Here is a 144,179-nt window from a genome sequence, read left to right as displayed (position 1 = left end):
TTGGCAAGGTCACCTTGCTGATTGCCAAGCACCTGCGCCCGATGCTGGTGCAGTTTCCAGCCGTCTCGCAGTTTGGAAAGCTGATGCGGGACTTTTATGAGATCGGTGAATTCCCTGGTGTGACCGGCTGCATAGGTTGCACGCATGTCCGCATCAACAGCCCGGGTGGTGCAGATGCGGAAGTCTACCGGAACCGCAAAGGCTATTTCTCCATCAATGTGCAGGTGAGCAATGAAAATTGAAATTCTCTGAACAGTTACCTCTGTTCAGCTCATTCGTATTCGTTCGCGTCGTGTACGTGCTGTCATTTTATTTATTTTCCCGCGGTGCTACGAACGTACAGTCACAAGATTACTTGCCCCAAAGACGCGGGTTCGATCCCGGCCGCGGCGTTCACATTTCGATGGAGGCGAAATGCTGGAGGCCTGTGTACTGTGCGACATCGTTGCACGCTGAAGAACGCCAGGTGCTAGAAATTTCCGGAGCCTTTCACTACGGCGTCCCACATAGCGAAATGTGTCTCTTCGGAATATGCGATCGAGGCCCAGCATTTTGTTTTAGTACTGCTTTATAATGTAGCTTTGTACTCCATGAAGAGGGTAGCTTCGTTCTCCATGCTCCATGAAGAGTAGCACTACATTCTAGGCGCTATATTACCACGCAATCACTGTGCAAATTCACCGCAAGGAAGGTTAGTTAATGTTTCCAATGACAGTGCATGACAAAGTTGACAAAGCTTGACCACCCTTTCGAGCTGTGGCATTAAATCAACGCAGTATTCCTTTATATGTGCAGGTACCAAAAAGCCCACATAAAGACACGGAATGTGGTCGAAAGGACATTCGGTGTCTGGAAGCGCCGCTTCCCTTGTCTGGATATGAGGCTCCAGCACAAGCCGAAACAAGCTGCAGTGATCATCACAGCGTGTGCAGCCCTGCAGAACTTTGCATGTTTGATGAAGGAGCCACAGCCTCCTATTGAAAGCGCTCCCATCCAGGACGCTCCACCGGCTCGCACCAGCACGACAGCAGCGAGGCGGCCAGAGCACCTGCCACCTGTTGATGCTGTCAGCGACAGCTTGTCGGGAATGCAGGCACGACGGGTGCTCATCCAGAAGAGCTTCACATAGGTAAGAAATGCACAGTCCTCAACACTGTCCCATGCATTTTGAATAAAGCATGTTTATAATGCGCACTTGCTCATGCTACCCGTATCCCAACTTTTGTGCAGGAACTAAAGAAATGTTAGAGCAATGGGAACAACTAGCAGCAGTTCAAGCGGCGGGACGAAGAGGTCGACGAAGTGCAGCTGGGGATCCTGAGTGACTCCTGAGAGTGTGCTCATCATGACGCTCTCTGATCTACGACCGCAGACCTTCACTGCGAATACACCCCTTTAACTAGAATTTTTTCTCAGCTTCGGAAGCTTTTAAGTTGCGAGCTTGTTGCATTAACAAACTGCTACTCTTCCACTTCTAGGTTCTGCATTTCTTGCTATAGTGTTCTATTTCAAATGCTTTTTTTCAAGAACGCTGTATTGATCTTGCAGAGGCGAATACCAGAAAAGCTCTTGTTGACCCTGCTGCTGAGGTTCTCAATGGCGCTCAGTTCATTTGTTTAAGAGCTGCTGCCTTGGCGGCTTTGCTTACACGCATGTGAAAAATTACCAGATTTGGTAAAGCACAACAGTTAGGCCTTAGGTGGAGCAGTCGCAGGGCTTGCGCACCTTTCCACAGAGCAAACATTTGTGTGGCTGCTTTGGTAGCGGCATGGAATTCAGGTTCCTCACAGCAAGTAGTTCTGCTACTTCGTCTTTTCTACTTTCACCCGGCTTGCACTTCAAGCTTGGGCTCTTGCATGTCTTCCATGTGTTGAGTATAAATTTGTTTTTATGTCACAATTGTAATGACAAAGAAGTGCTCATGTGGCAGCGGGACTGCTCTCGGCAAGCGCGTGCTTCGGGTTGGTGCAGCTGGAACCGTTGACTGTCTGTGAACGCGGTTCTGCGCTTTGTACTTTCTGCCCGGAAAACCCATTGCACAATCATTAATTTCAAATATCCCTTTTACAACAAAACGAGACGTTCCCAATTGCCTACAATGATGAAATTCCAGATCACTGCGAAGTTTTGTTTTCTGGCTTGCCAACAGAGGTGTGTTATGAATCAGTTATTAAATTTCTCACTTTTTTTTTGGCTGTATTGAGGTAAAAAAAAAAAACATGAGTGTATTCTTTTAATTTGGTTTGCTTTCAAGATGGTGCAGAACGGTCGAACCTTCAGCTGTCACACTGGAGCCTTCTTTTCAAGGAACGATGCTCGAGTGGTTTGTTGTGCATTGTCGCTCTCTCTCGTCTCTGTTCAAAGTGGGAGTTGGTTGCTGTCATAGTATGGGGCAAAAGGTCGATTCTTTAGGTCTGAAATGGGCTTCCTGACATGATCCACATGCCTCGTCCAGCTCAATCTCTTACAACAAAGTTGCATAACGGGCAGTAACTGGCACAGAGAAAGAAGCGAAAGAAGCAGCATATGTGCAGAGAGGATTCCAGGCATTGTTGTGTGGTGAAACATACCAACCTACAGTGTGTGACCTGTGAGCATTTTTAATTTCCAAGTGTAAAGGTCATGGTCGTACATAGAACTCCTGTAACTGTTGCTAAGGCTACACAATCTGTCTGCGAGCAGTTGCACTCAATATTCATTGTTCTCGAGCCAAATGCACCTGGTGTTTGCTAGGTGCCGTTTTGCATGGCTGAATACAAACCCTAGATCATAAAGTGAGTCGTCTTGAGCCAACACCAACAGTTAGTCGAGATCATTGTGTGCGGGCACTACTGATGTTTGGGAACGCCTTGCTGCCGCAGTCATGGTGGACCACTGAAAGATAATTTATGACCCCAGTAGTGTTTGCAACTTTTTGTTTTGTGGGTTCAATGAATGGTTTGTGATATGACTAGGTAGCTACTTCTAGCTCGCAAGTGTTGTAGTGAAATCTTTTACATGCAAACACTTGGACTAGCGGTTCTTTTGATTTGTACATGCAGTTACTGGTTGGCTGTCACAGCTTAAATCTGGCTTTGCATTTGAGCCGGCCTTCTTGGAACTGTGCTGATTCCACTCATCGAGAACTGGCATGTTTTGAAATTTTTACATGGTTTGGCGGGGTTCGAAGTAGCAGAACGTGGGTGCCATCAGCAAGTGTTTTTTTTTGATGCATGCTTCTTTATAGTCTTTTTTTGTCATGCCTAGTGCGGCTTGTCACAGGAATGTGGTGGCCATATTGTTGAAGCAATAGATTACTTCAGCAAAGCGGGAGGCTGTGGCATTGTATTGACTCAAGCTATGGGCCCACCTTGTAGACAGCATAGGAGGAATCGCATTCTTTAAGGGTTTCGGTTCTTGAGTAGGAGGCACTAGCTGCGAGGGTTTAGGTTAGATGAGACAGCAAAGATAATGGAAGGAGTAGAGAGCGGTGTTGGCCTTTGAGCATTTATGTGGTGTTGACTTGCGTGAGCCAATATTGTTGACTTTTTATACATGGAAACTTTAACAATGTGGCCTGCAATTTTCTCTACTGGTTGGTTTTGCAAGCAATGCCAGGGGAGGTTTTTCCTTCCTAGAGCAGCCATATTTGTAGCATACAGCAATGCGTATTTCTATGAATAAATTGCTGTTTGCATCCAAAGATTTATATAGCCATAGCAGCATAAGTACCACGCAACCATCCTACCTGCCTCCTGCTATGCGATAGCTTGTCAGACTTGCATGCAAGGTGGTGACGGGGCTGTATGTCTGTTTCCACCGAGTCATGTGCTTAAAACGGTACATGTGCAAATGAAGTGTAGTTATGTGGATTTGCCACATAATATTTGTGCAAGCATTCACACAGCATTCCAGTTTCATTCAGTCATAGGCACCGTTTATTCTGGTGCCTCTCGCAGCCTACGAAGCTGTTCAAGTTTGATTTGTTTTTCAATTTCTAAGATTTCCAATTCCAATTTTTTTTTCTGGATATCAAGGAGTTTTTTCTCCTGCCGCTCTTGCAGAATACTGTTGTGGTCCTCTCGCATCAGCTGCAGACGCAGTCCATGCTCTTCGCGCAGTAAGGCCGCTCTATAGTCGTTCTCATCTGCCAGAGACCTTTCTAAAAGGGCCATCCGCCCTCTTGGAACCCTGCCAGCATCACCGGTGGCCACTGCTTCAGCAGTAGTGGGACCAGCGGCAGCTCCAGAAGCAACTGTAGCACTGCTGCAGCCTGCTGCAGCTGTGCTGGAAGCATCAACAGGTTGCACAGCAGGAAAAAAGAGATTGCTCTCCTGCTCAATTGCTTCTGGAGTTGCCCCACTCTTACCAACAGCAGCCGCTGGTGACTGCGGCTCATCCACGAGCGGAGGTTCCCAGTCGTCTTCTGTAATAAAGAAAAGGTAAAAATTAGTTGGACAAATCTAAGCTTACAACACATTAGCTGTCTGCCTCAACAGCACAGATTGTTGGGTCAATTGGTAAAGAGACATTATAACGAAAGCTTTATAATGTTCTTATATAAGGCACCACTTGCCCTTCTCGGCGCCAAATAGCTGCCGTTGTTTCTGGGGGCCCCAGTTTAGTCATCATTCTGTTTTGTTCTGCCATATTCCTCACCTTTCACTCTGAATTATGCCTGATGACCTCACTTTATTTTTTTCTGCTGATACAGTAGTGATAGTCACGCAGGCCCCGAGTTATACACATGTGGTTATCCTCTAACTCTGCACCTGCAGCTTTTTTGCTCATTCAATGGGTTTCTTTTCAATTTTAGTATATTTGCTAGTTTGTACTCATGCGTGTCCTCTGGCCCAAAGAGCCAGTTATACGCCCTTCCTTTCTTCAAAATCATCAGCGTCTAGAACTTTGTCAATGCCAATGAACGCCGACAGCTTTCACTTTGTATATCCTGGAGTAGCTGAGCTAATCCACTTTCATTTTTTTTGCAAAGGTTTCCTTGTAATGCCTGCCTGCTTGCTTCGCCGCATATATGCGACACCAATGCCAAGGTGAGGCATACAAGAAAGGTGACAAATACTGCAGCCTGAGCCTGAGGGCTACAGAAAACATGCGCTTCGAGTGAAACCTCTGCATTGCAAAACTAACAATTTCCTTGAAACTAGCAGCCAAATTCGAAAAGGCTTTGAGCATTACATATAGGCAAGCTGCACCATTATTCACAACAAGAATGTTGTTACCTTATCCCTGGAGCACCATCATGTACAAGAACACAGAAATATGAAAATTTATGTGAAGGAGTGCATGCATAATGAAACTGCATTAAAGTTGGCATTCGTTTAAAGTGAGGCAGGAATGGCAAACAAGACTCAAAAACATCATCAGGAGAGAATGTCATAATGAATGCAGTTCAGGTTGCAGCACTGAATGCTTGCTCCCTCGGTGTCCGACGGTTAACCAACTCCTCGCCTTCCGCTACAGGAACACAGCATACCACTCACATGAATATAAGCCGTCAAGTCAAAATGCCTTCAGAGTGCTGTCCAACAACATGCAGCTTGGAGCAGGTGATCCTTTCGCACTGTCAACCAATGCAGCCTTTATCTGCACAAACATTCAGCCAACCACATGTAGATCAGCTTTCCACAGTGTTGTATTAAATGAGATTTTTATAATTTGTTGTAGATGAACTGTACAGTCCTCATAGCAGGTTCAAGGCAATAAAAAACATTGAAACAGAGTCAATTGACAGTACACGCTGCCGTTGTCATCAAAGGAATATAAAGAGAGGAGTGCTGTTTTTCTACAACATGCAAAGTGCTTTCTTTACCTGCATAATGGAATTCTTCATAGCCTGCTCCATCTACCATTGGCTGCAACAATCTTATAACAGGCAAACTTGCTACTGGTAGCAGGTCGATGCCTCCATCAGAGTCAGTCTGGTTGCCTACCCTGGTCATTATGTGGCTGGCAACAGCAATGACTTGCTCACTTTGAGCGCTCACAGTGCATTGAGCTGACCCTCCTCCTGAAAAGAAAAGACACCGCACACAGTGAAGCTACTCTTAATTTATAGACAATGCGCCATTAAAATATTTTGTTCATGAAGTGCCACACAAAAGCAACCAAAGGCACACCAATGCATGCAACTGTGTGTTGTTTTCGCTACGTTTTTGTGCCACCCGTCCCAGCATTGCCAGGAATGAGTAAAGGTAGGTAGCTGTATGTACAGCCTTCCGGATATTCAATAGTACCAAGCAACTGTCAATAGCGCGGCATGTTTCCTCATGAACATGAAGGTCGCCAGTGTAGACACCGTCTGGTCTACGGTGCACCCAATTTGGCTTCGCGGCGCGATAGTATGCGAATGGTACCAACTCCGAGCAAAATCGTCCGTTGTCAGTTCGCTGCTGGCCAGGCGCGAGCCCTCCGTCCCACTGCACTGCCCGCTCATCATAGTCTTCTATGCAGCAGAAATCGCATGCCTTCGTACTGACTTGAATGTAGCAAACATTCTCTGTAGTTTTTAAAAATTACGGAGGCTGTACAGGATACTGCTTGGGCATTATTTACACGATTAACGCAGGCTGCATTCATCTGCGTTTGTAAATAAAGCAGAGTACACGGCACCGAAACGTTATTACGTGCCCATTTACGTGTTATCACACTGTTCCTAAAAAACTATGCATTCCAGTACACGCTGCTTACGCCGACCCAAGTAGAATAATCATGCCCTTATCCATGGCATACAAAGCATGCAGGAACAAACATTTGTAAACGGCCTGCAAGCCGCGCTCACCTGTCTTGTGGCGATCTCTCTTTTTCCTCGCGTCCTCTTCCTTCGACTTTTGTTTAGGTTGGCCCAGCATTTCTTGACTTGATTGGGGTCACGTCGGGTCACCCCGTGATTGCTGTTAAACAGCCCGGCAATTTCCTTCCAAGGGGCGTTTTTTTTCCCAGCAACGACACATCGGTTTTTTTGCACTCTAATATATGCCGACGTGCGTTAACAAAACACAATAACAATTCCTTTTCCTCGAACGTGAACTGAGGCGCTGGTCTCCGCTGGGAGCAGGAAAAGCATGGGAAAACTGGCTATGGCTCAACTAGGATTGGCTCAATGTGGAGCACGTTGCCAGCCAAAAACGTCAATCAAGTGGAAGCAGCGGGTAGCACTGAAATGTAGTTTTTATTGTTAGCAATTTTATGCAGGTCACTCACACCTAGTGCCTGTTTATGACTGCTGAACGAGATGCGTTGTTTTATAGGAGCAAAATGGGCATTATTATAATAGATTGTTCAATACTCTCATCCCCAGACGAGCAATGCGCCCTCGCTTTCAAGCACGCGCTTAACTTGACGAAGCAAGTCAGGTTGAGCATCTATGAAACACGAAACCCAACTTGGACGTTCTGAAGCCGCCTTGGTGCTTCGACTCGACTTGCCGAAGTTGAGTCGAAGCGCGAGCCAAGTTACATTTCTGCATTCGGGGGTTAGAGTACCGTCACTGCAGCACGGCGGTAAGCAGGGGCGGCCATTTTGTTGTTTATCATTGTTGCCAGATTGCCGCTTCGGCGACCTCGCCACTAACTTTTCCCCGGCCATTTTGTAAACAACGCTGTTAGCCACCCTGCGCTGCGGCGGGGATCGTAGCCGTACGGCATGGAGCCGCTCAGATGCAAACGGTACAGCTGTTGCCTTCAGTTTATGCTTTCGTCGTGCGGAGCTGAAATGCTGCGAGGCGCGGAATCCCTGGTCACTGAGTCGGTCACCGGCAGCACTCGCAGCACTAGGACTACCACAGTAGCCCGACTGAAAACGCATAAGCCACAAAATGACAGCCCCCATGAACCGTCCAAGTGTAAACAAATATCACGTGGTGCAAACTGACCAATGATCGTGGCGGCGGCACAGAACAATAGGAGAAAAGAGTGCCGGTACTCTAAGTCTTTATTTAGTGACTCTAGTGTCTATCTTGGACGGGGAAGTTTCTGACGCCGGCGGAGGAATGCGCAACCTGAGGATGAGGATGGTTACAACGGCCCGAAGGATGGCTTCCGTGGAAGGTGGAGAGTGAGGAGGAAAGTGAGCTGCCAAGGCTTCCGTTGAATTGGTTGCGTGGGAGCCAACATTAAAACCGAGTCTCGATGGATACTGGAGATTAGATATAGAATAAAAGATCAAATGTGGAAGAGAGTGAAGTGTAAAGGAGTACAAACAATCTAAGCATGCAATAAGGGGGGATGCAATGAAATGCGTGCGTTATGTTGTGTCATGCAAAGTAGAATGAAACTCGTATGCGACGCATCTCCGTGGGTTCGGCCCACCGACTGGCTGTTTCTTTTTCCGTTCTTAGTGCGATTCATAGAATAAGAAGGTAGATGCCTCAATTAAGAAAAGGAACACGAACTCCAAGCTGAGTTTTTTATTATTTTTCTCTTTTCGCAGCTTCCGGAAGCTTCTGTTATGAAAAAAAATTGGTGGTGGTTTAGCTCTGGTTAAACCTGGAGTGACGCGATAGCTACAGCAGGCGGAGTAGAACTTGCTCAGTTGAATTGCAACGTCAGTCCTTCGCCGCTCCGTTTCGCTGAACGTTCCGTCTTCATCTTCGTCCCACTTGACACGGCGCATGCGCAGAGCTGTGGCAGCTCGATTTCGCCGGCGCGCCGCGCCGCAAACAGCAGCAGCAGCTGCTCCGCACCACGTGGCAGGTCACGTGACGAAAAGGTGACGAACCACATGATCAGCCCCGGCGCCGTGCCGCCGGCAGCAGCTCCGCACCACGTGGCAGCGTGGCAGCGCCATGCTGAAGGCTCGAAATGCTACCGTAATGTAGCTATCGCTACAAAACAAGCGGAACAAGTGCATCAGTGGTGCGTCGATTGATGCACAAGTACCTACTGTGCAAGGAGGGTAAAAACTTCATGAGGGTCAGGCCTCCGCTCCTTAGCTTCATGTTGCTGTGCTCTTCTCTTGTGGATAGTCTCCGCATGGATATATATATATATATATATATATATATATATATGTATATATATATATATATATATATATATATATATATATATATATATATATATATATGTGTGTGTGTGTGTGTGTGTGTGTGTGTGTGTGTGTGTGTGTGTGTGTGTGTGTGTGTGTGTGTGTGTGTGTGTGTGTGTGTGTGTGTGTGTGTGTGTGTGTGTGTACGCACGTTCCTGAAACAGCAGGTGGATTTAGCTCGAGCAGTGTCCTTAGGTGTGCAGTCCTTGCCAAATGTTTGCCGAGCGACGGCGCTGTTATCTCTGGCGCACGGGGTGCCTTGCCCGTGAAAGCTGCGCCGACCCATCGAAGTCCTACAACCCTATAGAACATGAAGCACATTCCGCCTAAACCCGACGTGTCCTTGATTTCACTTATATCTGCGAGCGCCCTAAGGTGCCTCGAAGGCCAGCGTCACGCTCACGCCATCCTAGTGACCAGCTTTTATATATGCCATGATCGGCGTTGCTAACGTAGTGCTGCTCCTGTTACAACTTCATGAGCTAGTTGAGCTGCTGTCCTGTGTTTTTCCTCGTTCAGCGTTTCTCCTTCCCGATAATTTTAGGCTGCGGGCCTGTGGACGCTTTAGTTTGCTGATGAATAGAAGTTTCCAATATCAAAGCAGCGGAAAGATGGCCAGAGTCGTATACCCACCCCTCGCTACGTGCCTCTATAACGCGTTACACAGTACCTACGTAACAGGTTGCGATTATTCGCTTTGAAGCGGTCCCCCCCCCCCCCCCCCCCCCCCCCCCCGATAGGGATGTGGTGGCAACTCCGACTGTTTCGCAATTGCTACAGACTATAGATTCAACACTTCTGTCACTGCAAGCCACTATCTCAACGCAAACTGTACACGAGACCTGATGCGGTTGGGAAAGCTTAAGCAATAGGATGGAGCAAAGATTATTCAGTTGGGCGATAAGAAGCCTTTGCTGGGTGGTGCCACTGTATTGTGATAGAACAGTAAGCTTGTAACATAGCCAGGAATTCTGCACAGGCGAATGCTTTCAACGGCAAGTTGTTTAGGAACACGATTTTTTTCTCATATCGCACTATTGTATTGCATCATGACTATCAATATATCGGCAGATCCCTACTCCGGACGCTTGTAGTTTTGTTACATTTATTTTCAGAAACGCACCACATTTTCACTATTAACTATTCGGTACGAGCGCAGGACAAAGTTTAAAAGCAAGATTTTGCTACGCATCGGGAGATTACACAATTCGCACCAATTTGTTCATAACAGTATATTAAAATATTGCGCAGTTGCCTCAAAGGTAAAAGCGATACTAAGAAAGCTGGACTTCTTTCTTGAGATGATCTTCATTGTTTTGAACAGAACTGATGCTCCCGAAGGCAGCAAAAATCTCGTGAAGACATTTTGTGCAAAGGACACAAAATCGCCTCTTACAAGACTACGCGGGTGTATACACCTTCTAGCTGCTTCAGGCTGTGAACTGCACCAAACAGTTTTCATGCACACGCGGGGTTTTGGCAACGCTGCCATTCAGCGTTTGAATGCCTGTTATATTTCATGGGACGTGTACAGTTGTTCGAATTAATGCCTCTGCTACTTCTGACTGCGATTTTCTCGGAAGCTATTTTTAATTTTTCTGTGAGTACTCAGCCGCATCAAGTAGCTGCCTACTCATAAGATCAGGATGCCAGAAGATACGACTACAAGGTGCATTTGCAGCGATTGTTTCACACCATCACCAGTTCATAAAAAGATAATTTTTTGTTCTCAAAACCACGTCCTCCTTACATGAAATTATTATTACTTTCATGTATTTATTTAACTTAAATACGTGAAAGTATTTAGTGAACAGTGGGGAAAAATAAGACATGCGGCATAACGCGACATTTTATTACTTAGCGCCCCCTAACTTTTAGATGATCTAACATAACAGAGAAGGCAAGCACAGCAGGGGTCGGCAGAAAATTAGGTGGGCGGATGAGATTAAGAAGGTTGCGGGCATACAGTGGGCGCAGCTGGCAAATGGTAAGATTAATTGGAAAGACATGAGAGAGGTATTTGCCCTGCAGTGGGCGCAGACAATCTGATGATGATGATGAGAAAATTAACTTGATATGTCCTCTACATCTGAGTTCAAGGTGGCCATATATGTAAGCAGAAAAAAAAACAATTGCGAAGTGAGTTTTGGGGAATGAGGAAACGGTCGAAAAGGCGCGAAATTCTGCACGGCACATTTTTCAGAACGGTAGAGCTCAATTAACTTGGCGACGTAGATTAACTCAAGTGAGAAGTTATTAAAAATGCTTATTGGTTTTAACATCTGCAAAGTTTAAGAATTTTGGTGCACTGGGTAATTAAGAAACAATTAATTTAGCTGCAGGCTGCATGTGGGACAAGGCACGGCGCTTGCGATGTTCTGGTGACACTGAAGTACTAAAGTAATGCTTTCATTCCTTGTAAAGCTCATCCCGTGTTTTCCCACTCTCTAGGATAGTCTGGACGCACAAAAAGAAAACAGTTAATGGCGAACAGCGAGCAGAAACCATGAAGAAAGCTCTGGAGACACGCAAGCAATGCCGGCGGCATCAACTGCAGTGCTTTGGTGTTCCCAAAGACGCCGGCCACAGAACAGTAAAGAAAATGAGAGAATATGAGACGCTCTGTTCAAAAGAAAAACTGTTTAACTTATATGGAACCATTACCCCAGAGAGCTTTCGCACTAAATTTATCCTTCGAGCTTGGGCACCATTCAATAGCTGCCTGAGACTGCTTTCAAGTCCATTACCTATTTTAATTCTAACCATTGGTTTTAATTGCAATGTGTAAAGCTAAAAAAATATTTAAGGCTCTCACCACTTTTGCTGATATAATCCAATTCGTGGAAATTTTAGAGCCCGCCAAAATCGCACAGGAAAAATTGCCACCTTTTCCAGTGAATGACTATGCAGTTTCTGTCAGGAATAGGCTCATGCCGCTACTGAACACTGATTTTAAGGTCTCATTTACAGTTACTTTTACTCATTCCTCCCATATGAAGTCCTTATGTTAACGTATCAGCACATTTATAGACACTTGAAAGCACTCATGCTTGCAAAAAAAAAAAGAAAAACAATTCTAAGGAGAATATGAAACTCCATAATGCGAGCACAGCTCTGCAAGCGTTTTGATTCTGCTGCATGTTGCGGCAAAGAATTTGAGATCCGTGTATGCATGTATGTAAAGTGACAAAGAGCTCATTTTTTATACACAAACTCTTTCTTCGAGTAACAGTCCTCTCCCAGTCTCTGATTGTTATGAAGGTGGCTTTGTGATCGGAGAAATGGATGGAGATATGTTCAGCCTGCTACACCAATGCCCTAGCTGTTCATAAGCAGACGGTTCATACCGGGAAGACAACGCAGTGAGTGGCGTGGCCGACGCGGACAATCTATCGCGTGCGGAAAATTTCGCAGCACCGTCTGTCAACAGAGCGGAAAGTGGCGCGACTGCGAGGAAGCAGCGCTTGGGCCCCTGCAGACAGGCCTCCCACTCTGGCGCCCTCTATGAGCGAGTGGCGGTATTTGCGTTCGCTCCCATCGCTTTATTCCTCTCCCCTCGCGCTCGGTTACACCGACGGCGACGGCGGCACAGCTCAACCCACAAACGGGCGCAAAAGTGCTGCGCTCTAAAATCGACACCCACTGCAGCAGCCATACCAGATCTACCGTAAAACACGGCGCGTCCATTTGAAAGATTTTATTGCTCATTTTGCATGGCTGGATTGATAGATTTTTACACATGGCTGTTCAGATATTAGCACATTTTATTGTGTCCACATTTGCAAGCAGTGAGACCTCTATATAAGAGATAGCCTTCAGACAGCGTCCACAAAAGTGAGCGGAGCGCCTGAACAATGGCTGCAGTAACGGCGCGTTGGCAAGTATGAAAAAAGGCTAAGCACAAGGCGCTTTCTGCGATGTTTTTGTGGCCTGGATTTTTCATCATGCTTCCTTGCAGTGCAGGTTTTCGTTAGTATGCGCAGTTCAAAAAATGTGCTTGTTCGTAGCGAAAGCGCGATGTTTTCGTGGATGGCAGTAGACGCTTTTAGTTGGGGCGTACGCGGTAAGCTTGCGTACGCATCTCTTACTGCGTTGCGTACGCTGTGAATAGTGTAAACAGGACATATTTAGTTAGCCGTGCCGTAGCGTCCCTCATGCGAACGCGTAAACAGTAGCGCCATCTATTGAAAAGACGTCAAAGCACATCAACGCTCGGTTGAAGAAATTTTGATCCGTGATTACTGATAACTAGGGTGAGTTCATTGCGAGCTTTTTTTTTTTGTTCCAAGAAGAAAAACTCTGCAAACCGAAGAAAATGTAAGAATTGTCTAAAAGCTAGAAAACTGCTTCGCCAGATGTCGTTGCAACGAGGAAAACACACTGCTTTTAGTTAGGCCTAGGAGCTTGAAAATCTCCAAATTATCTGAAAAACAGGGGCTAGTTATCGCTGATGCCGGTACGTGTGGGCAAGAGTAAGCGAAATAAAAACGAACCGCTACCATTTGAGCGAGCTATTGCGTAAGAGAATCCAGCGGCGACATGTATTTATTCCGAAGCGGGCGAGATGGTCGCCGCCATGTTCTCTACGCAGCACGTAGCGTTCAACGTTGCGTACGCTACGCTATGCTTTATAGCGGGCGGGCGTCCGCAACGCGCGGCTAGATACGTTGCGTTCTGCGCATGCGCATTTGTTACCCGCAGTGTCATTGCGTGCGCAAGCTCACTGCGTACGTCCAACTAAAAGTGCCTAGTACCAATGCAGCGGTGATCATTTTGGGGGACTCGGTCGCCGCCATGTTCTCTACGCAGCACGTAGCGTCCCACGTTGCGTACGCTACGCCATGCTTTATGGCGAGCGGGCGTCCGCAACGCGCGGCTAGATACGTTGCGTTCTGCGCATGCGCATTTGTTACCCGCAGTGTCGTTGCGTGCGCAAGCTCACTGCGTACGTCCAACTAAAAGTGCCTAGTGCCAATGCAGCGGTGATCATTTTGGGGGACGACGATGGTCACCGAGCTGCATAGCAGTGTTGCCGAGCGCCTCTTCCTCAGCAAGTTTTGTGAGGATGGAATAGTGTGATTTGCCGAAAAAGTGTGATTGTAGAAAAAATAAAATGTGCCGAACGTTGCTACCGATTAGTGCCAAAAAAGAGGCTTCCAGGTTATGTTTCCTCCACGTGACCTCTCTGAGAGCGCCTCGCATATGCGGCTTGGCGACGCCTGCTCCGACTGAGTTCAAAGTTCGCGACCGATCCACGCGCTCTGGGTCAGAGGATCAAGGCGACTAGTCGAAGACTCCCGTAAGCTGGTCGCAGCGATGCCATAATTGAAGTTCGAGCTTGCTCTTATGCATACATGCCTGAGTTCGTAAAAACCAAGGATCTGGATCTTGCGAGGGAAAAAATTGTAGAGCTGATGCTCTTGCTGCTATTTATACTATAATTTGAAGAGGGCATACGAGATGCTTGCCTTGAAATGAAAAAATTGGTCTCGGTTTAGCAATGCTAACCATGAAATAATGTGCGAAAGGTTGCCTTAAAAACTGCTGGCAGTTTAGGATTGGTAACCACGAAATATTGTGTGAAAGCAGGTTTTTGCAGGTGGACGCCACTGCCACGTACCTGAAAGCGCAATTGAAAGCGCGTTTCTTTTACTTTACGACTTGCTCACTGACGAAAGTTGATGAAGGCGACGACGTGCAATGCACAGCGCGAGAGTGTGTTGCAGTTTAACACGAGGCGTGATCGACCGCGGCGACAGCATAGTGATCTCGCGCAGTGGTCAGCGAAGCTCATCTTTTCGCGCCGCCTCAGGTTCGAAAATCAGTAACCGTCAAAGTCTAGTTTATTTCCTGCCATTTCGCGCATCACGTGACTAACTTCAGAGGCTTCACCACACACCGGATTTTCCAGGTTATGAGGCCAATAGCACTTTCGGACTAAAACAAACGCTCTTGGCGCTTGGGCAGGATGCATTGCTCTGTGCAGTACAGTAGCTGTTTTTCTGTTTATACTCCACTGTCACAAGCACTCAACTGGTGAGCTCGGTAGTTTTTCACCACTAAAAACGTATTTTTCCCTGAATGTTGTTACTCCTTGAACCATGAACAAGGGGCTAGAGACTCGCTTTCTTAGACAAGGAAACACGAAGAAGCCATGACAGGGCTGCCTATTATTTTAAAATCTTAGGGCACTGGAAACCTGCGGTCCCTAAATTTATTACTGCCATAGAGCATTCCACAGTGCTGCACTCGCCGTGTTTCTTTGCGCTTTCCGGACATGACGAAGAGATAATCGGTTATAAATGTCAAATAAATCGTTTTTGTGCGCAACGCGATGCCCTCAGGTGGTCTGGCCTGGCGCGATAAATCGCCCGTACTGTTTCAAGACCACAAACTGTGCTCAGTGTACGAGGCAGTCCTTTAGACTTAGGCCTTAGGATACAATACTGTTTCAAGCACGTATAGGGAATGTGTATGCTAATATTTAAGCTAGGACGAAAAAAAAGTGATGTTACGGTCTTGTTACGGTCGTATATACTTGTCTTGTTACGGTCATATATACGGTCTATATAGGATCATATATACGGTCTTGTTATGGTCATATATACTTGTGATATAGTCTTGTTACGGTCATATATACTTCAGACCGCAGCGGTGGCCTAGTCGTTTGACCATCCGCCTCGCATGCGGGAGGTGCGGGGTTCGATCCCCGTTGGCCCATGGTGTACCCACCGGTTATACAATGAGTATAAGCGTTCCCTTTTTCTGGCGCTTGGCTTCTCTTGGGTGAAATGCTCGGAAAGTGGGCCTGTGACCCCGTCTTGTGTCGTCGAAAAAAATTACCTTGTATCTTGGCGCGGTTTGGCCAAAACTGCCCTTGCGCCATAAAAACTCATCACCGTCATCATATATATTTCGTCCCGACTTCCAGCAAACACTTGCAATTGGTTGCAGAAGTGCTAAGGCTATTGAACTCCCTATTTTTCGTTTAGCCCGTCTGTTTCTCTCTGATGCTCGCAATAAATTGCGCAGAGACGCGTAGCTGTCGGCGGACACAATGGCACTCTCGACTAACGTTTCATCACGCAGAGTCACGCGGCTGCAGCGTGAACTGACCTGTGCGATTCTTCTAAACGCCTCTCGCGTTGTCAGAGGACAATGAAAATCATTTTCACACGCTGCAATCTGCCACATGCCCAGCAATGAGTATTTCGAAACACGCGTGCAACATTCCAAAGAGCAGATACAAGGTATCGCTTCAACTGTTGGTCCCTCGTGTTGAACTCAAAGACAAAATGTAACTCTACGAGATGAACGCGGCGATTTGCTGCGTCACTGCGAAGCTCCGCGCGACAAGTAATACTCAGGTTTGCGTCAACAGGCTGGTGACAAAGTGACAGGTGCGTCGAGGGCGCCGTTGGACACTTTACAGGTAACAGTATGCGAGTAGCAAGGCGTAGACAAAGAACTCGTTTAGGACCAATGACCCTACGACAGCTGCTCTTCTGCGCACATCGCAAAATAAAAAAAGAGAAACACGAGCAAAAGAAGAAGAAAAAACAAATGAAGGCGAATGCTAGCGGCCTTACGCCACGACGTTTCGTGATTGAAAACATGGGAAGACAAATTTCGACCGTAATTGCTCTTCTGCATGCACGGACAGGGTGTAGGAGCTTCTGGAGGGGGAGAGTCGCGCACCTGGTGTCATCCCCACCTTCCTTCCCTGCCCCGACTTGCTCGGAGAACACGAAGACCGGTGGCGCCGGGGGCGAACCGCGCATGCAGACCAGTGGAGGCTGATGGGCCTTCGCTGGACGGACAGTGGCCACGCAACCAACGTGCGCAAGGCTCGCCTTCATGTGTGGTGATTCCCTGACTACTAGCAAGTTCTTGCTGCAGCAGCATAGATATAGCCTGCAGCCGATAACTTGCCGCTTTCTCTAGCATTATATCTTTGGACAATTAGCCGCAATATTCAGGCAGAATTGAAACAAATGCATTTCTCCGAGCACTCGCGGTACCCATGAATCATTTTGCCTTAACGAAATCCGCCGCGGTGGCTCACTGGCTCTGGCGTTGGGCTGCTGATCCCAATGTTACCGGTTCGATCCTGGCCGCGGAGGCCGTATTTCGGTGGAGGCGGAACGCAAACGCGCCTGTGGGCTGTGTTATGACAGCCCATATTAAAGGCCCCCAGACGGTCTGAATTAATTTGGAACTCTCCACTACGGCGCCCCTCACAGCTCATGTGTCAGTTCGCGACTTTAAGCCCAAAAGTTTACTTGTTCAAATTGCTGTTGATTTCATAGCTCGTGCCCGGTCACTTCAATACCGTGTTTATTTAACACCAGTGATTGTATTTTCTTTCTTGTTAATGGGAGGATGAGAGCGCTGCTTTGTCTTTTATCTTGGATCCCTGATATGAACGAACGACAGCGCACAGCTATCTCTCCCGGATACAACTGTTCACATCTCTGCTCATGATAAGCTGTTATCACACACAATGCATACGCTAACGTTTCACACGACAGCGCAAGAGCTCATTCGGTCGGAAAGCCGTCGTCGTCGCAGTAGCAGCAGTCGTCGGCACCGCGCGTCGGAAATATTCGGGGGCTGCGTAAAAATCAGGGGGCACGCACACTCAATGAATAGAAAAGCTGGGCTCTAGGCCGGGAATCGAACCAGGGCCTTTGGCGTTCGACACAGAGACGCTTCCATTCAGCCACGATGGCTCGACGTCTGTACATGAATAAAGACACGTCTAGTGAATACACGAGTTTTTTTAGAAACGTATCTTCGAGATCTGTGCTAAGGCGTACAATGGTATTTATGAGCATGTAAATTACAGATGTCGGAATTAAGGGAGTACTTTGTGTTTCCGGTAAATTTCATCCGTGCAGTTATAGCGCCATAGTGTGGTACCCACTGAAAACCCCTTCGCCATGCACGGCACTAGCCCCGGTAGATGGCGCACGCGTAGGCGACCTTTCTGCGTCGGAGTAGTGTCGTTTGTTTCTGAACAGGTGTGATGGAACCGCAGCCGTCTACGAGTGCTAGTGTGGAACAGCGTCTGTGTTGTTTTCAGAGGCCCCCTAGAGACTCCGAGCAACTATAGTCTAACGGGCAAGGCGATGGCGTTCCGTGCATCCCTGGCAGCGCTGCAACATGCTGTCGTGTTCCACTCTTACCGCCGTATTCAAGAACGAAACTTAAACTTAAAGTACGACTTAAGTGACTCTCCGGCCACTAAAGCGTTTCATAAACAACAGTTTCACTTAAGCCAAGATTAAAGACGCACTTAAAGGCGAAGCTTAAGCGTCCTCCAATTTTGTTTTCATGTCGTGTAAAGGCAAACTGTGTTGAGTGACGCTCATATACCTTTAAAAATAGTAATGAATATGAGAAAAACCTAGCTTTTAATCTCAGCATGTACTTTCATGTCAGGCGTAATAAAGCTGGCGAGAAAATAAAAGGAAATATTCTTAAGAAAGAAACAATGGTCATTTGATTTTAGGTTACGGAGAAACGCGAAGGCAGGTTGTTAGCCTCTCTCAGCTTGATGTCAATGTTTTGATCTTTCGAAAGCAGAGGAAAGATCGGCTTGGCGTGTACTTAATATCTTTTATGCTCAGTTGAAGCCCGGCACTGCAGTGAAGCACAGTTCATTGCACCTCATGCCTTCTGTGCGCTAGCACATCACGGCACTAGCACAGCCAGATATACGAGTGGACGAAACAGAACCAGTTCGTAAATCTATAGGATTTTACGTCTCCCAGAGGCTACAGGCATTATGAGGCCAGCAGTTTGCAGACTCATTTCTATCTCATTTGGACAGCTTTAGTTGGCAATAAAAGCTCTGCGACGCACGATGAATGTAGACGACCAGAGCGCAGTGAACTAGACTGGCTTGTAACGCAGCTTGAAGTATTAATCCCGACGCGAGCACAGTACTGCTGTTCGTGTTGCTTCAGTGGTTCGTGCCACAGAATGCTGTCAAGGTAAATGAAAGGACAACCAAATGAGCTCCGCAGTTCAGGTAAAGCACGAATCCTTTATGAGATTCACAACAAAAAACTGGCAGCCAATAACGGTGTTATCAACGTGGAACCAGGAATAGCTACTTTCTTCTTTCAGGTAGAGTTGAGAAAATATGAAGGAAATTACGAAACGCTGGCATTTAAAATGACTGCTCATGCGGTTTTCGCGTAAAAAGAGAGCGCATGGCGCAAAGGGAAGAAAAGAAGGGGAACCTCGGCGTGTTGACAAGCCGCATTTAGAAAGCCAGCACCTTCTCCTCGCGGACAGCTGCGTTGCACCGCTCCCCTCGCACCGGCTGGCAACCACGGAACCCTCCCGTCTCACCAGCACCTGTCGCGACGAACGGCGCCTGCTCATTTCGGCAGGGCCGACAGACATTCATAAAGGCTTTCGAAGGACGCGGGCGACTCGAGTGAGCGTATAGCTTCCCGGGATGCCAGTTTTGCTTGCCGGCATAAGTTGCACCCGAAGACCAGCAAGAAAACCTGCAGCCACAAAGAAAACGCCGAGCAAGGCCCAGTCCTCCGTGTGACTCGGCTGCTCCTGAAGTGAACATCTTTGCCAGATACGTTACGCTTGCAGACTAGAGTGTAGTAGTAGCCAAAGACAGCAACAAACGCAAAAAATAAGACGCACAAAAAGAGATTATCGCCGCATTCACTGCGCTCCCTCTCCCCAGCTGTGAGAAAACGCAGACGATCCCCGGCTCTTAGCAGGACAGGGGAGGGCAAAGAGGGGGCCATGACGATCGTCGCCGCGAATACGAATGTAATACGAATGAAAGGCAACCAGCGGGGATGCAGACGGAACGACGACATAGACGCGAGCTGAATTGCGTACGAAGTTGTGCTAGCTGCTGCACCGTTTGCTGATACAAGTACACACACACACAGAAACACATTCACACGCACACTGCTCGAGTCAGACAGGGGGAGCCAGCGAGCTAAAAGTGGGTGGCTTTTTTCGCATTGTGGTTCGAGCGGCAATGGGCATCGCACACCGCAAAGAGTATCGTTTTCTTGTATTCCACTCCCGGGGTGTCGCACGATAGTGACACCGGGACTAGTCCGTAGACTGAGAGAGAGAGAGAGAAGGCTTCTTTCTGCTCGCTCTGGGCGTCTGCACCGGTCGGGCACATGGGTTCTTATTCTGCAGTTGTATCGCCTCGCTTTCTTGCTTTCATCTATCTCTCTGCTTTAGATCTCTCTAGGTATGGAAAAAGCAAGGGCAGCTGTTTCTGTTCTCTTGGTGTTGCTATCCTACAGTCCACCCGACAACCTGCCTGCCAGCGTGCCTGCTTTTGCGGGCTGCTACTTGCACGTGTGGAGCCCACCGAACGATAAAAAAAAGGCGAAAAAAAAGTGCAGCGTAATATCTGAATAACTACAAGGCCGGATAGAGGGGAAAAGAAAAATACAGAGACATAGGCGATCAACGCGACAACTCCTGAGGGCCCTGTTGCAGACTCTTGTTTGCTGGTCTCAGTGTGCATAATGTGAGCCATTGTGTCAGTGGGGCTCTGCACCGGCTCGGTCGTTCTCCGTGTGATCGCAGCGCTGCTCTTTGCGCCGCGTGGTAACGGTTGGAACCCGAGCGAGCGGCTGGCTGGCAACGAAAAGCGAATGAAAACTGAAGAGAACACGCAGACGCACTCGTGTAAGACGAGCTAGCGTCGCTGCAGCTGCCTTTGACGGCCGGGCTCTTTATGACACTGGACCGTGCGTGTGCGAGCGTGTCTTCGTCCGCGAGAAGGAGGGAGAGGGGGAAGTTGTAGCGTGTACGCTTTCATTCACACTTTTTGGCGCGCGCGCACGATACGGGGAGCAAGTGTCAGTGTGCAGCCGTACCCTCCGCGTCGAGTGTATTCATTCTTTCTTATTTTTTAATCTGGTTTTGTGAAGAGAGAAGTTTTGCATGCCTGTTCCGTTCGACGCTTCCCACACACGTTATACTCCTTGGAGGAGAAACCCGGAACAGCTGGGCAGTCTGTGCGACCCTCGATGGAATCTCTCAGCTGGCGATGACGTTTGCAACATGTGCGACTGCAGCTGCTGGTATGGATCGCAGAAGGAGTCGTTCAGAACGTCTGATATTCCTGAGAAGTCCTTGTAGGAGAATACAAGGTTTACTTTTTTTTAAGCTCCTTTTTCGGACCGGGTCGCTCCTCAGCTTTGGTAGCCTTTTATAGCGCACACAAGGGTTTAGGTCCACGTCGGGAAAAACATAGGTACAGACTAAATTAATGCGTTATGAATTTATAAAAGGCATTAAGTGGTGCCCGATTTTTATGAGTATGCGCTTTGAGGTGCCTCCCGACAACTATAATTTGCTCCGTAATCAATACATAATGCTGCCTTCTGCACGGAGGCTTCTTAGTACTAAAGAGCCAGCCGGGAAGGCCACGCTTACATAATTTTATAATAGCGAAGTTGCTTTCTCTGATACACCATGCATGCTTCTCAATATTTTTGGTTCGCAATCGGCGACATATAGCTCGCTGTTTGGCGCTTGGTAGGGTGACACTTATGGAGATGAACACTGCATATACAGTGCAGCGTGTGCCAATCCTTGCTATTAATCTTCAGCAATCCCACGCCGCGCTTTACTCCTAGCTGTGGTATCTGTAATCTTTATTATTAGTTTTGATATAGTAAAACGACCTGCTCGTACCTTCCTCGTATTTCCATTAACCGTGGTTTTTCGGCTTTCAATCCCAGGTGCTTAATTAAAATAGTGAAATATATTGGGTGTAAAATGAAACAGCCCGTAATCTACAAATATCGATTTTTTTTTTTAAATATGAAAGTAATTGATTTCCCTCTGTGAAAAAAACCTCTCTCTCTGCTTGAAAAGCTTTAAACTAAGCGCATTTCTCCCGCCGAATATGCTTTTATTATAGCGAGGGCCGTGCATTCTTTTTAAGCACTAGACTAAAAAAAGGAAATGCTGTTCAAGCGCGGGGCTATTAGTTCAGTACCTGACTCAATTGGCTGCACGTGCGCAGGGCTTTCGTCGCTCTTGCTGTGGTTTCATTGGACGTATTCCGTATTCATAAAAAAACGGGAAGATGGCATAAACCGAAGAAAATGCGCCAAACCTAACCGACACCGGACTCGAGACGGCTAGCGGCAAGCTGACACGCCTGCTGCGACTGACGCGAGCGCTGCATGCCACGTATCGTTTGCGTCTCCCGTTCCGCGGAATGTTTTCGCAGCCTGCCCGTGCTAAGGAATGTGAAGCTGTACAGCACGTGAGAAAAGATCGGCGTGTCTTGTGATGACAGGATGTACCAATCGCCCCTCGTATTGCGCTCGTACCCCGTGCCTCTATAGAGAAATGCCTTTCAGCACAATCGGCGCGAAAAAGTCAGCCATGCGGTGTCGGCTGCTCTACTACGTAGGCAACCAGTTTATAAGGCGCCGTCGAAGGAGCGGCAGAATTCTGAATGCTCTCGACCAGAAATATTTCAGACGGTTGAGGATTTGCAGGGTAAGTAACGCGACAAACGGGGTTTTTAGTTAATACTGGAAAAGGTTCACTGAAGTTTCACGCTTGGCTGAGTCGAACATTATTTGCTAGTTCTCTCAAGAAATGGCTGTCGATTTTCCATATAAACGCGCACCGAGTAATGACAAGACATTCTTGTTAACAAACCAGATGTCTGCACTAGAACCGAAATGTCCCGACTGCGCGGCGAAAGCTTAGGCCCTTAATTCACGCCGCGTACTTCAGCAGTTTAACTTTCATAGTTCTTCATTTTACCAGGTCAGGGCTGTGTTCACATAAAAAAAATCTAAATTGTCAAAAAACAACAACAACAAAAACAAGAGGATCCAAGTTTACAGATGCACTGCGAAGCGTGAGTATACGATGCAGAACTGGTGTCTTGGAGGAAATTGAAATGGTGGACGCCCTAAAAAGATGGTAAGCGTGGTAGTAACACAATGACTGCCCTTGCGAGCCTATAATTTACGTTCTTTATTTTCAGCTGCCTACAGTTCTGATGCCGCTTCCCTTCAACATTGTTTCCCCCATTGTAGCTTGAAGTGGAGAGCGCGGTATATTTAATGGGTCATGATGTCCATGGCAGAAGCAAGACAGGGGTTATTGGAGATCTCTAGGAGTGGTTTTTAGTGTGCTGTAGGCATGTCTCGGTTGAAGACGATGGTAATGGGCATGATGGTGATACAAGCGACAACTGACGATGAGGAGTATATGTTTGAAGAAGTGCATGCGTTACGAACGAGGTTTAAACTGCTACAAATGTGTGATTAGAATATAAAGAGTGGGTGCATGTCTATGTCGTCGTCTCTTGCACGTGCTGCTTGTTGTTGACCTGCCCGCATCTTAATCAGTAATATACAGAAAACGTTCCGAAAACCTTGTATTTTCGCCGTCCAAAAGTCACTGTAGTTACCGCGCGAACAACGCTAATGATGCATCAGAAGGAATGCGACCCATTTGGGCATCTTGGAGAAACAAGCCGCTCGAAACATGCCACGTCAGGATGTGCCTTTGCCGCTGCCAAAATGGCATCCTCAGTGCAGGGCGGGTTAAAAAGGCAAAGGGGGGGGGGGGGACTAACCGTTCCCCCAAGCGAGAAATCTCACATAGAAAAAACAGGCTGAATCCCCCTTTTTTTTTGCCCAAAAATGTGTGAGAAATACAAGGTTCAAATGGGACCAGCCGTCGCGGTGGCTAAGTGGTTATGGTGCTCGGCTGCTGACTCGAAAAACTCGGAATTGATCCCAGCCGCGGTGGTCGCATTTCGATGGAGGCGAAATGCTGTATAGGGCCCCGTGTACTACGCTAAGTCAGTGCACGCTTACGTACCCTAGGTGTCGAAATTATCCGGAGCACTCCACTACGGCGTCCCTCATAGCCTGAGCCGCTTTGGGACGTTAAACTCCATAAATTAAACAATTAAATGGAAGCCCCCGTCCCATAATTGCCGTTTCCAAGAGTGACCCATACATGCGATCTGCCTCAATCTAGCCAATCTTCCCTGCCTTCCTTTTTTGGCCGGTGAGCACTACACGTGTTTCGAAGGTCAAGTCTCCTACACGCAGTCAAAGCCTTATGAAATGCAATATCAACGAAAAGACTAACTATTTTAAAAGTGTTTTTTTTTTTCACGCATACTGGAGTAGGTATCTGGAAGCTAATTATGAGTATGACATTTACACAGTGCCGCGTTAAATCTCAAGCAAAGAGGCCTGGATGCAAATAAATAAAATTTCTCCACCAACACCGTGTTCTATAAATATGTGAATGCAGGCGTGCTTATACAGTTTCCATTTCTCTCCCCAACCTTCCGTTTCAGCTTGCGACAAAATAATGAGCAGTATTTACATTTACCCAGATGTAACGAGGTGCAGTTCGCGGATTGGAGGTTACTTTTGCAACGTAAAAGCCAAATATCCTTATACAGATCAAGGAGAATCCCTGCAGAAAATTTGCTCAGTTTTCTTAGGGGTGCCCATCTTATGGTTACTATGCTGCAGTGTCAGGAAAGAATGCAGAGGATTTCTCAGGGCAATAAATGTAGAGAGGCGGTAGTATGGGCTTTACGATATATAGTAACGTTTATATAATGTGATGACAATGATACAAAGAGAGCGAAGAAAAGAATCTGTCTAGTTCTATACAGACTCTCGTGTGTATTTCGAAAGTCGCTGCATTAAGGGTGACAAATAGAGCCATGTAACCAAGGCTATGCCACGACGTCTTGACATGTTCCGGAAGGGTTTAAAGGCTGCGTGGAGCATTCTTGGCACTTGTCAGAGAGGAACGGTGCCAACTGCACTTGTTATTCCCGATTTTCTGTGCTTGTGCTCACTGCATTGTAATGAGTCTGGCACGTATCGCTTACGGTTTCGGGTATACAAAGCTTTATACGGAGCTAGCTGGGTTTTAACCATGCTGTCAGTGAGTGGCGCAATCTCGTCCAAGTTTATGGTTCGTTACCAGTCGCCAGACCAGGCTACCATGCATGCACCGTTGGGCAACCAGGCCAGTAGCCAAACCATCAACTACCGAACCCAGAATCATTCCACACACTGGCTAAACCAACGTCTATGCTCTTGGACAACACAAGCTACGCACAAGCTGCAGTTGCTGTGGAATCACTGTTCAGGCTGCACTATTTACGAAGACAGCGTACATGCTGTGGCCGGCCACTCGCTACGGGTATGCTGTTTTCAGAACCGCGCTCACCACGGCACGGAGGCGCTTCTGCAGACGGTCGACAATGTACGTTCCCGACAGACGGCCTTGCAGAGCTGTGGTGCTGGGCTGCTGGCGATCTCTCCTTTACTTCGGCTGAACTATCCGCAAAGTATTAACGGCGCTGTAAGTTAAAGCCCTACTTTCTTTATATAGTATTCTAAACTTGCACCAGCCTCAGTACTTCAGACGGTATCGCGTTCGGCTGCTGTGCCCAAAATAGGGGATAGAATCCCGACCCTGGCTGCAGCATTTCGATAGAAGTGAACTGCAAAAGCTCCAGAACACTTTGCGAAAAAGCACGGTGGTGTAATGCCGGGATTGTTGGTGCTGCAGGATATCGCTTGAGATCGTGGCGCTATACCGCGTGGCTCTTGTGATCGTCGTCTTGTAATTTGTGGTGTCTACGTTTCGTCGTATCCTAACTAAGCGTGCGGTGCGATGCCCTCACAAGTTAAGAATCCCAAGCGTTTGAAATCCACCTAGAACCCCTCCACTACGGCGTCTCTGAAACCTGTTATGAGACTCCGGATGTTACATGCCATACTATTATAGCACATCCTAAACGCATGAAACAAGTGCAACTCAGCATATCAAACCTTGGACAAACAAATAAAATATGAATCATTGTTAAGCTCTCCGAGCACTCTTCTTGACCGGTGACGGTGAGTCTTCCTCTGGCAAGAGGTGGCTGTGCGTTAGGTGTGTCTGGCCAATTCGCAGACAGCACGGCACAACCTCGTAAAACCGTTCCTGGTGTGTGCCACTCCGCCATTCGTTCAAGATGGGTTTAATGTTGTGGAGCTTATTAAGGAGCTCACAGTTGTATTCCTTTTGCTACAAACGTTTTATTTGTTTTCGAAAGGAGGATGTGTACGGTCTGCGGCTGGAACGTTGTTGATGTCGACTGCTCTATTCACTCAGCCACTAGCGGCTCGGTCGGCTTCCTCTATACCGGCTATTAGATGTGGCTCGGAACACAGCAAAATACAATGACAGGGTTACTTTTCTGGTCATGTACAGACTTTCTACGTAACAAGGTAAAAAGCAGGTGCCTCCAAGAAGTGACGGGGCTTAGAGTTAACACAGAACTGAGCGAGTCAGAAAACCAAACTGATTTTCTGTAAGTTGGGCTATATATGGCTGAGAAAATGAATGTATTCAGATTTATTCGTCTGAGCAGACATCATTGGGCTTTTTGATCCATCCATAAAGAAACAGTTGTAATCCTTCATAATGCCGAGATGTCCATGAATTCCTGTAGGAGAATATTTGCAGTGGCAACCTTCTTGTTATATTTTGTCATGGTAAGGTTGCGCGGCGTGCCTGACTCGTCCTCGGGAGCAAGCCTTTGCTGAGCTTCAAGAACTAATGTCGTAAGGCGCTCTTCGTGTGCTTTCATACCCACCCGTTCGGCACTTACGTAAGAAGCCCTAGTTATACCACTTTTAACACAGCGCACCACTATCCTCCGAGAAAAAACCGTACGGTTTCCTGACGCTAACCTTCTCAATCCTTCTATTACTTGGATGTCTTTCAACGTTAAAAGACAGGCCATCATTGCTACAGTTTTATCTTCTTTTTTTACAACGAAGTGCACTGCAGACTGCACAGCCACACTGCATTTTGTATGCAGTACAGTTTTGTACTGTGTGTGTGTGCAAAACAGGCCAAGTTTAGTTCGTTTACCAGTTCCCAGCGCCAGGGCTTCGTTTGCCGGTGAGGCGGATACCTGCCAGCACCTGCTGGCACTACTATATTGACCTACCCCACCGTATGGACACAATAATAAAAACACCCCTCTCAGCGTGAATTTCCATTCAATGCATACCACACGTGAGGCCCGAGAAATCACAATGGATTCTCATCTAGAAAACCAAAGCATACAAAATGCGCTGATGCTGTCAGTTAACATATCTGCACCTCCGTTAGACGTCACGTGTGGAGTGAGCGCCACGAAAACCTGATTTACTTGCAGTTTCGTTGCGGTTATTCTGTCAAGTTAGAGAATGCTGGTAAGTTTATAACACCGCGGTCACTACCGAATAGGCTATAGTGTCGCCATCTGCATGGAGCGCATCGATTGCATTCTCTAAAAATGTAGACTCAGAGACTCGCTACTTCTCGGAGGCTATGCAACGATTTGAAACTAGGTGAGCAATGGCCGGAGCGGTTTTGAAAACGGCAGAAAGATGGCGCTGTAAGTCTAAGCTTTTGAAACTGCGAGTAGCTGGGCGTAAGAAAACCATCCAACGGGATGGCATCCGTTACGGATCTCATACCTGTTACCTGATTTAATATCTGCTGCGGGTACTTAGACCCAAGATATTAAACTTATTTTTGGAATATGGCGGTGTGCTCGGCTTGAAGCACTCTGGCACGGGTCGGCCCGGTATTGCATTGCCTCCGGGATCGGCCCGGGGCATATTAGCGCGCGACATTTTCTATCTTTGCTCTCCTATCTTTTAATTCTCCTACTTTCAGCACGCGGCGGCAAGCGTGGCTCGGCTTGAGCCAGTAGGCAGGCCCGTGCACTTTCCTCTTCTTTTTTCCTATCAGCAACAACAACAACAACAACAACAAAGGCATGGCATGGGCGGTACAATTGGATAGCGACTTGCGGGTCGAGCAGTAGCTTTTTTATAGGGTCCGAAGGGGCTCAGAAGGGAGTAATGGAAGACGGGAAGCTTTCGGGGCCTAACTCGACATTACGCAGTTACAGTGTACTAGAATAGGGGCAGTGTGTTCAGGAGCGCTTGCCGCTGAGGCGCTTCATGCAGAAAGCACGAGATGGCGCTACAGGAGCATGGGCTGTACGGAACCAACGGCGCAGCGCTGGCGCTGCGCGTTTTTAGAAGTGTTGTAATCATCCTCCGCCTCGAACAGACGTGCAAATGCTCGGAGGATGTGGAGATGCATGCTTGGAACTGACGTTCACATAAGAGATTAATTATATGTGTACTTTAGCGCATCACAACGCTCATTAGACGGATTTATTAACAAACCTGACAGCAAAGGGTTTGGAGACACCGAAATAGTGGGGTAAAGCCGTTAAATCTGTTGAGCCACGCTACAACGTAACCAGAAGTTATTCGAACGTAAAAAAAACATTGATTAATGGGTTTAATATCCGCAAGCAACACTCGCGCTTCAAGTAGCACCGTAGTAAAGGGCTTCGATTGAGTTGAAGCAACTCGGATTCCAGGTGCATTTTCTTGCGCAGTTCGCACTCATAAAAATGCAGCCGCTGTTGTAGAAAACACAAAACTGTACACGGCCCAAAGCCAAAGGCCTTCCCTGCTTGGTATTTACCTTCTTTCGCGGTAAACATGGTAAACATTTGTCCCTCGTTCTATCCTCCGGTTTCGCGAATTACCCGCAATGACTGGATTTGCACAGTTTATTCGTGACTTTTATTTACGTCATGAAGAGCTCCCCAACGTCAGGCTCATGTACGAGTCTGAGACACACCAACATCACACATTTGAATGAAAGGAATAAAACAGGTAGGAAAGAGGCCAAGTAAAAGGGATTAAACACAGAAAAAGAGCGAGTACATTCCAATCCAAACAACGGAGACCTACAGCGGAATTAATGTGCTTAAATGAATTCCTTAATTCATTTTTGAATTATATTTACAAAATTGGCTTTGGAATGCACAAAAAAAAAAGCCGTATATTTAGATAAAAAAAACGCAAAGGAGCGTCAGCATATGTGTTGCACAAGCCTGCTAAGAACAACGGCTAACTTTCAAGTGCAATTTCCTTTTTCGTCGTGCTTCTCTTGACTGATTAAGACCTTTAACGTAAAAGTGCAGCCTTGTTAAGACATAAAAGCGCACAACTGCCGATGTGAAATCATCAGCATGCAATTTGCACCCTATGGCATAGCCAAACTTGGCTTTCACTAGAATCATGACATCGACTATGCTGTCGCTGCAGAGCTCCTCTTGGCTGAAGAAGATTGTAAATATCCCCTCAAGTTTCTTTACTGCTTCAAAAAGCAACTTGGAGGGATACAGCAAGCCTCCCCTATCACAAATTTCTGTGAATTTTGAGACTCTGCTGCTGACATTTGAGTTCTGCAAAAGAAGAGAGCGGCAGTGCTCACATTTGTTGCGAGTAAGAAATTTCCGCGCAACATACCCTGCCATGTAATGAACGAGGCGGTCATCGCTCTTTTCCTCCACGTAAGCCCGGTGCTCAGCTGGAGTACTGTTTAGCCTTTGTTCTACCACCGTCAGATTTCCAGCTTCAACTAACTCATCAAGAGATGCAACGTTCCCTTCCATATCAGATTTATCAGGTGAGTGAAGTAGCGAGACCAAATCTTCATTGGCCTCAGTGTTGCCTGTTTGCATTGCTTTTGCCAAGTTATAGAAAGACAGGCAGTTGACGACAATCAAGAATTGAGATGGCGTTGGGTGGTCGTTGGATCCACACGACTGCCTCACAATACCAAAGAAGTTCTCCAACTTATCTTGACTTAGTCGAGATGTTAATAGGTATTTAAAACCCTCTCCCCCCAAATACTCTAACAAGGCCAAAGTGCTGCACAGTGTCACACGGAGCCCATCTGCCGTCGACTGGCTCAAGAAGCCGCCAACTCCTTTTGCATGTGATTCCCAGCGAGACAAAAACTCGAGGAATTCCTTCAGAGTCTTCACATTTTCGGATCCTGGACGAAGGGCTTTGGCTGGGAACCGAGAAGTCATGATCTTGATCAGCTTGTTGATAGCCCTGAAACAGTGCGAAGTTCATAAATAGGCTAAAGTTATCATTTATCTGCAACGCTTGTAAGGGAAACTAGGAACACAGTTGATATGCACGTTCCTGAAGGCGGTAATTCTGAACAGCGCTCACCCACCACAGTGGTTCATTGGCTACGGTTTTCTGTTGCTCAACATGAAGTGGTATCCAGCGGCGGTTATATTCTTATGGGGGCACATTGCAAACATCTATGTGCTTATATGTGCACTGTCGGACACAATCTTGCTGTTTCAAAGGCAGGGATGCAATCTGTTCCTGTAAAACTTCTTCAGGCTTTAGGGAAATCTCCTCCTGCATTTGCTTCAACCGGTCTTTTAACCGCGCACAGCGAGAAAACAGTCTCCTATTTTTTTGTGCTGCTGCTCGGAGTCTAGCAGCAGTGGTCCGGGTGCGCTTTCTTATCAATCCCTTCAGCCTTGATTTTCGTGACTGAAGTGCCTTTCTGGTGTACCGGCAGGAGATGCATGCTTGTCCTGCAAAGAGCAAGTGAAACAAAACTTTATTCCGGGAATTGAAATTAGTCTGACTTTATAAAAAGTATGGCACACACCATAGTAAATGACTTTGTAAATTATCATGTGCTTGCGTGCATTTATATTCTTTACGCACAGAACACAAAAAATCATACCTTCAGATTGTTCCTTTCCTGCGCATTTTTTGCTGTAGTATGCCCCATTACGGATGGTGACCTGCTGCTCTAGGCCTTCTGTTAAGTTGGACTTGGGCATCTGGCTCGTTGGCAAGGCACCAAGGCAGACACGATGCGAATCAGTTCTAAAAAGAACGTCCGCTGCTTGTTCACGACTCAGAATGGTTCCCTTTTCGACGATGCTGCCGTAGAGATGCGCCGTGTACTTGACTTCAGGCCCGTCGTGCTCTGTAAATATAACCGCCCTTTCACAGACAACTTCTTCGGACTTGCACATTATGAGCTTGCAGTATACAAATCCATTATGGCCCGGCACGTTGTGTGAACTCCAGTACACCGAAGGCACATCGAGAGAGCGAAGGCCTAACACAGAGGTTGCCTCAAACAGCTGCGGTTCAAGTGCGTCGCCTTGCAAATATGGCGTGTCAAGTGAAGCGAGTTCCTTTACAGCGTCATTGTGACTGTTTTGTTCAGTACAAGGCCTCTTGGGATCAGCAGAACACACCGTAGGGCTCTTCCGCTTTCTTGGCGCCCGAGGCGTCGGCGTCTTCTTCGATAAATAGCCCGGCGTGTTTGGTAGGAGCGTAGGTACGGCATCCGGCAGCAACTCTGGCTTTCCTCGCGGAATGCGTACCTCTTTCCCCTCTATAATGTGGACGTAATCCCGTAGGATACAAGAAGGATCGAAATGACGCTCGCAGACCGAGCAACTTTCATCAAGGACCTTATCTTTTCGATGCAGGTTTCGTTCCCAAACCTTTCTTTTTCCTTCATCTTTCGGCACGGCGAAGAGGGAAGGCTGCTCGCCTTGGGCCCACTTGTAGCCGGTGTCGCACCCCGGCGCAAAGCAATGACGTTGCCGTCGGCGATTAGGCATTGGCTCTCACTCGCGAACACCGCAGCAAAACATCACACTGCTAGCACTGCCCGTGCGGCCGAAACACCCCGTTTCTCCACAAGCAAGGTGGAGCTCAAGAAGCACGCTGCAACCCGCCGCAACACACGGAGAACGCGTCCGTACAGCCGGTGCGACTGCAGCGCCACCACATACATCCGGGACCTGTCTACGCTGCCGGCTTCACGACGGTGCGTGGCGCGCTCCGCCGCCTGAACACACTGCCCCTATTCTAGTACACTGTAACGCAGTGAATACCTCTGTGCTGAGCACAAAAGGAAGTTGTAGGGCCCAGACGCCAGCAATGAGACGACGCGCGGAAAGGAATATGAGCAAAATCGCAAAAGAAAGCAGAGGAAGAAGAGGCATAAGCGTAGCCGGCGGCGGCAGAAATTTAGTTGGGCGGATGAGATGAAGTTTGCGGGGATAGGGTGGCCGTAGCTGGCACAGGACAGGGTTAATTGCAGAGATGTGGGAGCGGGCTTTGTCCTGCAGTGTGCGTAGTCAGGCTGATGATGCTGATGAAATACGCATGGAGCATGAGCGCCGGCAAAGTGGCTTGAGATCAAGCAACAAATAGAAACAGAGAGTATAGCAATTTATTGGTTCACGGAAACGCACCTTAGGGATCTCGAAGAAGCTCCGTATATTCCAGGCTATAGATGGGAAGGTTGCAATAGACAGGCTGAGATCGGAAAGGCGGAGGTGAATGTTGCTTAGGCATAGGCTCATTTGGCAAAGAGTAAATAAACGATATGAAGAACACGCATGGGTTAAATATAATAGTGTTCGCAAAGAAGTACTTTTAGGAGCTGTGTATTTGTGGACGGGAAGCAACAGGAAGGCGAGAAATGAAGCTTTGATCAAATGTCTATCGGAATATCAAACTAATGCGATTCAAAGGACCGGTTCCTGTACTGCGGGATATGAACGCTCTCATAGAAGAACTAGAAGAACTAGATGGATACCTAGACTCTACCGTAAAAATGACGTTGACCACGTGCAATTATCTTATTGAAGTAAATAGGGAAGTGCAATGTGACGGCAAAATAACTTGGAAATCGGGCGGTTCGCACTCCAGAATTGACTACTGCATAATCCACGGGAGATTTATATGAAAGGCTGTATGTAATGAAAATAGGCGAGGAATGAGTAAATAGTATTGGGGCGACCATAAGAAGTTAATCGTAATGACTGGGTATAGAGGAAAGGTTGAAGCTGGTCCGAGAAAGCATAACATGCAGCACGGAATTCGGTATAGTAATGAACGTCATTTCATGACCATATCACAAACGGGAGAAAAGTGCATTCGAAATGACTACATAAGTATGGTGGGGCAACCAGAAAAGGAATGTAAACCAATAGGCCCCTGCCTGTGCCACTTAAGTATAACAGGCTTAACCCAATCGTAATATAAATGAAAAGGCCCGAAGGCAATGTTGTGCTTTTGCCACCCGTAGGTGGGAAAATAAAAAAATGGGGTAATGCTACTAAGCGACCCACAGCCGGGGGAGCGGGCCCGGGGAGACTACCCTGATCTCCCATGGGACGTAGCGGAGGGGGTGGGACGTAGGTTGTGGGAATGGGACTGAGGGAAGGGTTATGGGTAATGTGATGGGAATGGGGAAAGCGATACATTGACCCTCATTTTATCATTGCTCGACTCCTGTCTGGCCAGGACAGGGAGGGCGTCGATGTTGACCAATGGTGCGGCTCCACTCACGGGATGCCCGACCAGCCAACGACGCAACAGCTCCGACTCGGAGACAGAGAATCCTAACCCGGGGCAGCTGCCTCGGGCTCCTCCACGACTTTTAGGGGTCCGGTTCGGACTTGCGAATCGCTGCCCAGCTACTAACCGTCAAGTGTTCTTCGCACCTTTTCAGACTCCGGAAGTATGTGTGGTGGATCCAGCCAATGGAATTAGACTCCCGGGGACCCACCTGTGCTTCCAACCAACCAACCTTGAACTTATTTCCTCCCCTGGCTTGCTCCACACCTACTGAGGAGGGAGTGTTCAGGGCCGGGCTGACCGGGCCACAAGCCAAGAACCTGGCCGAGGGTGAGATAACCCGGGCCTGCTCCACCGCTACTCCACAACATCGACGGTTTTCGCATCGGTCGTACTAAGGTCCCCCGTACCTCGGCGTCCCGCGCTCTAGCCTCACGGCCCCGCGGTCAGCCATCCCTGGCTGCTTCCCCGAGGACATCGCTCCCGAGGAGCCCTTCTGCTGAAAACCCCCGCGCGGACCTGGCCTCTCCGTGACCAGAAACCGACGCGCCAGCCGGTAGCCACGCACGCCCCCGCGTGCATAGGCCTTTTGATTTTCGAGCGCTTTTCGAGCCAAATTCCGTGAGTCCAACCTGATTGTGAAGCCAGGCATGCCTCCGCACAGGCATAGGACCTCACGTGCGCGACTGGCCCACACAGTCGCTTCGGAGTCGCTGCTACTCCCATGGGGTTTTGCATCCCCAGAGGACGGGCCCGGCCAAACCCATCCCCACCGCTGGCGTTGCACCGGAACAAAGCCTAGTAGCCGAAACTACATCGGCCCGTATCCGGTGGCAGGGGGGGGGGGGGGGGGGAGGGGGGGGGGGCACGAGCAGGCCGCACAGTCGGATTTCCCCCCCCCCCTCGAAATGACTACAATAGAACATGGACGCATGATGAAGTTGTGAAGATAATTCAGTAAAAGACGGATTTGGTACTTAAGAAAACGGGTTCGAACCCGACCGCGGCGGCTGCGTTTTTGTGGAGGAAAAACGCTAAGGCGCCCGTGTGCTGTGCGATGTCAGTGCACGTTAAAGATCCCCAGGTGGTCGAAATTATTCCGGAGCCCTCCACTACGGCACCTCATCCTTCCTTTCTTCTGTCACTCCCTCCTTTATCCCTTCCCTTACGGCGCGGTTCAGGTGTCCAACGATATATGAGACAGATACTGCGCCATTTCCTTTCCCCCAAAACGAATTATTATTATTATTATTAAGAAAACCGGCAGAGGGACAAAAAGTGACGTAAATGTTGGTGAGACGTGGAAATTAAAGATGCTGTATCAAAGCCGCCAAGCAGCTTTCAGGGGACACCGGAAAGCAAAACAAGAAAATAGACCCGTGCTTGAAATTCAAGAGATATGGGACAAACAGCGAGAACAAAAGAACAATGCAAAAAATATGGTCACAAAAAGATTATGGCTACAACCGATAAGTGGTGGGAAGATATTCAAAGAGATAAGAAGGCACTTACAGAAAGTTCTGGAACCACCTGAAGGCACTTGGTGCCAATCCGAAGGAAGCGCGTCACCATAAACAGGGGGACGACGTAAAATAATTGGAAAATGAAGCGGTCATGCAATTAATTTGCGAACAGTTAGAAGAGGCTTTTCAAGCGTGTTATGGCGCCAGCGGTATGCAGCTTTATTCAGACTGCTACCAAGCGAATGATTTTGACGTAGACAGACAAGCAAGATTGGGTAAAAGCGGAGAAAAGCTTTGCTTTATATAAAGCACAAGGTTTGGATACAGTACCAATTAGGCTTTTTCTGTTCCTTGGCAAAGAAAAAAGAAAGACTTCGTCTGCTCATTTAAGTCATCATCATCGTCATCAGCCTGACTACGCCCACTGCAGGGCAAAGACATCCCCATGCATGTCTCTCAACACTGTCCTTTGCCAGCTGCGGCCGCCATATCGCCTCAACCTTCTTAATCTCGTCCGCCCACCTAGATAGATAGATAGATAAAAGGGAAGAAGGAAGGCAGGGGTGGGTTAACCAGAATGGAGTCCCGGTTGGCTACCCTGCACTGTGGAGGAGGGATGGGGAGATTGAAAACAGAAATTTTAGAAGAGGTGAGGACACAGTAACTTTCTGCTACGCTAGTCTTCTCTTGGAATCCACTCCGCTACCCTTAAGGGCCAGCGGTTATATTGCCTTCGAATTACGTGCCCTGCCCGAGCCCATTTCTTCCTCTTGATTTCGAATAGCATGTCCTTAACACGTGTTTATTCCCTCACCAACTCTTCCCGCTTACGGTCCCTTAACGTTACATGCATTATTTTTCTTTCCATAGCTCGCTGCGTGGGCCTTAGCTTAAGCTGAACCCTTTTCGTTAGCCTTCACATTTCTGCCGCGTAGGTGAGTACCGGTAAGATACAGCTGTTGTGTACTTTTCTCTTGAGGGATATTGGTAAACCGCCATTCTTGAAATGAGAGAACCTGCCATATGCGCACCACCCCATTCTTATTCTTCTAGTTATTTCCCTCCCATGATCGGGATCATCAACCACTACCTGCCCTAAGTAGACGTATTCCCTTACCACTTCCAGCATCTCGCTACCAACTGTGAACTGCTGTCCTTTAGTTGGCGTTCTGAGAATTAAGAAAACCACAGCAATCTGGCGAGAGAGTAGAATGAGCCAGATAAACAAAGGCAAAGGTGAATCAGATCGCATTAAGTCCTATAGGCCTCTAACGCTGACGTCGGTATTGTATTGAATAGCAATGCAAGTCATCGTGGATCAATCAAGTACAAGGTTTGACTGAAAAGGCGATGCTTTTCGAAGACCTGCAGAATGAACACAGAGAAGAACGTAGATCGACGACGACTTGCTCGCAGTCACCAGTTCATCGAAATTGCTGCGAGCCAAGAACGACCGATGTAGATGGAGTTTTTAGACGTCAAAATGGCTTACGACAATGTAAACCCCGCTCTGTTGTGGCAAATTTTGGAAATAGATGGTGTGGGCAGTGAAACAATGTGTTTATTAAAAGCAGTTTACAAGGAGAACAGCGTAGCTGTGAATTGGTAGGAAATGGAAGGCGCAGAAAGAGTTGAGGTTAAAAAGGGACTTAGGCAAGGATGTCCGTTTTCGCCATTCCCATTTATGCTGTACATCAGGTAGATTGAACAGAAGATAGAAACGGGCGGATTAGGGTTACTGCGTCGTGACAACGAAGGGGCCAACTGGAGAGAAGTCGCATACCGGGACTGATATATGCCGATGACATCGTTCTTCTAGCAGACGGTGCAAGCGGCCTTCAAGACTTGGCAGACATTTGCCGAAAAGAGGCGGAGGGTCTAGGACTTAGATCTAGCGTTGAAAAATTATGAGTCGTGGTTTTTTAGTGACGAGCCTGGTATACGATCACAGTACAAAACTTAGAGGCGTACAAGTATTTTGGTATCTGGATAGATGATGGCAGAGACTATATGCGAGACCAAAGGGAGAAAATTATAAAGAAAGCAAAAGTAAACGCAAGTGTCATGACAATTAAGTTATTCGGGGAATCTCGAAAGGCGCAAACCCTTACACAAATTTCTTTAGACAGTCTATAGATTGCCCATAGACGTATGTCTATAACGTCTATACACTCCCTATAGACAATCTAGAGATTTATGGTCATATCCTTTGAGTATATTTTGTCTATTTTTTTTTCGACGTCAATCCAGCCCTTCAAGTTTCAAGTTTATTTCGTATTTACAGTACATGGTTTATGGGGTATATACATCAGGAGGCCCAAAAGTCGAGACTGCAAATAGGGCCTCCTATGGCTACATGAACAGAATACATAAACCGGCTGAATAGACAAAAATAAATATCTACAGAAAGGCAATATAGTCTATAAGAAGTCTACAGACTGTCTATAGACCATTTTTGTAAGAGATATATGGTACCGGGCTCGACGTTTGCAAACGCTGCGGTGTTTGGCAACTGCTTCAAATTCGGCACTTGAAATAAATCAGACAACAGTTAGTAGGCTTGCCTGGGGGGCACATGGAAACTCTACTAATGAAGCAGTCCAAGGTTATATGGGGCGGTCAGCATCCGAAGCGCGTGGGGCAAAAAGCAAGGTTGAGGCATATGAATAAAAAATGATGTCGGTGGCAAAAAGTTTCAAGTACTTATTCCTCTCCTGAACCTGGGGCCTTACACTGATGAACAAGTGCGGGCCACACATGCGACCACCTGCAGACCGTGGGAACGCCACTCGGACCCTCCGGTGTATGCGCGACATAGATGGCATCCTCCTCACCCTTAAGCTTAACACGTGAAAGGGTGTACCTCCTAATGAGAGAGGGAGTGATCAGTGCCACATTGAAATTTTCAGGACACGCCTCCCTCGGCATGCCCGGCCTCCATCAAGGAATTTTAGGGAACGAAAACCCTACAAAACTCGTCATCGAGTGTGGTCCAAGAGCTCCCTCTCATCGAGACTCCCGTCTGCTAAGACGTTCCCTTTTACTGAGAGGCACTCTCAGTTTCTCCTCACTTGTACACAGAGGTGGGCATTAAACCTCATAAATGTGCACCTCACCTCAACCCACAAAAATAATTTGCCGACCTCACTCAACCTCATCGTCATCAGTTGGAGTTGAGGACGACCCTCACCTCACTTTTCCTGAGGCCACTGCTGACCTCACTCAACCTCACCTCAACCTCAAATTGTGAAGTTGAGGTCGGCTGCTCGACCTCACAAAACAAACGAAAAACAAAACAAAAATAACTTTTTCAGTTAAAAACAATTCTGAGAATCCTGTGAGACAGGAAAGCAAGAATGATGATCGTATTATTTAATAAGGTGTGTACACACACTATTGATGTACACGCAATAGGAGAAGCTTATAATCTGGAATGAACCCTCAGAGAGTATATGGCCTGCGGGCAGGGGTGTCCCATACGCGGTTACCACAAGTATGTCGGTGAGTACTTTATATGTGTCAATATTTGGCAACCTGCTTCGTGTATACTTGTTCATGTTGGAAGCCTCTCGCTCATTCACGCACGAACCGGCAATTGACAAACACAGCCCTTCTACATCATCTACCAGAAATTGGGAGGAGGGGGGAGGTATTCACGATACTCTTTTCAGGCTTGAGAATAGTTACCGAACATAAAGAAACTGGCCGTTTATGTACTTTCCAATGCGGCGGTTATGCAGGCGCATATCAGAATATTTCTATTTTCTAGCTATATCCGGCATAGCGAGAATGCTCTTTTCAGTCCTCTGTATGTTGCCTTTGAATACACTTAACCAGCTGCGACTGTAGTACACCAACCGAGGCACGTTGTATTTATGTCTGCGTAGAAGCGAGCGTCTGCTTTTATTAGTGCGAAAGCATTAGATGGCTCACTTTCAAGGTCATATTCGCAAAAAAGTGCCCGCAAGATACGGCGCCATGAGACGTCACGAGCCGAAGAGTCACGCGACGAAGATGATGACTTCACTTAAATAATTAATGCTAATTATTACAATTAGGTGACGCTAAGACTAATTAGTATAATAGTTATGGCATCATGTGAGTGTGACGTCATAACAGGTCACGTGACAGCGATGTAATGTGCCATCAAACCTAGTCACGTGACGACGCTGTAATGTGACATCACACTCACGTGACAACGATGTGATTTCTCGTCATACCAGGTCCCCATCCACCCCCCTTCCACCCCCATTTAAAGATCCATATGGATGCCACATTACTACACATGCGCGCATGACGCATTACAAAGAGTGCCCACAACCCGGTACACATTAATGACATTCGGATTGTCCAGCAGGTGAACGCGCCAGTTCTCATGTATGACATACTGCAAAGATCATGCAACACCTGCCTTTGACTCTCGAGATGATGCCGATGATGATGATGCTAACAGTGCATCCTTATGAGCCTTCAGAGGGAAGTTGATATTCCGCTACCAAATTCAAAGTTGCCAGAATATTGAACAAATATTGTGCATTATCGAGCAACAGAAGACAATTATTGTGCGGGATAACAGGAATACCTGCAGCTAATAATTAAGGATGATGGTTTTGATCTTTCTGGGAGGTCAAGACCCTCCCACGTTTCCGCCACTTCCCTTCAGGTGGCGATGGCAATGGTTTCGAAATCCTGGGAATTCTCCGATGGCTCGGTGAACCCGCGGCACTTTGAAAGGAAGGGCTAGATTACGTCTTCGAACACTGTGCCAACTATTAAAATCGCACGGGTTAAAACAAAAAGCCATGGTGCTCTGTCAAGATCACCATGGCTCTCCGCTCAAATTTCCTCGCAGCGAAGCCTTTTTCCGAGCGCCCTCCCCCCCCCCCCCCCCCCGGAAAAAAAACAAAACAAAGTACCCATACGCCTCAAGAGAATTCTGGGTGTCATTTCGTCAACCAGTCTGAGACAAGCTGCTTTAAGTCAGTCACTTGTTTTCCTTCAAATCTCAACTAATCTATGGTACGCCAGCATACTCGACGCTTTTTACCCACGAGCACCGCGCGAGCATCCTGCGAAGCCGTCTGAGGTGAACGATGGGTCTCTGCAAAACATTTAAAGCAAAGATAACGTGTAGTGCCTGGTCGTCTGCAAGGCAGGCCGCCAACCTAACTGATCCCATACGAGAAAAGAAAAAGAAAGAGAATGATTACAAACATACAAACAAAAATCGCACACTAAAAACATAAACGAACAACAGTGTGTCCCATTAAACGTAATATTAGAAGGTTTGAAACAGCGAGTCAGCAGCACAGCGCGAGCATGTAATCAGTTATATTCACACATCTTCATTAAAACAAAAAAAGGAAAATGAATCAGCGGCCACATCACGATACATACATTGTAGTTATGCATTTTTTCGCCGCTGTAACACCGCTATATGTGCTGGCGCGTTCGCCTCGTGTTGCGGTGTTTCGGCGTAATAAGCGAATTTCCGAGAAGGAACAAGGAGCCGGAGACCAAAAAGAGGTTATTCGGAAGGATAAAAAAGTGAAATTATATTTGCATCTGCTTGCATTACGCAACGGCAACATACAAAATTAGTGTGAGATTCGAAAGGGGAAGTCTCCGATCAAAAGCTTCGACGGTGTTATACAGGTTTTGCTGGCTTCGTGTTTTTTTTTTTAAATCAAATCAGCAGGTGTCCTTGTTTGGAACCACCTGAATCACATTCTCTCGCCTGTGCCGACTACTCCAGTTTCTGTTAAGTCAGCTTGTAATGTACAGCAGGATCCCCTTTATTCGACTGCAAGATGATGATGGTAACAACTTTAATATTCCACTAGGTAAGGAGACCCCCTACTCCCCGACCCCGGCACGCAGGCCTAGAGGACGGGGACGGGGACCTCCGCGATCACAAGCAGGCAAAGAGGTCTTGACTCTTCGCGGCTTCTGTCGCCAGGCGGATGGCTTGTTGCTGTTGAGCAGAGACCTCGCTCCGCAGCAGGGCTTCCCAGACTTCTCTATAATTTATGTTTGCTATAGCCCCTGGGGAGCTAGCGCATTCCCAGATTATGTGGTCGAGGGTCCCTCTCTCCCCACAGTGCTTGCACTTATCGTTTTTTCTATCACCAGTCTGAATATGATAAGCCCAGACCGGGTTTAAGGCAAGAGCCATGACGCCAGCGCCGGCAACGAGCATGAGAACGAAGTAGTCTTGCTTGGGGCCATCCGCGCTGCGACGAATTTATAGCGTGCCTGTTGGACTGAACTTATTTGTTTGCGGCATCAGACAAAGCTACCGCGGGTCAACGTGAGTTATGTGCTTTGCGCGCTCCCGGGAGTTTTAGCCGACCGGCAGCCAACTCCCGGCAGGCAGCTACGGCTGCTACGCCAGCGGCGGAAGGGGGAGGAAGAGTGGAGTGCCGTGACAACAGCAGTCCTTCCGGGAAGACCAGAGGGGTGCGTTTTCCTGTAGGCTCGGACTGAACGGACATTACTGCGCAGCACCGGAAGCTAAGAGGGAACTGTGGCATCCGATTGTCCAAACAGGGGAAACCGAACACCAAGCGTCATTGCATGAACACTGCGGTGATGCGCTGCAACTCCGCTTCGGAAGCGGCACTCGTCGGAGTAAGACGTGGCAACTGCAAAGTCTCTACCTCAAAATTTCGACCTCACTGAATGAAGACCTCACTCAACCTCAAACCCACGCGTGAGGTTGAGGTCTGATTTGCTGACCTCCCTCACAAAATTTCGAGCCGTCGTCGACCTCACCTCAACCTCACCTCACGACGTGAGGTTGAGGCCATTTTGAGGTTGAGGTCGACCTCATGAGGTTGCCCAACTCTGCTTGTACAGAATGTAAGTCGTGTTGTAAAAAGTTTTCAGTGTTTTCATCGTAACACCTTCTCCGATCTTCCTTATCCCTTCCTTCCTTCTCCTGCCCGACCAGGCTAGCTGCCCGATCCCAACACCCTTCCGGAGAAAAGTTTTTTTGGGGGATGGAAGGGGGGGGGGGGGGCGCACTGCACCCTTGCCGCCCTCTTCCGAAGCCCCTGGCAGCTTGACATGAAAAAAAAAAGTGGTAGGGCTTTAACGTAGTTAATCCGATCAGACGTGCGAAAGCATGCGTTCATATTTTGGCTCTTATTTACGGCATCTGCAGGTGCACGCAACCTCGTTTTCTCCGCTCGTCATTGCGCTCTCTCCACTCGGCGGCAGCTGGCGCGACTCGCTGCTCCCATTGGCTACAGCTGGCGCGACGCTCGTCCGAACTAACCCGAGCTTACCCGAGTTATCCGATCACACAAGACAAGATAATCACTAGGGGTTGGTACGTCTGCAATAGTGCTTTTGCGCTAAAATGGAAATATTTGCGAACGAGCAAACTAATAAAGAAAATAATTTTACAGCGATAGCTCTAAGGCGCCCGCCCCTGGCTTTCCCGTCGCCGTCGGCGTAACCAGTGGGTGCGTTACTATCACGGTCACGTGACTTTACCGCACCCACCTTGACCTTAATGTCTCACGACCTTATGTCACGTTCAACATGGGCTACATAAGCGTACGGGTTTGGAACAGCCACCTGCCAGTGCACGGCTGCATCATGTGACCACTACACCAGTGCGCCAGGAATATATCCCAAAAACTAAACGCCTAAACAGCTATCGCTGAACACCGCGTTACACAGTCGTAACCGTCCTGTGAGTTTTTTACGCATGATGTAAAAGAATGCCTTACATACAAATCAATCAAAATCTAGGTGGCCAAACAGGCAGGAAACAGGGCTGTTACGATGCACGTTTCATGAAATTTGATTTCATACAGGCACGTATCCAGCCCCACCTCCCGTTCTTTGGCAGCGCTCAGCCAGCTGCCAGCATTTCCCCCCCCCCCCCCCTCCCCCTACCCCACGCCAGTTGGAAGAAATTGCCCATTGCGGCCCTGCCTAAAAAGATTCCTTGCTACGTGCCATGATTTCATGGATACATTGCCGATGAATAACTCAGATAAACAATAACGAATCAACCGTTTTACATTTTACTGTGCATTGCGACAAGTCAATATTTTCACAGGGTCAGATACACCGCATGATTTCGGGAAAACAAAGCAGAGAACAGCCTCCGTTGTAAGGACTCAAGTGTGGCGGGCGGCATTCCGCTTGCCGCGCCTTGCTCTGCCAACAACAGATGGCGCCTCCAGGTCGAGCATAGTAAAACCCTCAATGAACTAAAAGTAGCGACATATTCTTCCTCCTCCTCCTATGCCAGCGCTCCTTCTCTCGGCTCCGCTCGGGCGCCGACGGTGGCGGCACCTAGGTCGGGGAGGCTAGCAGACGCTCCCAACGCTCTCGCTTTGGCGCGCAGTAGACCGCGCGTGCGTTTTATTCCTTGGCTTCGGTCGAAATGAGATAATAGCATGGTAGATTAAAAATTCGTTACTGAGATAAGTGCCCGAGCAGTGTTGCATTGCTTTATTGAAACTGTTTGTACTGCTATCGCTTTCATAGCGGTGCACGCGGTGGAGTCGGCGTGCGGGACCGAACTCAGTGTTGTTTCCCAACGCTCGCGCTTTGTCACGCAGTGGACCACGCGCCCGGATAAACTGTTGCATTTTCTGTCTTTGATTCGGCCGCATTGAGACCATGACAGGGGACATTAAAAAATTATAGTTAAACAAATGACTGCCCCGACCCATGCTACCCTGCTTTGTTCGAACTTTTGGTACTGCGATCGCTTTGATTGCGGTGCACACGGTGGAAGTGGCGTGCTCGAGCGAGCTCGTGGTAAAGCAGTGAATATCCTCGGAGTGTTGTTTTTCGTGCGGCGTCATTTGCCCAATCTTAATAAAATTTAACTCCGCCAAGAGCAAGTGAGACGACACATAACGTGCGGCCTAGGCTTTATATGAACCAAAGGCGGTGTAATGCTGCCATAATATATTCTTATCCCAAAGGCGCGTTTTCTTGTGCAATGGGCTGTGCTATGCATTCAGTAGGTGCCTACTCATGTCAAATTTAGCTTCTTTTTTATGTGAGAGAAAGCTTAGTGATTATTTCGGAGTTGCTATACTTAACGTTAAAAGCATCCGACTGCCGGTAGCTCCTTAACGTTTGTTTGCAAATAGGTGAATACTATGCCCTAGTTGCGCACTCTAACATGGTTGGGACGAGAACTTTGGTGTAGTGGTAATTGTTTGCGCTGATTAACATCGTTTAAAATAGGCTTTTAACCACTGCTTCGCGAGCAGCTACAGTGCTGCATGACTTACATGAATGTTATTTGTTTAAGTGATTGTCATCTTGGGTCAGCATGCGCAATAATGGCTAGTAAGAGGACATTGTCTTCCTTCGTATAATTTCCATGCATAACGCGCAGCAGCCTGCACTGTCGCAGTTAATTAATCGCTTTAGGTCGAAGCAGCATGCAAAAAAATTCAAACGCTGAAAAAACAAAAATCTAATTTACTCAGAATCATGATAGTTTACTCAGATCAAGAATGCGGCGCCGGAAAAGAGATGACCTTTGTCCATGCCAAATAGCTAAAATTCACGGCGTACTGTTCTACTGAAGCCATTGTCACAGCGAATTTTCGAACAAATATTGAGCGCAACAGCAGTGGTTTCAAGTTATCGAAAAGTCTGTATGACAAAGAATAGCTGAAGTTATACTGTTACGAGTCCTGCCTTCAGCAATACTGAAACTCTTGAACAGAGACCAAATGGCGGCATACCACACTTTCCTCACCTTTTATCCGGTAAACTTGATCACTGTTGAACATGAGACGCATTTCTACCCGAATGTGTTGGTCGACTGTAGACTAAATATTCCCATCACCCCTTTGCATTCATGCAGCAGCGCTTTACAGGTTTTCACACTCAATGTCGAACAAGCAGATAAAGTAACCCAGGCGGCATTACTACCGGAGCCACAGAATTTAATTCGAGATGCCAATTTAACCATGCAATAGCACATGTTGTATGTAGGACAGACAAGTAATGCGAGAAACAACCGACATCACCTGGCGGCCAACGTATTCACCTGGTCCTAGTGCAATTCAATTTAATCTACCCGTGAAAAACCAGATTCCTACAGCACACTGCCATGAGCGCCGCAGACTAAGTGAGGCTAATATTTTGACGAAAATGCGTAATCACTGCAACACCACACCATAAAAAATTTTACGATTTTTACGTCACGGAGCTGTGTCTTCTACCATTTAATAAGTGCTCGGGACATTAAAAGGTCCTACATCAGTATTTGAAAGCAGAGAAAGAAAATACATTCCATCGTAAGTTATTTATCAACCTTCTACAAACAATGGCAAGTCATGTTCAGAACGGTCCAAAACGTCACACATGCTGGCTACGATCAAAATACAAGGATTGGTTTTTATCAGTGCCCTAGCGCCAGCCACGAGTGAAATGGGACCATGCTATTTTTATTTGTAGCTCTCCTTAGTAACGTCAGAACCATTCTTGCACGAATTGTGCCAGCCACAATCGCCAACTAAAATTTTAAGCTATTACATAATATGCCGACACCACTTCCTGAAAGAAAGTAATCTGTCTGCAATTCATTACTTCGCGAAGGTGAAGTCCTTCATGCAACGATGTCGCAGTTAAATTTAACGCACGTCAGTATAGAAATTAGTTAAGCCTGGCTTAGTTCAAGCGTTTTTAACAGTGGCCTGTACAGGCTATTAGTCTTTTTAGCCACTGAATAAACTTGCTCTCACTTGTCGTTGGCACTGAAATAAAATTGTCTAGCAGTCGGATCAAATGCTTGGCAATTGGGTTTGATACTTCGGTGTCAAGGCTAAATGGACAGAAGCCAGGGTTATTTTGATGGCGTTCAAAATGAAATGAGTGGAACAACGTTCTTCTGACGAAGAAGGCGTCGACCTAAACAATTTATCGAAATTTGCATCAATCAGAATACTTTATATCAGGATATACAACTTACTGTCGTACTCGGCTAGCTTTCTTGATTCTTCACGCACATGCAATAAAAAAATATTTGCACTTGTTAGCGAGCTATGGGAAATCAGAAATCAATAAAAGCAACCACAAGCCAGGAATTGCCGTTCCAGCGGAAATCGACATAAGAAAACAACATAAGGATATTGTGCTCGACAGCTCCAGGAAAAAGCAAGAGTCACTGTCATGCTGTGCTGCGAATATGACTCGTCTCACTAGTCGACGATGGAGCATGTGTGACAGCGAAAAATGTGCCGTTCTCAATGCAAAAACCAACTTGGTGCCTTTATTTTTTTTGGGACCAGCCAAAAAAAAAAAGTTTTATTGTGCGTAGTGTAACACTGTGCCCTCGGGAGGTGTGCAAACAAAGGCAAAGAATTACAGTGGTGTTGTAAACGGAAGAAACAAAGAAAACTTATCGGGAAGCAACCTTGCACCGGTATGCAAAAAAAGATCGTTCCTTCAAGTACTGACAAAACAGTCGACATGGAACACAAGTAGGCATCATAAGAATTTGTAAAATGAATAGATAAAAATCGCGCAGAGAAACCCAACGCTAAAGATGAAAAACTTAGTTGCCACGCAAAAGGATGTTTGACCTAACAAAGAGAGAAGCCCCGAAAAGTTGAAGCATGCTTTCGTCACTTCATAAGAAATAAGAAAGAAAAATCCTCAAATAAACCTTGCGTCAAAGAGACAGAAAAAACAAAGTAAATGCAATTACGAGTTTTGCTCTGCAAATAATCTTACAACACCAACTACACAAAATGTGCATTCACAAAACATTCATCTAGCACTTAAATACTTTCACATTACGTAAACTGTCAGCGTGTTAAGATTCGCACGCTGACATATTAAAAAAAAAAAAAAGACGCGTTGCTCCTTGCCTTGTACTATGGTGAGTATTAGAACTTATGTCAAATGCCTCTGACATCAAGGGGCAACCGTAAAACACGCAAAAAATGCAACAAAACAAAGAATGAACTACTTAGCGGTGCTTCATACAGCAATATTTGATGTGGACACTTCCCTGAAAGGAACACATAATCAATGAACGAGAACACTAAATGACGCCTGAGGGTGATGGCCACACTGTTACCTTCCCATTTTCGATGCTACCTAACCTCCACATTCAGTAAACGCTGTCGGAAGTTCAGACACTTAAAAGACTACGTGCTCATGAAAACTAAATATGGACAAGTCATTTCTGGTAAAGGGGCTAACTTCTCTGCTGATGCGTTTTTTACCTTTCTCACAATCTGCACCGGGATCACTGAACACACTTAGAATGACTTATCCTCCGCTACACCAGCATAGAAAGCAGAAAACAGCTGTTACCGACAGTTATCCGGCGAGTGCAGGCGTCCGTAGTTCTTTCATTGGCCTAGATACCCAGGGTATACTTGTACTTCTTCCACTGTGCGCATCAATTCAACACGACTTTCGCGCCAACCAGGAGGCTGTGTGTTTCTGCCTGCCAGAAATGACCAGACAGGCAGGACACCGCGCTCGCTAAACAGAATGCCAAAGGGTAAACGCGCACGCACAATCCGTTCACAGTCGCCTAGCGAGTTTCCTATGTGCTACGACCGTCGATGTGCGAACTGTCTGAAATCAAGTGGTGCTGGTACTGTGACGCCCCCACGAAAGCGCATTCACACTGCCACTGCGAATGAAAAACAAAAAAAGGCTGAAAGTGTGTTCAGTTTCGCGCAGATTCTGCAGCGTCCAAAATGCGACTCGCGCAACAGTTTAGTTCTCGATGAGTCACCAGTTTCAGGACACGAAACCACCAGCGTCACTAATCTTCAGCGGTCGTGCGGTGCCAGAGCGTCGCCGCTGCCGCAGTCCCCATACCAGCGTCATGCGTAGTAAGGGCTCAGACCGTTGGCTCTGTGTCCGGCGTGAGTCAGCGAATGTCCGGACAGGTTCGGGTACAGGTTGCAGGCTCCCGTGGCGCTGGGAGTCCAATACGGGCTGCGCACAGCAGCGGCTGCGGCGGCCGCTGCGGGCGGCAGCCCCACTGGCGCCGGCTGATGGGCGCCGATGTAGTTACTCCGGTAGTGAGGCAGGAACAGCTCTGTCTGCAGCCGGTAGGCGGCCGAGGACTCGGCGGTGGGCGCTTGCTGGGCCTGCGTCAGGCCGTGGAAGTCGAACTTGTAGGCGTACCGCTTGCCATGCACCTTGGTCATGATGTTCTTGTCGTAGTAGTAGCGCAGGGCACGACTCAGCTTGTCGTAGTTCATGTTGGGCTTGCTCTTGCGCTCGCCCCAGCGCCGAGCCACTTCGTCTGGGTCGATGAGCTTGAACTCGCCGTTCTGGCCCTCCCAGGTGATGCAGTTGGCGTTGCTGCTGTCCGACAGGAGCTCGAGCAGGAACTGCCACAGCTGGATCTGGCCGCTGCCTGCGTGGGAATTATCGGTGAATTAGACAAAAAGCAATGACCGCAACTACACTTAAAACAGCGAAAAAGAAAATGAATTGGGGCTGCGCACCATACGGGACCCAAGAGAGGTTCAGCTGCCAGGCTGTGATTTCTAACTCCCTGACAATGATCTGCAAAGTGGTTCATATCAATGAACAGGTTCGGCTGCCAGGCTGATTTCTAATCCTCTGGCATTGATCTGCAAGGTGGTTCATAACAACGGACAGGTTGCTGAAAAAAACACGTCGTGATGGCAGACACTGCCGCTTATGAAGCTATATGTATGTAATATTCCACTGCATGCCCTAGCTACCCCAATCAATGGCTCGGTACTTTCAACAGGTTGGAGCAATGTCGCCTTTGCATGAGGCGGCTCTCTGTGCAGAGACCATTTGCGAGGAGATCTGCAAGCTGGCCATCCTAGAGGGGATCTACACGCCATTTTTTGCGCTACTTCTGATATGAGTGCCGTTTGTAAGAAAGGCATGGGAGCTCATGAAAATGTTTGATCAATTCGTTCAAACGACTCTTCCAACGCAACGCCTTACATTAACCGTCCTCCCACATTTCTTCTAACAGCTCTGTTACATGCGATCGCTGCAGCTATACTTACTATCTAGGTGAAAAAGGCAAACGCAAGAGAGGAAAGGTCGTTTAATATCATAGTGCCTACTTGATATGAGCACAATTAATGCGGACATTGATTGCAAAACGAAGAAAACATATACATTCGACATTCCACGTCCTGGTTTTTCTGTATATACCTTGGGCTTTGTGTGCACAGGTATTTGAAAGCTATACCTGCAATTCTAGGCCCGACAACTGACCGCCAAGAGTCACTGGTTCATCGGCCTTGTTTACCGAATAAAGCGACAAAATAGCGCTCGATATTTTTATAGAATGTGATTCAGGGAGAGAAAAAAAAATGGCAAGACATTTCCTCATGCTCCGGAGCCAAGATGTGAGGGAGGTATTGTAGCTTAGCACTGTCCTCCGCCTCAATCACTCCAAGCTCCGCCCGATTTAATGACAAAAGCTAGCACATCCTCGAAGGCGCCAGCAGCATGGCCTACGTGCCTTTTAAGCTTCAGTCCCAGCCAGAAGGTGAACGCTGGATATTTTGCCATGACATACGACGCCGACACCGCTAGTCCCGAAGAGAGCCTCCTGAGTAGCTCTAGTTGCAATATTTAGATCGCAATAAGCAGGCGTCTCAAGTTGAAAAATCTCGTGTATATACGTGGCTGCCCGTGATGATTCGCTTCCGTAAATTGCTGCACTCTATCGGTGTTGTATTAGATATTAGAGTGACCCAACGAAATTGCGGTGGAAATAAAAAGTGAAGGTCACACAGCTCCCTGGAGCGAACGAGCGATAAATCACAGCCAGGATGACGCGTTGGCAAGTACCGTGAGAAAGCACAGTTCGCCACGGCAGCTCTGACTCCACAGGCAACCGCGAATGATACGGCCACGGCTTGGACAGGCCGCCTTCGCAGCACAGCGCACACGGGCTTCGACGGACACTAACGAAGCGTGTCCCCGTAGGCATATATAAAGCCCGTATCTGGCCACACCTGCTTACATATGGCAGGCGGCGGGCGGCCGGCCCAAGCGGAGGGGCTTTCAATAGCCGCGGCGACTGCGGGGCTTCGGCGGGGAGAACGACGAGTGACGTTCTAATCGCGATAAGCACCGTGTCAACGCACGTGCTGCCGGCAACCAGAGCCCAGCTAATGCACACGCGCGCGCACAAACACCCGCCAGCTCGCCATGTCCCCCCCTCCTGCGGTGCGGGCGAAAGTAGAGCGGGAAATGGGTGGAAACGAGGGAGGTTGGGGCAGGCGACGCCAAGGCCACGAATCATGAGCTGCGCTGTGTGGAAACAGAGCAGGAAGCCTCCTCGCGGCCAGAGGAATAGAGGGCTTGGGTACTTTCTTTTTGTTTTGGGTAGCGTCAACTTAGAGGGCAGCATGCGATAGCAGCAGCTATGATTGCGTTCTATGCGCAGGCCACTGCGTATGCATAAGCAGAATTATATTTTACAACTAGGGCTCCGATGAGAGCGCGTCCCGTTAAGCACGGTTATATTAGGAGCACTTAGAGCGTTGGACTGGGAACCATAAGAGGAGCGAAAGGCGTTGTCCTCCTCAGAAACTTAAGGAATGGATGAAAGCGATTGTAGACCTATACACGGTAATCGCAAAGGAAGGCTCGAAAGTTGTTGCGAAGAAAACTCTAATTATTCTGTGCAGCCTGGAGAAAAGCATTTGTTTATGACACCTAGTGATGCCCTGGAAGCAGTGAGTGAGTACACCTATCTCATCTTAGTATCCAGGCCAGATCCGATCCATGCGAAAGAGATTAGCGGAAGAATCAAAATAATTAGGTGAGCAGAACACATGCACCACCTTATCGAAATCTGAAAGGAAATTTGTGCATAAGTTATATAAGCGATGTGTCCTACCGTTATTCTTCTATGATGCCGAAGCTTCGAGGCTAGGAAAGACTCTAAATGATAAACACACAGTGCGAGGTGGAAATTGCAGCTGCGAGGCAAAGACGAGAAGAAACGCAAGATAAGGTACGGCCGGGGAAAGGACATATGGAAACCAAGGTTAAAAAATGAAATTGTGCGACTCTAAAAAACCGCGCCGCTAAATACCTGACGGTCTATGCTCGATCAGAAGAAAGCTGATATCTGGACCCATCTATTTTCACCATATCTCCACGATCGAGATCTTCGCTTTCATCCATCAGGCAAAGAGAAACAGCTTATGCGAAAATCCCCCATTAGTTAACCAATGACAGCTGTTTTTTTTTTTTTTCAATTTCATATCGCTTCTCTACCTAAATTACGCCCGGTAATACCAGGCTTTGAATTCTTCTTTGTGTGGCCAATTCCCCTCGTGGGTATGTGCCAATCGCCAAGAAAACCGTTGTCTGCCGAACACACTTAGTGCACTTATGGCAGACCAAGGAGAGCGTCTCCCATTGCACAGATGGCTGTTAGGTGGCTACACATAAGACTGAGAAAAAGTGAATAACTGCATTGCCAGAGCGCAAATGATGGAAGAAGACTAAAAGTTCAGCACTCCTTGCGAATACCAGCTAAGCAAGCTTTTTATTAATCCATGGGAAACTAACGCATTATTTTCAAAACCATCACACTTTGAGAAATTCATTCATTCATTCATTCATTCATTCATTCATTCATTCATTTTTATTTGTACTTCACAAGATGACGTACACATTGTGAAAGGGGCCAAGAAGAAAAGCCGTTACTTTAAGGCTTGAAAAAAAAAATCTGAAAACTGAAAAAGACTTGGAAGTTGTCCTACATTTTCCGCTGCACCTACGAAAGCTCTAAGGTAATGTATCATTGGTAGAAATGGCGTTTTTCCTTTGCAGGCAGAGAAATGCAGAAAAAAAAAATTCAGGCCGCACCGAGTAAACGTTGCCTGTCGTTGCCAGAAACATTCCTGGTTAGAATTCTAATTTTCCCTCTCGGATGACGGCACACAATGGAGCGACAAACGGCAGGGAATACTGCTGCGACCTTATAGAGCGTTTGCCCTTGCACGCAGTACAACAGGTCATGGCAGATTCCTACTAAAGAGCTGAAATTGAACCTCTGTCGTGAGCAACGAGGCGTGCATGGGCGGCAGGCCAGCGGCTGCGGGAGCGCGCCCTTGGCTTCACGGCCCCTCGAGCGGCAACAGTGCCGTGACTAACGCTCCAGATTGAGCGACGTGAAATCAACCGGCTTCGCTGCACGCCGCCGCGGTGGGGGCCACCACACGCTGGCGCCCATAAAGCAAGCAACGCCAGGTTGACGTTACGAGGGCCCTCCGCAAACAGAACGGGAGCGGGTTTGGGGGAAGGCGATGAAAGGGAATAAAGAGGCGGCAGGGGAAAAGGCAGACAGCGATATGAAGCCGTGTATAACGCCAGATATGGGCGGAGGAAAGTGTGTGTGTGTGTGTGGGGGGGGGGGGGGGGGGGGGTGTACACGTGGCTGAAGAGGAGGAGGGGGCGGGCTCTTAATGGGACCACGATGATATGTAAATATGGCTGGGTGAAGCGCAAGCGCTGACGCGGTCACTGAGCGAGTGAGTGGCTCCCGGCTTGTGTGCATGTGTGTGAGCTCCGGTGAAAAGGACGGCTGTTCTTGATGGGGGGGTGCTACGTGCAGCAGTACAGCGGGAGGGTCCTGGTGGAGGGCGGTAGAAGGGCGTTATGGCGGGGTGAGCTTAAAACACTTTCTCGAGGGCCTTTTAAACAGAGAGCCGGCTGGCCGGCTTCGCGTCGAGTGAGAGGGAACACGGCGCTCACTTCCGGGCCGCGGAAAGACTTTGATCGGCGGCTTCGTCCGCTTGCTTCGCGAGTGGCAGCGTCGCGGACGTTGCGATAGGGCTGGGCCTCTTAATCTCCGATATATAGGGGCTGCCAGGCGGAGGAAAACGGAAGGAGGGTTGGGTGCTACGATGCGATTTCCTCCGCTGTGGGAGCGCGGGGAAATCTTGTACATATTTCCGGCAACGGTGGTATGTAGAAGCGTGTCACGCTAGGCATGAACGCTTCCGATTCCCAGTGCCTAAACCGCAAGGGAAGCACAGGATGTTAAGCGAAGGTCGAAACGACGACAGGCCGTTCTGTACGACAGCGTTCAGTGACGACGGTTCTCGGGGACCGGTGCATGGGCCGTCACGCATGGCAGATGCCCTGACGACCCAGCCTGCCGACGTGACTGAGCTTGCGGAGCAAAGGGCAATACGTGGGTTGAAGGTCGAGCTGCATTTGTTTTGCTTTTCTGCTGTCAAGAACGTCGGTTAAGCGAGACGGCAATCTGTCGCTGTGTTGAAGCGTTAAGGCCTGCTCGGGAACACTAAAAATATTTTCGTAAAGGCGCTTTTCCACTCGAATGCAAAGTTACAAAAATGATAGCAGGAAGATCATGCAGTTTGAAATTGCATCACAACGGCAAACAGTGCTCTGCTATATCAGATACATCCTGGTCTGAAAAACTTGGGTGGCTCTGGCTGCTACTAAGTACGATGTCACGAGTTAGATTCTCGGCCTCACCTGCTGGGTTTCAACAGAGGCGAAAAAACAAAAAACGCCTGTGTACTGCGCGATGTCAATACACATTCAAGAAACCGTTCTTTTGAGTTTTGTGCTTAGAAATTTAATATTTAAAATTTAGGTATCTAGCGAGGTTTTCCTTGGGAACAAGCAATGTGTAGCAAACTCCAACTGAAGCTTGGCGCTGGGGCTCAGCATTAGTGAAAGACAAGACATCGCTCAAATATTCAACTGGACGTTCCTGAGTGACATGTTGGCACTGAGCCAGACCATCCCCATGCGAGAGGTAAAGGAGGTAAAGCGAGTGGTGGTAGTGGATCGGTGTTACATTTTCAGGACGCATAAGGGATGTGCTGGTATTGTGCGCTCAGCGTTTGCATTGAGGGTCCAGTATGTCCCCAGTGTACGCAAAGGTATAGAGGAGTGTAGGGCTCCAAGAATGAAATTTCGCAGCATAACTAGACAGATGCATGCCTGCGTTCCACAAAAACTCGTTTCTGGGCCTTACCTTGAGAGGAGAACCGCGCGCTAGCTGCCCGGAACATTTGAAAGGAGTCTGAAATGAGAAGAGCGCAACGAAAATAGTGACGTCAGTATTAAACTCCAGTCAAAAATAAACTGATTTTGAATGTCACTTTCTGTCAGCAACACAAAAAGAATCAGTCAGTTTGCCACTGAAATACTCAAGTTGAAAAGCTTGCTGCAAGTCTACCCTTTGGTACGCATTTCTTGCAAGGAAGTTTTTGCACAAAGCAGACGGGACTTGAGAGAAATATACAGGCGAGCGAAAACTTAAACTGCACTAAAAAAAAAACGTAAACAGACGAGGAACTGTAAACAACAGGAGCAATGTTATCTATATATAAGACGCGGGAAAACAAGCAAGGTCTAAGTAACTATTTGAAGCATGTCAGCAGCGAAAGTTCGTAGAAAGAGTGTCAGCGGACAACATAGTTGAGCGTGAAAAACCGAACCAAACAAGCAGAGACAGCTAAGTTCCGCCTGTTTTTCGCAGAAATTTCCTTGCAACAATCGTTTACTGAGTGTGCCAACAGCCTGCGTTACTCAGCTCCGTATAGAATTCTATCCGTTACGACCGTGCCCGCGCTTCATTCGATGCTGCGTGGGCAACTTAGGGCGTCAGGCTTTTCATTAATGGCTGCTTCTCATGTTTGAAGCCACACATGTCTCCACTTAAGCCTTCACATCAAATGCAATCATGTGAGGTGCCATATACTGTATGTCTCCTCAAAGTGAACGCAAAATAGTTTTGAAGCGACGGAAACCTAAACCTTAATAACAGCACGCAGTCTTATGTATGTATTGATGTGATGTCACACATGACGCTTTGCAGGACGCACAACGTAGGCGTATCTCTGCGCTAGCAAACTATAGAATGGTCGCTCAGTGGCACGGAGGAACTGGCCCGCAAAAAAAAACACATACAAAAGCATCCTCACAGGGCACGGCGCTGTGTCCTATACTATGTCTGGTTTAGTGTCCTGTGAGGACCGTTTTTTCCTCTCCTCGTGCTTTTATTGCTGTTTTTGTTATCTTCAATACATTGAACAACAATTACTTGGCACAGTTCTCCTTTTTATATTGAGTGCGTGCATTATATACAGGGTGTTTCACCTAAGATTTTACACGATTTTTAAAAACGGGCTTCTTGAGTTAGAAGAGCGCTTTTTCCAGCATAGCATTGTCAGCGTTGTAGGACGTCACAATACAGCTAAGATGTGCTAACTAGCAAGTTGGTTAACTAATACTGAATAGTTAACTTTTTAACTATTTCTCTTAGGCATATTAATTATTGAGAGGCGTGTAGCCCACTGTAAGTAAAATCTGTATCACTTTTTAGAATTTCGAAAACGCGGTTACAGTCGGAGCTGTGGCCCAACAAATTTTGGCTATTTCGACGAGTTACGTACACTGGAGAGGCTGCTTTGCCTGCAAGCTTCTCGAAAGCACTCTCGTTGGCTCTACGAACCGTAAGATCTCTTCGTACTATATATTATAAGCACTCTACGCCGCCCCCAATCACCCAATTCGCCCGTATACTTTAGGCGCTAACACAGATATCCTGCAAATAAGAAGAATGAAAAGCAGCCAAGCTTACCAGGTGTCGAAGACCGCTGCGGCGACTGGGCATCGGCCTTGCTCGATGCAGTGAGCGACTGGGCGCTGAAGCCTGCAGAGTGCCAGAAATGGAACGAGAGAGAGAGAAAAAAAATAGCGTGAGAACATCGAGCAGCGAGAACCTATTGCAGAGACCGAAGCCATAAGTGCGCTTCGAGGGATTCTCTCGCGGTTTTCGATTGCCCAGCCGACACCGCACGCGCGCGGCGTGTCGGCGATTGACAAATAATCGCCGCCATCTGGTAAGGGAGCGGAACTTGCGAAGGACAAGCGTTGACCCTCCAACATGCGGTGAATAGCGCATGCAGGCGTGTAAGCAAGCAAATTTAATGAAACGAATCGAATCATTTGGTAAAGCTAGCTATGCATTCGAGGGGCGGCTTCGCACTCTTACTGGTCGCAGCGTACAAGAATGAAATTCGCTCGATAGGAAACGCTTGGGATGATGGAGAGGTGCCATTCAAACAGACACTTAATTCGAACGTCTCTTTACGCCCCGTATGTGATTATTATAAAATGGACAGTCTACTGACTTCAACTGAAAGCTCCTTTTCTAAATAAACGAATACCCGGCTGTGGCGCCGACAAACACAGCAGAACAATCAAAATCTAGTTGTTCTTTCTGCATATGGTCTTCGCGCTTTCTGATGGTAGACCGCATCGGCAAACGCTGACACTGGGGACACGAAATAGTCAGTACAGTGACTCCATACAATTGTTTTAATATCACGACTGCCGCGTCACCTAGGCGGTGTACAATGGCTATAATGAGTATGAAATTAACCGAGGTGCACAGATTTTATTAAAAAAACGGCTGAGAGCGCTAAGGTGGTTTTAAATATACTATCAATAAAGTACTATTGGCGATGTATTTAACAGATGCCAGCAACCGCTTTTGCCAGCAGCAGAGCTGTCGATGGCGGCGTCGGTTGTGTGATTTTTTTCGAAAACACTCTAAAAGGTTATCAAGCACGGTTAAACAATAAATTAAGCTGTAATTTATTGAAAGATCAAAAAGTAGGCTGCCTTAAGGTGATATGAACAAAAATAATTGCCTCTACGACACTCGGGCATAGTCATGAAGTGCAATATATTCACTCCAGACATCTGCCATTAGTCGCAATTAGTGACCACAACTTTGCGGTACCATCCACTCAGAATTGACTTTGACTGCGAATTTAAAATATAAATTCCCGCTTAAAACGCTAGTTCTGCCCTCGTTCCCCTTGTAGTGAGATTTGGCCGAGTATGCCAATTTTTTTATACTCGTCTGCAGCAGTAGACTCACCCTTTAAACAAGACTGACCAGCCGTAGACAAAAAAAAACTTTAGCAATAAATGCAAGTGATTATACAAACGGCTCAGAAAGCATAACAGCGCAGTACTGAGTCTCAAGGGCAAAACAAACGTTCTTCATAAACAATACTTAAGTTTAAAATAGTTTTTTGGCATGAGTTCTTATTTTTACGCAAAACTAAGAGGTACACAGACGGCTATCTTCCGCGTAGCAAAGGCTGTAGCTGCAATTCACTCCTCTAGTAGTAATCACTACGAAGAAAAACACGCCACTGATTGCATTGAGTTGATTTAATATGCACGTAAAACTTGCTATCTCTAGTGAGGCAATTAACCAGGGTGCAGAACCTTAGAGTCAATGTGCTTTATGCAAAACGCTAAGTGCTTTTCCTTGCTCATGAGCAAAGTGCCTGGGTAGTAAATAGTGGATCAGGAAATAAGTGAAGTATGTCAATTTAGATAACGTAAATTGAACCAAAAGTTAAGGGAAGTAGCATGCCCTCAGAAAAGAGCGTTAAAACACCGATGTTTCCTCACCACGGAAACGCTCTCTGAAAAGAGTGTGGTGAAACACCGTATTCTAAAAGAAACTGCTGCATTTGAATTAATAGTCACTAGACCTCGTTAGGAGAAAATTGTATGTGGGCGGGATATGAGAGACGCCGTAATGGAGGCCACCGGATTAATTTTATCTGATTGGAGTTCCTCAACGTCGACCAACACCGTGAAACACAAGGGTATTTTTGAATTTCGCCTCCACCTAAATGCGGACAGCTGAGCTGCCAAACGCCATCGGCACTAAACGACCGAGGTGGGTGCGAAGACAGATATTACGAATCGCACGGCAATGGTCACACATTACACGACGTGGGCAAGCGTCCATTGTAAAAGGAAGCACAAACTGCATTCATAATATGACAGCCTCTTCGAGCGAAGCTTATATATTCCTAATGGCGCATTCCAGTTGGTGATCCGGATGAGCTTTGCGAATCCCCCGAGGAGCGTGATATGCATCGCGGTACATTCAGAACTCAGAATCCGAACCCAAATCACCTACTCAAACGTACTCTTCTGTTTCGCGGAGAAATGAAACTTGCTCCGCAACTTTCAATAAACCACCTAAAACACAGTTGGACAAAACCCGTCGATGACAAGACATGGCTTAAACTGAAGCCGTCCAGTTACGGCGCTCATGTACCCGCAGCCAGCTGAACATGAAAGACGCCACCCATTATCTGCTACCATCAAGCGCGTCATCGTAAGACCAATAGCATTTCGCTGCCAAAGCGTAACAAGACCAATCTGAAGGACAACATGCGTGCTCTCCTGGTTCGGCACCAGGCTAGACGCATGGCGCCTCAGAAAAACGGTCTCTATAAAAAAAAAGAACGGAATCTCAGAGAGATGCGCTGAAGGAGTCACTCGGGGACGGCTACGCAGGCTGCAGGACGACGGCGGTCCGGTAAGCAGGCCTAGAATTATCCGCCGCGGCGGCGATGAGGCGGCGCCGGCGGGCGCCGTCGCGACTTACTGCCGCGCCGGTGCAGGTAATTTATTATACCCGAAGTGCGCCCCTTCCCTACTGGCCCGCTTGTAAGCCGCTGGCACCAAATGAAATGATCGCGCGAGTAAACGGCACACTTGTGCCCCCCCGTCTGACGAGAGCGCTGGCTTGGCGTCCTGCGGAACGCGTTCCTACGTCTCGCCACGACTGGCGTCTTCACTCCCGGTACCAGACATCTTGTCCGCATCTCTCGGCAGCGGCGCGGACCACAGTCCTAATGACCTGACCCACGTTGCAGAGTTGTATGGGCGTCGCAGAGGTCTTCGGAGATGCATGATCTTGCCCGTACGGTTCACCTAGTATACACTCTGCGAGAGTGGTCTTCGCCCCTGTAAAAATGGTCTATAGACTGTCTATAGACTCCTCATAGACTCTATTGCATTCCTATAGACATTTCTTTTTGTCTATTCATAGTCTATAGACTTTGTATAGACAAAAGTCTACTAAAAGTGTATGGCCATAAATCTATAGATTCTCTATAGACTGTCTATAGGATTTGTATTTCCTATAGGCTGCTCTCTAGGCTTTGTATATAGAGAGTCTATTAACTTTATAGACATAAGTCCATGGACAGTTTATAGACTGTCTAAAGAAGTTTTTGTAAGGGCGTGCCGTGTGATATATCAAGACTCGCGCCATACGCCAAACCTATTTTCAGCAAAGACGCGTCACTGAGCCAAAGCAGCGGAATCTGGAAAGGGTATACAGCACAGGGATGCGCAGCGGCTTAAAGGTCGAGCCGTTGATGAGCTCTTGGAGCCAGTCGCTGTTCAGATAACGGCGCCAGTAAAAAGTTTTCAGCGCTGAAGGAGACTACTTCAATCATTTGTTCTTCGGAAACGTTTCGTCTGTGTTACCTTCAGAGCAACAAATGCTGAAAAAATGGCATTATTTCGTGACAAGCTGGGGCTTTTAGTTCTCATTCTGACCATGTTCGGCATTGATTACTGATGCGACAATGGTGCGCACATTCACACAGGGAGACAAGAAAAAGAAACACGTTAAGAAAAATACTCGAATAAAGTGTCTCTAACATTATCAGCTGCTAATATGTTCGCTTTTTGGCAGGCAGTGCAGTCGCGGCTCTTTTAGTTCTACAGCCTTGGGCTTCAGAGATACCTCAGGGCCACCTCAAACCCTTGAATAAAAGTCTGTGCATGGTGATTAAAAGGAAAATATTAATTTAGAGCTAGGATAATTAACAATATTTTAACAATATATAATGCGGGTATTTTAAGAGGTTGAGGTTGGCCTCAATTTGAGGCCATCTGAGGTGTCCGAATGAAAAAGGTATACGCTCAGATCTTTCTCTGCAGTTAAGTTGCTTTTAATATTAGTCGAACGCCTGCTAGTTTAGAACCTTGTGTGTGGTTATGTGTTTCGCCTGAACTAAAGAAGCAACAATAGACGACTTTGTTTTAATTGCACAACGACCAGATAATCAAGGTTGTCCTCTTCATGAAGACCGCTCGTATTCCAGCGTCATAAACGTCACAAGGTATACAGACTATGTCAGTTGTACTGAGAATACTTCGAGCTTCCAGTTCTGCAGAAATGGCCTGCACTGTGTTCGTTCTGCTTCGTTGACATCTTTCAATTAGGACTGCTGGTGTATACGTTAGCGGACGCGCGAGATAACCACAAACGAGATGTAATTCACACGCCCGCTGCTTTTCTACTGAACTCTGAAAATCCAACATGCCCCATGAAAAGCATATGTAATTAGGAGACACTAGTAACCGCAAATCATACACGTTGCAGAAAAGCACCGAAAACAATCTCGGTTTTAGTAAAGATACAGAAGTGACCGCATGAAACAGAAAAACAGAGAATTGCAAAATAATGAACCTGGGTGTTCAAAAAAGCATCAGAGTTAGTTAAAGTAATTTGTATTGGCAAACATCATAATTCGCATTGTACACTGACGGAAGAAATAAGAGTTCTTTCAAAAAAACAAGCAAACCGTGGAATGGCATTATCCAACGTTACGAGACTGTCGCCACGATGAATTATTGTCCGCGCAACGAGCAGTACTGCGGAGTTCGTCACGGCATGTCGTTTGTCCTTGGTTGTTTTGGGGTTAAGTTACCCAAGGAGGCGCGTGAACGTAGTAACATGTTGACATTTTTCTGCCAACAAGAAAGAAAAAGCTATGTATCATAAAAGCCAGCTTGCTGTACAAGTTCTTCCTATAAGTATTCATGCATCGTCTCCGTGTTTAACGTCGGCATACTGCTGAAATGCATGCACGTGGAAGCCAGTAGCTGGAAACAAACGTATCACCTTAACGCCAGTGACCGTTGCATAAAACAGGCCCATAAATTGATATTCTCCATTTGTTTGTGTTGTGGCAATAGTCCACCTGGTGCTTAAAGACCAGCTTGACACTCATTCCACGGCGGTGTACCATGGCTTGCTTCTGAAAGAATTTTTTGGAGTCATGTTCATGCGCAATCGATGAGAAGAAAAGATCGAGTAATATTCATTTGATTCAGGGTTTCAAATGTATGGCTCAGCAGCAAGGAATATTTGTGCAGTATTCAGAAGTTTCAATCCTGAGAAGCACATTTATGTGCATATACATTTCATTCATTTCCTTTTATTACCTTAAAGACCCACGACGGGTATTACGTAAGGGGTGGGGGCATATATTTGGTACATATCTGGTATATATATTTTGGTATTTATGTATAGTTAAAGAAGAAATTTTTTATTGGCGCCTATGATTCCGCACCAGTGCTTCCTCCGTTGTTTACAACCCATTGTTTTACAACGGGCTAATTCAATATGACTGACCAGATTTCTTAAGGCCATGAAAGAACGCAGATCACGCGCACATCCATCATATCCTCAAGCTAATGTAGTTACACGTTGGCACCCCGCCAGTAGCTTTCCGAGACGCGTTAACTTGAATAACATGGATTACGTTCCAAGAAAGCTCGAAATTCTTTAAACGTTAGGCCCTTACGAACAATCCGACAGCAGGCAGCCGAGCGAAATATCGCCAAGTACGGAGTTTATGGATTCCAACTCACTTGCTTCCTCTGCGGGAATACAGCCACACTGGGGAACAGACGGAGTTATCCTTGTTTCATAACTGAACAATAACAGTCTGGAAAGCGTAATTGCATACTCTACATGTAAAAAAGGTGTAGGTTCTAATATTTCACCTTTGAGTCTGTTTTAGATACCACCGAATTATACTGGTTACATCGATCATATTTAAAACATATGCCAATATTTTTTTCTTTCTGAGAAGATGCGCTAAGTGGGACAACCATAAGAGTTTTCGAATTTTGTAAAGTGAAAATAGATGGCAAATGCAGGCTGATTTCTCGAGGATTTATTTCACTTCGCAAATCAAACAAGTTTCATCCAATGAGCTTCCAGAAACGTAGAGCGCTTAAGTACAGCGCATATAATCTTGCATAAACCATTCGAAAAGGTGACTGTGCATCTTACAGCAACGTCGGTGATCTACGTTAATTGGGATGTGTTCATAATCGTTTTCACTTGTATAAACATGCGCCTACTCTCCCGCACACTCGGCCGCACTTCAGTGAAGTGCTCACTGGAGGATGATTTTTTAACCCTATACGCCTGCTACTTCGGCCTTCAAGTGAACACTGAATGTTGCAGTTTCACAGGAGGATAGATAATGCAAAGGATTGCCGAAATCAGGAATATTTCTAATAGCGCCTTCAAGCGCCAGCGATTAGATGCATGGAGCAGGCAGCAACCAGAAATGATCCTAAGCATCCTAAGCAAAATGGTTATGCGCCGTCAACTGTATTCGCAGAAGCGCAAATTGATAACTATTGCGCGTTTCTAGCTATATCGGCGTTTAACGACTGTCTTTTTCCAGAACGGATATAAAAGCCCCGTCATCTACAACCGAGAAGTTGCTAAGGAGCAAAAAATGACGTCAAATGCATCGCGTTATCGATATGCGACGTGGAATGAATCGCTCCGTAGTCAAAACGAAATAAATGGATTTGGTTACTGAGTGACGACCACTCGAGAAAAGACGGAGCAGAAATCCACCAGTAACAAAGGCGGGATACAGGTAGGTTGGCTTCCAGGTACAAACTTCATTTTAGCTTTAAGCACAGGAAAGTGTCTGCATGCAGGTAAAGGTTTCTGCAAGGCACTGACTTTGTTGTCCGTGCTTCGGGGCACCTTGAATTTCCTTTTTAATGAAGCATAAAATTTCCAAAGAAAAGTGGTTGATTCTCTAGTTTAGAAGCAAGCCTGCACTGCCCTCTTTGCTTCTGCAAACCAACTCTACACCTTTCAAACACATTGTTATCAACCACAGCAAGTGTGCGCTTACACACGCCGACGGAAAAGAATTAGTTAAAAGATGGCGCAGGCTCAGGGATGGCATGCGTAAGGAGCAGCCGACTCACAGGATGAGACCGAGGTCTGGTGTTCATAGCCTCCATTGGCCGGGGAGCCCGCAGACCAGCCGGACTTGCGGAGAGCCTCCGAGTACGGCGTCTGGTCTGAGCAGACATGTACGACAACGCGATGACCGACGCCGCCGACATTCTCCGTTCTCCACTTGGACGTGGAGAGAACAATGCATGTTCTTGTCGAAAGCTATATATGCACGAGTTTGTCCTAAGAAAGTTTGGGTCCACATAATGCAGCGATTCAGTTACCGATACCTGAAATCTAACTGGCATTGAGAGCATGCTTATCCTTAGAATCAGTCATACGTTAGCGATAGTGGCCGCTTAAATTAGACAAAGGCAATATGCAAAATAAAAGAGAATTCACGTGCTGAAACTCACAGTTTTCCTCTCTCACATTGCTCATTTGAGGGACATTCATAGTAACAGCTTCCCTTCACAATTAGCATTGAGGTAAATTGAAGAACGGCAGATTGAGCGAGTTGGTGGTTATTCACAATTACTTAAAAACAACACTACCGAATACGGGACATAAAAGATGAGTGCAGTGTGTGTCTTTTCTCCAGTGTCTCGTGTTCGGCAGCGCTGTTTTTAAATAGCCAATGAGATCTCCAGCAATAATGTAACCCCTGCTACATACCTGCCGGCAAGCAAATGAGAGCGGTTAAGAGCTACGCAGACAGACCGAGAATTCAAAGCACAGAGTAATCGCAGGGTGTACAATGATTGTTCATCATATATAATAAACCAAGTTCCTGAGAAGGAATCGAAATGTGGGGGCACAGCAAAGACACGCCCTCTTTTTCCAGACAAAAAAAAAAGCAGCAATTAACTCAGCCTTCTCACAGCAACAGGTGCGCCGCGCAATCTATTGCGCGGACCTAGGGCAACACTCCAGCCTGGCCTGGTCCAAGACAAATCGCTCGCGCCGGATGCAGCATATACAAACGATCTGGCCGTTTCCTAACGCTCCAAGCGAAACACGTCGGAAAGCCCAGCATGCCAGGAAGAAGAGAAGCGCTGCAGGAAAGAGCGCCTTACCGGGCGCGGCGGCCGCGTAGAGCATCGCGGGTCGGTGCTAGCCGCCGCACAGCGAAATCACGGCTGCAACGGCGACGGTGGCTTCGACAGCGCCGGAGGAAGTTGAGCGTTAACCCTGGGTGGGTGCGCTTCGCCGCAAGACCTTCCTTCCTGGCGGTACGGCGGCCCGGTCTCCTGCGGCCGCCAGCGTGTGCGGGAGTCCGTCCGGCGCGCAGGAAAGGAGCTCTCGGCTTGCGTGGGGAGCGCCAACGTACGCGGATAGAGGGAGATGTGAGGCGAAGCCCGATGGGGAGGGAATGCCGGTGAAAATAACAGCAAGTGTGCCCGTTGCGGGACGAAAGGAAGGAGAAAGCGAAGCCTGGAACGAACGAATGAACGAACAAAGCGAACGACAAAACGGATCGCTCAACCCGACTCGATTCTCGGCGCCTGTCTTGCTTACAGCTGGCAATCGCCGATTGTCATCTGTTGGAAAATATTTTGTCACCAGGACAGGAACAGAGAGACAGCGGGAAAGGGAAGAAGGAAGGAGAGAGAGTCTGGGGGAAACGCTGTCCCGAATCGTGCGGCATTCTTTTTCTGCCCTCGATTTCCTCTCGACAGCAGCCCTTTCCACTCATGGCGACAGACAGCGGTCTTTGGCGAGGCGAAGAAGGAACAAAAGAGAAAAAGCAGAGAGCTAACGCAGGGAGTTGTTCTTTCCTTTTGGGGAAAACGCACGACCGCTCCTGGTTTGCCTTCCTTCCTTCCTCCCACTTTTCCTTTCACTCCCCACGCACGGTCGTTGCAAGCGGGACTCGTGTCCCTCCTCTGTACGACCAACTTCTGTTCTCGGGTTATGATGATGATGTCTAAAAGAGCGCCGAACAAACGCAGATCGGCCAATCAATATGACGTGGAAGAGAGGAAAGGGGGCGGGGGAGGAGAGGAACAGGGAGAGCCAAGGCGCTGTGAGGATTACAGCGCGGGCCGCGGTGGATCCCTCGGAGAGAGGCCGGAGGAGGCGACCACGCAGTTGCCATGGCGACGTCCAATGGAGAAGCGCCGTTCCGGTCGCCTCGGCTTTCGAGGGCCGGAAGCCGTGATCCGAGTTCCGCCTCCGCCAGCGCTTCCACGACATAACAAGCAGAGGAGCAACGGCGCCGGGGAATAAAGTGATGTGGAATCGGAGAAGATGGGGAGACGCGCGCTGCCTGCAGGCGTCGTGCCGGTACGCGCCGACCGAGGGATATATCTTGGTGCGTGGGGCCAGAAACTGAGCCAGCGTACGTTGTGCGGGTCGCCGTTGTGACGCTGGAAGCTTTCTGTGACGTATAAGAGCGGCGTAATCAGAGCAAATGAAAAGAGTGATGCGTAAGAAATCTATCATTCTGCCAATACTTTAGCCCTTCACTTTGCCCGTGCGAAGTAGGAAGACAAATTCAGATATAGCTCCTTTGATTAATGCTGTGCTACTTCTTCACCTAAAGACCCCACATAGATCTGAATGCATGTTTTCCTTTCTGCTTACATCATTGCGCATTTAATTTCAGAACGACTGAAAGATTGTCATGCGTTCCGCACGAAGTTATAACATCGCTGTCTAAATAGCAGAAAAAAGACAATTTTTCTGAAAGCATTGCGTTGTGCAAGATATATAGACGTTTGTTTCATGAGAAGAAAGTACAGCGAGACCAGTAGGATAATGACGGTTATATAGTTGTCGCAAATAAAAAAGGTGTTACCTGTATTTACTTGCAGAATGTATTTCAAAAGCCGAGTTTCACGAAGGACCCAGTAGTATTGGGTACAGATTTTCCTGGATTACTGCTGAAGGTCTAAAGGCGTTCTCTCTGTTTTTTTATCAAAAAGCCAGGGAATGATCAAATCACTCAGTTCGAGTTGCACGACGCATGTATTTCTGTGCAGCGCATTTTCGTGAACATGCTACTCGTTGGTGGGGGTACCTGTGTATGTAGCGTGCGCAGTCAAATAAAGTCAGAATCGTTTTCAACTGTCACCCGCCGCGGTGGCTCAGTGGTTAGGGCGCTCGACTACTGATCCGGAGTGGTGGTGGTGGTAGTGGTTTTATTAAAAATAATAGTAAAAAGGAAGGAAAAGATTTTTGTTTTGCTAGCTCTGGCATCTGCCATCGATACTGAAGCACCTGAGCTGGGGCAGTTCCCGGGTTCGAACCCGACCGCGGCGGCTGCGTTTTTATGGAGGAAAAACGCTAAGGCGCCCGTGTGCTGTGCGATGTCAGTGCACGTTAAAGATCCCCAGGTGGTCGAAATTATTCCGTAGCCCTCCACTACGGCACCCCCTTCTTCTCTTCTTCTTTCACTCCCTCCCTTGTCCCTTCCCTTGCGACGCGGTTCAGGTGTCCAACGATATATGAGACAGATACTGCGCCATTTCCTTTCCCCCAAAACCAATTATTATTATTATTAACTGTCTCCAGACGAATTTCTTAGCTTGTATGGCTGCAAATGATTTAAACGCTGAATGAGGATTTTAAGACTCTAAGACTCTTCTCACGCCATTCTCAACAATACTTTTTTTTTGTTTGTTTTTGGGGAAATGAGATGGCGCAGTATCTGTCTCACATATTGGCGGACACCTGAACCGCGCCGTAAGGGAAGCGATAAAGGAGGGAGTGAAAGAAGAAAGGAAGAAAGAGGTGCCATATAGTGGAGGGCTCCGGAATAATTTCGACCACCTGGGGATCTTTAACGTGCGCTGACATCGCACAGCACACGGGCGCCTTTGCGTTTCGCCTCCATCGAAACGCGGCCGCCGCAGTCGGGTACGAACCCGGGAACTCCGATCAGTAGCCGAGCGCCCTAACCACTGAGCCACCACGGCGGGTCAACAATACTTCGAATGCAGAAACACGCTAAATACGCGAGCCAAATTGAGTTCCTGACGTTTCTCACAAGTATAAATTCGAGTAGCGGCACACGCGAATAGTGATCTTCTATCAATAAGGATATGTATTTAAGTCGCAATTCTGCTACTTCCGAACCCTTCCACTTTACGCGTGCCCAAAAGCCGAGGTTCCAGCGTTATCACCGCTTTTATTCCTCAGGGTCAGCAGGCTAGCTGCGCCGCACAAAGTTTGAGCCAGGAAAAGGAACAAGGCATGTAAAAATCAACTTTTCTTTTTTGTTGGTCAGTCCACGCTGTAAACGCTACCATAGTTTTTACTCGACGTTACTACAGTTTATGCCCTCATTTCGAATTTTTGAAGCGTACAGCGCTTTCTGTGCATGAAGGTCATTCTTAGCGAGCCTGCAACCTGAAGCATGTGAACTAGTTAACGTGCCTGAAAACAAACAATGCTCAAGTCTGCGCTTTTAAGTTTATTGTCGCAATCTTGTTTCTTTCTGGCGCAAAGTGTGTGACCCATTTATGCAATCGATATTTTTTATTTGCTGTTGTTTTTCTGAGGGCGGAATAAATTTCCTGCTGGACAGGAATCGGCGCAGGCGCTCTTTGTACAGGCCAAATAAACATGTAAGGGAACACGTTATTAGCATACAGTGAGCAATTACTCGGCTAGATCGAAAGAGGAGCATATTTCTTGTATATTTTTTATTGAGTTTCACTTCAGATACATGGTCTCTTGAATGCTTTATTTTCTTTAAATTCTATGCAGGAGCGTGATAAATTTTGTGTTTGAACGAACTAACTTTTTCTTTGCCAGTTGCTGTCACCTGTACATATATTTTAATGATGTCGGCGTGTGAATACATAAAATGTACCAATACACCATCGTATACAACGATCCGTTTCATGCCAGAATGAAAAAGAGATTATTTATTAATTTAATTTATTTATACATACTGCAGCCTTGACGAGGCTATTGCAGGAATGAGCTGCAATACAAGGAACAAAAAAGAAAGCAAAACACACAAATAGCAAATGTATACGAAAAGAAAGCAAACATTAAACAACATTTAGGAGCAGGCTTGGAAGAATTCTATTGAAAATGAACTGATGTTGCCTGCTATGGAATCCCAAACTTCAATCATGTGGGAGAAAAAAACTAGATTTAAAGAATTCAGTGCGGAGGTGGAGGCTCCTTGTATATGAAGGCTTGGAAAATGTCAGGTAATTATCTAGCGAAGAGAAGCAAGGTGAATTGATTAAAGGGTGCATGAATTTGAGTTATTAAAGACGACGACGCGCAAAAAGAGCAGTGAGACCTAGTTGGGGAAGAAAAGTAGGCGGCGAAAAATCCATGTCGAGTCTCCTGTAAACAAAACCCTTTGCTTTCTTCTGCACAGATTCCAGTCTGTTAATATCACACTGCTTGCTTAATATCACACTGCTTGCACGGGTTCCAAACAATGCAACCATATTCCAGGATGAAGCGAATGAGTGTTTTACAGGTTAAAATATTGGTTTCTTGAGGAGCAACTCGCAGGGTGCGATGTAAGTACCTAATCATTTGATGACCTTATTACAGATGGCATCAATGGGTTTGACCGAAACATGTCATGCGCTAGCAGGAGACCGGGATGTTTGTACTCGTACACACTGTGCAGGTTGGTCATATGATATGAATATGTGAGGAAGGAAGGACACGGACATTGTGAAAATGACATATAAAGATAGTCTTGGAAAAGCAGATGTTCATTTGCGATGTCTTGGACGAATTGCCGAAATCAGCGAATGTATTCTTAAGGATGGCACGGTGAAATGGTGATTTAATTGTGTGACACAAAACGCAGTCACCAGCATAAAGGCATATCTTTACTGAATATAAAGGGGAATTCATTAATATATGGCAAGAATACAAGGGGACTTAGGATTGAACCTAGGCGAACACCATGCAGATGAAGTGCTCAGTAACAAAAGATTAGTCTGTAGAGTCAAAGCGTACGTACTGGGGGCGCTGAGAAAGACAGTTCGGTATACAGCTGGTTAAGGAAGAGTTTTCTTTAATATAGCGTGCAGCTTGAGCATTAGTTTCGGGTGTGAGCTGTATCAAAGGCTTTTCCAAAGTCTTGGTTTAGGCTTGGTTTACATGGGTTTAACCCGCGTCTTTCGGGCCAGCAGCCGAGCGCCATAACCACTCAGCCACCGCGGCGGCTTTTTCCAAAGTCTGCAAAAATAGCACCAGCCTGGTCACCTATGTGGACTGTAGCAAGTGATGGCATGCACTGGTACAGTTCGCATAGTGCACACCAATGCCACCACGTAAGCCTAAAGAATAAACGTCCCTTAGGGCCAGGAAATATCAATTACAGAGTGTAAAGAGCATAGAATCCATTCTAAACCAAAAGTGCTTACGAGAGCGACTGACGCCTTTTGCGATCTGAAGTTCGCCTAGACAGCTAGAAGCAAAATCAATAAGGAATGGGATACAACTGACTTTCTCTATTTTGTATTGCCACCCAGGCTGACGGGAACAGTTAGAGTTGCAGCAGTCAAGGTATACGGTCTCGCAGATTAAGCAACGCGCGCTACTCACAGCCCTGCCGTTACTGCCGTAACCCGGCCGTCGAGGGTGAGACACGCTGTATCAACCTCACTCGTTCAGCGCTCTGTCTCGCCGAGTTTCACAACGCGGGTCCGTCGCATACAAAGAAGGGCCGGAGGCCAATAAATAGCCGCGGGTGATCGCCAACGGGCGAGAACACACGAACACACATGCACAAACTGCACGAAAGCCAAAGCGAAGCCCAAAGAAAAGGAGGAGATAGAATGCAGCAGCCAACTCTTGCAGGGTATGTACCGGGAATCGTGAGGAACCGCGGGTCGAGGAGGTAGGGAAGGGTCTTCGCTATAGGGAGCAAGGGAAAGATGAGGGAGGAAAGGAGAACGGGAGAGGCGAGGGGCGAGAAGCGATGCTATCGCGCAATCCGGGAGAGCGGCCAGCCAGGAGCGAGCTGCTAGTAGGGCGGGAGCCTCGAATCCCCGGCTCCGCTGGCGGGATCGGAGGGGTGAGGACCCCAGCGTTTAATGAACTACACGCGGCGACTCGGCGTTCTGCCCGGAGCCTCTCCATTACGACACTGGGCACTGCGAAGTCGAACGGACTCTGACCGCCTCGCCCCACTCCTCTGCCGCTGCTTTGGAAGGAAAACTATCGGCAGGGGACGTGTGGGAAGAGGGTAAAAGAAAGGAGACAGAATGCGAGCATTGTTCACGCCCGCTATCAACATCTCGGCTCGCCCCCTCTCGGCTCGTTTCCCCGACTTATTATTATTCAGTCCCACCAGGCAGCGTTTTCAATATAAGCGGCTGGCAGGAGAGGAGGGGGCGGTGCCGGAGGGGAGGGAATGAGACGCGTAAGTTAGGAGGAGGATGGAGGGGGAGGCTAGCTGCTCGACTTGCGGCGAAAAACAGCCGACTTCGCCTTTAGCTCTGCGAGCCTTGCCCGGAACGCCGGGCGCGATTCCCCGCGCGCGTATTTGCATAAAGGCGCGCGTTGTCGCCACCGTCGCCCGCGACGCGACGCGGGAGACACCGGCGAACGGCGCGCCGCCGCGATCGAGGCGGCACGTGCGCGGGGCCCCCACAATAACGAATGGGCCGATTACCGAGACAAAAGATAAAGCGGCGGCGCGTAGAACGGCGTCGGGGGAGAAGCGTGCAAGCATAGGGAGAAGCCGGGGGGAAAAAGGCCCGATAACGGTTACGGCGGCGACCAGGGCGCGTGGCATGTGAAGTACGCCGCATTACCGGGGCGGCCGCTTTTCATTTAATAAAGCGCGAGGAGGCTGCGAAGAAGTGTTATTGTTATCGGAGAATCCTCTGCAGTAACTGGAGACTCTGGGACCACGTTTGCGAAATAGCGGGACGCCTATTACGGGCGCATTAAGCCGGGAGCGCTGGCGAAGCCAGCAGCGAGGACGAAAGGCACGTAGGATGTGAACGCGTTTTTAAACGCCAGGGCGACACCGCCAGGGTAGGGTTAACCGCAGCATGGCAATGAGGGGATTTACTCGGCGGATTTTCCGAGGATCACGCGACATAGCTGGCGCGACCAACGGGGCTGTTTCGTCACCCATCGGACAGAGAAGTATGGGCAGCACGCGCCGTAATCTGTCCATGACGGCCTCGCTTGGTTAGAGCCGCGAATGAACCGGTGGCGGCGGCAAACGCACGCCAGCTTCGTAGGTAATAAACTACCGTTGAGAGAGAGAGCCGTGCATGGCAATTGCAACACGTGAAAAGTATCATAGTTAGGTGAAAACCCGCTTTGCCTATTTTTCGTAGATTCATATATTTTAAAGACAAAAAGAAAAGTAGGTTGAAAGGCAGTCCCAAAGCTTGCGTGCATATGTAAGTATATACGAGCATGAAAAACTGAAAGCATTACTTCCTTATATATATATTTAACAATGCCAAGGACAAGGCGGACAAGGCGAGCTCTCATCAAGTGAGCTCTAACTTGCCGAACTCTATTCAATACTCTTGGTAAAGAAAGCCGGATTCCGGAGAACGAGTGCACGCTTACTTGGTGAGCATGAAATGCAAGCGCAGATAACGAGTCGACTCAAGACTCACCAGCAAAAAAAAAAAAGACGAAAGAGAAATAACACAGCAGTCTTCATACGAGAAAACCCCCACATACACTGACATCTCGATTCCAGGACTATAGCACTGCAGCAGGCATAAACCAACCAAAGAGAAGGAATGCCATCAACAAACTAAATTCTGGCGGTTATAGCCCTATGAAACAAAATAAACGCTTCTCTTTGGCGGGGGAACAAACGAAGGAGAGAAGTCAGGAGGCAAGAGAGCCAGAGGGAGGGGGAAGGAGGGGGAGGGGTCCCGGCGAGCAAAGTGCCCCGGCGGCCGCAGCTTCCTTCCTGCAATTCGGGCCCCGTTTTGCTCGCCGATCGGACCCGGGCCCCTATCAGCGGCCACAGCCATCTATCGTGGCGCCGGCCGGGCCGCTTCGGGTTTCCTCCCCGGAGTCGCCACCTCGCCCCAAGACAAAGAAGAGCAGCCCCGCGGCTGCACGGTCGCGGCGGCCCCTTATATAGCCGCTGCCTTCACTGCAGTCCTTATCGCGAACGACACCCCTTTTCGACGAAGCGTCCATCGGGCCGCGCCAGAGGATCGTTTCAGTGCCGCCCGGGCGAACTGGTGTCGTGGCCCTCTCTCCGAAGCACGCAAATACAAAGCGCCAGTCACCGTTGGCGGCGGCGGCGGGTGGTGACGACCGCTTAGCCACGTCCGGAGCTGAACGAGAAACACAAACCGGCCGGGTCCGGGAAGAACGAAAGAAGAAATAGCGGGAAAAGGGATCAGGCTACGCGTTTAACTCGCTGTGGGACTCGACGTGTTCGGCGTGCTGTGCTCGCCGGCTTCGGTCACTACGTGTTGAGCGGGCGCGGTAATGAGGGTTCTGTTTCGCAGAGCGGGTCCCGGACTGGAACGAGCAGCCAAATCGATATGTGACTGTGGCGTCACTTGACGCAGCTTCCGCCTTATGCCATGATCTAAAACGGGTGAGCGGTTTTTGACACGAATAAAATATGTTCTGTAAACGTAGTAGCAGTAGACAGCATTGTTCTGCTGCTTTGCGATAATAAATGAGGCATGGCTTTGATTCAACCCGATCGCGCTTGTTGGCATGCAATAACCTCCTTGGAGCGATGCGCGAATGAAAAAAAAAATGCTTCATATCCCAGTAAAGAAAAAAAAGTTACAGAATCGTATCCAAGATGCGAGAAAATGTTTTGTCGTTACGAAAGATTTTTCTATAGTACTCTTGCCTGTTTTCTGTACTGCTGTACAATTTTTCAGTAGTATTTCTCTGCAGTTCTATCGCTGCGACAAGGAACAGGACAGTATTAAAGAAAATTGTTGCTACTACAAGTTTGCGCCCAATAATAACACACAAAAGATATGCAAGCCTCATGCGACATCCGAAATATGACGTCTATTTTTGTGGCCGGGGTTTTAACGCTTTGAACACTATGCATGTTTCGTCAGTTTGAATGAAATATTGATTAAATATCAGGCCTCCGAGCCAAGAGACTGACTTTCGAGGCTGAAGCATAGTGTGAAAACATAGCCCAAGCATGTTAGTGCCACGAAGCTGTGCTTTACGAAGAGCAACTGAGAACATGCTCTGTAAAATGCTCTGGTCGTCAGTACTCAACATGGCCACCTCCGAGACAAAGCTGCAATGGGCATTTACGGCAGGGCTGAATCCAAGTAGCACTTCTGTGTACCATTCTTAATGGCATACCTACGTACAAAAACAAGCCTGTGCGGGCCGAGAATTCCGCCACGATTTTTGCTGGAATTCTTGATGGACGCCACCCACGATTGCTCCCGTGTCTCGTTACAATGATCGACAAGTTGATGGATGCTGGATTTCAGCGTTTTCAACACGGGCTTTTTTCCCCAGTATGGGTGGGCTTGCGAAGAAATACTGTGCACGTTATGACAGCACACCGTCCTTTATCTGCCCCATCAATGTGAGCTGAGCAGAACGGCAATTAAGCTTTACAGTCGGACCGATCGAACTCCCACATAACCGACACGTGAGGCAGCGCTCTAGCAACCGGGCCCTGGGCTCCACATAGATGGCGGGCCGACTCGCACACCCGCCGCTCTGTCGCACAATACTTGCTCGCGCAGGCGTCGAAGGATCGCACGACAAAGCGGTATCTGCGGTCACTGCACGTGACGCCGCAAACTGTACGGTTTCGTAGAGGGCGCCTAGACTCTACAGCGGCCGGCATTCACTTGCTGTACTGTAAGCTCTAGGCTCATCACTCAAATCTTATTTGCCCTAGATATGACAGTCCATAGCGCAATTTTTGATCAGCACCTAGTTAAACTATTCACCGACGTTTTTAAGTGGTTCTCAAATCCTAATCATTACCGCACAAGCATCGCCGTACTCAAACTCCCGCTATAGCTCAAGAAACAAGCGGGAGGGATGCCGGTTACCTGCTCTGCTCTCAACAGCGCTCGATTACTCGGAACATCCTCGTTATGACACATCGGTACGGTGGTAAAGACATCCTGGCAGGTGCTGCCGCACTCACTACGATCTGCAACATGCAAGACGTGCTTCGCCAAACAGTAGGAGCCGTGGCGTGGCGTAAAGTCATGCACATAGCTTCTTCTAACCGAAAGGGAAGGGTCTTCCTTCCTGCAATGTTCATCCCACTGCATTCAGCTGCTATGAAGCAAGAACCGTCCTCCGCCCGTGTTGCAGGTCAAACCGACCGCGGCGGTACGCCACTGCATCTGCTCGGCGGCTGCTCCAGCACGCTCACCTCGTAAGCCGAAGGAAAAGGCCGTCGTGGCCGACGTGTCGCCTCGGCGGCGGCGCTCGGACCGAGGGTGGGCACGCGCTCGCGACGCCGTTGTCGCCCGCGTGTGGACGCACGTGTGTGTGTGGACGCGCGCGCGGCTGACCGGACACGCGCGCGTGCCTCTTTCTGGCTGTATTTTCTGCCGCCCCCCCCCCCCCCCCTTCCTTCCCGGGAATAAAGCTCGCGCCGGGCACGACTCACCTTCTTCAGACCCGCCGCTGTCGGGGCTGAATGGGGCGTCCAGCGCGGGCCCTTTGATGAGGCCGGCATCTGAAACGGCCGATTGGCTTGTAAATTTCCAACGCGTTGACCAGGCGTGCAACGAGTGTTCCTCTCTCGGCTCACAGCGCCGCCGCCGCCGCCGCCGCCCCGCTCAGTAGTCGCGCGAATGTGTGCGTGTGTGTGCGAGCGAAGGTGCCACGTAGGCACACGAGAATCCGTGGTCCCGCCATAAGCGCGCTGCTGCGTCGTGGAGACGTCTCTTTTCCGGGAGGCTGGTGCGAGGGTGTGGGCTGGACGGACAGACCGGAGCGGATGCCGTTTCGTTGGGGTTCAGGAGAAATGGGAAAGCAGGCTTTGCAGGGAAAAGCATAGTCGTTCTGCTACATGCTTTCCTTACTCGCTGCTGACAATGTTAGGATGATATAAAATGAAAAAACCACGATCGGTAGTGGAAAGTTCGGCGTGCAGATGAGGTATGCCGTTAGGGGTCAGTATGATATCGTATGTGGGATTTAACGTCCCGAAGTTACACATGGGCTATTAGAGGCGCCTTAGTGAAGGGCTCTGAATTAATTTCCACCACCTACAATAATTTAGCGCGCACTGACGTCGCTAGATAATTGCGGGTTACGGTGCAGACAAGAAGATGCGTCTATGATAAGTCGCTTTCCTGCAGTGCACAGAGAAAAACGAGATCTGACAAAATTAACATGCTAATAAAAACCGAGAGAATGGTATGACGTTTGCGTTCGTATAACTGGATCAGCGCTCACGCGCTACAATGGCCTTAACTATAAGAGAACGTGCTTCTAAGCCCTCATTTGCTGACATGAAGATATTGCAAGGACTAGACTTCCAGCTGAACGCCGTCTTGCTTATGTCATACATCGTAGCTGTCATAAGAGTTCATTTAACTACGATGAGAACTAGTATTTATTGTGGTCGAATTATTGAACAACGTTAGGGCTCCTAGAGCTTTCCGCTGTGAAGGGTTTCAGTGAGAAACGGCCTGTAACTATGACCTTTCCCGGAAGCCTACCCATTAACAAGTAAAAAATTACCCGTCGTGCTTTCATATTACCGCGTGCCCACAGATGATATGTTAGAAGCCGGCCTTGAATAAGAATTGTATACAGTATACGAAATCAGACCAAGCGCAATTTCGCTGCCAGCTCATGACGCAGATGCGAGCTTCATTTGCGGTGAAAGCACAATTTATCTGCACAGCACCCGTATTAAGCATCTATATCCTAGGTGCAATCCTGCGCCATGCACTGCAGACTGCATGTTAATAAACAGCCATGGCGGTTTAACGTTGGCGATCAGATGACGGGAGCAGAAGTGACCGGGTAGATGAAAAATCTCGTGCAGTACTTATTTTTTTTACCGCACAAAGCCTTTTATAAATTACACCGTTTATGCACGCCAACTAGCAAACAAGGTAACGAATAAACTTAACAGGAGTTGAGCTCCGTCAGATGCGCAGTGTATTATTACAAAGTACATTTAATAGGCTTAGTCTTCTAAAGTTTGCTCGAGCAGTTCTTTGCAAAGAACTACCCGAGCAGTAATATTTCTTTTTCGTCCAATATGAGCATCCAGCCGCCACAGACACTTCTGTTCAACTCGGTCGGTAAATCAAACGCCCGACATTGTTACCCATATTTTGGGAAGCTTTCAATAAAAATTGGCACGACCAGACATTTTCACCTCTTGAAGCTCCTAAAACTTATAGCGCGATCAAGAGCGTCTTCAAGCGCACCTATTATATGCATACTTGCAGGATCTTCCCCGCCTCCACGTTCACCCGAGCACAGAGACGTCAGCTCCGTTCGGGCATATATGCATACCCCAGACCGGCAGCTACATCCATCATCGTCCTTTACATCGCTCCTTCTCGGTTAGATTCCTCGCGTACTGATCCGCCCCATTCATCGGCATCAAACTGGTAGCGATCCGTGGCCCGCCATAAAACGGGCGAAGAGAAACGAACGCCGTTCCTGGCGTCACAAACCGTATACGCAGAGTCTTGAAGAAATTATAGGCGGCGCTTTTATTGTTGGCGCGTGCTCATCAAAAGTCTACATTGCCGTCACTAAATAGGCAGAAGTGTAGCAGTAATTAGACTCCGGATTGCGAGTATATAGGAAGAAAAGAGATGTTGTAATATTTGCTGGTTAAAATCAGCTTCGATAAAGCCGCGTATTTTTATGCGGCTGCGCCTCGCAAACACCGACTTTCCCGCCGGACAGTGTGCCGCGGTGGAAAATTCCGCCTGCTTTTGACGCCGAAATGCCCAGTGTAAATTTACTACCTTATGGAGGTCAAAAAGTTGGGCGAGTTCGTTCAATTCAATAATTAGCGCTGTAGAATTATGGCACTACCTTCGGAAGGCAGTGTTAAAAGCTTAAAAAGGATAGTTTTGGATTTTAATTTCTCCGTACTACTGCTCTCTGGAACGCTAAGTGCTGAAATGTAGCGTGCCTTCATGCACGGTGTCAGGTAGGCAGGTGGCCGAACGATGGACTCCGAGGCTGTCAATCAGTGTTTGTCACCACGAGGCAGCCAGGAGGCCGCTCGGCAAACGCCCAGCAGAACTCATCTGTCCGAGCAAGTGCTAAGTAATTGTGCTCATTCACATAACGATCTACCGCGGTGTCGCCGTGGTGGCATTCGTCGTCGCTGCATGCAATTACATTTACTAAAGACAGCAATAACTAAAGAAGAGCCGTTTAGGTTTATCATGGAGGCACCTCTGCGTCGCGTTAATGCGGACTAAGCGTTTAAATTTATCCCGTTTGACCACCTGGACGGGTCTGTTACGTGTGACGGTAGTGAACGAGTTGGCGGTGGCCATTCCCATTGTCTGGCCCTGTCGTCGGACCACCTATCTGACATGATGCCTTCATGCATCAAATTTTAACTTTCATTGCAGTAGTGGCGTGCTCTTATCCGCCAGTTGCCTCGAAGCTCTACGGATGACGACAGCAAACTAAACGTTGAATTGTCGAAACTGCTGGCGCGTTAGAACAGTGCGTGTTTGATCTGAATTTTCGCTACCGCTCCCCGGATGATTGCGGTATAGCGACGGGCGGGATCCAGTCGCAAACTGGTTTACGAGCAAGACGCTTTGGTAAATTTGCGTCACACAGCTGCAACTTTCTTTCAGTGAAAACAATTTGTGGGTGTACAGAGCTAAAAGCTGCTGGTCGAAATCAGGAGCGGTGATCTGTAACAATGGCATCTGAGTTCTATTCGCATTTTCTACTTCTTGACCGACGGCATGCCATGAAGTATACCAACATTAACGCCAGGGACGGCCAGTCGGTTGTGCAGGTGATACGAATAAGCCGAGATAAAAAAAAAACATTCGAATTGTAAAATGCAGCCTCTTACTTATTATTGTTGTTAAATATTATGGACTGGCCATGTAGTTAAGCAAGAGAAGCACTAGCTATATATGCAAAGCCTCCTCATACAGCTGTTAGTGCGCAAGCTCTGAACATAACGCAGGAATAATTGAAATTTGACACACGCACTGTGCGACCAGATGGGCGCTTGCCTTGGAAAGAGCATGCCGTTAAGCGCTCAACGATGGCGAGTAGAGAAGAAAGAGCACGGTTGTTCTATATACACGTTCGTACAAAATCACATGGCTCACACGACGGCCAAGGCCAAGCGTATGGTTAAAAGTGCACCCAGCGCATCTTAACCACGTTGACATCCGTTACGAGAGGCCCGCCAAGCCGCGGTTGCGTTTCACGCCCAACATTCTCGAATAAAAATTTTGAAGATGAAAAAATTGTAAAACACTGTTGTGGAAATATTGAACGTAATGGTCCGTTATTTTGATATGTAGCAAATTATTTTTTTCACAGTGTTTCCACCGATCGCATCGAACAGTCAAGACTGCCATAGAAAACCAACAGGGAACGCTTTTGACGATAGCAAAAACGTGAATAGAAAAAAAACATACAAGACTGCCGTCGGGTGATCTGCGCATGTAATGATTTCTATAGTGAAATCCTGCATTATATGAAAAAAACTGCGTTCATAAATGGTTTCCCGGGCAAAAATGCTTATGTCCAGAATTGTTGACGTAGCCGGCGGCCGGGGTGGCCGGAATTACATAGGCGAAAACGGGAGAAGCGCTCGGGCACCGAGCTGGCTCGAACTAACCGGCAGCCACTTTGTTGCTCACCCAGCTTCCGCGAGGCCAGGAAGGTGTTGAGGATGTCGGCCGACCGGGCGTCCGTCCTCTCGCGGAAGTCGGCCGGAGTGAGCGCGCACAGAGCGGCCCCGTTGTCCGGGAACCTGGCGGCGTCCAGCGCCGGCAGGCCGAACTTGCGGCTCACCCAGCACAGCCAGGCCGAGATGTCGCTGCCGTCCCATTGGCTCGGGTCTGCGAAGGTTAATTAATTATGCACGCTCTTAATTATGCACGTTCGGTCAGGGGATGATGACACGGATGCGGTCAACATCAACTCAAACACGCGGCAAGCGTGCAGGTGCATCGGCAGTTTGCCTTGAGTCTGCTTGCGCTGTAGACAGCAGACCTCTTCGATCATGACAGTTGCAAACTCCATACTGGGCCCCCCGTGTCAAAACCTGACGCCATGATTGGCCCAAAATTTGAAAGTTAGCAGACTATGAGGCCAGTCGCGCAATTCAGATGAACTTCCCAAAGCTGTAAAAGACAGGGATGTCGTAATGTGCAACAAGTCGCGGAGCGCCGTCAACATCTGATTTCTCAGCTCACAGGCGGTGCCACGGTATGTTAACCACCAGAAGCCGGCCGCAAGGCGCGACCGGATTTTGATTCGGAGTTCCGTGGTTGGCATACTATTAAACGACTCTGGCGGACATATCGCATTAGTGCGGCTCAGCTGCGTGTGTTTAGTTGTGGAAATGTGCACGCGAACGCGTTTAATAAATTCATAATTTATGACAAAGAGCCTTGAACTTTCTGACACGTTGAGGAAGGACGTTTTGAAATTGTGAGCGCGCGTTCTTGACTGGCCGACGAGACCCGGACCATTGGATGCACGCCACAACCATGCCGAGGCGAAGTAGTATGCACAAGAAGGCACGTATACAAGAATATGCTGCAATGGCCGAACTGTCTTAGAAGGACAATTACGTCGATTTAATACGCTCGGCTAAGCGTGGAAACGACATTCAGACATGAGAACTTCGGCCAGTGAAAGCTGCACGATTTTTTCTCCTTGTGAGGTGAAAAGTAAATCAAGCAATCGGATACACTAGATTTGCGGCAAGACGCCACAATGTAAAAATCAGTGAAATTTGCTCGACAGCGCTGAATTCGCAAATGCGATATGCCCGCTGAAATTTCAACTGATGACACACGAAACATATCCAATTTAAATGTGTGTCCCTCGCCTTTCGAGCGCGTTTTTCTAGATGTAAAACCAACGAGGACAGTGAAGGCAGACAAGTTTCAGAAAAACCCCAAGTTACCGTAATAGCATCTGCCATGCTCATATTGGATAAACAACAAACACAAGTTGTTTGCAAGGCTGAAAATCAGAAGAGTGATGTTTGCTCAAAGAAAACGATCTGATCATATCTATAGCGATGTAAAAGGTATATCACGAAGGCATTGTCGCTCCGTTTGATTGCAGAGTGCTGGTAAGGGGTGCACACAATGAAAAAGCAGTGCCTATAGTAAACAAATCGGTCTCTTAGATCTCATTCCAACACCAATTTATAGCGGAACAACTTTCTGATTAATATGCCGCTCCAACGCAAGTAAATCATTTTGAGCAAGAGAACATTGGGAACAGATCAGAATAGAGGAAGAAAGATGGTCGAAGAATGGAATGATTCGTGATTGTTTAAAAATCACTTGACTTGGATCAGATAATGAAACAAATATTACCGGCAGACGGTAATGGGAAGACTGGATACTCATCGCTTATATACCAGCGCGTCTACAAAAGCGCGACAGGGCGAGCTACATTTTCATGCGTGCACAAAAACAAGCTCCGGCAAGCCCGTGTCGTAACTTTTACCTCGAGGATGACTCTTCCTTCGGACTCCTCAGGAGAAAAAAAAAAAACTTTACCGTGTGCTCTGAATCAGCTACTTATTGTCACCGTACAAAGTGAGCGCATTAGTCTGCGTAAGCACATTATGGCGTGTGACTAAGCTGAGACCAAGCAACGCTCCGCTACCGACGTACGAGTTCATGCCAGAAATGTTATTACGGCCGTGTAACGTCTCCACTGCCAGCTCACCTCCTTTACTTCCGAGACAATGCCGGCCCCAGGAAGGAGACATATTCGAGAGAACACAACGAGCCGGCATTCAGCCCTCTCACGTGCAAAAAAATGACATCGAGCGGCATACATCACGAGCCCGAGAAAGCGGCTGCCGCGAACCGTTGTGCGGGACAGAAAGAGAGCTCGACACCGACGACCCCCGCCCACGCGCATTCATCGAGACGGAGGACCCCATTGTGGCCGCCGCACGTGAGTCAAGCGGCGGCCCGTGATTCAGTGGCCGCTCAGGTGTGACGACGGCGTGACCGGTGACCGTGATTTCAGCCTGGCTCGGCCATTAGCGCGCTCTCATCTGAGCCAGAGGTGAGTCGGCGCGCGGTGCTCAAGCAGGAAACGGCGTGAATAAAAATAAAGAAATAAAGTGCAGTATTGGAAACACGGAGGTTCGGGGGAGAAAAGCAGTGGCAGGAGTACAACAGCAGCAGGTGCAGGCCGTGGACGCAACAGCAGCATCGCCTGCGCATTCCGTCGTGAACAGTGGTTACGCGCCCGCTGACGGTTTGGTGCAGCCCATGATGAGGGGTGAAAATAGGGGGAGGAGGCAGAAGAAACCAAGCGGTCGCTTAACTGCGCCTTTTATACGAGGTCACGAAAGTAGCCCCGAGCCTGCAGACGGCGGAAGGCTGCCACCGAACTTGTGCGCAGCGCACTGAAGGCTGCCGGTCGAGATCGGAAGGTGCATTCCATCGGTTGCCCCCGTCCGCTCCGGCATTCCACAACCATTTTGGACCACACCGTCTAGCGCTGTGGGAAAGGGAGGAGGATGAGAGAGAGAGCATTCCAAGCGGGCATTCCACGCTGCGACGCGCGCGTATTCACGACGGCCGCATCCGCATATCGGTCATCCGCCGCTGACCATTTTAACGTCTCTATCTTTTTTTTTTTTTTTACGCCAGCGCTGCTCTGCACTGCCGCCTTTGCTTTACTCAGGGAAGTTCCCCCCTCTCCCTTCTCGTGTTGTCGCTTTCCTTCATTCCCACGTATATGTTGGGTCGGATGGAATGAAAAAAGAGAGAGGTAATCTTGATGAGAGATAACTTGAGCCCGAATCATTATTGCAGCGAAACATTCTTGAGTGATAGAAGCCGAGAGGAGGAATCTGTGGGTAATGCGGATTGAGGGGACGAAGGGCGTCATGACTTCCTGGGCGATGAAGGTAAACCGCGCAGTGATATAATATATATATATATATATATATATATATATATATATATATATATATATTAATGCTGCACTCCAGATTGACTTGCGAAGGATGAGCAACAGAGAGAAAAGAAAACGCTGCGGGATGCTCGTACACGGACGAAGCGAATGGCCAGCAGAGCCCGGCTGATGCTCGTTCGAGATTGCGTCGGGAGCAAAGAGAGAGGAGGACCGGACTCCTCCGAGCCCCGGCGACTCACGCGTGTTTGCGCAAACACAAAAGAAGCTCCGGCTAACAATCGCCTCTTGGAGCGAGCGATAAAACACGGGCGCCTGCAGAGAGGCGACGGTTGGGCATGCAGGTGAGCGGATGGATATGGTAGCCCGAACGAGCGCCACACCCTCGACACCAGAGGGCAGTCGTGACCAATATGGCGGTTTGCCGAATGGTTCGCGCGCGCTCGCTAAAGTCGGGACGCCTGCCTCCGTTGGCCGCCGGGGTAATTAAGGGTCACCCGACGCGTGACCCCCGATCTGGTTTCTTGCGATTTTGTACCATTTTTCTTCCTTCCTCCCGAGAGAGTTTCCCCTCCCATCCGTCGGGGGGCGTTACAGGTTTCTTTGCAGAAACTTTGACGCGGAATAACGAAAGACGAACAGCAGGGGTTTAGGCGGTGGGGCCGTTGCATGCGAGCAGATAGGCTGGTACCTTTTGCTACGCTTCTTTTTGGAGAGCTCACTCAGAGGCACGTAAGAGAGATGCGGGGCTCAGTAGCCTGTGTGGGAGGTTACGGAGGGTTGGGGGAATTTTGAAATACGAGCGCAAGCTCTCAGAGAGATGGAAAGAGGGGAAAAAGTATACTCTTTACGAGGAGAAATTATGCAGACGGCTTTGTGAGCCTATAAGCTCAGCATCGTTAGCCTACTGCGGATGATCTTCTTCTCCGACTAAATGACTGCTCTGTTAACCGAAGAAGGTAGCAACGTGATTGCTGAAGAAACCACTGCATCAAACGGAATACATTTGCTGTTGGCTGAAAGCACTTGCGCCGCATGTGTTTGCTTCGAGCGCCTAAGCCAAATTTTCTCGCACCCTGTTATTTGTCTAGCTGCCCGCTTTCTTGGCATCTGGTGAAAAATGACGCTCAGTGGACGACGGGGCACAACGCTAATGGTTGATTAATTTTTTCGGAGCAAAGCCTCAATTCGAGCTATGCTGCACGTTTTCAGGGAGGGCTCTGTACTAATTTCAACCACCCGAAATAATCTATGTGCGCATAAGTTTTTGCATATCGCTTCCATCAAGATGTGGTCACCGCGGCAGGGGTTGAACACCGGAAGTGGTGCTCAGAAACCGAACGCCATATGGCATGGCACGGCTAGTTTGCCTCGTACTACCTCGTGTTGAAGCTGGTACTGTCCTCAAGCAGAATTTAAGCGAATCTCTTGACTTTCTTTTCGTGGATTGTGAGTGCACCAGTACGTTTCTTAGGAAGGGAGGTATACAAACTATTGTTGCTTAAAAGCATGTTTCCATAATTGTTACCTACATAAACGTGGTTACCTACGTTACCTACACATTATATAGGTTACATAGGTTATCTACGTTACCTACACGGCCCATTACGCACAATCATTCCTCCCCAAAACCGTAGTTGACTGGAATAACCTACCACCAGATATTGCCACTGAAGTTAACACCGATCAATTTCATCAAATGCTGTGGACTCATATCTGAATTTGACGTCTCTGTGCGTTTTTGGTGTTAGCTATTTTAATGCCTTTGCATCTTGTTCGACATTGTATTGCAGTTTATTCTCTTTTTGTGTTATCCTTGAACCCCCAGTGTTTCAATTTTCACACTTTATTCTTATCTTCATTCGAACTTAAATCCAGTACCAAAATTGGTGTTTGCGTATTAGTGTGTTTCATGTGCCCCCCCCCCCCCCCCCCTATGTAATACCCTCTTCCAAGAGGGCCTTTAGGGTATTTGAATAAAAAAAAATAAATATATTCGCTTGCGCTGAACAACGAGGCTTTCAAGTGATTACTTGAGTTTGCAAAGCAGTGTGTCTCATTATTTGTAAAGCAGAGGGATGCGGATTCATATAGCCGCCTCTGCAGGGCATTCAATTTTTGGGCTATCGATTTATAAAGAAGACGTAGCGGTGAAGTGAAGAGGACAAAATAATTAATGAGTGTTGGGGAAAGGTCAGTGGCCGATAGATGCTAGAGATGTGTACCCATCTCTAGCAGCTCAGTAAGCATATCCGCAGTAGCCGACACAGCAGGCATGATTATGGGTCCGTGTAGTTAGACATGACATCAGGCCCTGTAAGCACGTGCACGGCGCATCTCGACAAAACACTAAAAACCCCGTGCCGTGTGCCAGGGTAGGCCCCCGGCTACTCTATTAAGGTTATGCGCTTGTTCCTGCCGTCTTTTCAGGAATCAATGTTTCGGCATGTGAAGCGCCTAACTGTACCTGCCGGCTTCGCGTTCTGTGTTCCTTCATTTCTTAAGAGCGAGTTTGCTCACGACCCCATGCAACATACGTATGTGTTCAGTCTCATATAGATTATCTGGCGCATGCGCACTGCGAAAGCTGCTCTTAGCGTACTCAATTACGTTGCACGTGTTTGCTCCGGCTTTACTAAATTTCAGTGCCAGCCTGCCAGGCACCCACTTCATAATCGCAGTTCCACACCAGCTTTTGTCTCAGCTCGCAGGCGAGAAGGGATATCCAACGAGGTGTTCGCTTTGTCTCTGGGTGGTTATGACTCGCTAATGCGGACAGCAAAAGACGCAGCGACAGCGCTCGCCAACTCATCAACGCATGGGGCCCAGGTATTCAGATCGCGCGTCTACGGGGCCGTGTTGGAAGCAGAGCGGGGACAGGTCACGACCGCGGCAACTGGGCGCGCGCCGCAAATAGGCGGCACTTTTGACAGTCGATCGAAACCTGCGTTATTGAATGCGCGGAACACGTTCGCGCGTAGCCCGCAGTTTCTTTCGATAGGTCGCCTCTATACGTGTGGCGGCGGCGGCGGCAAAGAACTGCTTCTGTTGAATAGCCGTCTTGTCACATTCTGCACATACTGGGCGCAGCTTTTTATCTTCTACGCTAATATTTCATAAGCGCGGCTGGCGGTGCTCCAATTTGTCCTAGGCGCATTTTGGAGTCAGATTTTCGATCTTTAAAAAAAATCAACTAAATATAGAGGGATGACCGACTCTGATAAATTAGCCATCTGCTTATAACATCTTAGCTATATACCCAATGCACACTAGCGGTGAAAAGCAAGGGAATATTTGTGAAAGTAAACTAACAGAGGATGTGAAATAGTCGCTTTGTCGTCTAGGCCCATCCGGAATACAAAATAGGCGTGCTTAACGGGTGGGAAAATTATACACAACCTTAAAGCACACGTGCCAAAAGCGAAAACCATTTAAATACGAGTGGAAAAAATAATCAGGCCATGTACAACGCTGTATAATGTTTCTCTGGGAGGAGAGTGTCAAGTGCACAAAACCATCCACTTCGCTCCTAATCAGGACGTCCGGGACGAAACTACTCGGCTTGCTGATGCTCATCCGGAGTGTACACACAATCTGTCTCTTTTTTCCCCCTAACACGCACACACTCTCGCACAAGCTTAGATAAGACGAAAAAACACGAGCCGCAACAAAACGATCCCGCCTAATAATGGCAACAGGACGAGAGAGCGGTGAACAGGCGGAACTGCGCCTCTCTCTCTCCGTGGCACAGCCTCCTCCTCCTCGGTTCGAGCTGACAAGCGGCTCAAATTGAAGCGCGTCGAGCGGGAGGACTTGGGTGCGGCCTCACGCGAGCACGCGGATGGAGCCGGCGAAGCGCAGGCGGAGCGCGCAGGTCTACCGCGCGGTCTCCGGGGCGTAATAGTGGTGGAACGATATCAATAAAGGTCGCCCGCTTCGTCGTCGTCCAGTGCGCGCCGCCGCCGCTAGGTCCGCATTGCGCTGCTACCGTAGTACGGCAGCCGGACACAGCGAGAGGTGAATCCGGGTCGGAGGTTGGCCAGCGCGCCGGACGCACGTCTGTCGCTCAGCCGCACCCAGGTCGCCGAGGTTCCGCAGCTGACCGCGCAGCCGCTGCCGCGTCGGTCCGGCCTCCTCCGGCTCCTCGGGACGGCGCGAGTAACTGGCCACGAGGGCAATTACGATGGCGCTGATTATGAGTTGGCTCGGTGCCCTTTCGGTGGCTGCTCCGTCTTTTTCTCCCTTGACCTCCCCGTGTTTGGACGCGCTTTTTCCTTGCTCCTTCTTTCTCGATCTTCTTTTTCTCGTCACTGACTGTGTACGTATGGCACCGTAGCGCAGTTCCGTGTGCACCTGTGTTATATGAGGAGAGGTCAAAAGCCGTGAGAGCGGAGCACGGGACTGAATATCGTTAGGGGCTGAGGTTGGTGTTCTGTATGACAAGCTGAGACGCTCGTAATGCAGGTGCTCTTGCGTTTGTTTTCAGCATTTTTAAGTATATATTTTTCTCTCCAAAAACGCTGAATGTCAGGTGTCATTGAACCTCGTGCTGATACAGAGAGAGAGCAGAAAACTAAACATTTATAGCTTACATCTTTATTCCTCCTTTCCACCACCCATTGTCTTTTCCCTCACATTTTCAATTTGGCTCAAAATCCTTATGACTTATTTTTAATTATCTTAAATTTTTATTAAGGTGCAGTTGATCTCTGCATCATAGTCGGCCGAGAAGCTAGCAAAGCACGCAGTCGCTAGGCTTTGTTAGTTAGGCTGGCTTGACCGCATGACAGCGGTGTGGTGTGGAAAATGAGTACAAGGAACCGAAGGATGCCCTGAGGTATACCCGACGTTCACCTCGTCACGCGGTTTCGAGCGCTGCCAGGAGCTGTCCAAGTCTTCGCAGCCGATGCGTCTCCGCGCGGGAAAAGTAATCGCAGCAGCGAAGTTAGGAGAAGCGCCATTTGCAGGGGCTAGTCACGCCGTTCGATATATCGAATATACCGCTGAATGCGAGCTGATAAACGCGGAGGAAAGTGCTATACTTTTGCATGCGATCTTCAAGGGTATGTTCTGACTGTTCAATATAAAAAATAATTTATTATATGTGAAGTTCGATGCATCCGGGCTCGACTGTAATCAGTTTGCACTAAAGAATAAAGTCTACGTAACTTTTGCATTGAAACTGCATCTTGGACATCATCTGTCCACCCGCCGCGGTGGCTCAGTGGTTAGGCCGCTCCGCTACTGAACCGGAGTTCCCGGGTTCGAACCCGACCGCGGCGGCGGCTGCGTTTCGATGGAGGCGAAACGCTAAGGCGCCCTTAGATGTCAGTGCACGTTAAAGATCCCCAGGTGGTCGAAAGTATTCCGGAGCCCTCCACTACGGCACCTCTTTCTTCCTTTTTTCTCTCAGCCGCTCCTTTATCCCTTTCCTTACGGCGCGGCTCAGGTGTCCTCCGATATGTGAGACAGATACTGCGCAATTTCTTTTCCCCGAAAACCAATTTTCATTTTCATCATTCGTCTAGAGCAGGACTGTTTAGAACTCAGCGCATCTGTCGCTCATGCTTACGAGGAAATCACTAGTTGAATGCGGATCGTGTGCTCCCTTTGAAGTTAGCTATACATTTCTTCCTGAATTGCATTTCATCAGTGCTTCTCTCCAAATTCGTCGATAGATCCGTGCATGAATATGAAACTCCTCGCAAATGTTCAATTTTAATTCTAGTATCTTTTCCACTGTGCGGTTCAATTAAGGAAACGCAAAACGAAGGAGCTAGAAAGAAGGGAGGCGGAGCAGTGAAAAAAGTCTTTCTGCTTTAAGTCTCCCTCCCATGAATCACAAGTTCAGGGGCCCTATTGAAAACGATCAACGTTCATGGGTGCCATTATGGTAAGCCGACATCAAATGACAGGGCTAGCATCGGTAAGCTGTTTCGAGCCCCCACAAAAGTTCACCAATTTTGAGCTGACGTGGATGAATGCTTACCGCATCGAAGCATTGTAGCCTCCTAACAGAGTCATTAATTGATTACGCCCTATTTAAAATTTGATCTAGCTCTAAACTTCATCTAACCTAAAGCTTAATTTAATCGAATCCTTATCAAACGCCACAAACTGTAGTAGTGAACGTATGCAAATATTTGTTGATCGTTGGCCGCCAAATATTAACGCATATATTTCAAACCAAACACAGCCGTAAACCTAGCCTAACCCAAATAATACATGCGGTAAAGACCATAGATCATGAAGTTAATTTTTAACCGTCGACTATCAACGCCTATATTTAAACCCAGACATCTTAAAGTTAGCCTAGCCTTAAACCTAACATAACACCACATAAATCTGCGGTGAACGATCGTGAGCTTACGTGCTTATTGGTTTATTGTAACGCCGCCATCTAAAACATAATTTAACCCTAACCATACCAATGGTAAACTGCCGTAAACTCAAGTCGCAGATATAGAGCTCAATTAGGTGAGCTTTTGTCCGGGGTCGCGAATAAAAAAGCGGAGAGCTTTGTCCAAATCAACGCAAATCTGCTGAGCTCCTATCCGGTGAGCTTTTACCAGGCGCCCCTCTTTTCCTTGACCAGCGTTTTCAGAGACGACCACAGGCCATAACGAGAAACCGCGCCATGAGGACTGAGTACTGTACTACATGCACTGAGGCAGCGCAGAGTGACCTTCAGTCTGACAGAAAAGAGGCGCAGTGCATGGGGGCGTCCCCTCCAAAGCTCGCATTTTCCCACGCCACGGTACTGCACGTCTTGGAGGCAGACCTGACCTCTGGAGTTAAAAACACAAATGTATGACAGAAGGCATAGCCACGGACCCATCCGCAAGGCGGAACAGAGCAATGCGAGGAAAAGCGCAGCACACTCGTCGGGGTGTGGCGCTAATGTCTTTTGGTGAAGGTTCGCAGTCTTCAGTTCTCTCTTTGCTCGGCCCGTTACGCGAGATGCGTCATTACAAGGCCAAAGGGCGCCGAGGGTACGGCACCAGTGTTTTCTTGGTGATCCGCTTACGCACGGTGCTTCCTTAGCATTTGGCACTGATTGGGAGCAGTAACTGGTAAGACTATGCCGCTGTTACACAGGCCTACATCGCCAGCTATAGAGCTCGGTCCGGTCGGTTGTACATAGGGAGGGGGGTCTGCCAGAAAGGGTCCTTGCCCTCCATGGCTGAATGGAAGCGACTTTAGGCTCTTAAAGATGGAGTAGTCAAGCGTTTGAAAAACCACCACCTAGTCGCAGTGAATCACTGTAATAAAGAGTTCATTACAGTGACTGATGGAAGTCAAAGAAAACAGTTCACGTTTCCGGTTTAATAAAATAACGCGCAGATACTCATTCGGATTCCACGAGTAACCGCTGTTCGTATAGATGCAGTCCAGGTTAAGACAGTCCGTAAACTAAATTCCTTCACTTTAAGCAAAGGTTCCTTATAGGGAACACAAAACGCCGACTGTTTTCCTTGATTGTGGTTAGTGACCGTTGAGGGGAGTAAAGAAATGCACTGCAGTGTCCTATTCCAAAGGCCAGCAGTGTTTAGTGTGGTTTATTTCTGTTTTCTTCACTTCTCTTCCCTTGACTGATTAAATGCATGCCTTTTTAACCGCGAATGTATCGTACACACATACCTTTGAATGTCTTTCGCGGTTAAGACACGAAGGCAAATTTGCCAGATCACGCTCCCTCATCGCTCTTCCTGGTACCTACTACTCTGCCCAGCGCTATTTTTACATGAGACAGAAGTGCGGGGACGGAGCGTTAAAGTTCGTCGCCACCACTCCCGGAACCGGTAATTTGACGAGGCGAGATATATAGGCAAAATAAGGGGCAGCATCCGCGTTTGTATTCAACAGCTGCTAAGGCTCCCTTTCCACACGCTGCGTTGTGCGCTGAGGAGCGCGCGCGCTCTAAATAGTGCGCCAGCACCATCCCACCGCAGCGCCGCGGTTTCTCGCTCTTCTCTTTCTCCGCGCTTCTTTCGCTTTTTCTCCTCTTCGCTCGTTCGTGGCTCCCATCGCTGCGGGAGAGAGTCGTTGCGTCCAGTTGCGCCACGAGCGAGAAACAACGGCTCCCGTTCCGCGATGCGCTCGCCCCTCGCTCGCTTTCTCAGAATAGGGCGGTGCGACGACGCCGTCCTGAATTCTCAGTGCATCGTCGACGCGTGACCCCGGCCGCGCTGCGGAGACGAGCGAGACTGGTTGGCGCGTGCTTGCTGGCGACCGAACCGCAGAAACCAGCCTCGTCGCCTGACGACAACAGGAGCAAAAGAGGAGAAGTAAAAGAAAACTACGCGGCAAGAACGCAAAACCAATGCAACGCAAGATTACCGCGCCCTCAAGACGCGCAAAAAGAGGAGGCACAGCTATGGGGAGGAGAGAGGCGTTCGTAGCAGAGATCTGCAGTGCCGTGGCTCTCTTTTGCTTGATCTTAGAGCCCAGAAGAATTCAACAAAAAAGAGCTACGCACGGCAAGATTACTGCGTCTAAAAGATGCGCAAGAGGAGAGACACGCCGTGGAGAGAAAGAACCGTCGAGACGAGGGATCTGCGGGGGTTCTGCGGCACCCATACCTTTCTCTTTCCTTCGTCTTATCGTTCCTTTCTTGCTCTCGGCATGCACACATGCAAGCACGCTCGCTCGCACGACTTAAGTGTAATTGGATAGCTCTCCATACGCGATGTTTCTTCCCTTCGCGGTATGCGAGGAGGCCGTCAGCTGTAACAGGAAGGCAACCAAGGTGAACCTGATGCCGACCGGCGCAATGATGGCCAGTCTCTTTTTTATCGCGTAGATGCCTACCGAGCCTCTGAATTTCGTGGAAAGAAAGCAGCTCTTACGACACAATGTACACGTGTACCTGCCCCGCTCTTGATTCCGTTAGCCACGTGACAGACAGTGACGCTGCGCGTGTGTTGTTGTCCCTCTTCCTCACTATACTTCACGGTTCCGCCCTGATTGCAACTTATACTGAAGAGGGCTCAAGCGTTTCTGGGGAGCGAATCGACTACATAACGCAGTCTCTCACGTATAATGGCGCGTGCTGCAGAGCGTTCGTGTTTTCAGAACCGTGAGCAACTTTGTCGGAGCATTCCTTTTGCTTGGTGCTAGCGCTTATTCTGTACAGAGGCACCACACTTTGCATAAAGAGGGATCGCCGCGTCCTCTAAGGATGCAAACAGGTCCGCTCAAGTAGGTTTAAATGAAGGTCATATTGTTCGGAGAGAACAGCAGAGAGGTGTGATTCGGATGTTAGACAGAGTCTGCTCTAACGCTTTCTAGCGCATATTAATATTATGTCGCATTACTTTGACCACTAGCACGTTAAGCTCGTGATCTAACCTTCAACCTTTCTAAACCTCAGCCTCTCCTGCTGCACGAAATGCTCGCAAGCTACCCAAGCGCAAAGCGTGGTTTCAGTCTTCAACGCAAGGAGCTCATTTCTTAGAACACGTTCCTCGAGCACTGCACTGGCTGCTTGTCGAGATTACGCAATGTTACGTAGCCTGCAGTACACTTTGTGGCTAGAGCCCGCAGCAGCAACAGGGCGATTTGCCGGAGAGTGGCGCAACATTGACCCAACGTTGGAGAGGATTCTCAAGGCGAACAAGGAATGCGAGCGGAGAGGGTGCAGCACTGGGTACCACGTGCACATGAACAGCGATGGAGATTGGTTGGAGAGTTAGGAGGATCAGTGGTAGAACCGGAAAAATTGAGGGGCTACTGTGCCAAGTGCCATTTTTCAGAAGACGGTATTTGGAAACCTTGAACGTCCTGACAGGCGGAATGTGAGTGGATGGAGAATCGTGACCACGTATTCTCGGCGACTTGGGAATGTAGTTATAAAACGTGAACTTCAGAGTTCGGAGCTCCAAAGCGGGATGAAATCATCGCCAGATGCTCCTCACTAAATTCCGGGAAAAAGGCAGCGCTCGAGTGGTTACAGGATGCTTTCGGAGTACAGAGCGAAACATTTCTTGACAACATTGTTTGATGGCAGCAATGGGAATGCGAATGGGGTAACATCGCAAAGGAACGACTATTGATAAGAGAGGTTGAAAGAGCACGCCAATGAACTCCCGAAAACTTCAGCGAAGCAAGAAACCAAGACTGATTTTCAGCGCAAGACAGAAAAAAAAACAAGAAAAAACTTTAGCTTCCTAACACATCACACATACAGTATACCGACAACTCTTATAGGAAGGGCAACATCTTAATATAGTTGGCCCAGCCAGCGTTCTTTGTTGTGTTTTTCTACGCAGTTTGTTGTGAACGATTCAGGCTTTGCAAAAATTTCTCAGGTCCGATCGACGAAGAAGCAAAAAGAAACGTTGTCTCTTTAGTACTAATCAACTGTGCTCTTTCATTTTTGATTGTCGTTCTGCACGCTACGAACGCTATGTGCAGTTTTGCTCATAAGTCTTCAGCCACAGAGCCTGCTTCTGAGCCGCACAGTAGAAAACTCACAGTACATTTCAAAACCAAATGGCCCTGAAAGTCTAGTGCAATGGTTCTTCTCGCCTTACAAAAGTTTACAGCTTGAAGGGTGTCTTGAATGCTCCACTGAACTGCTGAGAACAAAACATTGGACCGAATACCTTTGATACGGAGTGTGCAGTCGGCGACAAAAGTCCGTGGATCACGCGTTCTTCAAATGAAGGCGATAGCTCTTTTATTAGCCGGCGGCTGGAGGCCACACTTGCGGAGATGAAAGAATAAAATTTTGACTCCTGTCACCAGCTATTAGCAGAGCTATCGGCTTCGTTTGCGGAATACGTGGTCCACAGACTTTTGTCCAAGACTGCACGCTATGTGAACTACGGATATAAAGCGCAACTTCTGCGGAAAGCAGTGCAACAGGCGCCTCCGGTCATCACTGCCGCGCGGTTGGTCACGCGTAGTGCTATGTGCACGCATCTCTCGATTCAGGCCTAAAAGCCGCATCCTCCCACGCCTGGAAGAGTCAGGAGGGTCGTTTTCACACGCTCTCCGGCCTCTGCGCCGGCGGCAAGTACCGGCTGCTACGCGATGCAACAGCCAAAGGGCAGCAGCAGCAGCAGCGCACGAAAAGACCCAGCCTCGGTATAGGGAGGGGTGCGGCCGACGAATCATCGCGCTGGACGCGCGCGCACTTTCTGAGCGTGAGAAAGAATGCGCGCATTGTGTGGAAGACCGGTAAGCGCCTCCGCCGCATCCGCGCAGCGCTGCCAGTTTGGATCAGCGGGCAGGTATGCGAGGAACGGGCGCAATGCCCGCCTCCGCAGGTGAGCAAGGGGAACGATGGGGCAGCCGCGCGAGGAGGTGGAAAGCAAACCCACAGGAAAGTGCGGAATGCGAAGGCCGTCGAAATGTAAACTAAAACTGCTTCCGCGCGGATGCCCATTGTTCAGCACCTAATTAAATTAAGCCGTTGCAAAGAATAAAAATAAACGACATCGAGGCAGGACATGCTTGCAGAAGATCACATCCGAAATGTTAAAAACGGCTAAACGCCTCAGTCCAGCAAAGAGTGGAAACATGGCTATTCATCATTTTTTTGAAGCGAAAGCTTCACTACGCCAGCTTTTCAGGAGGGCACCGTCAGTGTATGCTTGAACAACTTGGGTCGCACAATCCCTACGGGTGGCTGTGATAGGAGCAGCCACCCGCCAGTGCCCTGGCGCATCACTTAACCGCTGCCCCACTGCACTGGTAGTGGTATGAGGACTCGCCGCCATCTATGAATGTTAAGTAGAGAGTGAGTAATTCTGCATGTATGGACATTAAGTCACCAAATACATCGCGTCATGCTCTGAAGGCGGAGCTTAGGTGCCTCCTGCAATTGAAGAATCACCGCCTGCTTTCGCACGTCTGCTCGGTTTAACTAAGTGAAACGGCTACCAATTTTTTGCTTTAAATCTTCGCTTTCTTTTCTGCACTGGCTCGACTGGTCCCTTGGCGTTACATTGTGGAATAAGAAAGCACCGCATAGCCGCAAACTCTCCTTAAACAATTTGCGCCGAGAAAGAAATATGCGCGCACAAGACACTGAAACACGAGCACAGTATATATCGAAGCCATTTAGTGCTATCGGGATTAACTTTGTAATCTTTTTTTAGCGCTTCGCTGGAGCTCTCGAGATTGAAACGTGCCACACCTGCTGCCCCCTTGTACCGCGAGGTACAAGCGCAACAATGCCTGTGGACATCGATATGCTATCTGCGTTGGATGTTATCATCATAATCATTTAAATAAATATATGCGCTGGCTCTACATAACTCTAAAATGCTAAATGTTCTCTTTTTATTAAGTGCGCACACGCACGCACCCCCCCCCCCCCACACACACACACACACGCACATTTAGTATCGCCGGAAAGACGCGTTTTAGTGCGCAAAGCCCGAAGCGCCTACTCCTTAGTTCCAGCCACGTAGATAAATTGCGACCTCAAGTTTTCGCCTCAAGTCTACTGCTTGCGTAGGTGAGCAGTTTCGCCATACCGTTCTCATTCAGGCCCGACGAGTTTTATAGTTCAATGTTTCCCTCTCAATTCTACGAAATTTTCAGCCCAGAAACGAAGTTTCGAAAACAACGAGACAAGTTCGTCCTCGAAACGTAAAAGCTATCCTCTTCCTCTCGCTGTATAGTGATCGCTTCGGTTAGAGCCCATGCAACTCGAGGGTAGTTCACTGTCGCCCCGCCCGCGATATCCCGGCAGCTGAGGATGAGTCAGCTCAAGTGACCTCGTTACGGACAGAGACGCGACGGACCCGAATCGACAAGTAGACCTCAGGGTGACCGCAGCAGCGAGGAAAGTGGCACGCGCCACAGTTAAAGGTAACAACGCCTGTCGTATAAGAACGCAAGCAGCGCGGACAGCGAGAGAGCCATGGGAGCAGCGTGAGATCATGGAGCGGGCGATAAGCGTCGTGCCTCAGCTCTGACTCAGAGGCGCATGATCGCTGGGGCCACCGGGTGCGAGCAGCCATCGGACAGGTAAGAAAGAAGAGGGTGACGCCGACCGGCAGCGCCAGGAGCAGCCGCTGGCAGAGGAACGGCGTGTGAATATCAAGCAGCGGAGGATTCGGATGCTCTGGCTTTTTAGCCGCGCATTCCGCTGCGGTGAAGCTGCTGCAGACGGTTACGCAAAACTGCGTGTCTGAGGCAGGTAGGGGGACATAAGGTGCTTTAATGAAGACTGAAAAAGAAAACGGAAAAGAAAGAGCCTTTGCAGGTGATTGGATACGTGTGTGCACAGTTTCAGTAATGGGGTGTTTAGGTGCAAACGCGCAATTTTCGCATACGTAAGGAGTTGGAGGACAGTAGAAAAATATACTGCCTTTGTTTTTTTTACGGTTTGCTTAGGACGGGTCTGCGTGAGAATGGTACGCGACGGTATATATGACGCCTTAATGTTGTGCATCTGTGCTCTCCTTTTTTCTTGGTGATCTCTCAGAGCCATCACTGAACGCTCTTTCAAGTTCCGACCCTTGGAACCATTAAATCTTGCTTGCGAATGTATGCTTAAATTTACAACTAAACGAAAGAGTCTTTTTTAAGTTATGAATAAATTACTTTTTGAAGTCAATCTCGAAACATCAGTGTATATTACGACAAAAAAATCAGACTTAACGGGTGCTCCTCCATAGACGCCCGCGTCCCACCTAGCCGCACTTTTGCCTTTTCTTTACGATGAACGCAGGCTTTTGGTATAAATTTAGTTCCCCTGTTTCTTTGAATGATTACCTAATGAACTGATTGACTAATTACTGAATTAAGTACTCGATTGGTTAATTAAGCATACGTTTGACTGATTCGTCTATTGATTTATTGATTGATTGATTGGAAATCAAGCACGGTGAAACTATAGAGCACAGCTGAGCATATAAGTTATGAGCACAATTCTGAAAACTAACTATCCTTTTAGGAAAAGATATGTACGACAACCTGCTTTATGTACGACAAGCCGCAGCAGTAATACACAGGGCGGTGCAAACTCCGTAGTCATCTAATGAGCATCATTTGGTGAAAGCCGGTTGTACAGGTCATAAGAGAAGCTAAGAGGCCTGTTTATTCGTTGCCCCTGAGTACTAAAGGTTTAGGGAGCAGAGATCTAAAATAGAGCTCCAGGCGCTGAAACAAGCCGGTCCACTCCTTAGCAGAGCTCGTGAAGTGCGTCACGAAAGCGCCGTAAAACGAGGTCGGGCCTGATCACGCGCGAAACGGCGGCCACGGTTTCATTCATGCAGTCCGCTCGTAGTACTATACGGCGGGGCGAGACGCCCTTTCCGCGCCCGCTGATGTTTTCCTGGAGGCGCCGCTGATTCAGCCGGCGGCACGACAGTGTCTTTACTGCGCCGTCGTACGGAGAAGCAGCGCTTTCCTTGTGGCGGCGCCAAGTTTTTTCGTGATTCATGCGGCGCTGTCCTTGCCCGCGAGACACCGGCGCGCCGGGAAAAAAACAGGCTGGCTACTCGAGTGTCATCTTCCGCTGCCACCGCGCCTCGAGAGTCCTCATAGCGAAGTAACCTCCTCACACGAAATTGAAGACATTACGGTCTACACGCGCAACAACAGCTCGCCGTCTCTTATCCTACGCACACTCATCACCACGGAAAGGCAGAGGTCGAAGCAGGAAAACGATCGTGTCACTACCGCCCTCAAGCGTCTAAAGTGCGCGCAGGTACGGACGTGCGTGTAATCTTGTGTATACGTAGAGATTCAATAAGGCGTATCTCGTATTGCAAAGCCGTTTCCTAACTGGTTCGAGTAGCGCCGCGTAATAACGCGCGATTGGTCTATGCCCGCTTATTTTGTATTTCATCTTGCGCTTGTTTCCTCTAGCCTAGCTTTTTTTTGTTTTTTTCTTGCCTCCCCGGTCGAACCCGAGAGTCCAGTCCAGCGGCGGCTTCGGCGACGGCGGCGGCGGCGTTTACGAAATTAGATTCGCTTCCCAGAAGCCCCATCCGCTCGCCCGCCGCCCACAGATCGCGTCGCCACGGCGCCCCACGCGCGCTCGCTGCCGCTTTCCTGGAGAAACACCGAGATCCGCCGCCGGTGCCGCTGCCGCGTTGGGGGCCGCGAGGAAGAAGGGAGTACGCGTGCGTGCGTTAGTTGCCCCCGTGGCGGAATCGCGCGGCCCGCTTGCCCGCTACACGTGCGGGCGGCAGGTGTATGAATCGCCGGCGCCTTTCGCGCTGGCATCGTGGTGGCCGCGGCGCCTTTATGAGCGCCCCTTGATGGGCGCCGACGCCGCCGATGTTGGTGCGCCGGTGTCTCCTCCCGACTCGTCGGCACCTCGTTACGGGAAAGCGTAAGCGCTCGCTCTGCCAGCTCGCTGTATCTGAAACCAGCCGAGAAGGCGGTAGTGGCCAGGAGTCGACTGCCTAGGCGCCGTGGGGGCGCAACTATAAGGCTCGGTGGTCGCATGGCGCCTGTCTGTCGACCGGCTAATTGCTCCGGCTATGCGCTAACCTGAGGCTTTCAGCGGCATCGAACGCGGCTAATGCTGTAGATGGGGAGGGCACTCTAGACAACCCACAGATCTTGATGCCGAGAAGAAAAAACACGAACAAAAAAGTACATTCTTGGAATCTAAGGCAAGATTCAGGTCCGTAGTGAATGCAAGAAAAGGACTGGGTGAGTAAGAACGTCCATAATGGCCCTGACGTATCGTTTGAAGCGGGCGCCAGCCGCTCGCTCGCGCTTTTCTGCCGCGTCTAAGTGCTATTTATGCGCTCGGCGTCTGAGCCTGTTAATGAAAGAACGGAAGCACGCGGCTTCGCTCGTTTCTGCGAGCGGCGTGTGTAATCAGGCGCGGTAGTTTACAGGTGCAGACCAGGCTTGCGTGCGGCAGCGGTTAACCGGTAGTTACGGCAGGTTAACGGCCTCCCCGCTTTCTGCTCCTTCCTTTTTCCCGTTTTCAGGCCGTCTCTTGCCTGGCAAGGTAAGTGGGCGGCGGGTGCACGAGAGAGAGGTAGGAAAAGTAAAGTAAGAAAGAGGAGTTTAGGGGGGAGGGGGAGGCTTTTTACAACTGGGGTGAGAACTTCAGGTCGTTGCCTTTCTCGAAATCTCTACGCTGTCGTCCTAAGACACACACAGATAAAAAAAAACAAAAAAAAACTAACGAAACCTCCAACTCGCTGGACGCACTTGGACGTTTTCACTGTTGAAAACACTCTCTGGGAAGAGGGTCACATCTTCGTGTAACTTGAAGCAGAGTCGCAGCTTTTTTAATGGATCCACTAGCGAGTGTTCTTCGCGCTCAAAACATATCATTGCCTCTAAGCGACGTTCAAGTCTTCTGCCTTTCCTCGGCTCTTCTTTCAATCTTGCTGTCACTCAACAGGTCTACTTCTCATAACGGAGACCCACTGCCTTTTTCAGCACGCGTAACTCTGCCTTTTCCTTCCTGTCCAAACTCAATTGACTCATCACTGTATACCCAAAGCGTCTCATGCTGCGACAGGGGCTCCGTCACGCCCCTGTAAGAGCCGTCATACATTACTCCAAAGCATTTTATTCGGCTGAAACTTGAGGAGTCGCGAAAATAACTGTACCGTGATGCGCTTGTGGAAGCATAAATAGCCATTCTAGGAAGCGTGTAAACACACTGCACAGCGGCGAAGCTCCTCCACAAGAGGAAAGAGAATTCTTTTCCCCTTCCTTTCTTTCCTTCTTTTTTTCTTTCGGAAAGAAAAAGAAACAGACTGCAAACGAACATGCACGTTCCGAAATGAGTGCGACGCTGAAGGACTAGCCCCGTAACTAGCGGGTGCGTTTTCAGGAAGTTAACCATAATATTAGGTGTACAAAACCGGCCTCTTTAGTTTAAGTGTTTCAGTTCCTCAGGAACCACGATTTCACTAAAACAAGCATTTGGCACTGAGCGCTATATATCGACAGGTTACAGCGTTTCGGCCTATATTTTACGTATGTTTAGCGCGTCTTGAAGAGGGGCACTGAAGAATGGCAGCCTGGCTGGGTGGTCAGGAGGAAAACAAATCCCATCTACGCGTGCCTAAGAAAGCCTCGGCCTGTGTGATGTTTCAAAAACTTCAATGGACAGAAAGTTGCGGCTGCTCAAAAGACGGGTCGGGCATGGAAAACCGACAGCTCTCCAGCGCTTTCGAAGTTGAAATGGCGACATCGGAGACGAAATTGAGCAGGACACTAAGAAGAGACAAGAACGGCATACATAGCACTGTGCCCTTGCCTTTGTCGCGTTTAGTCAGCTGTTCGACCTTATTTGCATGCTGTTCTACTGGTTGAATAGTGTGCTCTCTAACATGCCTTTTCATACACCATTTTCTGGTCTCCCGCTGTCACTGGCATGCGTGGTCGTCATAAATGTTGCCTGGAGTCAAGATATATGAATATTATGGCAGACGGTGCATACATCATAAAAACAAAAAAAATATGCCTACTCTAACCTAATGCAGGCTTTGGGTTTCTGGCTGCCTTACAATTGTTACTAGCTACAGGGAACAAAGGCACAAGAATCAGTATCGACACCGGACGAGAGAACAGGGGAATTGCTACGAAAGAGAGAGAGAGAGAAACAACTTTGTTTGGTCGCCTGCAGAAGGACACCATGACTAAATGGCGCCGCGACGCGGGCCCTGACGTCTTCTCGGCGGGTGGTCTCTGCTCAACTCCAACGCGTGTTACTCCCGGGGTCGCTCGCCCTGAGGGGCAACGTTCCGTCGGTTTCGCTCGGCCTCTGTCTTTCAAGAGCCGCCGAGACCTGCTGGACGGCCCAGTACTACGAAAGCAAATGTCGCCAGTGTACTTTGCGAGTCTCGAATCACTCCCCAGAGCAATTGACATAGTCCGCGTTCCACCACCTCCTCCCTCTGCCCTGCACACAGCCAAACAAGATACGAAAACAACGCATTTACTTTTGGGTATGGGCATATGACGAGAAATAAAAGTTGATGATTACGCATTCGCTGTCGTCACTTGCCCTTGCACCTACGAGGATAATAATAATAATTGGCTTTTGGGGAAATGAAATGGCGCAGCATCTGTCTCATATATCTTTGGACACCTGAACCGCGCCGTAAGGGAAGGGATAAGGGAGGGAGTGAAAGAAGAAAGGAAGAAATAGGTGCCGTAGTGGAGGGCTCCGGAATAATTTCGACCACCTGGGGATCTTTAACGTGCACTGACATCGCACAGCACACGGGCGCCTTAGCGTTTTTCCTCCATAAAAACAGCCGCCGTGGTCGGGTTCGAACCCTAGAACTCCGGCTCACTAGGTTAGGGCGCTCGACTACTGAGCCGGAGTTCCCGGGTTCGAACCCGACCGCGGCGGCTGTGATTCAGAGTTAATTTTCGTGGAAAATTTGTCACAGAAAAGCAGAAATACAAGGACGAATACAGAACTTCACCCTTTCTATCTTGTGGCCTCTTTTACGCCTCTGGGATAGTGAGCAAGAAACAAATCGCGAGGATTAGCAAATAAAGCGTTTTCCTTTTCGATAGACATGGGGGCATTTCACAGACATTGATTTCATTTTCCAACATTTCGTTGGGGTTATCGAACGATTCCTCCCCGAACCCGGTATACCAGCAACCCCGCCGACTCATCGCACAACTGTAGCGATTGAGCAACCCTTACACCCGAACCTCTAATACAAGGTCTGATCGCCATTGTGTTTTCTTCGTTTTATTTTCTCTGTAATAAATAAGATCCGTGGCATAGTCAACCGCCGGCTGTTCGTGGGTAAAACAACTGAAATTATACAGCTGTCGGTGCAGTCATCGTATACGAGCGCCCCATGGCTTTGATATATAGGCATCAGAGCAGAGGCTGCCTACTTGGACGTGACCCGTGACGGCGCTGCAACTGTGATATTCTTGATCAGTGTCGACCGACTACAATCCTCCTGCTCCGGGCCGTAAAAGCCCGTCGCAAAATACGAGAAGGGAACCAGGATAATCGCTAGAAAAAAAAAGCATTGCACGTCGAATTTTATTCAGTGTCACCGGTACTTCCTAGTGCTACCAGCATTTCAGTAAAAAATAAATAAATAAACGGTTGCAATAAAGGAAGAAAATGAGTAAGCGCGGTTTCCCAGTAATGCTTCCTTGCTTCAGATTTGACTCAGACGTTCATTAACGACTTGCGGCACGTCGATTCAGCGACGGAAACAATAATGCAGCGGCCATCGTGCCTTACGTGGTCATCGGACAGCTCACAGCCAAGCGCCTCATTGAGTCACTATGACTCGGCCCCCGACCGGGCGAGGAACGTCCAATTTCACGTTCGCTTTCCGCTTGGCCTCCATCCTCTCCGCAGCTCAGCGATGGTGGCAGCGGCAATGGCGGCGGCACCGGCGGCTGGACCACAAGTTGCGTGACCGCGATTTCCATCACGCCTCGCTGTCACGCGAACAGGCATTTCAAGAAGCGGAAGCGGAGCTCACCTGCTGGCAGTCGCACCTGCTCTTCCTCGGTCTCCGATTCGGCGTCTTCTTCCCATCCGGGAGTCACGGGTTCGAAGACGTTCGTCGGCGCAGGGACGGGAGCAGCGTCGGCGGTGCCACCGACAGGAGCAGCGTTCGGAGACCCCGACGACGCTTGGTTGGCGTCGAAGGCAGCGGCGGCGACCAGCGCCGCCGTCCCCGCCGCGGGCGCTTGGCTGGCGTCGTCTTCGAAAACGCCGCTCAGGCTCCCCGAGTTCCGGCGGCGCCGCTCGGCTGATTCACGTCCGGCAGCTGAATCAGCCGCCGCGGCCTGCACCGGTGACGGCGAAGGCCAACCCTTTTCCGGCGCCGTCTCGACGATGCCGTCTTCCAGGCACCACTCGTCCTTCTCCGGCGGCGGATTGACCCGGCTCTCCGCTCGCCTCTCTTCCGGCGCCTCGGCCCAGCACGACGCGACGGGCTCTTCGTCGTACATGCTCGGCGACGAGGCATTCTCGAAGCCCCGGCCCGTCTCCGGCGCCAAGTCCAGCTCTTCGACCAGCCGCTGAGCCGGCAGATCGCGCGATATCCGGCGCTGGGGCCAGTCCGCCGACGAGTCGGCGACGCCGGGCGACGCCACACCTGAGAACGTCGTTGCCGTCGTGCTGCTGTCGCACTGTTGATGTTCCCGTTGGGGCGTTTCGGGTGACGACGCGGATTTGGCCGCCAGCGAGGCCGGCGAGCTCCGCATGAGATCCTGCTTGAGAAAGTGCAGCGTTTTCCAGAAGGAGTCGATGATCTCGCTCGTGGATAGCGACTGCTTCGGGTCCGATGGCGTCATCTGAGGCGACCGGAAGTTGGGCACCTCGTAGTGGGCGCTGTGTTCGTACGGAGGTGTGGGTATGGTGCCGACGATGGTAACGTCCTCCATTGCGAGCGTCTCTTGCGGCGCCGTTTTGCGTGACGGATTTGTGTACGGTTCACGATGTCTGGGCTACTCGCTGGGTTGTGGGGAACCCTTGCGTGTGACCATGGGTAAGTAGAGTTACATTCTTGGTTCCTTCGAGATCCGATTTTTTATTGTCTTTGCCACCACGATGTCTTCATAAAACTGTTTTCTCCACCTGAAAAGAAAAAAAAACAAAAAGCGATTTTTTTTTGTTAGCAGCTGAATGGAGAAATTTGTAAATGCCATACTCATACTGTACCTGACTTTTAAAGATGTGTTCGTTATCGTAAAGGTCTGATTTACTCAGTTCTTTGTTTGCAGCATAAATATAGTGATGAAACTGCCGTGTATGTTCAGTACCTCCAGGTGCTGTAATATATATGGTGAACCTTTTAAACATTTTTAAAAGTGTTGTTTTCGCATCACATGTTTTCGGTATCAGTGAGAGGATATATTTATCAATTCCCGCGCAGCAATAGTTGTACAGTAGGGTGGGTTTGGCAGAAATCGGATGGGTGACTGTTTTCACGAGCAGACCGTAACGCCGAAATGTAAACGTTGTGCTGATTACGAAAAGAGAAGCTCGCTAGGGAGCGCCACAAGTTGTCTGGCATTTTGTGAAAAGTTGCTATATCCTTTGCTTCTGCGGATGAGGTGGTTTAAATATTATATGCTCCTTGCTAGAAATTAGAAGCTTTCACCGCCAATGTACTGTACGTTGGATTCGAGTTTTTCAAGAGCATCTCGTGAGCCGAAACCTATCAGAACAGATGGATTTTGTTACATTGTTGTTTGTCTGGGCAGTACAGCGTACCTCTGAAACGCATGCTTCTTTTTTCTTTTTTTTTTGGGGGGGGGGGGGGGTGGGAGGGTTGGGGGGGGGGTAAAAGTGCTGGTAAAAAGTGCCCGTCGACTTAATTATTTCTGCGTGTGTTTCGTTATCGAGTCAATTTCTTGACGGTGCATGCATGCTTGCTGCTGAGACGAGCGCTTAGTGTTCGTTTCTTCAGCTCTTTTGTGCGTGTTTTACGGAATGCTTTTCTATGTCTTTTGACACGTAATTCACTCCACTCTTCCGACAAAACTCTTTTCTCATGTGGTAACTCCAATACTCATGAAAATTGGGCACTATAGCGTAGCTTCCGAAAAACACGCTAATGTTAGAAGCTTCCTTATAAATATTTTCATACGATTAGGCTGCCATATGCATGCTCTCTGTTGTAAGAGTTGTAGACATTTGCACCATGAGTCACATGTGAATAGGCAGTGGAGAAAGTTGTGGCTGAATGTGTAGAGTCAAGAGTTGTGTTGCTCTGTAAAAGAGATAGTCGTTACAATCAATACGCGTTATCGCACACAATTATTCTCTTTTCGCGCTTGAAGGAGAAATATGGCAATCATTAATAGCGCACCTAACTCATTTTTCGCTGAAAAATGGTGATACCAGAGATGTCAAAAGTGTGGACTGTTTACGTTGTCCGCCACATGAATTCCCATTCACACTTGCATGCGATTCTCAACGTCCATACTGTATAGAGTATCATTTATCTGAGTTCAGATTCTAGTTTCCGGCCATGAAATAAATTTATAAAAGTAATGACATAGCGAAAAGCTCTCGTACAGCATGTTTAGAATTAAGCCTTGAGGATACAGGATTTTACGTGCCAGCATGACGCCATGCTACCTATGCATGATAGCACATGATGCAAACAATGGAAGTTTACTTGATAAAACAGCAGATTTGTTGATCTTAGCGTTCGCTCTGTCTAACTTGATTGCAGAGCTGATTAACAATTTTGCGCTACTTTTTAAACGGTGAACACGAAATTAATCCCTCTCAAGTGCTTCAAACTAAACTACTGTCTTGAGTTTTCAAGCAGCTGTTCCCTAATCACGTGCATCCATAGGCGTGCACATAGAGGAAGCAAGAGAGGCAGTGGCCCCCTCAATCGGCGTGAGGCCTTCACAACAACCTGAGAACAGAAAAAGGCATCACGGCTGAATCAAAGTAGAAAGCTTAATTTTGAGGCAATAGATTTTGCGGGCTTAGCATACAAAACTTCTGGGCTTTGTCACTTAGCTTGTGCCATCGAGCGCAACTATTAATGCGCTGAAAAAAGAATAAAACCTGCGAACTCCGTGGAAAGCAGTGCGCACGAATGAGTGAAACTGCGTTACTGTCTAGTCAGATGTAGGTATAATAGCGTGCTCTTGACGACTGGCTGGGGAGCTAAGGCCAACTGATACCTTTGTCAGCCGTTCACTTTTGTGGCTGGACGTGACATTTTACGCCACCCCTAACACAAAATAAGGGTCGTCTTCATTGCCGCTACAGGCAAGGGGATTATCAAGCCAAGTGCTTTCAAGTGCTTCTTAGCATGGCACTGGCGCTTTTGTGTGAAACGACTCAGAGAAGTGTTAGGGTGATGCAGCACTCGAACCTGCTGCCAGCATGTTAATGTGCACGTGCAGCAAAACTTACGCTATGTGTCAAAGATAACATATGTTCGCCGCCCCTGAAACAACAAAAGAGCTAGGGATGGACAAGTGCTTTTCTTGAAGGTATACAGTTTAACTATTTTGTACAGAAATAAGTGGCATGAGTTCAGGCGAATTTAGCAGCCAATGACTGTAGCGGATCATTTGATCAATGATGCCTTATGAATGAGGCATGTAAAACTCTCTCTCAGGATATACAAGTAACACATGAAGAACTAATATTTTGAATAACGCTAAGTAAACATCTCTGAGGGCCGAAGACACGTGCTCTCATAAAAGATGCACACGATGGCATGTCAGCTGGAAAGGCAGCAATGAACACAGATAAACCTCTGGGAAGTAGTTAAACGAGGCGAAGCTCCAACATAGGTCGAAGTTCCGTAGGCATCCGGATAATGTTGTCGCAATACTTGCGTTCAAGCTAATAACCATACAGACACGAGATAGCGTTGACACGGAGGAAGGGAAGAAATGCGTTACCGGGTGCTCCACGCTGACGACACACACCAGTGTTGAGAACGGGACACGAGTATCCACAACGAGGCTTCGTCCCAGCAGCAGCGGGGAGCTAGCACTGTCCGACCGGCGCACGTGGTTCGCGCCGCACAAGCAAAAGAAAGCCTAGTGATTCGAACCGGAGGCAGTCTTTTTTTCGCCGTTGCCGGCTGCTAATTTCTCGCTACGGTGGTGCTCGAGAGAGTGTCGACCACGGGGGCTCGGGGGAGGTACGAAAGTGAGGCTGAGGGGGACGGAAAAGAGAAAAAGCCACACGATCTATTTCAGACGCAAACAGGCAAAAAAATACGCGGGAGCCCTCTCGGCCCGCGCAATACTAGCGGGAGGAGGAGGAGAGGTCGTAAGAGAAAAGCACAGATAAAACCCTCTCCGCCCACCCTGCGTTTCACTGAGCGGGGGCGCGCATGGCCAGACAAACTCGCCGAGGGTGAAGGCCACGAGTGCGAACAAAAACAGTTGCACCGAAAGAAGATGAGGGTCCCCCTCCTCCACTTCTCGTGACAGCTACGCAGATACAAAATGAAAGCCTTCGACTCGCAGGAGGAGTTATTCGCAAATTCAAATTGCGCCTTCCTCCAATAAGCGCGGACCAATAAAGCGCGCTCTCTGCTGCCGCGTCGAGCGAAGGAGAGCTGAGGAGAAAGCGTTTTTGGAGAAGAGAAAAGACGAGGAGGAGAAGGAGGATGTTCGCAGCACAGATCCACTTTGTACCGACACTCGGCTCAAGCCGAGGCAGGCAGGCGACCGTCTGAAAGCGTTCCAAGTGGGAGGTGGTAGTGAAAGGGAAGAGAGGGTCGTCCTCGCCTTATTATTGGCCCGCGCGCCGAGCGACACGGCACGGGTGGGCTGCACGGCGAGGCAGGTGAGGCGTCGGGGAAAGTACGCCCGCCGGTGACGGGCCAGTAATGCGCCGCCCCCTCGCAGAGAAAAAAAAAGAGACCTTCCCTTGGAGGAAGGGCTTGGGGGTTATCAGCTTTGACGACTCGGGCCCTTACGCAAGAAGTCTAGAGAGGCAGTCGTCGGAGAAGCGCTGCGTTTTGACAACTGTGTATAATGCGAGCCTTTCTTTCTTTGGTTGCTCGCACTCGCAGCGATTGAGTGGGACGGACAGCACGTGTGGCACCGCTGGCAAGAGCGGCGGTTTGACCAAACAGGGCGGTCATTAATGTTCGCGCCGCGTCGAAGGACGGCTTCGTGGAAAAGTCAGCGCCGAGAGAAAAAAAAGGACACCCGTGCCGCGGTCTACCCCCAGTTCCCTTGTTAGATTCGTTCTTTGTTTCTGTCGTGAGCGAAAAAATAAAAATAAAATTGGGGTAAAGAATAAACGACGCCGAGTGGCGGCACCTTTGATTGCTTCGTCTCGATGCGACTCGTGCAGAGATCAAAGCGAACTGCCGCTCCACCCACGGGGTTGTACTGGCCCAATCGCGAAAGGAGGTGACGTGCCGCTAAGTGGCTCACTTACGATTCACACGCGATAAGGAGCGCAAACTGGAAATCAACAAACTCGGGCGACTGATCTCGCGAGACACGAAGCGGATACATTCCTTTACTGGGGCTATTCAAATACACTTATCACGCACGGGTGGTATTCCGAAGCAGCATTCCGAATTCGAAGACCAACGACCGATACCGAACGGGGTGTAGCACGTGGCAGCTTTCGTGGAAATTCATTAAATGTGCTATATATTGTCAGGACCAGTTTTTAATTTATTTCAATAAAGAAAGCAGGTGTGAACTAAGGACTTGCTAAAAATTTGTTGAGCGCACAAAAACGATGTCTAACCAGCAATACTTTCGAAATATTTCTTTATTGTATCGCTTATGGTTCGACAACAAATTTGCGCCAAGAACAGCATTTTGGCCTAATGTTTTTCACGCTGCTAAAACTCCTTTTTCAGGAGGACGTATTTTTCTCGCATGTACCTTCCCTTTTTCAGGTTACATGCACTGAAAATAATTTTCTTTTATGGATTTTTTCACTACTTCTCTTGTTTGTGTGCGAAGAACAGCTGACACTGCCACAGAGGTGCGACAAATACATATAATATTGGGTCTGCGTATTTGCATTGAGCGTCTAGTCAAAAGCGCCTGCAGTTTTAAGCAGTTTTTGGCTGGAGAACAATATTACTCAATAAATCAAAGGCATCAATCATCGGGAACCTGCCGGCATTAGTACTTCAAACATCAAAGCCTCGCTTACTAAAGATATTTTGACCAGGTTCCTGAGTGTTCTGAATGCTGCCTAAAATCTTTCTTCAAATTAAAATTACTATACGCCCGATGTCCAAATGAGACGACGGACCATACCAGTTGTTGGGCGAGTTGGTGTTCACGGTGATCCATAACAGCGCGACAGACGGGACAGAGAAGCGACACAATACAGAGCGCTCTGTGTTGTGTCCCTTCTTCCCTGTCCTGTCTGTCACGCTGTTATGGATCATCGAGATGACGGAGCTGCGTAGTTTAGTGAAATATTTGAGATGCTTTTATGCCCTTTGTTTGCGAACTTAGTAAAAGCGACGTTGTTAATCGGCAACTCCAAGGCGCTTCCTGGGCGTACGCGCCCAGCGTCGGCGCTCTTGGCGTACGCCAGAACCGGTTTGCGCATGCGCACTGTAGGGGACGCCAGCCAACCTCGGCCAGGCGCCGATATGTGCCCGTGCTAGATATCGGCGCCAGCGCACGGGCGCTCGCGCACGCGTCGGAAGCGAGGTCCGGTTTACACCAATCGGAGGACTGCGGGGCTCTCGGTGACTCTTCATGGTCTGACGCTCTTTAAGGTTTCCGGAACTTTTACTGTTGGCACTTTATTTGGTTCCTGCTGCAGCTGTTTTTTTTTTTTTTTGCACGGTATCTCTGTCTTTTACCAGGACACCTACAACAATTTCTGTTGCTGCAATCATATGCTGATGATCGCGGTGTACTGGCTAAGCAGTTTTTGCACCACTCCGATGGACCTTCGACAATGCCGTCCTGCTGATATAGCACGCGTCCAAGTTGATGGGTTGAGGCTCTATGAGGTTTTGTTTACGCGTATTAGTAAAAAGCGGAATTAAAACGATGCGTCCTGCCACGGAGGTTTGGCGCGCAAAGCAGTATTTTTATGCGGTACACAAATAGTTTATTAATGCCCGATCTTTCTCAACAGGTTTCTGGGATCTGACTGAGGTGGGAACGTCGGCTTTCTTTTGAAGTCACTGACATTTATTGTCAGCCCTGAACACGTCTAGCTTGTATAACAGAGGTTTCGTACTTGGATTGTCGCACCCAATATGCTATACATTCGTCGGCAGTTAGGGGATTGTCCGCTGGGAACGACGACAAGTTCACACACCTACATTTCGCATGCAGCAAGAGAACTGTAGGCGCTTAGAAAAGTTATCGCAACTCAGTCCCACGTATTATACGCTTCCCTTGTTTTTCGTTCCTTTACGTATTTGTGATCTTCGATGAGGGTCCCTGTTATGGATTTATTTTTGTCACTGCCCAGTGCTTTGCTGGTCCTTTCTGGTGGGTATGCGCACCGCCAGTGCGAAAACAAAGAGACGACTTAACTGCATGTTACAAGAAAGATATCGCATGACGATCCACTCCATAACCCACCTACTAACTAGAGCCTGACGTCTTGTTATCAACACCTGTGCATGCAAATTCCTTGCAGAACCGCATCCTCAAGCTTCACATCTACCTTTTGAGAAAGCCACAGCTTCGAGCCTCGTGTAATATGGCTGTCTTAGCCTATTTTCCTGTACAGGATTCTCTATGGAGCACTCGTCAAGACAGTGCTGTCTGGCTACAAGCACGGGACACGAAAACATTCCTTGTGCAACGGAAACGTGTTATCATTGATCTGAAATAAAATGATCTTCATACTTTGTGTTTAGTTCTCCGTGTTCAGTGTTGCCTGTTCTTTTTCAGCCCCCCCCCCCCCCCCCCCCCCCCACTGCCGGTTATTATGTATAATAATAAATTTTCAATGCCTTATAAGTTACAAATCCTTATTGTACTTGTGAACATGCTTTTCTTGATGAAGATGCGAACGTCCATCGTATCAATACGCTGGCTAATGGCTCGTGCAACAAAGACTAGCATGTACAGAACGCCTCGACGCTGAAAACTTTTCTAGGAACCATCCTTCATGAAGTATAATGTCACCACAAACACGTAAGCACTCCTCATTTTGTTTTTTTATTGAAATTAGAGTGTTGTATTTCAAACGTCTCGTTTTTACGGCTCATTTTACAGTGAATGTCTCTCAGTCGGGACCTTTATGAACCTTAAAGGTAAGGAACATTGCCATTTAGTGAACTCCTCGCCACGACGACGTATGCACGGAGAAACGGTGAGAGAACCACACCCGTGAAAGCTGGAACAAATAAGGCAAGTAATTTTGAAACTACACCCCATAAGTAAACAAACAAGTTGAAACAATGTACAGTATCAGGCGTACAAGTTACCCTAAGTTGCCGACATTCAAACTAGCGTGACTAGGTGAAGTATCAGATTTGTCAAGCCGAAGTCGCAAATAGCACGGCTCGTCCAGGCGCGGCATATACGTTACGCGTAGTGTTTCGTTAAGGGCCACGTGTATTACGCGCATAGATGTGAACATATATGGTTTGGTCTGGTTTATGAGGGTTTAACGTCCCAAAGCGACTCAGGCTATGAGAGACGCCGTAGTGAAGGGCTCCGGAAATTTCGACAACCTGGGGTTCTTTAGCGTGCACTGACATCGCACAGTACACGGGCCTCTAGAATTTCGCCTTCATCGAAATTCGACCACCGCGGTCGGGATCGAACCCGCGTCTTTCGGGCCAGCAGCCGAGAGCCATAACCACTCGGCCACCGCGGAGGCTTTTTTGTGAACATATATATACTCAGCTCTTGGAGGAAACGGTAAACCACAAGGCACACAGTATGTGTGCTTGGGCACCATTTATTATCAAGTTGCACCTCAAGAAGAGAGTAATTCTTTGATCACTGTGCCGGGGTTGACTCAGACTCTTGTGACTCGTGTCCTTTATGTTATCGATAAGATATTGCTGTCAGAGGCTGGTTGTCGCCCTTTCACTCCCGCTGCACAAAAATGTCAATGACAAGACAAAGGCGCGCGCAAGAAGACCTCTGCAAAAATGCGACGAGAATGAAGCTAAATACTACACCCAAAGAATAAATCACTTGTATACTCAGCTCAGAATATAGCAACAAGAAAAATGGTGGGGTTTTAATAATTGGTTTTTGGGGAAAGGAAATGGCGAAGTATCTGTCTCATATCGTTGGACACCTGAACCGCGCCGTAAGGGAAGGGACAAGGGAGAAAGTCAAAGAAGAAAGGAAGAGAGAGGTGCCGTAGTGGAGGGCTCCGGAATAATTTCGACCACCTGGAGATCTTTAACGTGCACTGACATCGCACAGCACACGGGCGCCTTAGCGTTTTTCCTCCATAAAAACGCAGCCGCCGCGGTCGGGTTCGAACCCGGGAACTCCGGATCAGTAGTCGAGCGCCCTAACCACTGAGCCACCGCGGCGGGTGTGAGGTTTTAACGTACTTAAACCCAGTAGACGTGCGAAAGCATGTGTCTAGCTTGATTGGCTCATGGTTTTGCTTTGCTGGGTCGATGGCACGTCTGGCGACGATATTAGACTCAGGTTAAGCTCTGATCAAGGTTAAGCAGATATGATCTGTTCTCGCTGCAGATGGAAGCTGAGGAAGACGATGATGCGCAATGCACAGCGCGAGAATGTGTTGCAGTTTAACACGAGGCGTGATCGGCTGCGGCGACAGCATAGTGCGCTCATGCAGTGGCCAGAGAAGCTGATCCTTTCGTGCCGCCGCTGGTTCGAATCCCAGTCGCGACAATGTTTCATTTATTCAAGGTCAAGGCTTCAGTGATGGCCCGGCCTTTGCAGCTTTGGTCGTGAAGTAGAGCTTTCGTTCTAAAATATGCGCACGCTACAATTTATCAGATATGCTTCGTCAGCTACCTAATGTTCAAAATTACACAGCCAGGCTTTTAATTCGAAATGGAGAAGGAATTGAGCACTAAAGCAGCTTTCGCGTTTCCCTTTTCTAACGGTTACAAAGATAAAGCGTTCTGCTCCTCAACACGGGCCAGCGCAACTGACACCACCTCATGCACCATGAACGGTCAGTGAATGCAAAGATGAGATTACGCAAAGACGGAGGTACACACTCAACGCTACATCGTTAAAACTCATATGGGCCCTCGAGTATGAAGCCTTGCCTGTGTAATGCTTTGCAGCGGGAAGCCCAACATTCAACTGGTGACAATGCTCCAACTCTCCAAACCATTTGATATCTTGCGATTCAGTAGAATCCCGTCATTTCACTTATGGAACGAACAAAAGAAATGGAAAAGTATGGCTTCCTTTGACATTATATGCATAGCTTTTGGTATACCACTGATGCGTGCACTCAAAGCTAAGGGCGAAATTAAGTATCCTGTGTATCGCCAAACAGCAAGTTATATAGAACAGCAAACAGGCAAAAAAAAAAAAACTCGTCTCGACCGCAGTGATACTATATCAGTTCATATTAATATAGTTATTCGTAGCCACTAAGTGAGAGTGGCGGAAGGAATGCCTTCGCTTTTCGACTCCCAAGTTTTGCAACGTTCGCCAAGCGCTTCAAGTACGGGAGAAGACACGTCACTTCTGTACAGCTGTGGCGCATCAAAAAAAAAAAAAACAACGGACAGAGCATGAAGTGGATACACAGAGCACTGAGTCTCCCTCCCCTTCGAGCTCCTAGATTTATGAATTTATCAAAATAAATATGTCCCTCACCGCAATCTACACAAGCCCTCACCTACATCCACCGCGACAAATCTCTTGCGAGGGGGAAAAGTGAGACACAAGGACCTCCATCTTCTATTTTTTTTTAGCTTTAATTTGTCACCGTTCAAAACGGACAATACGTTGCTGCCTTTCTGAGCAACAAAACGCTATTCAGCCAACAGTTCTTGTCTTTTGTAATATTTTTAGTCAGGACCACTAAATCTACATTAAAAAACTAACCTTCCTTCGGACACAAAAACAGAATTTCTAAACAAAAGCAAACATACGAAACTAGGAGCAATTTTAAATGTACATGGAAGTTTAAGTATGAAATTAAGTATAATAAAGTACAAATTAGACGAAACTGCAACCGGCATCGATGAAGAGAATAGGCTACATCGGAGGGTGTACTGAGGGCCGGCGCTGGTTAAGGATAAGAAACGGTAACTCAAGCTTAAAAGTTGCAAAAGGATAATGCCATCAATATTTTACTCCTGAAAAAGAAAAAAACTTGTAGCATGCATAGTATGCAGTGAAAACCCGAAAGGCTTCATTTTGACAAAATAACGCTTTAATTTGCTTGAGCCTCGTGCCCAACTCACAACAAATATGGCGAATATTGTGTTCACAAGCGAAGTCCTCTTTATACGTGCAATCGTCTGCTCTTTGACGCTGCCTCTCCTCATGGCATGCATTTCTTGGGCACAAAGTGTAGCAGTGACAACTGTTCCATGATGCTAATGATGTCGTTTACTATATATGTAAATTGTTTTTTGGGGAAAGGATATGGCGCAGTATCAGTCTCACATCTCGGCGGACACCTGAACCGCGCCCTAAGGGAAAGGATAAAGGAGGAACGTAAAGAAGAAATGAAGAAAGAGGCGCCGTAGTGGAGGGCTCCGGAATAATTTCGACCACCTGGGGATGTTAACGTGCACTGACATCGCACAGCACACGGGCGCCTTTGCGTTTCGCCTCCATCGAGACGCGGTCGGCGCGGTCGGCGCGGTCAGGTGCTACCGCTTATACGTTTTTAAAGCAGCGAAACGATAATTCTCTGGTGCAGTAACTGTTGGTAACATCTCAGACCCGCAGACCCACGTTTACGAATCCCCTCAATGCAGTTTTGTCATATCTTCATTGCCAAAAAAAAAAAAAAAAACCTCTGCCCGGGACTTGAACAGAGGACACTGTGTTGTGTTATGTTATGTTGTGCTGTGTTGTGTAGGGTTTAGTGGCGCATAAGCATCTAAGGCTATCATGTGCCTAGTTGGCATAACAATAAAAACTACGAGAACTCTTCCAGTCGTATACAGGGAACTGGTGGTGCCGAGCAGGCAGCCGTGTGTATAGGTAGTACTCAAAATAGTAAAGCGACTGTTGAAATTCATTGTTCTTTCGGCGCCTAGCAATCAGGAGGTATCCACTGAGAGAAAACTACTCCAAAAGGAAGGCTTTAGACCTTTGTGTTTAATTTTGTCTCGGAACTCCCAAGGTGAGCTTCGGTGTGGGCTCAGTGTCACACGAAGGGTCGCACAAGGTGGGCTCCAGCAGCGACGACTGCGCAAGGGTCCAGATACAGTCATCAGATTGCCTTTCCCGCATGCGCTCCCTCACTATTCGAGTAAATGACTTCCACACGGAACGCATATAAAGCGTGGGCGAACGCAACGGATCAGCTCGCGAGCTGGCCAGCATGCGAGTGTACTGCACACACTGAGCGCGGCCAAGCGAGGAGGAATTCGACGCGGCGGGCGGATGGTTCGTCTCCTCCTCGGACATCCGCGCGGCCGGTGGCCAGGATCCCGCAGCTCCGGATGCACGCGCGGTTCGCGCGAGTTTCCCAGAACGCGCCAAGCAATGGGTCTCTCCGCCAGTGAGCGGCGTATCGAGTCGTCGTCGTCGGCAAGTGCTCGCGCGCCCCTCCGAACAATGGTCACTCACGACGTAATGGAAGGGCGCACGCAGCGGCGGCGCTGGCCAGCTGCCCGCCCTCGCTGCACTGTACGCGACAACCACCGCCCTGAAACTCATTCATGCGGTGGCGGATGTCCACGCGCGCGTATTCTCCCGGCTGATGGAGAGATAGGGCATTCCTGCCAGCCGTCGCTGCACCTCTGACCTTTTCTTTGCGTGTGTTAGCATTCCCTCGATTCTAGAGAGAGAAAGAAGGCACCGAGGGTCTGCATATCTGAGCATCAAGTTTAGACGCGGAGCTGTGACTAAGCCTTTGTTTAATTTGAATGCTCGGATTGTTTTCTCAAAGCTTCTGGTTTTCTTATTTAGGCGAGAACTGCTAGAAGAGCGGCGAGAAACGTTTTTATGGGCTTCGTTTATACGGTCAGGGAAAGCGTGCATTGAGGATTTGCCCATCGAATCAAGAAGTGTGCTGAGGCTGAGCTACGGCTCTAAGGCTTCGTTTGAATTGGATACTTTGAAGAGTTTCGAGAAAGTTTCTCATACTCCTTATTTTGACGAGAACTGTCAGGAAAGGGCTGAAAAAAGGCTTTATTATGGCCGCTGAAATATGAGGCGCATTTCTGAGTCAATTCTGGAGGGGGCAGTGCCGTATATGAACTATGCATTTCTCGGACAATTTTCGGCGCAAACATGTGGTTAAACTGCTCTCTCCTTTGTACAATTTCTGGCTTTTGCGTGGGGGAGGGGGGGGGGTGAAAGAACCCTCGCTGAATTTTGAATTCCGCGAGCTGCTCGTAGCGCTTGGTACAAAGGCTATGGTCCTTTTAGCCAGCGTACGCTATGACTTTTTCATTTTTGTTTTGCTGGTCTTAGTCTCTTTTAGAACAATGACCAAATGCTATAGCCGCTCTAAATGATACTACAGGGCATAGAGTACAGTGGGAAGTTGTTTTCAAAGCGGAATTTAGATTGGGCAACACAACTGCTCAGAGGCAAATTTGCAGATTTTTCATATACAGTGAAAAGTATATGCTAAATAACCTTTAAAATGTCGACACTGCTATACGGTGAGCTTCTGTAAGCATAAAACATGCAACGCCAATGAGAAGTCACGTTTAAAAGGTACAGAAAGCGCTTGAAAAATGTTCATATAGATGCCACCAACCTGTCTAGTCGCTGAGTTCGAATGTTGCTTCCTAAGTCGTTGTTTATATTTGTGTATTTAGTTTTGAGTGACTGCGCTCTACGAACCAACTCTCCCATGCAAAATGCGCATTGCCCCCCCCCCCCCCCCCCCCTCTAAAGACACACAGAAAAAAAATATTAGGAAATATAGTATAAAGAAGCCAAGAACGTCAACGAGAGCGAATAAATCAGGTACAAGATGTTGTCACCGAAACGCGGTTACAGTTGCAGCACAGCTATTTCGTTATGCATCGAGTACAGCCTATCTGCATTCTAGGTCACGTAAACTTAAACAGCGAGCCGGGTCAATGGTTTAACCTTCACCGCGAAAGTCGCCACGCTTCGGTGCGCAAACAAGTAATGCACCTACCCTGCGGATTGCATGAATATTTGAGCCAGCAATAAATAAAAAATGGAGAAAAAAAAAAGGCCATAAATGTGCACAGAAACGGTGCGTGGGTAGCGGATGTCATTGCGGGACAGGAAATGCGCGCCACGCCGAATCTCGTTAATGGTGGTTTGAATGGACGCTCGTGTTTCTAAGCTCGATCAAGAATCACGCGGCAAAAATAAGCGTAAAAAAAAAAGGAAAGTCCGAACGGGTTGTATATTTCAACAAATAAGACGAAGCGTTAGCAAAGAAGAAAAGAAAGCCTCCGTAAACTGTCATTTAGAGCTTTTTTTTTTTTGCCGACACCGCTGACGCCGAAAAGAGCGGGGGTTTTCGAACCCGCGAGATATTATTGCGCACTCTCGCCCCAGACTCGCAGGCCGCGTAAATGGTCTTCGCGAATGCTGAGCGTGTCTGGAGCGTTTCGAAGCGAGCGGGTCACGCCGCCGTTATCCGCTGCTCGTTTCTCGCTTTAAGCGAACGTTAATTCTGCGACGTAAACTCGCAATGTATGTGGCTGTCCGCACCGCCTGTTTAAACATTAAGTTAGCCCGCGCTGGCTGTGGACGCAGGCCTTCGAAGAGAATGGAGAGGTCGTGCTCAGCGCAGGTGCCCGCACGTGTCTTGAACGCGTCTGTGCTTGTCCGTGCTTGTGCCACCTGGCTTAATATGTGTAGGCCACAACTGCATCGAGCGTGGTTTCTCTCCAACCGTGAGAGGGCAACAGTGACTGAAAGCCGGGAGGAATGTTTTTATTTTTTTTAATGGTGGTGTTCATTTAAGTGAGAAATTAGTACAATAATCATATTTCAAATGCAGGATAATTAAACAGACAGCAGCAGAAGAGATAACCCCAAGCCACCGATGTTATCCAAACCAAGGACCACCGCGAGACGCGTACGGTTCCATACCATCTGAGCTTTCGAGTGTGTTTTCCGTATAGCATGAACTTCAACGGCATTCAGTGGCATGAGGTTGTATTTTCGCCAGCTTTCTGTTAAATTATCTTCAATATAAAAGATGATTCTGCCGCTAATTTCTGATCTTTACCAACATCCTCATTAAAGAGAGAAAAAAATCCTCTATGCTTTCCTTGGTCGCATTCACCTGCTGACATCCTTAAGAACCCCTGAAAGAGAATTTTGTGCAATGGATCGGAAACAAATACTAGCGCATGCATATTTTTTAATTACTGTTTCCCCTGCGTCGCGTGTACATGGAGACATGCTGGCGCCTAGAACTAGGAACAGCAGCATCTAAAATATTGATCGCTCCCCTCACACATGTACCGCTCGTATTTGTTCGAGATTACTTCGTGTATTTATGCTATGGACTAGCGAATATGTTATTGAGAAATACAACAGTCAAATTTGACGAGGCCAAAGCGTCTGTAAAGTGGAAGTTCGAGTTAGGTGAGTTTGCATTCAAGACCAAGCTGAAGTTGGTTAAAGAACCATAGCGTATTTCGTATGGCCCTTAAACCAACTCAGTTATTAGAAGAAATTCAGTTATTATTTATCTGCCGTAGGCCAGTATCACGCGGTGAATCACGTATTCTAATTCCTAAAGCGTTATTTGAAAGGAAAAAAAAGCGTGCAACCAAAATTAGGTGCGCATGTTGGTTTAAACTGGTAGGTTACAGTGGCTCAGAGACAATAAGGATCGAAGCGCCCCACTTCTTCGTGTGCACACTCACCGACATTTTTTTCTTTTTTTTTATAATGTCACCTATCGGCCCTTAAAACGCTTCCCGGACAAGGTAAAAAAAGGCCATCTGATCATCACAGCATGCGGTCGCAAACATATGCGACGAGTGTTTCTACCCTCTCCTGTTCCATTAAAGCTCCTCCTCCTCCTCCTCTATCATAAGGACAAGACAGAAACAGAGCAGCGCATTTGCTAAAAACGCAGCTCGCCATTCGTTGATATGATATTGCCCCCATGCCTCACTCTTGTACACGCGTCATATCGATTTTTTGTGGGCAACAGGAAACATATTGCTACTAACTTTGCGTTCTTCAAAATAGTCAGTTACACTAAGTATGCCCTTTCTGAGTCCCACTGATGCAGCTAAATTAAGTTTCCACTGTGCGGCAGTGCTGAAGTCATTTCTTGGGACAAATCTGATGTGCGTTGCAGTGTTTTCGCGCTGCAGAACACGAAAAAGAAAATTTTAGATCTATTCTTTACTTGATCCCAACAGATGCACCTCATATTCTTTGGAACTTCTGCAATTACGATTGTCGGTGACGTTCGGGATCGGTGAACTGAAAACTTCCCGAAATCCTGGGTCACTGTGACGCCTTGGTTTGGTATTTTTGAAAACCACTGCGCACTCAGATGTTCAATATTTTCCGTCAGTTGCATTATGATAGCTTATGGAAACGCCATACAAACTACTCTGCAGCGCAAACGTTTCATACGTGGCTGCTTTTGTTGAAAAAAACAATAATACCGCTTCATCAAAAAGCAAACTCCATGGTTAAGCCTCGAGAGCAACGAGCAGTAACTTTATCAGTTACGTTATTGCATTCACTTGACCAAATTCCCATTTCCCATCTTTGGTTCGATTTCGGGCTGATAGAACCAGCAGGTTACATTACCACGTGATCGGTGGGACTGCAGTGAAGCGAATGAATCAAGTGTTCGTGAAAAAAAAATTTACCACATCTGACATGGTCGCCCCAGTTTGATGCTGTGACGCGTCACTTTACTTCAGCTTTCGGAGCCTCTTGGAGGGACGGTGTCGAACGAGCTGGTGGTGTATATGTCTCTCGGTGGTGTATATGTCTATACCTGTATAGATACTAGGCGATTATACAGCGTACAACGACATGAATAATGTCTACCGAGGTATTGTGAGTTATATAGGGTGTGGTGTGTTAAAGGGAAGGTGAAATGGTTTTTAGAGAAATCGAGGTTATTCAAGAATTCGAATCTATGAAGCTTCTAGGTTAGGGATGCAAAGTAGTTTTGGGCTAGCATTTAAATTCGTGATGTAATCACTGATCAAAACGGTGACGATGTTCAGGCTTCTCCTCACTGCGTTCGAGGAAACTCGTGGTGACGTCATTGTTGCCGAAATTTCAGATGACGCCGTACGTCTTCCGATGCCGCAAAGCAATTCTTCATGCATGAGCCTCGCCTTCGACGGCATTCATTTTCTTCTTGAACCAACTGCTTCTTCGCTGCAAACTTAGCGCCGCAGTAAGTGACGTGATCATTGCGGCCTCTGCCGGTCGCTGTGCACTGCAGAGAAGCCTGAACGCCGACGCTGCTTTAGTCGGCGATTACGGCACCATTTTAGATGGTAGCGCAAAAAGATTTCGCAGGCTTTACCTGCAAGTTCCACGCATTCGGCTCGTTTAAGTTCATCGAATTTTAAAACCTCTTCAGTTACCCTTTAAGTTCACAGTTAAATGAAGTCATTAGCTTAAGGTGAGAAAATTCGCTGCCGATTAAAAGCAGAGGGACAGGCATTAGCCATGAGCTTCTGACGTGCTGATCTGTACTAAAGAAAGGACAGGACGGGAGTGAAAGAGTATTGTCATAGGCAAAGGTATACGAACTGTTGAGAGGAAAGAATACAATACATAACTGCATGACCAGGGTATAGAGCTGGTGGCAGCCAACAGACGGAACCTGCGCTCCATAAGAATATCGCTAAAGACCGAAGGTCCGGAAACCATGCAAGCATCTAATAAAATGGCTTGCATGAAGTCCTGAGTCATTGGTCATCTACCGATATGCTTCGAGAAGGTACAGTTGGCACCAATTGTTCGCGCGAGTACAGGAGCGAACAGTAATCGTCTTTCGGACGGTTGAAAAGGAGTCCGTATCTAAATACATGTGCATAGAAACGGAGAAATTGGCATTGTGACGATTTATATGGTATCTCTTGAAATCGAAAGAAGAGCTAAACGCGGCCTTTCTCAGGCGAAAAGCACTTGTTTATAAATCCCACAACCGCATACATAGGCTATTCTCTTCTCCAAAGAGCGGCTCGGTTGTGAACAGAAGGAACACGTTCAGAACACAGGTGACTTCACAGTTAGAGAAATGCATGCTTAGACTTCAAATCGGGTTACTTGTCCTGTGCGTTCAGTTGTGAGGGGAAACAAACTGTCGTAAATTGTTGAAATGGCCATCACTAACAGCAGCAATGAAGCGAGCGAGGAGTTGCAATGGCTAGGCAAAAAAAAAAAAAGATTTCAGAAGGCAACTTAAAAGAAAGTACAATAAAGACAGCAATAAATTAGTGAGTAGTGGATCTCTGGTTGTAGCGATCTTTTCATTATATCCGAAAGGTCACAATGAATGCATAAGTAGTGAGCCAGTCAAAAGCTTACGAACACGACCACGGCAGCCGCAGCGATAATAACTATGAATGAATAGATGGATTCTCGGGAACTTCCCTTTTGAAGAGGTTGGTGACAACTAGCTGCCACATTGCCTATAGGTATAAATATTCACGCCCCCCCCCCCCCTACCTTTAAGCTGCTGCATTTATATCCTTGGGTGAATCACTCTTACCCTTATCTGCCAACATCCGCTTATATGCCTTATATCTCCTTCTTGCACGTTAGTTTGTAGCCTTCGAAAAGCAGGTATGTGACATGTATGGAAGGTAACAGGCATCACATAATATGTCAAGTAGCGAAGCCTCTGCAGTCTGGCACTTCAAAGCGTATATGCCCGAATGAAATCTATTTTCGCAAGCCAATAAGTCCCGCCCTCTCTGCTACGGTAAATTTACGGCACAAAACACTACGTACACGAACAAAAAAGCGGGTAAAAGCGCGAGAAAATGGCAAATTATGCAAGGCTCCCACACCACTCGCAGATCGCTATTTACTGTCTACAATTCCTTAGCTGTAATGTATAAACTACTTTCTCAAACATGCACCTGTGTTGTGATCGGATTCGGAACATACGCTAACAGCAGCTGACAGAGCTGCTACTGCACGCTGCGGGAGTTTTCCCCGACGGGTGCAGTCACAGTCCATTTCATGTACGTACAGTCTCTTGTTTTCTAAGGAAGATAATGTACGTCATGCAGTTTCATGTCCGCTTTTGGGAAATGACGAGCAAAAAAGCAACACGCGGATTAGCCAGAAATTGGCGTCAACAGCTCGGCGCTGTCAGTCCGCCTTGTTCCCCGCCCCCGGCGTCGTCTGGCGGCGCGTCCGGCGCCGAGACATTGGACGCCGGCGCGGCGCCTCGATGCCAAGTTCGATAGACGCCGAATGGGCGGCCCTCGATGTAAGCTCCGTAAAACGAGCGGCGCCGAGGCGACGAATCAGAGGGAGGGCCCCGACGTTCACCATCAATCACCCGCAGCGCGGCTACGCAAGCCGCCGCGTAACGGGGAAAAATTTCGTCTGCGGCGCTTCTCGTACACGCTAGCACACCCTGAATATATCGCAAAACGCCGCGCGCGCGGTGGGCCGAATAACGTGTGTAACTGGCTTCTAAGTCGGTTATGCAGCAGCGCAGTCGTCAAATCATACCAGAGAGCGCCGGGATTCCCCGCATGTCACCCTAACGGGTGGCCCCAATCAACCCTCCGAGCACACGTATCTACGTGCCTACAGAAACAACGTCGGCTAAAAGCTGCGGACGCACGCAATATCGCCCATCTCGTCTTCGGTCTGCAGGGGACGCTATTGGCCGCCAATACTATAGCGTGCCCGAGGCCATACTCCTGGCACAGCTGCTTATGCTTTGTATACACCCTTTGGCGCCAATGCCATATGGATTGTAGCGTGTGCACTGCAGCACACTCTCTTCGAGTGCTCCATGATGCGTGCAAATTATGACTAGCGACCCTCTTCTTCGCTGCGCACCTGGCTGAAATTGCCGCTGTAATGACGGGACAGCGAGCTTACGCTGACGCTGTCGTATACGAGAGTTGTACAAAGAAGACAATTGCTTTGCGGTTCTCTTGGCGGACCGCAAACAAACAAGCAAGCAAAGGATGGAAACGCTTGACCGGAGCGGTTCATTAGGCAGGCGACCATCTGGTGCGCGCCTGAGAGTGAAAGGCACTTTGAAGCGCGCGCTTCAAACTCGGGCATCACGCCTCTGTCCTTGAAAGCGTCCGGTGCTCTGACCCATTTTTCAGCAGAAAACAAGAGGGCGGCAGAGAGCCCGCACAGAAAGCTTGTGCAGATCCGCTTCTAGTTTTTTCTGAGCTGCCTGCACGCGATGCGGCCATTAGTAAAAAAAGAAATTGGGGCTCGAACAAGGCTTTCATGAATTCACGTTTAGCGAGAAAAGCGAATAATCGGTAGCGGTGGTTACCCGGGCTGGCGTGTGGCTGCGGCGCACGTGGGACACGTGCCTGGCAGCGAACGAGACACGCGACCCGCAAGGAGTGTCTGTGGGCGCATGATTAGGCTGAGGAAGGAGCTGATGCGTGACGGTTTCCTCGGAATAGGTGACTCGTCCCTTGGGCACAATTCGTGAAGCAGTGCTTGGGGGCACAAATAGAAGGGGCTTGTTTGGCTTATGCATCGTGCACCATCGGGCGACGAAAACTTGTAGGGACAGTCTATACTGCCAGAGACAAGAGTAAAGATAATGGAACTATCTTCTTGATCTTTTCATATGATGACAATAGCGAGGGAAAAATAAGAGGTTTCGTCACCACTTTATGTTTTTAAATTGGAAAAATCAAGTCCGGCCAGCACAGACAGTTGCACCATGCTGTGTTAAAACTTCGCAGCCCTCCATGTAGTCGAAGAACTTTGCCCAGAGTTTATTAAGTATATTTGAATAATAGGACTAAACGCCGTATACATATATTGTTCTTTTAGCTGGAAGAAACCTCGGAGGAATTTTTTTTTTTCTCTTGCAATTAGCCACTGTTTCTTGCACGCTCTAACTGCGCTTGTTCGCCATCTCTTCCGATGTTTTCAAAAAGGCGGACCGCCACTATGCTGCCAGTGGCGCTGTCATCACTAGCGCTGCTGGCATTATCTGTGATAAACATCACCAACGTTATGTTATTTATAGCATTTTTAAAACTACCTTGATCCTCTTAACTGTAGCCTTAATAAAACTTTTGAACCTCGGTCAACGTCAGACTCATTATTGCCATTGCACGCCGTGGAAATGGCGAGGTATTCGTTGTGTCCTTGATAATGGGGCTGCAGACTACCACGAGAAAGCCATTTAAAAAACATTGAAGAAAGCGAGACTACCATACGAAAAAAAATTAAGCTTTAAGTTATGTTGCGTTTTTCAGCGCTACAGTCGGGTGGGCGTATTTGGACAAGGAGGTTTAGATTACCGAAAAAGAATGAGCTATAGTCGATAAAAGCTAGTAGAGTGTCCTTTTAACAATACCAAACCGCAGTCAGTGTCTCATCTCTCCAGTTGTAGTCGCACATGTTTCAGCTAAGGCGTATATTATAAAGCTGCATTTCGTCAGCAGTGTACTTGACTACAGCAGAAATAACCCTAAATTCTTTTAAACATCGGGGCCAAAGACAAGATCATAATCAGGATGAGGTGCCCAATTGCTTCAAATATAGGTATATTCTCTCAGAATATAGGTATATCTCTCAGAAGCTCTGGGGCTTTAAAACACTCGTTTTCGGTGTAGTATGCTTGATCATGAGTTTAATCCATGAAGGCTGGAACGTGCTTCAGCGATAATTCCATCAATTGGGTTGTATAATTCGATTTTTTTTCTGTGCTGTACTACATGCATTGGCCAATAATTTTTTACGTTTCCTGCAGTAATAAAATAATGTGGATTTTTTATAAGTAATTAAGAGATGAGGAAAACTGCGCCAAGTAAAGTTAGTAAACGGGCTCATCTGCAGGCGTAAAGCGACATTGTTGAGTTTTGGAAGCATCACCGAGCTTACCTGGTCCACGTTACATAACAGCAAAAAGATATGTGTAGATATCGCAGGGTTTCAGGCATATATGAGCATCTGCCGAGTAGCTGTTGCAGCGTTCCCTGAGTATGCATCTGTGCCTCAGAAAGAGCCAAAATGATGGTCTTGTATCAACTCAGTGAAAGAAACGATTAACTTAGTAACTGAGCTTTACTAAATCTAGTCATGAAATCAAACCGCATGCCTACTACTCGTATTCAAGTCAGCTTCTTCGTGTCTATCTTTTCCTCACACCGTAAATCCTTCAAACGCAGCTTACAAGGAACCTTGTTCTATATAGTCGTGGAGGAAAGTCTACAGGATATGGATTTACATAAAAAACTTATTCCGGCCCTACCTCGCTAGACAGTGACGTGGTAATCATTGCAGCAAATGGAGCACATATGTATCCCCATGTTTCTTTGATTTCTATCGACCTGCTCTCAATGAACACGCAGAATTTTCTTTTTTTTTCGGCGGGCCTACATCTCGTAAACTTTCGTTTATAACTGTAGCTTATGTAGCAAATTACGTGCTCACTTGCCAGCCTCTTCATAGTGAACTAGCATTACTTTTCTGTGCAAGGTAGAAAACATTATTCATTGTTAGAATTTTCACCTCACCATCTTTTCTTAAGTTTAAAAAGAAGTTTAAACAGCCAACCTTTTATTTGTTAGTCATGAACGGTCGATGCACGAACGCATTTGCTCTTAATCGGCACAACAGGTATTCAAACAACACTGATCTAAGATAAAGCGAACATGGATTGGAGGGGACCCTCACACGCGCAGGTTAATAGCTATAAAGATCGGTCTTGTCTCTGTGATACTAGATATATTAGCAAATCCCCGAATCAGCTCATTTTTTGAAAATTATGCGCTTGTTTCCTTTAACTGTCAAATAATGCTAACGTCACCTCGTAGTTACACATCTCTGCCAACAAAAACTTACAAAGCAGATTGACAAAACATAAAAATGGTCAGTGTCTTTCTACAAACATATTGTTAACTTCTTACAGACAATAGAGCCATTCAACAAAAACGCAACGCATTAGACTATGTGGTCCAAGCTGTGTCTGCAAAACTATTATTGAACTTCGGTCAACACAGTTTTTGTTGACTAATTTCTGTTAAGTTTATGTGGAATCGTGCCTCATAGCGGTATATGTAGGTAAGACTAAATTAAGTAAATCAGACTTTACCTTGATATGTGTGATGTAAAAATAGCCTTACTACTTTATGATTAGTAATACCGCTGCGCAAGGACTCCGGAAATGGGGGGGGGGGGGGGGGTGGCGTCAAGGAGAGGCGGTCGCCCACCTGGAATTTCAGCTGAAGGGAAGGAATTTCAGCTCAGATTAAGCTTTTTGCAAGCGTTTCAATTTTAGGCTGTTACCAATATAAAGCAGTGTGGCTGAGCTAGCTGACTTCATATAGCCAGTCTTCGTTTGAGTAGCCTAAAACAAAATTTCCCAACAGAAGTCAATGATTGGCTCACCAGTGTACATGATCATGACTGGCAGAATTGATACAGATTGTGCGCAGATTTTCTTAATGGGGCCAATCACCTCGAATAGGTACGCTTATAAAGTTGCCGATGAGAGTATAAGATTTATATGGATTAAACAATTACACAAAGCAAATAATAAAGATATATAAAAGGGATATTAAAACAGAATGAAAATGACATTAAAATACAAAATTAAAAGAAAAACTCGAAGTATTCTTTTATTTTTACTGTACTCTACTATAGCAAGCACTGTGCGTCATGGGCACTGGTGGTACCTGCGGGGCTTATCAATGATAAAGACCCAAACGAATATAACGGGAAAGAATGATTAGAAAGCATCATAACAGGAGTAGTATTTCGCAACAATTTCTTTTCCCGGAATTTATTTTGTTGTCTTTATTATGGATAAACACCGATTTTAGTGCCACGGTGGGCAAAACACAGTGCCTGTTAGCTGTCTGTCCTGAAGTAACAAGTGACAGATACGAAATGGTTAAAGAAAAAATACAGACAGAAAAAACACTTTTACAACTCATGGCTTCTACACTGGTGTCAAATTGCCACAAAGACAACGCTGCATTATGTCCAAATATGTCTTTCAAGCAATGCAATTCATGTCTGTGCTACCAAAACGTTGCAAGATGCTTAGACTCTCGCAAGAATTACTCACCATTCGGCAAGGAACCTCTGCTACATGGATGGTAGACACGAGAACGATCTTTCGAACGCGTCTAGCGGACAGCCTTTGAGCGCCAAAAGCATTCCTGACAAACGCACGCCGCGAAAGGTGCCTCTCGCACCGACATCGCTAAATCGCGCACTGCCTGGCGAATCGTCGTTTGCCACTAAACTCCTTGGACAGCTTTCCGACAACTCAATTGGGCGCTCCCCAGCGACACTCCGAGAGCCAACCGGGACTGTTCTCGAGAATTGTGCCTAAGCAAGAAAGCCATTTCGCCGTCAGCAAAGCAAGATGGATGGGGGACGCGACTTACCGCCGGCAAATCCGACGCACCTTTTCAAACTTGCCGCCGTCTCAGCCGCCGCCGCCGCCAGGTGGGTGTCCAGTTACGAAGAAGTCCCGCGAAACGGCTGTCTCGACAAGCGCGTTCACAAATGAAAGTGACGCGCACGTAAATAAACAAACAAACGAAGAACGCGAGATGCCAGTCGACGATGCGCAGTCACGGCGGCACAAGTGTCCACATGGAGTTAAGAAAGTCGGCAGTCGGCAGGAGTCACCGCCACTACTGCGTACGGACGCTCCTTTGCGAATGAATGAATGGACTGCCCGCGGCTCCCGACCGGTAGGAGTGACGGCGCGGCGTGGTTTCGGAGAGGAGGCAGAGTTGCCCCCACGACGGCAGCGGGGGGGCATAAGCGCTGTCCGGCCGCTCGAAGAGGAGTTCGGAGGATGCAGGGGGTGTTGAGGATGCGCGCCCCCCTCCTCTCTCTTTTGACTGCAGTGAGGCCCACTGCGTCCGGCTGCGAAGCTTCGACCATTAGCCGCGGCTCACTTTTTTGTCTCGGCACAAAGAAGCATTGCTGGCCGCCCTTTTTACAAGGCGCCCTGATAGAGAGACAAAGATAAAATATATAAATTCATAAGGCCAGCAGCGACACCTGCATGTAACCCCCGAATTCCTGAGCTGTTTCCATCATGTTGTTCTTTCGTCTCCCTCTCTTAAGTTCTCTCTCATGAGGGAAGCACAGCGCGCGAGTCATTCGCGTGAAGCGGTCACTTTTGCTCGGTGGCGGAGGGTGACGAGTTGGTAACGCAATAACTGTAAAGCTTGTCCTCATACAGCCGCCTTGCTCTCGCACCTTCCCCCCTATCTCCTTATCCTCTCCACTCTTGATAACGCGTACAGATGGCGAGCTCTCGTCGAGGCCCGCGTGTTTACTCTCGAGGTGGGAAAGGGTGCGAAGAGATGAGTTTGGCGGAGGTGCGAACGCGGGAAACGACGTCCCGCTGCAACAATCGCTATCGCGCTGACTTAGTCGAATGCCAGGCAACGCTTAATTGGCGCTGCGAGTAGATGGAAATGTGAGGCGAGGAGGAACAGCGGCGTTGATTAGACGAGCTAAGGCAAGCTGCTCTTCGGGCGATAGTGACGGGAAATGCCCACGACTTCTGAGATACTGTTGGAAACGCCAAAGCGCGTGGTTTAAGCGGGACAGCTTGATAACGACAAGGGCAACCCGAAGGATTGCACGCATATTTCTGAACGGAAGATTCTCACTAGAAATCGAGGGGTCGAAGAGGGTCAGGGAGAATTATGGAAGAAATGTCTAATTAAGAACGCTTCGTTCCCTGAACTACCAGAGAGAGCTTAATTTAATCATGTGGTCTTTACATCTCATCTAGCCCCCCCCCCCCCCCCCCCCCCCGCCCCTCACCCAAACATTTAATAGACTACTGCTGCTCTTACCGAACATCACAGTAAGCAAGTAAAAAAAAATTCAAATCAAGAGCTCGAATGTGGAAATGTTCGCTGCTCATTTGAGAGCCTATAGCGTGTACGTATTATTTTGTACGACGTCCTCGAATTAAGTTTCTGCATGATGTATTTTGCTAATTTAATAGTTATTTTGTGCTCAGCCTGACCAGAGGGAAGCGACCCGGCAGTATAAATAAATATATAAACAAAATCAAGACACGTAGTTAGTAGCGTTGGTGAGGAACCTCAGTGTTAAGCACAAATCGGTGCTCAGCTGGCGCTGTGGCAAGCAACCTGAGAGCGCGGGTATAAAGCTTACGAACTGTGGCAAACACCAAGGAACCCGTTCTTATCTGTATGCCCCAGACATCATCCTTTCTTCGAACACGTGCCATCACTGTTTGCTGCTTGAAGCCACAGAGGCTGCCGAGTCAGATAACGCTTGCGCTCCGGAGTATCAAGTTTGCACGCATTGCCAGCAAGGAGTCTTCGTCTGAGAAAAAAAAACACGAAAACTTCCTCTTGCTGGCATAGGTGCTTAAAAACAAATAAATTTTTCAGAGTATTGTACAGTTAAATAGCTGACAAGGTAAATGACATTTCAGGAACAACGCTGGAAGCAAATGCATCATGATTTCAGAAACCGGGAGACTACGAAAATAAGCATGACAGAATCCCTCGTAAAAAAATTGGCCAAAATGAAAATAGTTGATGGAATGGTTGTAATGATCTTGCAGGCACCACGACGATGTAAATGAGCGCTTTATCAAGGATATGATTTGCAGAAGTTGCCATTCGCAAATTAGCCTGAACAGCTAATGAAGTAACATTGCTAGAGCTGTGTGCACTGGCGAGGCCAGGTAAAATTGAGGAGCACATTCTGCAGCAACCGAGCAAAAAAAAAATATAATAATAAGCCAACGCAGCAGTCTGAATGGCCAGCTGGTAGGGTGACGATTAAATCACAATAATCGATCGCAACTTGTTCCTGAAATACAAAAGGAAGTGGATATAACTGTTGGCTTTAAGATGAAAAGCACAAACGTCAGCGCATTTCTTAATGCTACAGCAATAGCATTCAACTTAACAAAAGAAAAAGAAAAAAATGTAGCAAGGCTCACCGTGAAACACGAGTGCATGGCGCCATCAGTCAAGACTTCTACGGTAGGCGACGGAGCCAAACCATCACCGCACTTTGCGCAAACAACCTTCGTTCTTCCCAGACTCCGCGACCCATAAGTCCTCTCCGGTGCAACCACGGACACGATAAAAGCGATACTTTCCGAAGTGCCAACGTGACGAAACAACGGCGCGATTGGTACACAGGGGGCCAAAAGCCCTGTCCTCCTCGGTGATGATGGCTGGCAAGAGCACGACACACACACACACATGGCGGTCACAGAGGGACCCTCGGCCGCTAAAATTAGCTCCGCCCTTGCTGCATTGCACACGCACATGTAATCGGGAGAAAACGAGCGGCGCGCCGCGGAGAGAGCAGCGCGATTGCCTTTGCGCGTTGACACTAACGCGCCCAGCGGAGATGGAGAATACGGTTATAGCGAAGGACCGCGTCACCTCTCCTTCCCCCATCACGGCACAAACAACCGCTGCTAAAGCGCGCGCGCGCGCTAGCGCTAAACCAGTTTCGAGGCCCACATCGGCACCGCGTACTGTGTACACACTTCGTATAGCGTACAACGCGCTGGATGATCGCACGCCTCCTTCGCAACGCTAGGCAGCCCTTATCCCTCCACCAATCTTTCTTTGAACCTGGCCCACCTGGTAGGAAAAAAGCGACAACAAATAGAGTGCGTGCCACGTACTACGGAGGCAAAAGAAGCGAGAGGAGTGCGTAGTAAGCGCATAGCTGACGAAGTGCGTGTTCTTACCGCACGCACTACTACCACGCGTTCACGCCGTGCGTAGAGGCAGGGCCGAGATAGACCCCCACCTTCTTCTTCCACTTTGCATTACGTGGTGGGGCATTCTTCCGCGCTGAGTCACCCGAAGAGCGCCTTCCATTCTCCTCCTTCTCGCCGCCGACACAACGGCGAGCGGAGGAGCCGGGTTTAATGGCCTGCATGGCCCGGCTTCCTGGAAGTCGCGGCTCGGTATTGACAGTGTCGTTGTGGGGTCACACCGACGACGCATCACCCATGCATTATTTACGAACAGGAACGGAACGGGAACCAGTGTCGGCAGCGCTTTGTGACACCCGAAAATATGCTGCGCCGAATGATCTGTTTTAAAGGTGCACTAAAGAGGAATCTGAACTCGTCTTCTCACCGCGGAAACTCAATCTACAAGTTCCGAGAGTTCTTAGAAACTGCGATTTATTGTCCTGTGCGGCCGATTTCCATAACTTAAATCGGGTTAAACGTCCTGGCTCCGGCTTTCTATTTTTTTTTCAACTCAACGCGGAAGGTAGGAAGAGTCAAAACCGCGTGGAGTGCCTTTCAGCCAGCCCCGTGGCGGCTTGCAGCTCTGTCATCGGCTGAGCAAGCAATACCGCCACTGGACTGGCTGAAAGGCACTCCACGCGGTTTTGACTCTTCCTACCTTCCGCGTTGAGTTGAAAAAAAATAGAAAGCCGGAGCCAGGACGTTTAACCCGATTTAAGTTAGAGAAATCGGCCGCACAGGACAATAAATCGCAGTTTCTAAGAATGCTCGGAACGTGTAGACAGAGTTCCACGCACGCACCCCCCCACACTATATATATATATATATATATATATATATATATATATATATATATATATATATATATATATATATATATATATATATATATATATATATATATATATATATATATATATATATATATATATATATATATATATATATATATATATATATATATATATATATATATATATATATATATATATATATATATATATATATATATATATATATATATATATATATATATATATATATAGGGCTAGCGCACTAGTACGTGCCTACATGCATAAAAATTTATTAACCTTCATTTTACATAGTGCAAATTCGTTCTCGCAGAAGCGTAGGGTCGCTTGTGCACGAGCCACGGCAGTCGACAGGCGCATGCTTTGCGCGAGCAAATAAGGAGCAATGCACCAAAAGTACGTCAAAACATATAATGCAATATTTCACAAAAGCAGGTTCCCAATTCGGCTCTGTGTTGTCACAGTGAACAAGTTCTTCTTTGTTTTAGTTTCACGTTCCAGAAAAGCAGTAGAAAACACGTGTAATACTAATATATCTGTCGGCTATCTGTTTAGGAAGACGACACTTATAATTCAAAACATGTTTTCTATATTTCGTGCATACTCTTGACAGTTTAAAGAGTTCGTTTCTTTAAGGTACATTTGGCTTATTTTGAGGAAGTGTAAACTCAATCAGGAAAGTTTTAAATGATAGCTACGAGAACATAAAGATCTGAGAGAGGGAAGATTTCATCATTCAATGTCTTAGTTATTTCATCCAATTAAGCTTTCTGGTGTCGTTCCTGATATCATATCCTCTGCGATATGGCAAAGCAATTTGTTTAACCTAATAAGTCTAGATTTTGAGAACAAGTTGTAGACTGTTTTTGCATACCTCCGTACAGATTGCTCTAGGGCATCAAAATATAAATTACACAGCGTAAATTGGCAGCTAAGCCCTAAATAGCTAAGCTGGATAGAAATACTCGATATTCGTGGCCCATGACAAATATTCATGAAATGTTCATCATTTCACAGAAAATGAGAATGACAACGGCTCACAATGATATCCAGTAGATGTACTTCCACAAAAAACTCACTCAAGTTTACGTTTTAGTGAGTGTTCCTAAAGTAAGCTAGTGCTGCTTCTCATGTTATAAATTTGATTAGATTCAAACCACTCGATGACACGACAAACGACAGTATGCGGCTGTGATTCGTACAGCGTATTCATAACAACGATGGAAGATAAGTAATTAGGGCCGCATCGTTTGCGTACTGAAACAGGTTTTTTTTTATTTCATTTCATTACCTTAAAGGACCCAAGAATGTCTATTACATAAGGGGTGGCAACAAATATCAAAACGTGATCATAAGCACAGGAATTTTTTTTACGTTTTCAACCAGTTGTGACAAGCAGGTGATGATATCAATGTTGCTTGGACGCCCGTTACAGTCTGCAGCTGTGCGAAGAAAATTTGAATTTGAGAACGTAACAGTGCCGCAGCGTGGACGGGCAACTAGTAGCTGACGGTTGGTGCAATGTGACATGCGTGCGGTGCGCTTAGGGTGTGAAAACATTGTGAAATAAAGATGGAGTGAGAGTGCTACGACGGAAAGATGAGTGTAGTTAAGTTCAAGGTCGCTTACACCGTTTATTCGATACTATTATGCCAGGGCTCCTGGAAAGAAGGATTTCGGTGATCGCCTTCCGAGTAACGCCGGCTAGTGCGCGGGAGACCCGAGACAGCTTCCAACAATGCCCTCAACCAACGCGACGGTGCGACGCGTGCTGCAGACAGAAGACGGTGGCAGCGGTGGCGTCTCCCGTTTTGCTGCGGGAAGCCGGGGTTCGTAACCCTTTTGGCCATCAAGCCATTTCGGCGGGGATTTTAGAAAGAAATTTTAGAAAGCAGCTACGGAGAGTTCCAGGAACTAATTTGAAGTGACACGTGGCTGCAACGACAGACGCACACAGACGCGGCTTTCCGGCAATAGTAAACTTAAGAGAAGTCATTCATTCATTCATTCATTCATTCATTCATTCATTCATTCATTCATTCATTCATTCATTCATTCATTCATTCATTCATTCATTCACGATGAAGCTTATGGCAAATAAACTGAGTTGGGGCTCATCGATGCTACTGACTTCAGTTCAAGGGTATTCGTATATTTTGAACTGGCTGGTGGAAGTACCGCCTGTTGCTAAAGTTTCCATGTGGTAATGAGTGAAACGGCCACTTTAATTTGTTCTTCCGAAATCATGAACCAAACCAGAATTTCTCCTCGCTATCTGCAACAGCAAAACAAGCGAGCCGTCACCGGGCTACCGCGCACCCATGCACTCACTACAGTACCAGTGATTTCACCCTGAAAACTTGAGCAACGAGGCCGCCGCGGTGGCTAAGTGGTTATGGCGCTCGGCTGCTGGCCCGAAAGACCCGGGTTCGATCCCGGCCGCGGCGGTCGAATTTCGATGGAGGCAAAATTCTAGAGGCCCGTGTACTGTGCGATGTCAGTGCACGTTAAAGAACCCCAGTTGGTCGAAATTTCCGGAGCCCTCCACTACGGCGTCTCTCATAGCCTGAGTCGCATTGGGAAGTTAAACCCCCATAAACCAAACCAAACTTGTGCAACGCGAGCATTTGCATTCATAACAACTGCAACAAGCGCGTACCAGCGGATGTACAAATGTTCCTTTTTTTTTCGCCTAGACGCGCAATGTGATGAGAGCGCTCTACTTTTATTTTTCTAAGAGATCATTTTTTTCATTTATTTGTTTAGTTAAGTAAATAAAAGAACATAAAGATGGAGATAAATGACTAATAAATTACTCCGAGGGGTTAGTTCGTCATTAGGATAAGAGTGCGGGAATGAGGAAGGAGTCCGTCACGCATTAAGAAGAAGCTGGACTGAAGCAGCGGCGACGGTGACATGTCGCAACAGACAAGCGTCGGAGAAGAAGGCCTTGGTTTTCATCAAGCGACTACGGCGGCGTCGTACGGAGACACGCCCTCGTGGCAGACTTCCAGATGCACACTCCCTTTCCTGTGAACCGAAAACACCTCTTCGTAACTCGTTTCCACTGTTTACTAACAAGCGTTGACTATTACCATATTCCAGGCGACCCCCCGGGACACGGAGCGTTTTTTTTTTTTGTCTTCACTTTCCTCCTCGATCCGCACCGGCTTTGCAACGCCGCTAAAGGGAAATTACCTGGTGCAAGGGCCATTTCCTACGCATTTACAGACTCTTACTATTCTTAGGCTACCGGAACTGGCTCTACTGACGTGGGCAGATGATAGTTACGCTGAATCCAGTGACCTCCTGTTTTCATGTAACTGACTGCACGACAGAAGAAAGGACAAACATTCAGAAAGAAAACACACGCCTGGACAGAGAGAGCTGGACAGGCAGAGATACAGACGGACGGACAGATGTATGTATGTATGTATGTATGTATGTATGTATGTATGTATGTATGTATGTATGTATGTATGTATGTATGTATGTATGTATGTATGTATGTATGTATGTATGTATGTATGTATGTATGTATGTATGTATGTATGTATGTATGTATGTATGTATGTATGTATGTATGTATGTATGTATGTATGTATGTATGTATGTATGTATGTATGTATGTATGTATGTATGTATGTATGTATGTATGTATGTATGTATGTATGTATGTATGTATGTATGTATGTATGTATGTATGTATGTATGTTAATTAGATGGCATCAAATTTCTGCACTGGTAATAAAGCTCTTTAAGTCTGCCAGAGCAATAAAAGACTATCCCTTAAATGGGGAATGGAATAATATGAAGGGTTTAACGTCCTGAAGCGGTACGTAAGATATGGGGGCCGGCGCAGAGCAGGCTTCCGGATTTATTCGCACCCCCGGAGGTTCCTTCAGTGCAGTACCACACAGATATCGGGCAATTTTGTGGCTTGCCTCCATCGAAATGAGGCCGTCTCTCCCGGGATATAGTCAAGCATGACAGCAAGAAAATTTTGAATACTGATTAGATACACAAATCATAAAGCATAAAGACTATGTATAGAAAGAAGTAAACGCGCAGGTGGTGACCCATAAAACCGCAACTTGAAAGAAAAAACAGCGGCGCCGAAGTTACATCAGCCGATACAATGTGCCGGCTTACCCTGAGCCCTAGAAAGAGACATTATAGGTGTGAGGGAAAGGACTGCGCCGTGCTTTCACGGTCCTTAAGCAACAAAGCGCAAAAAGCAGCCTTGAACCAAGCCATTGGTCTTTCGGCGGAGTCATTTCTTTCCAAACGTGTCACAACGTGAAAAGGAAAAAAGCTGAACAACGCAGCGGACAGGCTCACACAAGTCGGCCACACGCTCAAAGGTCGTCCGGCCCTCTCGTGCCGTCTCCTCACCGCGAACACACAGAGAGGTGATGGTGGGCGCCAATTACGCGTGCGACGATGCCCCACGTCGCTAATACCGTGCAGTGATGTGTAACTTTAGGAGCTGGCTGCATGAATTAGTCACGGTTGGGATGCAGAGGCAGAATGCAGTATGGGAAAGGGAACACTGAGCTTGTATACTCATAAAGAGATTTTTTTTGTTAGTTCTGCATTGAAATTGAAAATGTCTCAAGGGTACTACTATTGGCCCCCAGTAACACAATTTAGAAAAAGTAGAGTTTCCATTTATACTCTCGGATGTTCTGAAGCATACCTGATGATTCGAATGCCCTCCTTATGCCTGTATTTGTATTTTCTTTTACTTGAAAAATTACTCCATATTGCAATGATTGCGCAAGTTATTTCTCATCTTATCAACAACGACCATAAAAATATGACATTACCTTATGCTTCCTTTTTTGTTTACTCCAATAACTGGTGGCTTCTTTCGCGTAAAAATGTACTTGTGAGGTAATCGTTGCTTCAATGGGTATGATGTTATCCGTATCATATTCACATGGCCCGTAAAAGTGGTTCGCGATAAGCCGTAGTGCATGTGCTTGCCTGCCACGGTAGATAACGCCCCGGTAGCCAAGCCAGCGTCAATCACGAACCGTTCTCGATTTCGTGCATCCGTGATTTCGTGCCACCATGAGTTCGCGCCTTGATTATATGACGCCAGACATACGTAGCTCACAAAACGCTGCACGGTTTTACACGGACACGGCATATGCCCAGTGCACACGCCGGCAGACACGTGCGGCTCGAGCGCAAACTTCGCGCTCCCCGTCTCCGCCGCCACTGCACACACGCTGCCGCGGCGAAGCGGTAAGCAGCAGCGGCGCATCGCTTGGGCGACGCGGAGGAAAATAAAGCGCGCCGCCAAATTGCGGGAGCACGCCCACTTCCGCCTGAATCATGCAGGGAGTCACGATTCGCGCCGGCGACGCGACGACGCCGCTCGCGCAACCCGGGGACCGCTCCGCCGCCGCCGCCGGCTCCGTTGGCGCCGGATTCGAATCGCTGCTGTCCCGGACGGGGCGAAAACAAAATTAAGCGCGGCGCATCGCGGTATAGTCGCTATGTGTGCTCACCACCGGTGCTGTGAGACAAGGGTATTTTGTTGCGTTCTGCCCCAATGTGGCGATGTATTCTGTCCCAATGTGGCGATAGTATAAAATTTTTGAGTCATTTCAGAAGTTTAAAGACCAGGTTTCCCCTGGTCTGATGCTCGATTTCTCAAGTGCTTGGAAAAATGGGTCTTTGACCTCGCCTCGAGCTGAGCTGTTATGTTGCTCGGCTGCTGGGCCGGAAGACGCGGGTTCGATCCAGGCGACGGTAGTCGAATTTCGATGAAATTCTAGAGGCCCGTGTACTATGCGATGTCAGTGCACGTTAAAGAACCCCAGGTGGTCGAAATTTCCGGAGCCCTTCACTACGGCGTCCCTCATAGCCTGAGTCGCTTTGGGACGTTAAACCTCCCGTAAACCAAACCAAACCAATCACCTCGAGCTGTAGCCTGGCACGGTAGTTATGGCGCTGTTTGGCCAAGTTCCCATTGAAAACCAAATCGGCATCAGGCCAGTTCGAGATGGGCATATATGTGGTTGGGTGCCGGAATTTCTACGAGAGGCCGCGTGTTCGCTGGATGCCCTGATGTCAGCGCCATTGTTGACATTAGGACGTGCTATACATGGCAACCGAGGGATGCGCCATCACCCGTGTTGCTGTCTATCGTTGTCGTTGGTTCTCGTATTCCAACTTCCTCCTCTATTCGATACAGGCGAAGCCCGTCCGGAGTCACCTGAGGCGAAGAAAAGCAAACAGACTTTAATTATCGGCGAAAAAGATTTGTCTGTCTGGATACTTGCTACGCTGCAGCCGGTAACGAGGAAAGAAGATTAAGAAAACCACGCACTGGCTATTGTACGAAGAGCGTCTTGCGCAATGTCGGCCGGCTTATCAGCTGCCTGCAGGAAGCGAGCACACCCTTTAGCGTACGGAATGCTTACGCTTAAGTGGTGGGAAGGAGTCGTCGGTAGCTCTTCCTGTCGTAAAATCTCAAGGGTGAGCATGTTATGAATAGCCGATGTAAGCTGTCTGCATCGTCTTACTTTATGACATTTACAACAACAACGGCAGCTATAAAGAAATGAAATTGGAGATCAATCAATAGTCGATAAGCCAGGTCGCTAAGACGGTCAGGTGCCACTAGACACAAGTTCTAAGTTTTATATTTTTCTTTGATTGGCATGCATGGTTGGACAGCTATAGCACCTTTCACAGAGCCGATACGTACTTGCCTTCTGAATTAACCCAGGTTTAATGACCTATACCAGAGAAGCTGCAAAATTCGGCTCCGCGTAAACCACCATTTTCAATTATGACGCAAGACTGATACTTCTTGCCGTTCTGCATACATTAGTACGTCAATGTTAGTCCACGAGGTGCATTCGAAGCTGAATATTTAAAGCGGTATGTTCGTATTGAATGAACCACTGATAGCGTCTTTCACCGCAAAGATAATGCTTAACTGGTTGTGGAAGGTACAAGCGCACTGGACTATGATATTGCAGTGCTGTATCCGCCTCATTTGCACGAGAAAGGCGACAAGACGGAGTTCTGCTGAGCTTTTTCTAGGACAACGCATCGCTGTTCAAATTGGCCGGTGACAAAAGATGAATGGTTTTCGCTCATGGTTAACTGCGCTCTTTTTGCGGAACCATTGTTTGCGCTGGCCGAAACTGAATGGCCATCTTACGGATGACGTTGTCTGTCGAAACTATTGCCGAAGCGAAAACGAGCGCCTACCGCCGTCAGCAGGGCAACAAGGCCGGTCGTAGACTTTCCCCGTAGCCCGTGACCTTACGCGCCTCGCACTCGTACACAACCCAGAGACGCCCGCCGCTTCGTCTCAATGGCGCCTCTTTCTCACGCAGAGAGAGACCTGAAGAGTGGCGCCTCTGGGTCGCCGCCGGACGTTTCCTGATAATTGCGCTTCCCTGTGATCAGGCGCTAATGGTGTTGCTTCAGCGGCAACTGCACCTACATGTGTAAGCTTATTCTGCATAGAAGAAACACGGCTTTATCGTGCTGAGTTAGGCATGTGCGCATGCCACCTCCTCGGGGATTATGCAATTCTAGCTTGGCCTTTCACAGGTATGGAACACTGAACATTAAAGCAAGGGAAGCTCTCTGAGATAAAAATACCATAAACACTACCCCAAAAGGTGCCGATAAAGCACTAAAAGAGAGTAAAATGCAGGCGCCATGTCTTCCGTCGCTTTTTTAAGCAATGAAAGCCGAATAAATATCATGCTTAGCGTGATGACATTGCGGCGGCTGATTCTCTAAAGTTCGAACATGCACTTTGAAGCCTGTAGACAATGGAAAAGCGCCGTTATAGTTTAAAACTTTGAAAGTTCTTTATTTTCATCAAATAGGACCTAAAAGAATAACTTGAGAGTGCCTCTGGCCTTTACAAAACGAAACGAAAAAAAAAAGATAGCACGGAGGAATCACACACCTGAGCGTACATTTTAGACAAGAAATATCACTCACCGGCTGGCAAACAATGCCAACAATAGCAAAAGAATGTTCACAATGCGATATTCAAAAAAGCTATGAAAGCCTGTTAACAAAATATACAATTAATTTGTTGAGAAATGAGAAATGAAATGATAATATTGAGAAATTAAACGTTTGTTTACCAGAATTGGTCCGGATGCGAGGAAGTGATGGTTCGTGAGTTGATCGAGTTTAGACATACGTTTCGTTTGGTTTTAACATTGCGATATTAATAAAAAGATTTAGAAATCAATGGTGAAGAAACCTTCAGGTAATAAATTATACTCGAGGAGAGCATTTACATAGATTATTTTACGTCGGGTAAGGAAAACTGCTATATAGGCAGCAAAGATAGCACCTGCGATAAACCCGATTGCTTCCTTATGAGGATTTAAAGATGTAATGCCCAAACAAAGTGGCAGTAGTTGATGTGGAATTGAAATAAGGCAACATCAGTTAGTAATCTAGGGCGCGGGAGAACTCAGCCTTGAAACGAGAAAAATATAAACGCATGGTGCTGTTTCCTTAACTAGATATCTTACATGTTCGGTGCACCTTATACAGGCGTCAAATACTGCACGCAATAATTTGAAGCTATCTACTATTTCTATTCCGTGACTCCCAAGTAAGAGGCCTTTGTTAGAGATAGCGATGGCATCCTTGGGTCTGAGAAAAACAACCTTTGAACTGTCGGTATCAATAAATAACCAATTAGCAGATGAATACATATGCAAAACATTAAGGACACAGTTGATGCTATTTAATGTCGGGTGTGGAGGAGCCTATAAAAATACTGTCAACAGTGCATAAAATGTATTTAACCTTGTTAGCCACGTTTACAAGGTCATTTGCATATACATTAAAAGGAAAGGGCCTAAAAAGCAACCCCGAGGCACACCACAATTGATGGCCTGAAGATTGGATCAATACCCATTACAGAAGATACCTGTTTTCGATAAGTGAGGTAAGAGAGCTAATAAGATGGGGACGTCCTCGAACACCGCATTTTTCTAATTTTTCAATCAAAATATCGTGGTTAAGAAATCCAAACGCCTCACCGAAATCAGCGAAGTTGCCAAGAGCTAGACATAGATGCTGTCAAAATTTTGCATGATAAGCTCTTTCTGTGACAGAAGAGCAGATTTCGTATAGAGCGGCCCTTAAGAAATCTGAGCTATTAACTTAGCAAACTGCGTTCAGAGAAAAAGAGAAAAAGTTGTCCATTCTTTTGAGTACTGCCTTTTCAAATGCGTTTGAAGAAACCGGAAGGAAGAAATTCGACAGTTGGGTGACAGTTGACTACTACATGTTTGTCATACCTCCTTGAAGGTCACTGTAACTTGGGCACTCTTCATTTCATGACGGAAAACAGTGTACGACAGGGACATATTAATATCAAAGCTACAAAAGCTATAAGCTACTTGTAAGAACTTGTTTCAGCGGCCTCACGACCGATCAACCGACGATCAATGACTGGGTAGGTGAAGGACTGACTGACTCACTCACTCACTCACTCACTCACTCACTCACTCACTCACTCACTCACTCACTCACTCACTCACTCACTCACTCACTCACTCACTCACAAAACCAGTCAGTCAGTCAGTCAGTCAATCAATCAATCAATCAATCAATCAATCAATCAATCAATCAATCAGCAAACCCTTTTTTGTGACCAACTTAAGCACTTACAGCAATGGCTGTACTGATATAAGTACAGCATTAGTGTTAAAACGGTCTAGCTTAGAGATTAACTTTGCTGCACTTCTCGCTAGCTGAGAACATTGAACAGTTATTGAAAATAAGCGAAAGGAAATGCCTCTCCCTCTAGCTCTCAACACACTCTTAGGTTCTGCCAGAGGTACCCGTAGAGAGGAAGGGTTAGCTTTACCAAGTCTCTCTCCCAAATTCAGGCTCACTGTAGCGCCTCCATTTATCTGCACGTGAGAGGAAGCCCTGATTAGAGATGCTCTGGAGTTGGACTCGGTGAATGATTAATGGCTGAATGTTCCGCAGCTTCGTCATCCCTTGGGACGCAATTGTGAGGCTTTGCTGTTTCACATGTTCCTATCACACACCTGACACCCTTAAAACATGCAGAACAAGCAAAACCGACAATCGGATGCTTCACAAAAAATTAATCAGTGAAAAATACGTCGTCAGAGTTTCTGTATGATTAGTTCGATGGTACGCGGTATAATGGTGCAGCGTAGTTTCGCACAATGTTTCGAAAGCCCACGCTTAGGCCGACAGATATCTTGAAACCTAGCTGGTCTCGGTGCATTTATAGGAGGGTAAGATGTTTGCACTGCGGCTGCACCATGCGAAGGCGCACAAAGGTGCTCAACTGCTGCTACTTTGCTGCGCCTACCTTTTTCCGCGGTAAGTTCATCCTTTCCCTGGGACAACATAACCGTGGACGGCATTTCCACTTACAACTTCCGCGCTTCGCATGTCCATTATAATTTATAATAAAGGCTCACCGGTAACTTCTGTGGAGGACGCCGGTGAGAGCAAGGAATTTCGGCTGTGACATGCCACGAACGAAGACGATGCTCTTTCTGCAAGGATGTTCCTCACAAAGCCATACCCAGAAATTCAAGACAAAAGCCTTTTTGAGCGGGAAACGATTTATGACCGGCAACTTATGTGGAGGACGCCGGTGAGAGCAAGGAATTTCGGCTGTGACATGCCACGAACGAAGACGATGCTCTTTCTGCAAGGATGTTCCTCACAAAGCCATACCCAGAAATTCAAGACAAAAGCCTTTTTGAGCGGGAAACGATTTATGACCGGCCACTTATGTGGAGGACGCCGGTGAGAGCAAGGAATTTCGGCTGTGACATGCCACGAACGAAGACGATGCTCTTTCTGCAAGGATGTTCCTCACAAAGCCATACCCAGAAATTCAAGACAAAAGCCTTTTTGAGCGGGAAACGATTTATGACCGGCAACTTATGTGGAGGACGCCGGTGAGAGCAAGGAATTTCGGCTGTGACATGCCACGAACGAAGACGATGCTCTTTCTGCAAGGATGTTCCTCACAAAGCCATACCCAGCAATTCACGACAAAAGCCTTTTTGAGCGGGAAACCATTTATGACCGGCAACTTATGTGGAGGACGCCGGTGAGAGCAAGGAATTTCGGCTGTGACATGCCACGAACGAAGACGATGCTCTTTCTGCAAGGATGTTCCTCACAAAGCCATACCCAGAAATTCAAGACAAAAGCCTTTTTGAGCGGGAAACGATTTATGACCGGCAACTTATGTGGAGGACGCCGGTGAGAGCAAGGAATTTCGGCTGTGACATGCCACGAACGAAGACGATGCTCTTTCTGCAAGGATGTTCCTCACAAAGCCATACCCAGCAATTCACGACAAAAGCCTTTTTGAGCGGGAAACCATTTATGACCGGTAACTTCTGTGGAGGACGCCGGTGAGAGCAAGGAATTTCGGCTGTGACATGCCACGAACGAAGACGATGCTCTTTCTGCAAGGATGTTCCCCACAAAGCCATACCCAGCAATTCACGACAAAAGCCTTTTTGAGCGGGAAACGATTTATGACCGGCAACTTATGTGGAGGACGCCGGTGAGAGCAAGGAATTTCGGCTGTGACATGCCACGAACGAAGACGATGCTCTTTCTGCAAGGATGTTCCTCACAAAGCCATACCCAGCAATTCAAGACAAAAGCCTTTTTGAGCGGGAAACCATTTATGACCGGCAACTTATGTGGAGGACGCCGGTGAGAGCAAGGAATTTCGGCTGTGACATGCCACGAACGAAGACGATGCTCTTTCTGCAAGGATGTTCCTCACAAAGCCATACCCAGAAATTCAAGACAAAAGCCTTTTTGAGCGGGAAACGATTTATGACCGGCCACTTATGTGGAGGACGCCGGTGAGAGCAAGGAATTTCGGCTGTGACATGCCACGAACGAAGACGATGCTCTTTCTGCAAGGATGTTCCTCACAAAGCCATACCCAGAAATTCAAGACAAAAGCCTTTTTGAGCGGGAAACGATTTATGACCGGCAACTTATGTGGAGGACGCCGGTGAGAGCAAGGAATTTCGGCTGTGACATGCCACGAACGAAGACGATGCTCTTTCTGCAAGGATGTTCCTCACAAAGCCATACCCAGCAATTCACGACAAAAGCCTTTTTGAGCGGGAAACGATTTATGACCGGCAACTTATGTGGAGGACGCCGGTGAGAGCAAGGAATTTCGGCTGTGACATGCCACGAACGAAGACGATGCTCTTTCTGCAAGGATGTTCCTCACAAAGCCATACCCAGAAATTCAAGACAAAAGCCTTTTTGAGCGGGAAACGATTTATGACCGGCCACTTATGTGGAGGACGCCGGTGAGAGCAAGGAATTTCGGCTGTGACATGCCACGAACGAAGACGATGCTCTTTCTGCAAGGATGTTCCTCACAAAGCCATACCCAGAAATTCAAGACAAAAGCCTTTTTGAGCGGGAAACGATTTATGACCGGCAACTTATGTGGAGGACGCCGGTGAGAGCAAGGAATTTTGGCTGTGACATGCCACGAACGAAGACGATGCTCTTTCTGCAAGGATGTTCCTCACAAAGCCATACCCAGCAATTCACGACAAAAGCCTTTTTGAGCGGGAAACCATTTATGACCGGCAACTTATGTGGAGGACGCCGGTGAGAGCAAGGAATTTCGGCTGTGACATGCCACGAACGAAGACGATGCTCTTTCTGCAAGGATGTTCCTCACAAAGCCATACCCAGAAATTCAAGACAAAAGCCTTTTTGAGCGGGAAACGATTTATGACCGGCAACTTATGTGGAGGACGCCGGTGAGAGCAAGGAATTTCGGCTGTGACATGCCACGAACGAAGACGATGCTCTTTCTGCAAGGATGTTCCTCACAAAGCCATACCCAGCAATTCACGACAAAAGCCTTTTTGAGCGGGAAACCATTTATGACCGGTAACTTCTGTGGAGGACGCCGGTGAGAGCAAGGAATTTCGGCTGTGACATGCCACGAACGAAGACGATGCTCTTTCTGCAAGGATGTTCCCCACAAAGCCATACCCAGCAATTCACGACAAAAGCCTTTTTGAGCGGGAAACCATTTATGACCGGCAACTTATGTGGAGGACGCCGGTGAGAGCAAGGAATTTCGGCTGTGACATGCCACGAACGAAGACGATGCTCTTTCTGCAAGGATGTTCCTCACAAAGCCATACCCAGCAATTCACGACAAAAGCCTTTTTGAGCGGGAAACCATTTATGACCGGCAACTTATGTGGAGGACGCCGGTGAGAGCAAGGAATTTCGGCTGTGACATGCCACGAACGAAGACGATGCTCTTTCTGCAAGGATGTTCCTCACAAAGCCATACCCAGCAATTCACGACAAAAGCCTTTTTGAGCGGGAAACCATTTATGACCGGTAACTTCTGTGGAGGACGCCGGTGAGAGCAAGGAATTTCGGCTGTGACATGCCACGAACGAAGACGATGCTCTTTCTGCAAGGACGTTCCTCAAAAAGCCATACCCAGAAATTCAAGACAAAGGCCTTTTTGAGCGGGAAACGATTTATGACCGGCAACTTATGTGGAGGACGCCGGTGAGAGCAAGGAATTTCGGCTGTGACATGCCACGAACGAAGACGATGCTCTTTCTGCAAGGATGTTCCTCACAAAGCCATACCCAGCAATTCACGACAAAAGCCTTTTTGAGCGGGAAACCATTTATGACCGGTAAGTTCTGTGGAGGACGCCGGTGAGAGCAAGGAATTTCGGCTGTGACATGCCACGAACGAAGACGATGCTCTTTCTGCAAGGATGTTCCCCACAAAGCCATACCCAGAAATTCAAGACAAAAGCCTTTTTGAGCGGGAAACGATTTATGACCGGCAACTTCTGTGGAGGACGCCGGTGAGAGCAAGGAATTTCGGCTGTGACATGCCACGAACGAAGACGATGCTCTTTCTGCAAAGATGTTCCTCACAAAGCCATACCCAGCAATTCACGACAAAAGCCTTTTTGAGCGGGAAACCATTTATGACCGGTAACTTCTGTGGAGGACGCCGGTGAGAGCAAGGAATTTCGGCTGTGACATGCCACGAACGAAGACGATGCTCTTTCTGCAAGGATGTTCCTCACAACGCCATACCCAGCAATTCACTACAAAAGCCTTTTTGAGCGGGAAACCATTTATGACCGGCAACTTCTGTGGAGGACGCCGGTGAGAGCAAGGAATTTCGGCTGTGACATGCCACGAACGAACGAAGACGATG

The 144,179-nt window shown here is 47.9% G+C and overlaps 1 protein-coding gene across 2 annotated transcripts; it reads right to left on the bottom strand.

The window, feature by feature from the left end:
• Positions 1-46,029: 46,029 nt before the first annotated feature.
• LOC144136362 (transcriptional regulator Erg-like) lies at positions 46,030-102,026 on the bottom strand. 2 transcript variants are annotated; one of them, XM_077668628.1, is made up of 6 exons: positions 101,117-102,026; positions 78,437-78,637; positions 62,690-62,785; positions 55,401-55,472; positions 53,790-53,837; positions 46,030-48,176 (listed from the first exon to the last, which is right to left on the bottom strand). In XM_077668628.1, the coding sequence occupies exons 1-6, from the start codon at positions 102,024-102,026 to the stop codon at positions 47,635-47,637; spliced, it is 1,869 nt and encodes a 622-aa protein (XP_077524754.1). In that variant the 3' UTR covers positions 46,030-47,634. The 2 variants fall into 2 exon arrangements, with proteins under 2 accessions (XP_077524754.1, XP_077524755.1); XM_077668629.1 differs by lacking the exon at positions 62,690-62,785.
• Positions 102,027-144,179: the final 42,153 nt, after the last annotated feature.

The sequence above is a fragment of the Amblyomma americanum genome, chromosome 6 (genome assembly GCF_052857255.1).
Source record: "Amblyomma americanum isolate KBUSLIRL-KWMA chromosome 6, ASM5285725v1, whole genome shotgun sequence".
Taxonomy (NCBI): Eukaryota; Metazoa; Arthropoda; class Arachnida; order Ixodida; family Ixodidae; genus Amblyomma; species Amblyomma americanum.
Note: the sequence above shows the minus strand (reverse complement) of the source record. Positions and strands in the feature narration are given on the sequence as shown.

Bases quoted from the DNA above. Each gene is read 5' to 3' on its own strand.
- LOC144136362 (XM_077668628.1), bottom strand. From the start codon at position 102,026: ATGGAGGACGTTACCATCGTCGGCACCATACCCACACCTCCGTACGAA. The intron at 55,473-62,689 runs GTGAGTCGGCTG...GGCACTCTGCAG, and splicing joins CCAGACCTCGGTCTCATCCT to GCTTCAGCGCCCAGTCGCTC. The intron at 53,838-55,400 runs GTAAGCTTGGCT...TTCTCATTTCAG, and splicing joins GCAGCGGTCTTCGACACCTG to ACTCCTTTCAAATGTTCCGG.